Below are 144,179 nucleotides of genomic sequence, written 5' to 3'. Positions count from 1 at the left end.
CCTCCATCTAACCCAAGGGTCTCATCAAGCATTTATTGCTTTGACCATGGTTATTCCTTTAACCTTTGCACAAGAGTTTACCCCTTGGGTAAAAGCTTTATCTAATGGATAACCCTAACCTAACCTTAACCCTTACCTCCTAGGGTAACCATGAGGTCTTCTAAAGCATTTAATGCTTCTTACCTCTCCTCCCAACCAGCCTTATGTTGACAATTGTCACCATTTCATTGGTGAAAATTGAAAACATGGATTGACAACTTTCAAACTTGACCCTTGATTAACTCTTTCAATCCTGACCATCCATTTCCCTATTTTCACTATAAATAGAGCTCTCATTCCTCCATTTTAAGGATCCATGCAAGCTTTTAGTATCTCATTTATGCTTAATTTTATTAACACATCTAGCTTCTCTTTGTAATAGGAATTAATCTAATAAGCATTTTAGACTATTTCCTTTATCATTAGCTTAACTCATAAACTAGTATATCATGTTAGGATAGTATTGCTACTAATATTGTCATCTTATAATCTAGTTTATTACATTTGTAGAATCATGCATAGATAGGATGCATTTTCATAACTAAATCAATCATAAGCATCCCTCGTTCTTGCATTTGTCATCCCTAAGCCACTTTGTTCTGTGATCTTAGAGAAAAGGCATTGGCTTGAGGGACCTTGTGAGATAGAGAACCATGGAGCCAATCTTGGGAAGTTGAGTCATTCTTCATGACTCCATAACTTGCACCAAGAATTCCTGTGGGTGTGTGGACAAGTCTCTTTGAACTTCATTTATTTTACATTTTAAGTTTCATCGCCCTGCTTTTCCCGCATACAGTATTTATTCATTGGCCAGTGAGTAAATATTGTGGGTCACAAATCCCACTGAGGTTTTTCCCACACCGGGTTTCCTCGTTAAATATCTTGGGTTATCGTGTGTTTCTATGCTATCTCTATTATTTCTATTTACTGTATTAATTCTTATTTATCAATACACTATTTTGGGATGCAAAGTTATAAATAAGTTTAAATATTCTGCTAATCGGTTAGACACTAATTCATGCTCCCTCTCAGTGTCTTTGAGATTGTCATTGAATTTAACAATTATAAGATACAATCTTTTCTACTTTTTCAACTTCCATAGGTTCTGACGTGATCATGAATTTCTCTACTAACTGAGAAGACATTTCCATTCCAGATAAACTAGATTTTGAAGCAAGATTATCAAGAAATACCTTATTTCATACATTGCCTTGTTTATCAATTGAATGCCCAAGTGCACACCAGTTTAGTCTTCTCCAACCTTCAAATTAGCTTGATTACACAAATCACAATACAACTTCAACTAAAATCAGCTAACAATCCTTACTTAGCTCTGCAAATGCTCAAAAGTTCTTTGTCGAAAGCATTAGGGTAAAAATAACAAAGGGAAAACTCGCTTTTATTGTTTTTAACAACAACAATAAATGATCGCCCATTAGGGTTACAAACCCTATTTACACCGCTCAAGGAAAAAAAAACCAGTTGATAACTAAATGATAGAATGTTATCAAAATTTCATGCTTTCAAATTCTCTTACCACATATTTACTTGAAGGGGTCCGGAGGTGGATTTACCGTTATGCTCCCCTTAGCCATATGAAAAGGCTTAATTCACCAATGTAGGATTCTCCACATTGGGTGAAGGAATAGCTTGTTCTCTAGGTGAATCATCACTCTTCTTCTTCCAAGTTTGATTCATTTCTTCTCTAGTTTCTTCAATATTGACCTTCTTCTTGCCTTTTGGATCTTTAGAAGGGTTGACTGGTTTGCTCTTCCTGGATCTACATAATTTTTCCATATGTCTCGGTTTATGACAGTGATAGCAAGACATACCAGCTAATCTCCAATGTTTTGCATTACCTCTCCCACTTCTTCTTCTGCAATTCATATCCACATGACCAAAGTTGTTATAGATGGTGCATATGACATTTGTTACCTTTTCCATCTCAAATGGACTAAACTGGTTGTTGTAGGGTCTTTGCCAGTTCATGTTTCCCCGGTTAGTATAATTTCTCATCCAGTTGCCATTTGGTCTTGGATGAATGTGAGGCACAAGATTATTTGCTCCATATCTGCATTCAACTGATCTATGTCCATACATTTTGTATGTAAAGCAATGACCTTCAAATTTCTTAGACACATACCTAGTATTAGAATTGTAGCTTGCATTTCCATTAGGTTTGTTCCTACAAACATTTGCAGTATGACCAGGTTTAAGACAAACACATCAAATAAATTTGAAAACCTTCTTACCAATGGGATTTTTGGCCTTATGAATGTTTCTCTTTGTATGAGAAGATTCTCCTTTCTCAAATGTATTAAAACCAAGTCTGGAGGTATCACCTATTGAACAATAGATTTAAAATTTTAAAATTTTCCTAAAGGTGTAAAAAGTCGGTGCAGAATTAGGAGACTGTTTATATTTTTCCCCTTAGGAGGGTCATATGAAAAATATCTATGAAACTTAAAATGTTTCATCAATACTAAAAGATCATCGGCCAACATATTACATCGAACACCTCAAGAAGAGTCTCGCCAAAAGGAAAGTTTCATCGAAATGAAACATAAAGTGTAAAGCACTAAGATGACTTTGGAGAAATATCTCTTTTGGTAGATGAAAGAAATGACTCATCGATGCTCCAGTTTCATCAAAAAGTGGAAAATAAACAAAAGGTGATGTCAAGGAAGTTAAGCTACCGGTGAAACCTAAAAATTTCCATCGAAAGACAAACCCCATCGATAGCAATATGTCGATAAAAAATAGAAGGGTTTCATTGATAAAGGAAAGGCATCGAAGAAGAGGAGGACTTCGGCAGGACTATCAGATACTTTATCGAAACATAAGTCTCATCGATAGGGAAAATATATCGATGAGAAAGGGACTTCGGCGAGCCAGCATAAAGTTTCATCGAAGCATAAGACTCATCGAAAAACAATTTTGATGAAAGTCATGACAAACTCATTGACAAAGATCTCATCGAAGAAACGATGGTTTCGAGGAAACTAAAATATGATTTTTGACAAGAGCCATTTACTGATGAAATGATATCGAAGAAACCAAATATATTCTCATCGATAGTGTTTGTCGATGAAAATGATACATTGAGGAAGCACTTAAGTCATCAGCTGAAGTTATGGTCGTATTGATGAAAATCTGATATCGAGTAGGGCCTGGAATAACTCAACGACATATATTTGTCACTAAAAGGAAGGATTTCCTAACAAGTAGATAGTATATCGATGAAAAGAGGTTTTCCTGATACAAAGCTTTCATCGATCCCAAAAGAACATAAAATAAGTTGTGTCGAGGAAGAATAACTTTCAATGAGAGATTAAAGAGCTCCATCGAAGACAAAGGTTTTGATGAAAAGCTAATTCACAGTCACTTTAGCTATACATTGGTTCCCGCGAAGGAATTAAAAGCTTAAATTGAAGGTGTCACATCTGCAATTAAGTTCAAACACTTGAGTGACCGTTGCAAGCACAGAGACACTAACTATTGTGTCTGATACAAGTTGCTCACAAAATTACAGCTAAATTGATCGAATTTTCATGAGAAGCTAGCTGAGGCTCGAAAGGAATAGTCCAAGTTGACAAAAGAAGTTTAACAATTCTCCAAGTAAGTGTGATATCCTGTATTGATTGAAGTTATGGAACCTTCATCTTCTTCTAAAAAGAGTAAGAAAGGAAAAGAATTAAACCTTGAGGAAAAACCCAAATGATAGAAGAAAGAGGGTAGAACTCTAGTTTAGGATTTGTTGGACCAATGTCCAACTTCCAGTGTAAGGTCCAAGAAAATCAAAAAGGAAGAGGAAGGATTAGAAGATAGATTTGAACATCTGGGAGACATATGGATTGAGATCAGAGGTCATGAGTTGTTTTTATTTGGTTACAAGAGAAGGGAAGATCTTGAGCCCATAAGTAACCTGTGGAAGAGGAACTTAGGGAAACTAGTGGTGCCGAATGTATTTGTAGATGTTGAATTAATGAAAGCCTTAGCAGATTCCTATAATCCAGAAACCAAGACCATATATGATTACCGAGGAAATCTTATGGTGGCAATCAACAAACAGACAATTGATATGGTGTTTGATTTAGATTGGGATGTAGAGGAGAAGATTGACATGCAGAAATTGTCACAAGAGTTTTTCAATTTAGAGGACATCTATAGGAAATGGAGATTACCCATTCACTGGCCAAAGGTCGGAGGATCCATAGTTCCTTTTAGTACAACTGACAAGGTGCCCTTTGATGTCAACCAATTCCATCCTTACTTCAAGTATACATACTATGCTACAGCCCAAGTCTTAGGCTTAGAGGCTCATCCTCTCATGGATATTGGGGTTATGGTTCTATGTGTTGACTTGCAATCAAAAGACCCTAGGCTGTTTGATTATGCCACTTATGTTGCAGAAGCCTTAAATCATGGGTTGGAAAAGTTAAAAGGAGACCTTGTAAATATTCATTTCTCCTTGTATTCTTTGCTGTTGCATGTTATTCTTTATTGTGGACAAGAGTCCAATTTCTGGTAAGATGATTTTAGCATTAGAGCTTATCATAAAAGTGGTTTGAAGAAACCAGTCCAATTGCGGGTCTCTGCATGGGACCAGAGATTTACAAACAACCAATACTGGAACTTCTAGGAATACTTTGTAAAACCACTCAGTGCAGCCCTCGGACAACATAGAGACTATACTTTGTCCCCTGAGATCAAAAGATTCCTCAGACCGAAAGATTTCTCTCCAGAGTCTCAGATTGATCATAACTGGGGTGATTGGTACTACCACCCTAATCATATAGAAATCAAAGTATTCAGGTATGAAGGGAAGCCATACATGCTCCCAATTACAGTGCCGAACAGGGTGGCTAGTCTGGAGATTGTAAGACAATTGTTTGCTGTTAGTGCCAAACATCTCACAGATTTTGGTAAGCAATCTATTATGCCAGGGTTACTAGTATTTTCTGATTTTATTGTTAAAAGTTCCAAAAGTTATCATTTACTCTAGAGTAAGTTAGATTATTATGGCATGACTCTGGGTAGTCCTAGAGAGAACTTTGATCTTGAGGGATATGTGAAAGATGCAAAAACATCTTAGAAACTAAGGGCTGGAATACATGTGGCTCAAATGCCAGATCATTTAATCAGGAATCTTGAAAGGGAGGAAGCCAAGGCCTTGAGAGAAAGATTTGAGATGACTTGGGAAGCTTTCACGTGGAAGAGAGTGAGGGGGAAAGTGGATGGAAATTCACTTGGAGATCTCCAAGATCCCTTGGAGGTAGCTAAAAAACTGCTTCAGCATGAGGCAAAAATTATGCATAGAGTGCCCCCACAGTTTCTCCATTTTATCAAAACTGGAAGAGATAGTGAGCCATTGGCTCACATGTCACCAAAATCAACTGCTAGTAGCATCCCTGCTCACTCCCCTAGAGAATACTATCCCCCTGGCTTTGAGGTAGAAGTGGATATGGAAACTGGTGAATTCAATATCAGGGAAGTGGTTGATATAAGAATGACAAAACATGAATATTTTGTTGCAGAAGAAGGGTTCACTTCCTCAAAGGAATTCCTTTCATTCTTATACTAGTACAAAGGGGCTCATGTGAGAAGAATTATGGCTAGGAAACCAGAAGAAGAGCAGATGAAAAGGAGCAGGCAGAGATTGATACTTTTGTAGGACCCCATGAAGAATTCGGGAGTATGCTAGAAAAGGAAATATGGACTTTGGATGAAGGGAATACCCCTAGGGTGCCCTCTTTTTATAGAGAAGGTATATTGATTACCTTGGATCAGTGGAAAACAGAATTGGTAAATATCAAAGAGCAATCATTTCAGGAACTACAAAAGAAAGAAGACCGGACGACATTGGCGAATTACATCCTCTCGGGATACAATATACAAGAGTTTGAAATGAAGAAATTGGTTGACACTGTCAAGCTTTACAAAGATGACAAATATACCGAACACATGGGAATGTTTAGTCTTCTTGTGTTTAGGTTAGTTAACAAACCGTCTTCCTAATTAATGTATAAACAAAAGTACACGACTCTTGTCATGACCCTTCGTTTACATATATAAAGCGAAGGATTTTTGTATGAAAATGGAATTAGAAATATTGCCAGATAAAAATATGGCTTGGGGCTAATCAATTGTAATCGAAGATTGAAGAATCAAAATACAAGATCAGATCTTTGTTCCTGTTCCAAATTTGTAGAGTATTCTTCTTTGTGGCATTTGTGTGTGATATTATCATAGTAGATAAGATTGTTTATATTCTTTCAGTAAAGTGCTCATGTTGTGTTATTTCAAATTGAATTAAAAGATTTATCCATGGATTGTAATTATTCTTGATAATTCTTTCTTGTGTGGTCTCATAAGGTCTGGGTTAAATACACACAAGCAATTTAATAATACAAGTGATTAACTGAACTCATAAGGAAATAACAATTGACAGACCTATAAGGGATAGGTTTAATTATTGTCTCATGCAGCATATATTATGTCCCTAAAGAAGTAATCGACTCTATAGCCCAAAACATAAAAGACACTAATCGTTAAGTAAAACCCTCATTACAGTTCACAAAATTCACAACTGAATAAACAACAATAGGAGTAGTTGAGTAGGAAATATAGAGTAAGTTAGCAATAGTGTATACATATAAGTTTTAAGCACAAAGATCAAATAAATTCTACAACAACAATCTTGAACTCATCTGCTATATCTCCATCCTAGGAACTTAGACCATTTTGAGATAGGAGGAAGCTAGATCAAGACACTAAATCTGCTATAAAAAGCATTAGTTGAAGGAACAACTAGTGAGTAGGTATACCCGCCTAGGTCCTGCAGAGCCTAAAGTGAGAGAGTTAGTAATCAAATAGGTTCACTCTATAAGTTGGCCAAGTCAATTGGAGGGTTTGATCATAGGAGTTGGAATTTACTTAGAACCTATCCAATCTATTGATTTGAGACCCAACATCACCTTTCATCCTTTGTGATTGGATTTGTTCATCTAGCAAGGCAGAACTCTTGTTGAACTTTTCCAGTTTCTCATTAGCTTTGGTGAGCTGCCTGGTGAGATCTTCATTATGTTTTGATAGGATTTCCCTCAAAGATGATGCTAGTTCAAGATCTATCTATAAGTTCCCTTTTTCTTCTCTTTCTACATCCAAAAGCTCATGCATAGTGACATTTTCCCACTTGATCTCTTTCCTTGATAAGATCTTCAGCTGTTCTTCTGGCTTCCAGTTCCTGACTCATGCAGATAGTTAAACTTTCTAACTCTCTCCTCAGATTTAGCTTCTCACCATTTATCTTTTCAACTTCCTCAGCTAAAGCATCAATATTAGCCTCATCTAAAGAACTATTATCAGATATTTCCAATAGTTTTTTAGTTAGCTCTCTCCTTTTGACTTGTGAAGCTTTCAATTTGACCCTTAGGGTTTCAAGCTCATTTCTACTAGCTTCAAGCTCTATAGCCATCTCAAAGTAGCTCATGTACCCCATGGTTGTTTAAAGGCTTCCTTCCAAGTGATTAGGATTTAAAGAAGTTAGGCTCTGATACCAATTGATGGACTTGAAAAGCACTGAAAGGGGGGGGGGTGAATTAGTGACACCAAAAATAAAACTACTTCAAACACTGACTGGTAGATGTACTTGAAAAAACTTTTAAACACAATGCATGCAAACCAAAATGATTTAACAACATCCACAATAAGTAAAACATCCACCATAACACATGTTTATACGTGGAAAATCCAAATAGGTAAAAACCACGATGAGATGGAACTCACAAAATAACTATCTACATAAATAGATAATTGACCGGTTAATGTCTACAAAGTGCTTTGCTAGGAGCGAATCTTGTTAAAGATCTTAAAGATTGATTAAAATCTATACCCTGTAAAAGGTAGTACCCTATTAGAAGTAACCTCGGTAGAGGATTTATAAATCCAAACTACTGGATCACCTTGTTAGAGGATTTGAATAGTGAAGCTCGTTAGAGCTTACTCGGTTAGGGGATTTTAATTCTACTGTAATTGTTAGAAGACAACAGGATTTGCTTGATCTGTTTGAATAACACAACACTTGCTTGATCAGATCCTTTTAAATGCACTCAATACTGCTTTACCAACATACTCTGCAACTTAACACTTTTGCCTTCGCTTCTCATCATGCAAAATATTTCGTTGTGTTGTCAATATATAGATATTTAGATTTCATGTCGGCCACTACAAATTATAACACAATTTCCTAGGTGCAGTGTATTTGGTCAAGTGATCATAACTCATCACAAAAATACTACCAAAACTTGTCAGTAAGTGTAACTCATCACGACTTGTGATAATTCATCACATAATCAATGAATACCAGTTGGAGTTAAGCCGCTTGTCCTTGATTCTTCTAATATAGTCTCCATTGGATCTTCATGTTGATGCTGAGACATGTATAACCACCAGTTATCTCCATGCATATATCGGTTGTCACCAAGTACCAGTTAGATATAAACTTCTAGTATATCGGTTGTAGTATAAACAACATTGAAGTGACACTGGTAGACAATATCGACATATGTGTGTGTGTGTTTCATCAATGACAACACATGATGAATTCATTATAATCATCATCAAGCCAACAAAGAGTTGACTTGTTGACCATGTGGAAAAGAGAGAGAAAATAAGTGAAATAAGGAGCTACTAGTTTAGGGTTATGTTGTAATTTTGGATTAAGCTAATTAGACTGATATAGATCTGCCCTGCAAATTTGGAGAAAAGTTGTTGGGACCACGGCAAAAGTGTACATGGTCCTCTGAAAATCCATGAAATGAAAAGGATTTCTCCGTCTCTGCAAATGAAGCCCAAACCTGCAATTATAGCTGCACACCTACAACCTACACATAGAAAAGAAAGGGAGAAGGGTTGTGGATAGGGGTTTACCTTAGTCAAACCCTGATTGAGGAATCAACCTTGAAAGAAAGTAATTGCAAATTCTAAAATGTAAATAATGGAAGTGTATACCTTGTAGATCTACAATTTGGTGATGATGATTTCTTTGCTTCTTAAATGTAATCACAAGTGTTGCATGAAATGGAATGTAACATGAAAAAACCCTAACACACACATGCTTACAAATGAATGTTGTAATGTTGCTCCAATGGATGAATGAAGAAGACACATAAAGAAAAGAAGACTTGATGAATGCTTGATGATGATAATGAAGATGAATGCTTGATGATGATAATGAAGACCTTCTACTTGAATTCCTTCTCCCTCAAATGAGAAGACCAATTCCCTTTTTATACATGCCTCAGAAGATTAATTCATGTCACCAAAGGCCGACATCAGGGAGATTTGGGATCCCGAAGTGTAGATAGGGCGGGGGCTATCTTGGGGCCACCCTAAGAGGGTGGGATATGGGTGCCACACCCATATTGTAGGGGGGAAAGGGGTGCCATGCCCCTATCCTGCCCTATCTTGGGGCTCAAATAGGGTCCTGAGGCTATCTCAGGGCTCAAATAAGAAGAGGTCAAGGGGTGAAAATATAGAAAGAGGTCTTGGTAAGAAAGGGGGGCATCATCGCTAAGGTGAGGATTTTAAATGTAGTTAAAATTGTTAGGGTTGCAATTTTATGATACTATATTTAGCCCCCACTTTAGCGAGAGTATGGCTTATGCCAATACTATCGGTAAAGTAGAAGAAAGGGAGAGATGAAGATAAGAGATATGAAGCAATACCACAAGGAGTATAAGACATCACTAATCTTGAGAAACAAAATCCCCCAATCTTAGTGTCTCAACTCACACTAACATATGCAAGAGCACACAAAACAAAAAGGAACAAAACACACAAACCAAAAACAAAGGGCAAAAGACACACGACAAAAATAAGACACAAAATGACAAACCCATTGAAACACAAAGAAAAATGTGCTCGCATGGAACATCAAAATAAAAGGGAAATCATAAAAGAAAGAGAAAGAGAACCATGACTATCAACCTAGTAAGGTTCACTTACTATGAGCCAATAAAAGAAAAATACTAAAATTTCAAAGCAAAAGACGAAGTTTGCAAAGTAACTTGAGTATTAGGATTTGCAAAAGAGAGAAATATTGAGTGGAGTGTATGCCCCAACGTTAAAGCTATTGCGTATGCCTTATCGGGAGAAATTTATTTAAGGTAGGTTCCATCTGAAAGACAAGCACATTGTCACATCAAGGTGGCCCAAAGAGAGGATAATGATCACAACACACAAAACATATAAGGGTTCTAATTAACTTTGGGGTCAATATTATTTTATGATAAATAATGTATATCATGTATATATTTTCTTTGAATTGTCCTAATCCCCCAAATAAATCAAACCCATAATGGAAGAAGGGCACGTGTCTTTTGAGTCAACATGGGAGAGACCCAAAGAGATCTCAATGCTTTGTATCATCCTCAAGTAGACAACACTAGGGAAAAAAAATACAATAACAAATAAAGGAAGGTTACAAACAAGCAAGAGAGGAGAGAGAATTTACAACACAAATGGAGCTAATCAAACAAGCCATTTGTCTCTCAATCTTTCTCAACATTGTTTTGGGAAGGTGGATGATATGAAAGAGGAGCAACTTTGAGCATAGTAGATGGAGCTACCACAAATTCCAAACAAGTACCATGGTCTAATTATGAGTTACCTTGTCTCTTACTAGGAGCTATGATTAATTCTTTAGAGAATTTCTTAGATAAATCATTGTCAACATCAACATATTCATGTTTATCATTTGAATTTTTAGCATCAACATTTTCATTATTAATAACATTCTCATCCATTTTTTAATCAATATTAACAAAAATAGGAGCTTTAATAGGAATAGAACTTGAACCATCATTTTTCTTAAGCATTTTTAATTGTGGAAATTTAGGTTGAACTTCCTCCCTAGGGTTAGGAAAAGGCTGGACAAATGCTATCATGTCAACATTTGGTGTCTTCGGGGAGGAATTAGGTTGAAAAGCAAGTTCACGAGCCTTAGCATGACATCTCTGTCGACATTCTCTCACACAATGGTTTAGTTTAGTTTTAGTCAAGGGTTGAGAAGGTTTAGGTGTTGGCATTGTGATTATCATTGATGTCATGGTTACTGGTATAAGAGATGTTTGTGCAATACTGTTATTGTTGCATAATTAATGAGATGTTTTTAATATTCACCAGTAAGTGAGGAAATGTATTTGAACACAAAGGCTTTGGAGTCACCGGTACACAAGTTAGTGTTGACTTGTGCAAGGAATCCAGATCAGTAAGTGATATGTTGGCATTGCATTGTTTCCAATTGACAAGTGAGTTAGTGTAGAAGTGTCAACTAACAATTGGTATGTTGAAGGATCTTTGGAAAAGAAACAATAGGACTCCCCATCGGATATAGAAGCAGTCACCATAACAAGTAGTTGACATGATGATGTGGTCATAGGGGTTGACTCAGACTAAAATTTAGTAGTCTTATACATGACTAGAGCTCTCTAGATAGACAAGTGATCAATTTTCTTAGTGACTAGTGACCGGTGGAAGAAGACAATAGAGTTACACCGGTGAACCAGTGATACAGGTTGAAGGATGACATCCACCAAGAATCTCAAAGCAGTGATTGGTAAGCTAGATGCGATGACCAAAGGTGAGTTAGTCATGGAGAGATATCATCAAACAAACAAATAGTGAAGTCTACAACAATTAACAACCAGTTAAGGTGAGATTTGTGTAGATTTTCTGGTTCGCATTAAAAAGACATAATGAGACCCTGAGGTTGGTGAAATTATGAATTGCAGAGGTAGTCAAGGATGAGTTGCTGACAATATTGATGGAGAGCGTACAAAGAGAGTGCAGGAAGATTCAGAAAGATTTGAATTTCAAATCTACTGAGTGTTAGGTGTAAACTGATTGAGGAATCAATGGGTATGTGTTGGCGAAATATGGTATAAAGGTTTTTGGCAAAAGCCAAAATGATTGATCAAAAAATTTGTGAAGTGCAAATCCTATGTGAGGCGATCCAAGGTGCAGATTGAAGAGTGAGGAAGTGCTAAGCAATTTAGCAGATAAGAGTATGAGTGTGAAGAAGATCGACAGAGTGTAGAGCTAAGGGTATGAGCAAAGAACTGGTGCAGTGCAGAGCAGACACAATCGGTGCAAAACTGCTAAGTGAATAACATAGTGGTGAAGAGAGTGTACAAAGCTCAGATAGTTTGAAGAGTAGAGACAAAATGCAGAGGACCAAAAGAGTGTAGAGAAAGTATGATACAGAGCACCGGTAGAGTGCAAAGCAAGTGTAACCAATGGTCAAATTGAAGAGCTTCATTTGGATATGATCAAGCTATCACTAGCTATTCCAACAGATCAACTTCCCATTGCTTTCTAACCTTTGCAACTCTAAATCCCTTAATCGGGTGGACTTTAACAGGTCACTTTGTAAAATCCCTTAATTGGGTGACATCTTAATTATTGATCCTAAGTCATTTAAAAAGGCTACCTCTAACAGGAGCAAGGCACTAACACACCTTAAATAAAATCCCTTAACTGGGTGGCACCTAACAGTGTCTTTGTAATCTCCTAATAGGGATGACTCCTTACAGGGCATGCTCTAGAAAAGTACAAATTTTGTGAGCATCAAATCACACCATGGTTTTCTCCCATTTGGGTTTCCATGAGATAATTCTTGGTGTTATTGTGTATCTTTTCATGCATTCATGTTCTCCTGCAATAACTGTTTGGATTGATTAATATTAAGTTAGTGCAGACTTGGGTAAAAGGTTTTTAATTTTGTATAACCAGTAGGTAACTGATTCAACCCCACCTCCCCCTCTCAGTCATTGATAGGGACCAAGATTAGGATTAGTGAGGTATATACTTCTTCTCTTCCTTTAAAGAAAGATGAATAAGGGGTTGGTCCACTAGGTTGAAATATAGGAGATGTCAAGTGATTCCCTTTGTAATTTGTAGGAGGTAGAACTACAACATATAAAGGAGGAATTAAAGGTCTAGGATGAAGACCGAGTCCATCATGAGGATGATGAATATGTATAGGATCTATAGGCTCACTCAAAGATTAAATCATCTTATTTTTAAGTTTTGACAATTTGAAAAAGAACATCACTTTGAGGCTTCAGAGTGAAATTGTTTTGTCCAAAAGTAATCAAGCTTAACCTCTCCATGCCTTACCATGGGTTGGTACATGCTATGATTAATTTTTATGATTTTTTCATTATGAGGAAACTTTAAACATTTATGAATAGTATAAGGAATCGCTTTCATGGAAGAGAGAAATGATGTCCCACCTTTACATGAAATTGATCTGATGTAGGAATGATAGCAAAAATAGCATATAAGAAGTTACTACCAACTTCCATAGGAAGAGTAATAGAACCAATAGTAGGGAAAGAGAAACTATCAAATATCTTAACCACTAAATTAGATTTATCATAGCTAACTTGTTGCAATGGTAAAGTGTAAAGGTATTCTTCAGTTATGACATTCACCATAGATGTTGGATCAATGAGAACTACTCATGAGAGTTTGTCTTTGATCTTTGCACTGATATAGAGTGGGCCATCAAGTACTTCAATAGTATCACTAGGATCAAAAGTAATGCATAGTTCCTAAGGAGGTTTATATTTATCAACAAGATTCACAATATTGTTAGACACAAAGCCATGGTCATTAGGAGAAAATACAAGGTGCTTAGACTCAACAACATTAGTAGAATGGGAAGGAAAAGGATTTGTAAAACTTTGGAGGAGCTATGAATTTACTTCCTTTTTCATTCACTCCAGCTAAAAATATGGCATTATTATCAATTAGGTCTTGAATCTTATTCCTTCAGGAATAACACTTTTTAGTGTCATGACCAGGTTGACAATGATATTGACAAAAAACTTTGAAATCAAAATAAGGTGGCAAAGGTTTGGATGTATCAACTGGTTTGATGGGAGGAAGTTTCAACATATCTCTTTGTAATAATTGTGTCATAATGCTATGCAAAGATTCATTTAGATGAGTGAATTATTTTCTAAAATACTTGGATAAAGAAGGCACACCTGTTGTTGTAGCTACTACTTGGGTGTTGGTGTTGTCATTGAACTTGATGAATTCCTTATCTGGTTTAAATTTTGCAAAAGGTTGTTGAGTACCTTCATTCTTATCAACTAGAGCCATTAAGAAGATTGTTCAAATTGACTAACTTGAAGCTAATAGTTATAAAGTACTACACACAATTGTTTAAAGGAAGTAAACTTATAAAAGAGAAGCTTATCCCTAATGTATTTTTGCAAATTAGAAATAAAGAATCTTTGAACATTTGAATCAGGCATAGGATAACAAATTTGAGAATACAAATGTTTATATCTACCAATAAAATCAGTCCCTTTTTCTTTAACACCTTGCTTACAGTGAATTAAATCGGTCAAAGTAATCTTAGGACCAATATTATTGTGAAATTGTTGAATGAAAGCATTATCCAATTAATGAAATGATGTAATAGAATAAGGAGGCAAAGAACAATACCATTGCAATGCTTTATCCCTAAATGTTCTAGTAAACAATTTAGCCAAAAGTCTTTGATCATGAGAAAAGTCACTACACAGAATTTGAAATGTTTTCATATGCATCAAGGGATCACCTTTTCCATTATAAATCTCCAATTGAGGGACTTCTACATGTTTAGGAGGGACAACATGAACAATGCCACTAGATAATGGGATTGCTACATCAAATGTGGGCACATTAAACTTTGATTGGTTCAAGGAAGCTATTTGTTGTTCTAAGGATGGCATTGTTTGGGCTAGACTATTGATAGTAGCTTTTGTGGATGGATTTAAATAAGATATGTTGGATTGAGATGGAGGTGTAACATTGCTGTATGAAGGATGAGGTTGAGAATAAGGAGGTGGAACAATATGGTAGGTAGGTATAGGAGAGGTTGGGTAATAAATGGAATACTCATAGAAGGAGGTATGAAAGATTTTTGATTAGAAATATTTCCCCTTTGACTAACATGTGTAGGGTAGGGTTTACTTTAGTGGAAAATATTCACCAATGACAAATATGTCACATCGACAACCTAGAAAATGGTGAATATATTGTACTGATAAGGGGTGGCCATGTTTCTTGGACCTTATAAATATTCATCAAATGCACAACCCAATCGCCCATTATTTCATGTAATTAATTGTATCTCTATCAAGATTTCACCAATAGAATCTACGTTTTCCATACGGTAAATTCAATATTTTTGGCTACACTTTATGAGGTTGTTTTAATAGATGACCACAATTTGTCAATAGCCATATAAAGATTTATTGGCCAGGAGGACACAATTTGCTTGGCATTTTGCGGAAGTGTGTCTTAATTCACCCCAATTTTCACTAACTCTATATAATTTCCAATTAATTGGATGACCCATAATCACCTCGATAATTATGTAAGATGTTTTATAGTTAAGCGTGATTCACCAAATATTTGTATGCCATATAAAATTCCCACCGAATTCGCCAAATAAGGATTGGTATAAATATAGTCAAAGATCATATTCATCTCTACACAATTTGGTTGATTTTGCGCTCTCAATTCAGAACACTAGTAAAGTTTCAGATCAAGAAAAACCATTGTTGCTGACTGCATTAGCAATTTCTAGTGACCTAAAGGTAAGTGATCATATTTTTGAAGTGTTATAATATTATTTTGAATTCATCTCTATCTATTTACATTGTTGAGTTCATTATGTATTTCTCTCAAGAACTTACTTAAAAATTTAAATTTGAAACAACCTTCTTTCTCCCTAATTAAAATCAAACCAAGTTACATAAAGATTAACATCATATTTTCCTAGCACACTACCCATTACATCCAACTCCATTATTAACAGACCCTCCTATGCTAGAGGCCACCCCCTCCCAAAACATAGAAAAACACATATCCTCATCCCCCTTAGATATATTATAGAATGATGACCAACTACTCTCCAATTTCCATCACAGATCCAGTGGAAGCCTCAAAGAGCCAGTTATCCCCCCTATCGATCATCCTCTGAAAAGGAGCCAAGTTATTCTTTATAACTCCTACCCGATACACCTCCCAAGCTTCTTTATTGAACGATATTTTCTATATCTTTTTCTACCTCATGCTTAACAACCTCCTCTTCCTCCTCCTTGGACCCAATAGACCCATCCTCCTCTGGTTATCCTCAGATTTTGATGAAACATAGTTTTCAGGGTTGAAAAAGGTGTGAAACACACTAGCCCCCAAGTTATCCTCCTCCAGAATGGCATTTGCTTCTGCATACCCATGAATTACCTGAATGAACCCATCAACCCTCTAGATGCACACCTCCTTGGAATCTAGAACAGCTACTAGTAGGCTAATTACAACCTCATACACGAATCCATCACACTAGGGCCTGCCTACACCAAGCATGCATTCAACTAACATCTTCATTGCGACAAACACTCTTTCATCCGTATATATAACCATTTGCATTACATTGGCAAATTTTTATCTCTACACATACAACTCACCCCGAAATGATGAACCATGCCTCCGCTGTGATGACTCCTTTCCTCTACAAAAAGCTTCCTGATGTCTACCTCCAACGTGGCTCTCCCAATAAATCTAGATAAATTTAGGATCCATCTTTCCTCTTATTTATAGCCCAACTCCTTCTAGATTCTTCCATGGATAACACTGGGAAAGGAAAAAGTACTCTAAACCTCTGTTCTAGACCTAGGAGATGTCCCTTCCAAATTGCCCATAATCAACTTAATGATACAACTGTCAAGACTAGAAAAGCCTGTAGTGGTACTAATTTCACTTATTTGACTAAATCCCTTGTCCAACTCCTATGCATACTCAATTATCTCTGCCCGACTTCCACCAATCCTATTCTCCAGACTCCCATCTCCACATGATATCTCAAGTCTGAACCAAAGCATATCCTTCAGGGAAAACAACTATGGATGGTTGATGCTAACCAATCCCCTACCTTGGAAGTGGAGATGAATCTCCACCCTCCATGACACCTATTGTAAAGAAACTTGCAACCATCTTTATGAAAATGTCCACATAACCCATTTAAGATTTCAATCAAATCAATACATAGAATCCATATGCAAAGAATAAACAACATACCCATGAAAATGGGACACAAGATATATCTTAGGAAAACCCTCAAGAGGGAAAAACCCAGCCTCCAAAAGCATCATCCACCATGTATTATCAATAATACGTCCATTACAATATAACTATGGAAATCCTTCGAAAACCTAGCCATAACCAAGCACTCCATGTGACCAAGCATGAATCCACACATCCCATGCAATGCTTCCTCCTTCACCAAAGCTAACCTAGCTAACCCAAACAAATACCCTTGTGGTTTTTTTATAAACACAAGGTCCCACAAAACCACCAAGTGGTATTACATCAAAACCATGTGCCCAAAACCACATGACAATAAATTATAATATTTTTTATACCTACCCTTGACCCATATTTAATATTTTGGGCACTTCATCACAATTACATCCCCCAATATAAAATAAATACAATATAATAATACCAATATGTCAATACAACTCATCAAGTGGTTACAAGAATATTCCAAGAGAATCTCTACATGTTGCACATCCATCTAGGTGCTCCTAGGTGTAACAATACAATATGATATTATAATATAATTCCATGTCCATCTCACACAATAATAAAATAATGCAACAATGAAACAATATTATGCAAGGTGTACGAAACCATTTTCCCAACATTCTCCCAATTGTTGTATACATTGCATAAGGGCCAAGAAGTAATCCATTGCATGAACAAGAGATTGATCTCTCCACGCATATATACCATCATGGAATCCAAGTGCTCCATCGCATGAACAAGAGATTGATATCTCCACGCATATATACCAACATGGAATCCAAGTGCTCCATGTGATCTACTAAGATACCTGCAACAAGAAATAAAATGACCACCATCTCATACATGAATTCTCCCACCCTCCATCATGCCACTGCCATTGGACATGAAAAGGCCATCCAAAGAGAAAGCCACACAATCTATTGCAATAAATTATGTCTTGCACCAACTAATATCCAAACACAAACACTAATCCAAAGGTATCCAATGCAAAGGTAGTTGTTTACATAGCTGAAATAACACCCACAACAAGTGCTAACACATCAACTATACATGCCTCCAAGGCATACAAACCAAGTGAATAACATCTCATCAACATATACAACCTATAAAATGCAAACATAAGCCCCAAGTGCAATACCTGCCACATATGCACACCAAGGAAATCCCACTGCATAGGTAATGTTAATATCAGAAATGAATCCACTAACAACATATCATAGAAGTGTAACCATGTAGTATCAAGAACATCCACATCAATATTAACATCATGTAAACTGATAACTCGCAAGTACCATTCTCACACCATGTCTCCAACATTCTCCCATGTTCCCCAAACCAACAAAAGAAAGAGAAAAAGGAACCTCTATGGCATATCTCGCATGACAACACATGAACACAAAACTAGTGAGCACATAGCTCCAAGCAATCTCTAGCCAATGTAATGTGAATACGAATATCTAGGAAGATAATCAAAACAAAGAAACACTGCAAATCAAATCCTGTAGTATGTACTTCTACACACACCTCTAAATTCTAATTGTGTTAAGTATGATCTCCTCCATTGAACCCCACATGAAAATAATAACAACACCCAAACACCATTCAGTCCCTTTGACTAAACCAACATATATAACATGTAATCAACATGGATGTAAGCCTCTCATAACCAAGAAGATCAAACTAAATATCCATTCCCAAGCCTAGGGAATACACCAAATAAACTATCTCCAAAACTAATATCAATGACTAACACCATCATAATAATAACTCAAATGCATAAGGAGATAACCAATGCCATACATCTCTTAAATGAACCCTCCAGAACTAAACATCTCCATAGCTCAAGATCCATATCAATGAAAGATAAGTATAACATAATGCACATGAAAATAAAAAATGGGCAATACCTCTCAAGTAGACCAAGAGTGGGAATGAGAATTGTCATAAATAACTCACACTAAGAACAATCTCCTCTCAAGTCCATACCAGGTGAATTCTCCTTGGACTTCCTACTGAAACAACCAATTGTCCCAACACATATCTCTAATCAAAAGAGAATACTAGAATCACCTACATCTCCATGTATCCATGAGTACCTATAATAGATCAATCCATGCTAAGCTCCAAATGCAACATATCACCATCATGAAGTATCAAGCAAATGATCATACACTCAATGCAAAGAGAACCAACCAAGATCAATGTCAAATCTCCAATAGCTGAATTAGGAACATAAACATGACAACAAGATCTAATCCATCTCAAAGAGATAACATGCCTCATATGAACATATCAAATAACCATACCATGCCAAAAATCTAAATGCATATCAAGAGTGTACCATGATATAATATAAGTCCATCCTACCAACAAGGGTAACATGTCAAATAAAAACATAAATCACACCTCAACCAAGGACTCCTTGAGCCCCCAAGATGTAAACATCTCCTAATAGTGTACTTGCAAATGCAAGAGAATCCTTCTATAGAAACAAGATATAAGGCATCCTCCAAACATCTGCACACTAAGAAGATCATCCACCATCCCTTAGTGAATACACATCATTGCCAACAACTCCTAGTGAACTGTGATACCAAGTCACACATGGCGTAAAACAAACCAAAAAACCACCAATCAGGAATTAATCCCACACCACCAATTCATCACTATCAAAACCTCCCACTAAAAGTGTAATCAAATAAATAACCAAGCTATCATGACATCATGATCAAATACATGCTACAAGTCCCATGCCAACTATCCAAGTAATATAAACATCATCCATGTTCTCATCTTAAAACAACCATACCAATGCACAAATGACCACATACAAGATTAACTAACAAGTATGCACCACAATGAATCAAACCTGGTGGATATAGATAGTCCACATCCAAGTCATCCCACTAAAATCAATATGCCACATATCTTACAAATCACATAACTCATAGATCCAATCACCGAACATGCAAACTCATCATCACATTAGTAAACTGCAAATTGAGATATTAAAGAGAATAATCTTGTAGACCACATGACTCAAACACCAAATCAACATTCGATTTGATTTGCTAAATATGTCCACATCTAAGTACCATAGTAAAGGAACCAAATAAGCATCAATGAGACAATAATCAACCTACTAACATCAAACCAAATCACCACACACATGACTATATCGTGTCAATGCAAAACATGCACCTGCATACCCATGACACCATAATAATAACCATCAATGTACCCACACTTAACTATCACCCACATGAAACCCCAAGTCTCAAATCATGTCCAATCCATGTCCTCAAAACCAAGAACAAGATGTGTACCTATCACTGTCAAATTCCAACTCTGAAAAACACCTGTAAACCTATACCAAGGAGCACCAAATCTGATAATTAGTTGTAGCATCATAAATATCTCATAAAAACATGTACTCCCTCAAGGTTACACCTCTTGACTCATCCAGATGCACTCCCACTCACACCCCAAATCTCAAGCACCTACAAGTATTCAAACAAGTACACCACTCTCCATACTCATAAAATTGATAAAGTAGTAGCACAAAACTATAGTAGACTGAACATTCTCTCCAACACCTATTCGAAATCCAAAATCCGTTTCTGTATACAAAAGTTATAACCAAAACCATGTAGAGGAGAACATCTAGTTTTCAAGCTCCAAAAACATGTCAAAATGGCAAAATCAGAGAACCAAACTAGTATGAAACTGTATTTCTCAGAATCAGCTTTCTAATGAGTATAAGAAGTCAAAAAATAGACTCCCTGGGTGAAAGTTATGCTCCATTAAATAAAAACAACCAATTTCCTTATATGGCAATAATTTGTGGTTTTTAAAGATTTCCTTCTAAAAGGAAATTTCTCATATTTGTAGACCTGAAATATCATCCATTCTAATTTATTGTTTCAATACCAAAAATTCGGTGGCAATTTATTTAATAAAGGTGGATTTTATATTTAAAAATTGGCAGTTTAAAATTTATGTTTTACGCCCATTGGGCAGGACCGATGGTCATATCCTGCATAGTCCCTATTGACACATGTACCTGTCGATAGTTCCTATGTCAACAGGTACTATCTATAGACAATGTGTGTGAGGGTGTGGGGGGTGGTGACTCTGTGCCACTCCAATCACTATATACATATTTTTTATATTTTTGATTTCGCCTTTTAAAACAAAAGGCCCACCCCCGACATATCTTTTTTAATTTAATTATTTTACAGGTACTAATTTTTTTATTCCAATGAGACACATTTCTAATTTTTTTTATTCTGCAGTCTATCACATAATTTGATGACTGTCAGGCCAATATACAAAATTGTGCAATATTTTCAACTGCGACCAAAATGGGGCAAATTATATATTATTTTTTGTTTCTCAACCAGCCTAAATCCATCCATGAGGTCCATTTTGCGCCATGGGGCCAAATCTGAAAGCTTGCCCCCAAAACTCTCATTTAAAGAAAATTTTCAATGATGCCCTAGATTGACCAACTTCGTCAAACCCCAAATCTACAAACAACCCATCATAATAGCAAACCCAAATAACATAGATCTGCAATAACAACCTGCAAAACTATATATCTTACCTTGTCTTTTCATTCTTTCACGCATTCATGGATTCCAACTAGGGTTATAAACACCATGAAACCAATAACTTTGATAACACTTGTAAGGAAACTTTCAGTCATCTTTATGACAATTTCCACATAACCCATTTAAGATTTCAATCAAATCAACACATAGAAGCCAATATGCAAAGAATAGACAACATACCCATGAAAATGTGACATGAGATATATGCTCAGAAAACCCTCATGAGGGAAAAACCCAGCCTCCAAAAGCATCATCCACCATGTATTATCAACAATGCATCCATTATAATACAAATATGGAAAGCCTTAAAAAACCTAGCCATAACCAAGCACTCCATGTGACCAAGCATGAATCCACACATGCCATGCCATGCTTCCTCCTTCACAAATGCTAACCTTGCTAACCCAAACAACTACCCTGTTGGTTCTTTTATATACACAAGCTCCCACAAAACCACCAAGTGGTATTACATCAAAGCCATGTGCCCAAAACCATGTGACAATAAAATATAATATTTTTCCTACCTACCCTTGACCTACATTTAATATTGGGTACTTCATCATAATTACATTCCCCAATATTAAATAAATACAATATAATAATACCAATGTGTCAATACAACTCAGGAAGTGGTTACAAGAATATTCTAAGGGAATCTCTACATGTTGCACGCCCATCTAGGTGCTCCTAGGTGCAACAATATAATATGATATTACAATATAATTCCATGTCCACCTCACACAATAATAAAATAATGCAACAATGAATCATTATCATGCAAGGTGTACAACACCATTTTCCCAACACCTATCTCCCTTAATTTCAATAGCTTTCTCAAAGGGAAAAACAATGGTTAGAATATGTTTTTGTTTCTTTCTTTCTTTTATTAAAAACATTCATTTATTAAAACCTTTCATTCTTGATAGTGGTCACACGTGTCTCTAAGTCTATCCCAGGGACTTTTTGAAGAAACCAGTGTCCTTCACAATTTGAGCCCAGAATAGAGCCTTTGTCATCGATTAAAATCAATTAAGTATAGACTTAGAGTTAATTAAGTATACAATTTATAATAGTTAATTAATTATTAGACAATGCTGAAACCTGTCTCTATTCTGATGACTTTTTGAAGAAACCTTTGTCCTTCAGAACTTCATGCCAAAGTAGAGCTTATGTCATTGATTTATGATCATCCAACGATCATTAAGTTGATTGATTAATTTAATATTTAAATCTAAGTAATGAATAAATTTATACTTTATTTATTTCATTTTATTTGCATGCATTTTTAGTTCTCTATTGGTTAATTGTTGAATTAGTTTGTAGATCTAGGGTTAGTGGTTGGATCTTTAGGGTTTACAAATAGATCAATATTTAGCATACATAGATGTATGTATCTATTATGTGATAGTTGCATATATATACATTTTTATACTATGATATTATAAATGATTATGGATGTATTTATGATGCCTATATGTAAAATTTTTAATCCATATGCTTGTGAATATGATGCTATGGATTATGACCTAATCATTATGTTGAAAACACCACAAGATTGAGAGGGTGGTGAATTAGTCTAAACCAAATCCTAACTTCTTTAATCACAAGTACTTATCAATTATCATTAACAAATTAAACATCAATGCAAGATGAAACAAAAAACACCAAACACATGAAAACCATAATTTTTACCTAGAAAACCTAGTGTGGGAAAAGCCATGGTGAGAATCACACTCACAATATAAATATAATAAAAATAAAAATTAATTAATTTCATATTTTACCTCATCGTGCACTTCCTTTGATATCAACAGTCCAAATCTTCATGTGACTGTGCATTTAGATCAAGATTCTCTTTCACATAAACTCTACAGCCTTGCTGCACACATGGCACATGGGCCCTACTGATGTCAGGCTCTTCTTAAGTGGACGAATAAGATTATGCATCCTGGAGGTCAAAGGACACATCAAAAAGGGTTGGCCCAATCTATCCTCCTCATTAATTAAGTATACAATTTATAATAGTTAATTAGACAATGCTCAAACCTATCTCTATTCCATCGACTTTTTGAGGAAACCTTTATCCTTCAGAACTTCGAGTCGAAATAGAGCTTAGGTCGTTGATTTGCAATCATCCAATGGTTATTAAGTTAATTAATTAATTATACTTATATTTAAATAGCACTTGCAACTCATTATATGGATAGTTGAAAGAAAATTAAAGATAAAATTTAATGTAGTTTAATATTACAAGTGAATAAACTAATCTAGTATTTAAATCTAATTAATGAATAAATTTAAAATAAAAAAGTGCCTCATTTGCACTTATACAAGTGGAATTAATGTCGAATCATGCAGATTGATTATAGAACAAAGTTCAGACAACACATTGATGGTAAAGCATTCATGAGCTTGGCTCTCGATGACGGAGTAGGATGTGAGGAGTATTTATTATTTATTCATTTATGGTGGCCATTTCTATTAAACATGTTTAAGATTTCTTTGAGATAGTGTGTTGCAGAGAGTAGGGGCTAATATTGAAGTGAAGGGGTGTCAACACTATTGTAGAGGGAACATGGAAGCTAGTTTCATATTCAAAACAAAGAATAAATTGGTGCCCTTCATGGGCAAAGTGTCGAATAAGAGATTCAAGGGTCTATTCTAGTTCAAGGATGAAAGGCTTGTGGATGTAGTGAAGATCTTGTTGGGAGAGGAGATTGTCCATGTTAGTCATAGATACAGGAATAATATGGAAATCTATTCCCTTATTGCTGCATGGGGATTAGAATTTGAAGAGGATGCAGACAAGGTGAAGAGGGACTTGCAAAATTTAATTGCGATTGAATACCTGGGAGGGATGGATTCAATTTGGGAGTGGGTTTCATTATTTCTGAAGGATCGACGAACCTTTCATACCCACTACTCTTTGTTCTCTAGCAAGAGGATGAGCTGAAGGAGAGATGCAAAGAGATCGCAAGAAGAGGATGGGAGGCGGGTATTAGGGTTTGTTTTAGAGTTGGCTTCGGTGGTGGCAGTTATAGATAGATGGATTGGATGTAGGTTATTTGATGAATCCATTCTTTTTGTAATATTTTTTGAAGCTCTAAATTAATAAAATATCATATTACCTTTTGGTAGGTCCAAAAAGTGACAATCTAATAAACCCTAACATTAAATAGTTTGACAAGGCCAAGACCCATTATAATATATTCCCCCAAAATAATGAAAGATTCACCAAAATAAATCATTTGAATAATTTTTTGATAAGTGAATAGCTAGGTAGGGCCAACTCCCATTATATTAAGATTTAAAAAAAAGATACAACAATATTTGGCTTATAGCTGAAAATACATTCCCGATAGCATTTTCAATACTCACCCATAACAACCCATAATCCACAATACAAAATTCAAGCATCAAAACAAAATGAAGCATCTGCATCATAATTCAAGGCTAGGAGACATTCTTAGTCCACCTTGCCACCTTCGTAACTTCATATTCCTCTGTGAATTTCTTGGCTTGTAAGATGAGTAGGCAATCCTGTCCACAGTTAGAATGAGCTTCGCCTGCTACAGTTTTCTCCACACCGCGTCTGTCATCCTCAATCCATTCCTCTCCACTCCCCAGCTCTAGGGCCCCTACAATCTCAACTGCATCCTCCTCATCAATTTCATATTCATCTACCAACCCTTTAGTGGTCAAGTAGTCCCAATGCCAATCATCCTCCTTAGGTTCCTTGATTTTGACTACACATATGAGTAAATTGATACTACATAGTATATCACTCCTTCATTCCTACAACAACTACATATCTTGTGTTTTCACAATCAAAAATTAAAAAACCTTTCCAATGTAATAGTTATGTGGGAGGGGAATGAGAAGGTTCTCATCCACATTGTCGATGACCGCATCAATGTCATGCAAATATGCATGCTCAAACATCATCTGGGTGCATTTTTTCACCCACTCCTTGGAAACCTTGACATATAATAGTATGGCAAGAAAAAAGGTTGGAATGTTTGAACTGACCTTATGCCTGTGATATGCCATCAGAAACTCTAACCCTAGCACTATCTTGACTGCATGCATTATGTACAGGTGGTCATTCACCAAGACCCCCCCTAATCATTTATCTGTGACTTCTCCTACAAATGCTGCATGTGGTTTTGTTTCCCTGAGCATAATTGGTGTGTCCATCACTCCCACCTTAGTGTTTCCAACTTGAACATGTAATGTGAAAATACAGTAATACCCCGATGCCCAATTTAAAGGCATTTGATCAACTTCAACATAAATGCATACTTACCATAAGTTGCCTTGCACGATATATATTAATAGTATATATATCTTCTTCTTTTTTTTCTAATTTTTGATACAAGTACATAAACCCACAAACAAAATTTCACTTTCACAAGAGATTTGCAAAGACAAATAACAAAACCATTGATATTATTATTCATGTGAGATCAAGGAGTACATTATAGAAGTAAGACTATATTTGTAGTAGTTGTCATGATAGATTATAAACTAATTAATATTGCTGAAGGAGTATATACATTCTTCATTATGGAAGACTCCACATTCTAACTTAGACACTACTACTATACTCTTTTCCAAAGAGACCAAGATTCCCTCCAAAATACTCGCTTAATTACAACCTTGGAATTCTTTTTATAAGAGTAAGGAATCCAACAAGCTTCAGGCTATATACAGCTACCATGTTCTCATTTGACATATGTTTGTGCGAGAATTTGCTAATATCTAGAGGCAATGGAAAGAACAAATAAGAGAGATTTATTATTTAAAAAAAAATTATTTAAAAAAAAAAAGAAAAAAGTTAATTTTTTTTTTAATTATTAAAAAATATTTTAAAAAAATAAAATAAAATAGAATAAATTGTACCCCTTGCGGGGTCCATAGGTAATATGACTAAAACTATCATGAAACATGGTGAAGAATCAAATACTGTTGAAATTAAACTAAATGAGCCATGCCACCATCGCATTGTTGATAACTTTATGGATGCAAGATTCTAACTATAAAAACTAGAGGAGGAGTTTTATGGATGTAATATTCTAGCTAAAAAAACTAGTGGATGAGCTACAGAGATGGCTATTGTAATTAGAACAGGGGTCCGACTTTAGTTACCATTTTTAACTAAATAGGCTCTTTGCTAGAGATGACTTTTCCCTTTCCTCATTGTTCTCCTCCTTTCTCCCTCTCGCTCTTAGGATTTAGGAGATGAGGGGCTGAATGTAGGTAGCCAGAGAAAGGCCATCTTTAGCTGTACATGGCCTTTGAAAATCCCTTTAGCTACCTCCTCCGATTTGAAAGTCCCTTTAGCTACTATCATGGTGTGTGAAGTAGGGTACCTGTAGCTATAGAAAAAACACTCAATAGGTCATTACAAGCATGGTTAGAAAATTGAAATCAAACGAAAGATAAACCATGACAAAGTGACCTATCACCTCCTAAGAGATGCGAGTATGGATTTTCTCTCAGACCTGGATAAGCAATCCCAGTGACTTGACTACACCTAGACAAAGGATTTGAAATGATGATGATATGCAAGCTAGATGAGATTGATTATGCTAAATTGATCCAAGAGTATAATTAAGCTAATGATATGCATGATTAAACTATGATGATGATGTAATTATGCTAGAAAAATGATCAAACTAAACTAGATCTAAGATGCAATTGCCTATAATAACAATGCTCAAATGATATTCTAGAATGGATATGCCTATAGTAACAATGCCTAAATTGATATGAGATGGTATCCTTTGTGCTCCAAAATGGGGGATATTTATAGGATTTCGAAGGCTAGGGGTGAGGTAGCAAGAATCAATGATCAAGATTGAGTCTGAAGATGTCAAGGGTGAAATTGGAGGAGGTTGGAGAAGAGGTTGGATAAAGAGACACTTGTCATCTCTATGGTGACAAGTGTTAAGGAGCCTTTCTCATGAGAGAAAGTGTCCAAGATAGGAGACATGTGGCTAAAGTGCCATGTGTCTCAAGGGGAGAATATCCAACCCATAGGAGGTTAGGATGTGCAAGATAAGATAGGTTTAGTTAAACCCAAGGTTAGTTGGAATGGTTGAGGTTAGGGAATGGTTAGGTTAGGTGGTTAGAAGTTAGGAGGCATGTGGGTAATTTGAATTTTAAAAATTCAAATAATAGGAAAAGGCTAATTAACTTTGAACAACTAATAAATTGATTTGTTTTAATTAATTAGGGGATTAGAGGAGATGAATTAAATGGAGGGAGGATTAATTAATATAATTTAATTAATCAAAGGGAACTATTGAGATGAACCTATTAATTAAATCCTTATATTTATTAATAAGTAGATGAATGAGAGAATTTAATCAAATTTCTAATGAATTCAATCAAATTGGGAAGGGTGACTAATTAAATAATTTCTTATTCAATTAATTATCTTCAGACCATTTTTTAGGTGTATACATTTTGCCCCTCTTTGAAGCAAGGTGTGATGATGCATTGATTCAAAGAATAATCTCATTTTGATGATGATATTGGTTTGATAGGATGCCCCAGACATTGATTGATAAATTGCCCCAGACATTGATAAATTGTGGTACGCCGATGCCCCCTCGAGAGATCAATTGAGATAATTAAACTTTGGAGTATTTGAATCGGTGCACAATTGATTTCCCGATTAGAATTGATTTGATTTCTACAACTGTGGTTGATGAAAGTACGAGTTCTTCAATCACTATGATGTGATTCTAGATGTGATGATTGATAAATATTGGTTGATTAAATTGATAAGATTGAGATTTAGTCTGGTTTCAGGAATGACACTTCCTGTATAAGTCTCATATGATCAAAGCGTCTAGTTTCAAGAATGATATATCTTGTATAAGACTTGATAAAAAATGGTTGGTTCTAGGAATGATACATCCTATATAAGACTTGATAGATTAAATCAGATGCGATTAATTGATAGAATTGATAACATTTATTGGATAAAGAGCTGTCATTTTGTTGATATCATGTTGCAGGAAGATTGATATATGCTGATGTGAGCATAGTTGAGGGGGTAGCATAAGATTTGCGCTGGGTTGACAATATCTGGGGAGAGAGAAGTCATCGGTCTAATTGTGTATACACCTATGATGATACATTGATGATTCATGCAATAGATTTAGCCTTGGATAAGATGAGCTTTTGTGATCCTGTGCAAGAATGAAATGAAAGCTAAATACAAATGCAAAGCTACGATCGGACCAGTCACTGGGTTATTGCATTTTATCATCATTGAGATTTTTTTAAAATGTGGGAAGTGAGTGTAAACATCGATGGTATAATTGAACCATGATGACCTGAGCAATACTTTCCTGGATTTTTATACTGCAAGATAACACAAGCATCAAGGTATAATTGAACCAAGATGACTTGAGTGTTGCTTGCATAAAACAAACAATATTAACCATTGCTATACGTAAATTGGAAATATCTTCAATGATACTCTGATGATCATGTCCTGAGACAAATTTGCAAATATTAATAATTAATTTACAGACAACAGACAAGAAAAATATCATGTTTTGTCCTTGTTCCTCTAGTCAAAGATATCCTAGAGTCACTTCGAAATCATGATAGCAAAAATCAAGATAGGTAAGTTGAAAAATTATGCTAAAATAATTAGTCAAAAGATATCATCCATTGATATGTGTTTGCCATGTTTAGATTGATATTTGATAGTTTGATGGTTGATAATTTGATCTTACATTCAACGTTGGATGTGTCTTAGTATTCGCTTGTCAATTTTTGTTTAACGATTGTTATACTTGTTTGATTAAGCTCAAAATGATCAAAATTTTTGCACCCAACCAAGTGCAAGGTTTTTCCCTAAGCCTAGAAACAAAGTCATTATGATATACCCAATGATCCAAACCATGGCGAGAAATGAGCTGTGAGGCCTACATATGTACAAGGACTTATTATGGATATGAATGATGCTGATGGAAATGAATGCAAGCAAAAGGATGCATTAGCCAATAGATAGAAGAGCTAGCTGATAGATAGCACCTATTTGCCAGGTTATCACCATCTATTTTTATTGCACTTTTTCTCATATTTGATTTTTTTCAATGTTTTTCACTGTTTTTGTATTTTCTGCTTTTTCCACTGTTTTTGGATTTTTTTCTTTTTTAGAAATAAAACTTCTTCAGATGCATGCTATTGATGGGTTCTTTGACCTGATTCTCATCTTGTGTTGATAGCTGATATGCTCCTAATCCAAATATTGTTGTGACCACAAATAGATCTAACCAGTTTGGTTAAAACTTCCCTTTCTTTTCTTGATCTGACTGGTTTAATGGATTTTCTTTTAGTACGAGTTCTCCAACTTGAAATGCTCTTGGTTTGACCTTGTGATTATAACTATGACACATTCTTTGTAGATATACCTTTAAATGATCAAAGACATTTTGTCTTCGTTCATGGATCAATTCTAACTCTTACAATCTAGATACTCATTGTTCTTTATCTGAGATAAGACCTTTTAATGATACTCATAGAGAAGGTATATCTACTTCTATTGGTAGTATTTCTTCTAATCCATAGCCAAGATAGAAAGGTGTGGCACCTGTTGGTGTGTGATTACTGGTACAGTAGGCCCATAAAGTAGGGTTTAATTGAATATGCCAATTTTTGCTAGCATCATTCACTGTATTTTTGAGGATTTTCAAAATAGTTTTGTTTGATGCTTCTTCTTGCCCATTCCTTTGTGGATAGTAGGGTGTGGAAAATCTATGCTGGATCTTGAATTTGTCACATAGCTCTTGTACATCTTGATTCTTGAATGGTCGCCCATTATCTGTGATAATGGTCATGGGTATGCCATAGTGACATATGATGTAGTTCAAGATAAATGCATCAATTTGTTTTCCTGTGATATTGATGAGAGGTATTGTGTCAATGCATTTTGTAAAATATTATGTAGCTAAAAGGATGAATTTGTGACCATTAGATGAAGAAGGATTTATCTTTCCTACTAGGTCAAGACCCCATTGGCAGAAAGGCCAAGATGTTGCCAAAGCATGAAGTTCTTGTGTTGGTGCATGGATCAAATTCCCATAGATCTGACATTATTTTCATGTTTTTGCTATCTGAAAAGAATCTTGTTCCATAGTTGGCTAATAATAGCCCAAGCGTATAAGTTTTTTTGAAAGGGTAAGACCACTTGAATGAGTGCTATAAATGCTGTTATGGACTTCATTTAAAGCCTTCTTAGATTCTTCTTGCTCGAGACATCTTAAAAGAGTACTGTCCAGATCTCATTTAAAAAGGGTATCCACGACAAGAGTATAATGGGAGGATTAACGAATAAATTTTCTCTTTTGGTTCTTTGATAAGTCAAGAGGGAGGATATTATCTTTTAGGTATGTGTAAGTTGGGCCATAGCGGGAGGAAGCATGCCCAAAAAGGTGACATATAGTTTGGGAATCACAATCATGTGTAGGGTAGAACAACTCTTCCACCAGGAATTCATAATTCTCTTGATTTTCTTGTGTTTGAAGGAGAGAAGCAAGTGTTGCCATGACGTCTGCTACTTTGTTGTCATTCCTTGGAATTTGCTGAAAAGTTATTTCGACAAATTATTTCTTGAAATCATCTACCATCTTTTTATAAGGCATTAGTTTTTCATCCTTTGTTTGATAATTGTCATTGATTTGATTTATGATGAGCTGAGAGTCTCCAAAGACTTGAAGTTATGTAATGTTCCATTCTATAGCCATTTTGATACCTGTAACTAAAGCTTCATATTCCCCGTATTGTTGGTGCATGGAAAGATTAACTTGTATGCTTTTGGAATTGCGTGACCTTGTGGTGTGATGAATAGAATGCCCGCTCCTGATCTATGCTGTGTATATGAACCATCAAAGTATAATTTCCATGTTTTTGTGGTGATTGTTAAGATATCAACATCGAGAAACTCAATGTGTAAAGTATGATCTTCTTGAAGTGGTGCCTCTGCTAGCTGGTCAGTAATGACTTGCCCCTTTATAGATTTTCTATCAATATACTCAATATCAAACTCACTTAGAATCATTATCCATTTTGATAGTATTCCTGTTAATGTTTCCTTGCTGAGCAAATTCTTCAATGGTTCAATTTTAGCAATCAACTTGATGGAGTGAGATAGTAGATAGTGTCTTAATTTTTGAGAAGCAAAAACTACAGCTAAGCATGCTTTTTTTGTTGCAGAATAGTTGATCTCGTATCCCACTAGTGTTCTGCTAATATAGTAGATGGCTCATTCTTTTCCTTCATTGTCCTATTGTGCAAGAAGAACTCCTAATGATACTTTGGTGGTTGATACATAGAGTAACAATGAATTTCTTGGAATTGGCAACATTAGGACAGGTGGTTGCATGAGATAAGCCTTGATCTTGTTGAATGCATCCTCACATTGATGATCCCACTTGAAATTTATGTTTTTGTGCAAGAGATGAGTAAATGGTTGACATTTATCTGCTAGTTGAGCCACAAATCTTTTGATTGATTGGAGTCTTCCTTGGAGTGATCTTAGTCAACTTATATTCTTGGGAGATGCCATTTCCATGATTTATTTGACCTTAGCTGGATCTACTTTGATACCTCTAGCTGAACCAATGTATCCCAATAGCTTGCCTAAGGTGACACCAAAGGCACATTTCCTAGGATTGAGGTAAATTTCATTGTTCTAACCCATCAAAGATCTTTTCTAGTATTTCTATATGGTCTTCTTTGTTGTATGATTTGGCCAATATGTCATCCACATAGTCTTCCATGAATGTATGCATCATGTCATGAAATATTATTGTCATAGCTCTCTGATATGTAGCACCTGCGTTCTTTAGTCCAAAAGGCATGACGTTCCAGTAGAAAGTACCCCATGGACATGTGAAAGATATCTTTTCTTAATCTTCAGGTGCTATTTTAATCTGATTGTATCTAGAGAAGCCATCCATTAGAAAAAACATGGAGTGTCCAACAGTTTAGTCCATAATGATGTTAATTTTAAGTAAAGGAAAGTCATCCTTTGGACATGCATTATTAAGATCTCTAAAGTCTGTGCATACTCTAATACTTTTGTCTGGTTTGGAAATAAGAACGATGTTTGATACCCATTGAGGATATAGTACAGGCCTAATGAATCCCGCATCTAGTAATTTCTTTAGTTCTGCTTTGACAAGAAGAGAGATATGAGGATTCATCTTCCTTAATTTATGTTTAATTGGTTTGGCTCCTATACTAACATTTAAGTGGTGCATAATAAGCTCTAGATCCAACCTTGGCATTTCTGCATATGAACAGGTGAAATTGGTCTATTGTTGTTTCAAGAATATCATATATTGCTGCATTTCTTGCTCTGATAGAGAAGTTGTTGGATGTAGGATCTTTGGCTTCTTTGTAGTGCCAATGTTAACTGCTTCTATTGGTTTGATCAAAATGGATGACCTTTCGTGATAGTGCTTAGGTAAAGTGTCAAATCTCCCATCTTCTGACGCCTCGAGGAGGTTTTCACCATTGGATGCATCCTTTCTTTTTACTTTTTCTTGATCTAATGTTACCAAAAAATGGTTTTTAACATTAGACCTGATATTGTTTTCTCTATTTTTCTTTTTGTGACTAGGAGATTTGGCACCCACTTGACTGGAAGATGCATTGTTGAAATTCCTGGGAAAAGTTGTTGTGGGTTTGATTGCATTAAGATATACGGATATGGCATGATCATTAGGAAAGGTATCAATGGCAGTATGTTTGTCATTTTCCCAATCAATAAATTCAGGGTGGAGTAGAGGTAAGGGATCTTTAGGATAAGATGCTTCGAGGGTGGTTAGGGTCATGATTGTGCTATCAAAGATTTCGATATGTAGGTCCATGTCTAGAATAGTACCCTCATCATAATGCTCTCACACAAGGAGCTCTTGATCGTCCTCTATTAAGTCCAAGTCAGCCAAATGTGATTCTAGTTCAAGTGAGCTAGTTCCTAACATTTGTCTTGCATACATGTGAACTACATCGACTCCTACATCTTCTTCAAAGAATGTTTCTTAGATTGATTCTTCAAAATGATAGGAATCCCATTCCCATTCATTAGAATCTATCCACTTGCATCTTGTAATTTACAGATTTGTTCATATAGCGTTTGATTTGTTTCTTCTATTTTTCTTTCTATATCTTTTCTTCTTTCATATTCAACTTCTTCTAGATTGAGATTGAGTTCTGTCAGTCTTGCTATCAACTCCCCTTAATTTGTACTAGCTTCTTTCTTGGTTGGATTAAGAATTAATGCTTCTTGGGAGGTATAATTGGTTTGTTTCTCTTGTTGATTAGGAGTTTGCTTCTTTTTCCATTTCATGTTTGTTTGTTCTTGTTTCTTGGAAGTTGTTTCTTCCTTTTCAATTGCAATTTGTTCTTGTCAATTTTCATATTTGTCTTGTTGTTGGTTGGAAAATGCATCTTTTGGCAGAGTAACTTGTCCATACCCTAAGTCTGATTTGTCTGTAGCTTTTTCAGTATGAAGTTGGATAGGTCCTGAGATACCTTCTTGTTTTTTTCCTACATGATCTATTCCAATGCATCCCATTTTTTGAAGAATGTTAAATCCCTTTTCATACTTTTCAATGGGTATTCAGACATTGTTGATCTTTTATTGGATTTCTTCATCTTTTTATAGCCACTGTAGCACATCCTTGTCTTCTGTTTCCTCTGATAAGGTCCCAACACTAACAAATGCTCCATCAAATATTGGAAGATGTTTTTCATTTGGTTGTTGTTTAGAATTTGATGGTTTTCCATAGGATTTAGGAGAAAGTGGTAGTTGCGATATTGAATATTCTTTGTTCCCTTGATCTCTTAGCTCCATTTATTTTTCCATACTTAACAAAATTGAAGCAAATGATTTTTCTTTGTTTTGTGTGTTTGAATATGATCCGTCCCTATTATGAGGAACAATGACTTCTTGAGCTGGTTTTATATTACTGCAGTATTAAAATGGATTTGAATCCACTGAGATTGTTATTTCCTATCCATTATAAGGAAATTTTAGGCATTGATGATATTTTGATGGAACAACTTATATGTCATGTATCTAGGGTCTTCCTAGGAGTATGTTGTATGATAAGTCCAAGTATAGAACTTGCCTGTTGTGTCTTTCTACAACGGTCCCACTCTAATGGGTAATATTACAATTCCTTTAGAGGAATGTTCTTCTTCATCATAGGCTTTGATGGTGATCTTTTTCCGGGGATCAACTACATCTTCTAAATGACCTAGAGCATGGACAAGACTCAATGAACAAATGTTTAATCTGGATCGTCCATCTATTAGGACACGTTTAACTCATGTCTTATGAATGAGAACTTAGATATGGAGGGGAGAATTATGGGGATATTGCAAGGACATGTCATCTTCTTTAGAGAATGATAAGTAATGAGGGGTTGTGAGGTGTCCCACCATGGTTTGGAATTGATCTATATCAAGATATTTGGACACTATTGTATCTACTAATACTTTTTCTAGAATTTCCTTGTGTGCAGGTGAAAGCTTTAAAAGTTCTAAGATGGATATTTGCACGAGCATTTTCTATAATTGATCCACTAGACTATATTGTTTTGCAGTGGAGGACATGTTAGTTGTAGGACCCGACAAAACCACTTTGTATTTTCTTCGTGTGATAGCATGAGCGGATTCATGATGTTGTTTCTCTTTGACCACGATCACATTTACCATATTATCATATGCATGAGCATAGTTTATCTTTGCTTTACCTTTATCATGATGCCCTGTTGATGATTCACCCTTCTCATAGTTAGGAAGTGGAGTTTTGAAAGTTGTATGAGTTTCATTTATCTTATGTTCATCCATAGTTATTACTTCATTATCAATCAAGTCTTGGATGACATGTTTCAACTTTTGACAACTATCTGTGTGATGTCCTTTGTTTCAATGGAAATCACAATAATGGTTGTCGTTCCTCCAAGGGGGTTTTATTTGAAGTTCATAGTTTCTTATATCTGGTAAAGTAATCAATTTTTTTGCGAGAAGCGTCTTTAATGCGGATCCTAGTGGTTCACCAATGTTTGTAAATTGCCTTCGAAAGAATTTTTTGATAGTTGCTCTTTGGTGATTGTTGTTTTGCTGAGCTACTACTGAGTGATTAGATAAATTAAAAACCGGTTGTTTTGGTTTTATATTGTTATTATCTAATATTCCATCATTGATGATATTATGATTTCTATTTCAAAACTTTGGCTTATCATTGTTGTTGCTATTGTGGTTGTTAGGAGGAGGAACTCATTTGTATATCTTTAATTCACCTTTCTTTATCATGACTTCTTCCATTCTGATTCCATTATCAATCATTTTTCCAAAACTTTAATGTCCTTGCATTTTTAGATGATAACTCATTTGATCATTTAGGTTATCAATGAATATGTCCATTTTTTCATATTTTGGCACCATATGAGGATATCGTGAAGCTAACCATTTCCACCTCTATAGAAATGTCATCAAAGGTTCTCCACTCTTTTGTTTAGCATTACAGAGGTCTAGCATTATTACTTCATGTTGTATGCTATAAGAATATTGTGAAACAAACTTATCCACCAATTCTAAGAATGATCTGATTCTAGGTGGATGTTTGGAGAACCATTCCATAGCTAGTCCAGTTAAGCTTTTTGGAAATAATCTCATTCGGTAGGTATCCTCATGTGCAAACTCCATAATCATTGTGGAAAATTCTCATATATGATCTTGGGGATCAGCGCTTCCTTCATATTTTTCATATCTAGGAGTTTCACAGCCTATAGGAAATGGCATCATGTTTAGATTTATGTCAAATGGATAAGGACAGATTTCTTAGATTATCTTCTAGCATTTCCTCTTTGCATATCTTGAATTTGTGTTTGCATTGTTTGTATTTGTTGTGTAAGAGTTGTGATAGGATTATCAACATGATTTCTTCTTATATAGCCATGAGTGTGTGTTCTAGTGTGATCTTGATCTCTTCTTGTATCATCTCCACCCCTTCTTGTATCCTCATTAGATTTGACATGGTTAAGAATTTCTACATCATCCTTTTTGGGAATGGAAGTTTCCTCATTATTTCTTGTGTTATCAGGAGTTGATGTGTCGTTAATTTTGAGACCAAAAATATCTTCATATTGGTCATTATCAAGGGAAGAGTCACTTCTTTTTTGTGTCAATTTGCTCACATCAAAATCTTGGGGGAGTGTAGTGCCAAATTTTGCTAACATTAGGAAATATTTTTCTTTTTCTTCCTCCAATATTTTTTCCATAAATTTATCAAATTGAGGATCTTTTTTGATGTCTTTGACATGTTGTTCTATTATTTCCTCTTTAACTTGTATTTCATTTTTGTGTTCCATGTTTCTATGATCTTCAGTTATTTCAAATGTTTCTCTTTCTGTTTATATGATCTTTCATCTCTGCGCTCTAGTTAAAATGAGCATACACGCGCGTGTGATATTGTGCAAGGATTCGATTGTCTAAAAGTTGTTTTGATAAGTGATCAAATGTCAATGTAGATACAATAGAATGATATAATATGAAAAGATAATTCAAGTGTTTAAAAGTTCAAGTTTTTCGATCTTCGGTTTTGGAGTGCAATGATCATGATTTTGATAAAACCAAGTCCAATAGGAACGATATATCCTATGATGTGGGATAAGGTTATCCTGACCAAACGTTGTAGTTTCGTAATAGAGGATGATAGATCCTAATGAGAAACTATGTTTGAGCGATCAATTTATCAAAGAAGGTGATAATGCACTTTGATATGTTTAGATCTTGAACTTGTTGAAGGTGAATACTTGAAAATATTGAGGTGTTTTATCTTTAGAATCTATTTTGACAGATGATAACTTGACCAAGAGAACCAAGAAGATAGTCTAAGCACAAAATGACATATATAGGTGTTTATGCTCACTATAAATTGACCAAGCAAATATGGCAGATCTAAAAAAGACATGCAAGAAGACAACTTTGGACCAATAGAGATAGAAATTCGTACGACAGTTTAAGCAACTTCAGATGACAATTTAGACAAGCCCATACAATAAATTAGGAATCTCGCACAACAAAAGAACACACTCGCATGAACTTTCTCATAGAACCATACGATAAAAGATAATACAAAGATCCCTATTAAGATGACTCATACTGTGATTCCCATTGGACCATATGATAAACTGGATGCCTCATACAACAATTCTCACTGGACCATATGACAAATTGGATACCTCGTATGATAAACTAGATGCCTCGTATGACAAAATCACAAACTCGTATGACTTAGAATAGAATAGAGACAAAAAATGTTATATGGACGAATTTTTGATCAATGAAGTTTGATGTTTCGCTTCTATTTTCCATTTTTTTGATGTCTGATTTTCTTGTTTCAAGGATGAAGACACAAAAAACACATGATATGATAAGTGATTTCAAGCACAACATGCTAAACCCTAAAGAGGTTGGCTGAGAGAGAAAACCTTTTCTTGCAGACTCAGGTACACACCCAATAGCTAATCAGAATACGGCCACTAATTCTCACACAATGGATTCTCAAAGCCATATTATCTGACTCCAAATGCTAATGGGGGCACGATATGGAAAGTATCTTGGGAGAGTTACTATCTCTCTTGCACAAATATTATCCCCCTTTCAGAAGTGAATTGAGTAGCTCCTATCTTAGGGTTCTTAGTAAGGGTTTCTGTTTGAAATTACCCCTTACAGTCATGCAAGCGCATTTGAGGCCTATAGCCCAAAAAGGTACTGAAACAAGAAGTAGTCATGCAAGCGTGATTGAGACCGCAAGGCCCTACTAAATGCATGATATGAGAGAAATCAAAAGAGAAAACTCAAATAATCCCATCCTCTGAGACTTTAATCCCAAGAGGCCTATTTTTTAGAGTCAGTCAAAAAGCTTAGGTCTAGCTGTACTCACTTGGGTCATTCTCACAGGGTGATTACTTTTTCCCACTATGACAGACTTACTAAAGGTAATCAATTCTCAAACATAGAAGTGTTTCAAGGGTCGAGATTTCTGATTGTCCAAATGGATAAGTGCATACTCTCCTACCTTTTAGATAACTTCTCAAGCATAGAAAACAAGAAGTTCATTTACCATTAGCAAAAATAAGTGTGCCTAGAAAACTTAAAGAAGACATAAAGTTTGGTTGAGTCCTCTTAGGCAACTTGCAAAACAGATACATTAGTAGTCATTGTGTTTTGATGAAATGAAACTTTGACAAGTGCAATCTTCAATCATCGTCCTGCAAAAACCAACTAGGCTATTGAAAAACTCACAAATTGACTAGGGTTAGCATTAGTAATAACCAAATTGAAGCAAGAAAACCCTAAAATGCAATTTGTTTTGAAAACACAAAAGTATAAATTTGTACAACAATTCTCACCTGCTCATATGAAGGCACAAGGAGCTCGTACAAGACAGAAAGGGAACAGGTATGAAATTATGAATCGGACCCGACCAGAAACTTATGAGATTGAAAATTTGATGATGCAAAGAGGCCAAAAATGAGATTTTCGGCCCCATGGTGGGCATAAAAATGTCATGGTGTGTGAAGTAGGGTACCTGTAGTTGCAACACAAACACTCAATACATCATTATAATCATGGTTAGCAAATTGAAATCAAACAAAAGATAAACCATGGCAAAGGGACCTATCGCCTCTTGAGAGATGTGACTATGGATTTTCTCTCAGATCTGGATGAACAATGCTAGTGACTTGACTACACCTAGATGGAGGATCTGAAATGATGATGATATGCAAGATATAGGAGATTGATTATGCTAAGTTGATCCAAGAGTCTAATTAAGCTAATGATAAGCATGATTAAGCTATGATGATGATGTAATTATGCTAGAAAAATGATCAAATTAATCTAGATCTAAGATGAAATTGCTTATAATAACAATGTTCAAATGATATTCTAGAATGGATATGACTATAGTAACAATTCCTAAATTGATATGAGATGCGATCCTTTGTGCTCCAAAATGGGGGGTATTTATTGGATTTCAAAGGCCAAGAGTGAATTGGTAGGAATCAATGGTCAAGATTGAGTATGAAGATATCAAAGGTGAAATTTGAGGAGGTTGGAGAAGAGGTTGGAGGAAGAGACACTTGTCATCTATGTGGTGACAAGTGTCATGGAGCCTTTCTCATGAGAGAGAAAGTGTCCAAGAGAGGAGACATGTGGCCAAAGTGCCATGTGTCTCAAGGGGAGAATATCCAACCCATAGGAGGTTAGGATGTGCAAGATAGGATAGGGTTAGTTAAACCCACGGTTAGGTGGAATGGTTGAGGCTAGGGGATGGTTAGGTTAGGTGGTTAGAAGTTAGGAGGCATGTGGGTAATTTGAATTTTAAAAATTCAAATAATAGGAAAAGGCTAATTAACTTTGAACAACTCATAAATTGATTTGTTTTAATTAATTAGGGGATTAGAAGAGATGAATTAAATGGATGAAGGATTAGTTAATATAGATTAATTAATCAAAGGGAACTATTGAGATGAACCTATTAATTAAATTCTTAGATTTATTAATAAGTAGATGAATGGGAGAATTTAATGAAATTTCTAATGAATTCAATCAAATTGGGAAGGGTGATTAATTAAATATTTTTTTATTCAATTAATTATCTTCAGACCATTTTTAAGTGTATACAACTACAAAGAAATTTGTTGTGTTGCTATAAACACAACCTTCCTGAAATATTCTCCACCCGGTGTCATTAAACCTATATCTTATGAACACACAAGAAACATCTACATATGGGCATTCCATTTCTAATACTATTCTTAAACAAGTGTAGAGGGAAATATGTATAATGCTCCTTGATCAACTCACCTGCTACTGATTTATGAAAAACCTCGAAGCTCTAAATGTAGAAGTTCTAAATATTCCTTTTCACCTTTTTGCCTTTCCAAAGAATCAAAACTTTGTTGGATGCAATGACAGTCCCAAAGACACTGAGAGGGGGGGGGGTGAATCAGTGTCTTACTAGTTAATGGAATATTTAAACTTATTTATAACTTTGTAACCCAAATTAATGTACCAGTAAACAAGTAATAATGCAGTAAAGAGAAATAACAGAGATAACATAAATGCACACCATAACACAAGATATTTTGGTGAGGAAACCCAGTAAGGGAAAAACCTCGGTGGGATTTGTGACCCACAATATTTACTCACTAGCCAATATGAATAAATATTACTTACAATAGGGGCCTGCACATGCAGGAAGGCCAATAACCTAGAGCTCACTGCTCAATGAAAGAGTCTCACTGACTACAAAATGGATAATTAAATCCAAGACAATGTACTGCTCAAAATAGCATCTGCAATGCTTGATTCAGTATCAGTTTATGCTCTGTCAGAATCCATAACCAAAAACCTTGCTGGTGAATGAAATTCACCCTGCTCTTCTCTGCTCCTTATTCTCTCATTGGATAATTACATAAAAATGCATATAGAGTTACTCACTCTCATATACCGTTTGCATTTATTACCTAATTACCTTACAAAATGACCTACAAGATCTCATGCATATATGAGTCTTTACAATACATCATGTCAGCTATACAAATAAATAATTACATTACAATATAATTCACATAAACAAAACTTTGTCTCATGTTAGCCTAAGTGCCGGTATGCTTCATTGCCGGTGTAAACTAGATGCCGACGAATGAACTTTGTTGTGCCTGCCAATGCTAGTAGATGATGTCTGCGTTGCCAGTGAACCTGTAGAATCCTGTTACCGGTTGGTTGCCATCAATGACAACATCAACCATTCTCATGTGAGTGTAAAATGCCAACAATCTCCCCCTTTAGCATTGATGGCAACACTCATGAAATAATCCAAAAACTATTGTCCAAAAATTAAGTCTAAAACTAATCCCCAAAAAAGTGTGCTCCCCCTAAGCAAGTGATCTCTTCTGTGCATTTTTCTCCATACTACTCCTCCTTTGGCATCAATGGCAAAGGATGTTAAAAAGATTCAAAGAATACAAAATTTTACCTCATAGCCTATAACTGGTTGCATGCAATTTGAAAGATATCTGCCACAATTAGATTTAGGCTTTGCATGAATTTATTACTGTCATAAATAATGGTTTCAGTGTGCTAGATCATGCTGGTCAGATAATGCATTTGATGCTCCAGTGATCATTCTCCTTGAATTGTTTCTTTAGATAGCTTAACCTATTGAGTTATAAGGTTGTGCAATCTTGGACCAAGTTTGTCTTTTAGCTTCCAGGCCTTCAACCTTATCCTTGCTTTTTCCTGCTCCACTTTATCTATCTTTTCCTCAAAAAATGCCATTTCTTGATAAAAAACTGAGGTAAGTTCCAAAGAACCTATCATGTTATCTGTTATGTCATCTATCTACTTTTGTGTTTTCTTAATCTCCTCATCAATGTCTTCAGTCAGGTGGTGAGGCTTGCAAGCTTCTTTATACAAATCCTTATATTCTAAAATTGTTGAATTAAGTACCGAGAATAAGAAATCAATATGCTCAATATAGTCCTTGATAGTTTTCTCAAAGAATTCACCTTTTTCTTTATTCACCATTTCCTTAATAGTTTCTTCATTAACCTTATCTAGAGTTAGAATATTTGAAGCAATAAATTTGGACAATGAGACCAATTTACCCAAAGAACCATCAACGTAATCTATCTTGCATGCCGGTGCAATCATTTTCAAAATAGGCAATGCATCATCAATGGCCTTAAATGCTAAGGTGTTGCAATTTGTGATCCCCCTTATTGAATCCAAAAGAATATCTATTACATTTTTAGGTCTAAAATTTGTAGTGGAAGTGATGGTTCTGTAATAACTTTCTTTTCATTAGACACTTGACCAATTACCTTAACAATTTCTTCCTTGTTTCTATCATTTATTACCTCCTTATTTATAGTTGCTACCGATTTCTCAATTTGTGTATGTACCTCTGCTTCTACTGGTTTCTCAGTGTCAGGTTTCTTAGCTTCCACTGGTATTTCAATGTTCTGAGAGTCAATAGTGTTAACTAGTGACTCAGAGATCTTAACATTCATAGCATCAATTGGCTTAACCTCTGCAGTCTCTTTATCCATAACAATATTGAAATCTTGTGTATCTACATTCATGATAAAAAGAACTTCAGAATCTGGATTAGTATCATCATGAGTTATTTTCTGCAACCTCGTTAACTGGTTGACTGTTTGTATGTACTGGTGTCTCTGAAGTTATTGGTGGGGTCTCTTATGCTGGTGGAGAAAGGTTATCTTTGACCTTTATATCAGGTACACTACCAATTTTACCTTTACCTTTATCCTTTTGATATACCTTTGTAAAAGACTTATCCTTTTTCTGTCTATCCCTTTCTTATTTCTTTTCTTTTTCAACAAAAAATATGTCCCATATATCAGCAGTTTCATTTGCCATTTCTTTCACTCTCTTAGCCATTAGACTAACCTGCCGGTGATCACTCACAAAAACTGACCGGTTGGCTTCAACAATTAGTTCATCAATCTCTTCTCAGGAATTTAAAGGGTGAACAACCAACAAAGCTTCAACCTTTAAATTTTTATCCAATTCCATAACTGACATTCTTTTAGCCTCTAATCTTATGTATAAGTCATTAGGAAAATCATCTACAACCTCAATCAAAACTTTCTTGTAGATGTCAAGATTCAAAATAATGCTTTCCTCTATTGTCTCCTTGTCAGAATCCTTGAAAGAATGATAAAATTTATTCACATTACTAAGATTACCTTTTTGTGTTATTTCATTGATCAATTCCTCCGATGTAAGGGTATCCGATGTCTTAGGTTCTTGTTTCTTCTTCAGAGTTAATTTGTTCTTGGGCTCTCTTACATCCCGTTGCTTCTTCCTTAATGTTCTTGTCCTTTTAGGAGAAGGAGAAGGTACCGGTGAGGGTTTCCTCTTCTCTGCTACCTTACCACTGCCTATATCAGAAGAAGTGACAACCAATGAAACATGAGCTACCAGTTCCAATCCTTCTAGTTCACTAGCAGAAATACCACTTATGTTCATTACATTTTCCTTAACTTCTTTAGCCATTTTTGATGCATCTCTGATGAATTTTTCTTTTCTTTTTCTCTGCTTCTGCATTGAAACAACACTCTTATTAGTGTCAGCATTGCCAAAAATTTCTTCAGAAGGTTCCCTAAGTGCATCAAGAAGTGTCTTAGCATAAGCCTCAAGAATATTTAGATCAACTTCATATCCCATCTCTATTATCCAAATGGTTATAGGAGTAACAGCTTCCATCCATGCTTCATCTCTTTTGATTACAAAACAAATTTTCTTGTCATACTTATCCACAATACTCCGTGGTATCCTTTCTCTAGCCTTCATTTTGGTTTGGAAGTTTTTGAAGTAGTCTGTTACAAGATTATCACTGTTAGCACTAATACCGATAATAGCTTCCATGATTTGTCTACCAACAGGGATGTCATATGCAGTTTCCTTGTGACCAATGTCGGGTATCTCCTTTATGAATTAAAGCATTAAACACACAAGTAGGTTGCCAAAACGGAATGTTCCCTTCTTGTCACCCTTAATATTTTTCAAGTTATCTATCACTTCATCCTTAAGCCACTCACAGATGTCAATCTTAGCATTGTTCTTAACCATCTCATATGCACTATGAATACATAAACTAGAAATAAAATTTAATCTATTTGCATGTGTAACTCTATATCCAAATACCATTCTCACATATTTCACATTTGCATCATTGATATCACTAACCCTAAGAGATAACACCCTTGTTTGGTATCTTCTTCTTTTTGTCAGGCCTAGTACCAGTTGAGGGTAAACCAATAACTGCCTTGATTGCCTCCTTAGTGATTTTAAAAACAAAATCTAGCCACATAAACTCCCCATGAACTCTGCTCAGTACAAGACGAACTATTTCATTTGGAAATTTAGGAATGTTTAGAATTTCAACAAATCCTAAATCCTCAACAATCTTATGCTCCGGCTTGACTAAACCTTGTTCATCAGTTATAATATCTTTGTACATGTTTTTAAAGTCATCAAACCCTAAATTCTCTATGTTGCAGTGAATATAAATCCTCGGGTCTTTAGAAAAAACAACTCCCTTTGAAATCTTAGAAAAGGCTCCGATAGAATTATCATGCTTAGAAATCTCAGGAATGATTTTAAACATGGGTTTAGGGTGCTTAATATTCTCTACAATAGTAGGGTTTGCAATGAATTTAGGTACAAAAGATGAATATGCCATTGAGAAAGATAAATAGCTTTTGATTTGAAATCCTTGGATGCCTGAAAAACACCTTGTTGCTTCGCCTTTAGAATACCTTTTCTCTCTCTTTTCGCTCTTTGAATGCTTGGATGCTTGGTGAATTAAAATGAGGGTTTTCCAATGCTTTATAACCAAAAATGTTCTCCAACAATCACATTAAATGCTTGTCGGTTAAGTGAAATCTTAACATAGCTGCCGGTAAAGAAGAAATATAACTTCTTACCATAAACCATGGGTACAATGCATGATTTTCAATTTTCTACCATACCCCCTAAGGGTTATTCCTTAGTTAGATGAAGAATCTCCTACCAGTGAAGGGTTACTCTATTCTACTAGTGTAGAGACAGATTCATCAACTCTTTGATCTCTCTTCTTAATCCATTGTTTTGAAAATTCTTTCTTTATTTTGTTTACTTTTTCTTTTCCCTTCTCATTAGATCCTTTATTGTTTGCCAGTATAGTCTTGCTTCTACAAAATTTTGCAATATGCCCAATCTTGTTACATGCACAACAAGTTACATTATTCCCCTGAATAGGTTTTCCATATCCTTGATTGGTTTGTGTTGTGAATTGATTAGATACATGTCTAAATCTACCATAAACATAGCATTTCACATTCATTCTATAATTTTTTGAGTTATGACCAACTTTATTGCATTTGGAACATTGACCGATGGGTAAATTTGTATTCTGTTTATTTCTAAATCTGCACTGATTTTCTCTATGACCAAATTTGTTGCAATTAAAACATTTCTCATTAAATTTATAAGCGTTAGGTCGTCTTACTGGTTTGCTGTGATCTTGATTATTTGCAGTCTTGGAACTTTCTCTATGTTCAATTGAAGTCCAATTGTATCTCTATCAGGTTTCTATCTTTTCAGCATGTCATCAAGTCTTTTTGAATTTTTCTTGAATTTCTCTTTGTATTCATTTGCAGTGATCAAATCATTTTCCAGAATCCCACCTTGTCTCATAAGCTCCTCTTTATCATCTTGCATGTGAATCAGATCTGTCTTTAGCATATCATTTTCATGAAAAAGTCTCAGATTTTCATTTTGTCCATCATTAAGTCTCCTCGTCAAGTATTCTTCATTCTTTTTCCTACGTTCAATATCCTTACATAGCCTCATGGTTAAATATTGCATTTTATTCCTCATGTTACTGTTCTCTTGTCTCAACTTCTCTGCAATATCCCTAAGAGTTTCCTTTTCATCATCATGTTTATACATTTTCTCATGAAGTTCCTTCCTCTTGTTTTGTGCTATAGCCAGGTTCTTCTAAAGTCCTTTAATGAATTCCTGGGCAGTCCTTAGATCATCTTCAAGTTTTATATTCTTCAATTTTTCTACATGAAAATCTTCAAGAGCTCCTTCCAACTATTTTCTCAAACCATCCATCAGTACCAGTTTTAGAATCTTCCTCAAGCTGTTAGGCTTCATGAAATAGAGGACCAAACTTTGATACCAATTGTTAGATGCAATGATAGTCCCAAAGACACTGAGAGGGGGTGGGGGTGAATCAATGCCTTACTAGTTAATAGAATATTTGAACTTATTTATAACTTTGTAACCCAAATTAATGTACTGGTAAACAAGTAATAATGCAGTAAAGAGAAATAATAGAGACAACATAAATGCACACCATAACATAAGATATTTTGGTGAGGAAACCCAATAAGGGAAAAACCTTGGTGGGATTTGTGACCCACAATATTTACTCATTGGCCAATATGAATAAATATTACTTACAATAGGGGCCTACACATGCAGGAAGGCCAACAACCTAGATCTCACTGACTACAAAATGGATAATTAAATCCAAGACAATGTACTGCTCAAAATAGCATCTGCAATGCTTGATTTAGTGCCGGGTTTAAGCTCTATCAAAAATCATAACCAAAAACCTTTCCGTTGAATGAAATTCACTCTACTCAGCTTTGCTCCTTATTCGCTCATAAGATGATTACATCAAAATGCATATATAGTTATTCACTCTCATATACCACTTGCATTCATTACCTAATTACCTTACAAAATGACCTACAAGATCTCATACATATATGTGTCTTTACAACACATCATGTCGGCTATACAAATAAATAATTACATTACAATATAATTCACATAAACAAAACTTTGTCTAATGTCAAATTGAGTGCCGATATGCTTCATTCCTGGTGTAAACTAGATGCCAATGAATGAACTTTGTTGTGCCTATCGATGCCGGTAGATGATGTTTGAGTTGCCAGTGAACCAGTAGAATCCTATTACTGGTTGGTTTCCATCAATGACAACATCAACCATTCTCATGTGAGTGTAGAATACCAACAAACTCTTCATGGAACCTAAGTAAAGGATCAAAACAATTAACAATCATTTAGTCACCAATGTGTAGGATGGTTTCATGGTGACTAAATGATTGTTAAGTGTTAATTGTTTCACCATGAAACCATCCTACACATTAGACAAGACAAAGGCCTGTTTCTAGTTCTACTATCCCTAATGATGAGAAAATTAAAGAATCCTTCTTTATAGCCTTGATATTTCTTTTATAATCATAAGGAATACAACAAGCTATTGGCCTTTCACAAGAATGTGTAACATGTATTCCAACAATGCAATGTCATAAAACCTCCAGGCCAGTATTCATGAAAGCTTTGATTTAGAGACACAAAAAACTTCCATGAATGTGAACTACCTTATGAGTCATTCCACTATCACACATTTGTGGTTATTGATGTAGAGAATACCAAGATACAAGATCCTCATTGCATTTCCTGGTAGGGGAGAAATTTGAGAGTTTTGATCAAGTAGGGATACTTGACTCTGATAACTCAATGATGAACGAATAGTACTAAACCAGTACTAAGAGGGGGGGTGAATCAGTACAGACAAAATACAAACCTAAACCGGTTCAGTAGTAATCACTCCAAATGACTAGCAAATAGTGACACCGGTTTGAAACAGAGTGCAACTGGTAAAACTCAGAACAACTAAAACAATCATAAACCGGTTACTTACTGAGCTTTCCACTCAACTCAGAACTACACTACCATTTCACCCTTATGTATGAATAGGTAATCTATCATCATATCTTCACAATAGCTAGTTCAACATGTTTTATTGATAGGCGTAAAACACAGAACCATCATATGCTTAACAGGTAATAACAAAGCATCACAAGATAAAAGCATCACACATGACACACATATTTTTCACGTGGAAACCCAACTGGGAAAAACCATGGTGGGGATGAATAACCACAAGCTTATTGTTGAACTCTTTGGAAGTCCGCTCTGTTAGAAGCCTTGTCCGGTTAAAGACATTACAAAAGGTTCTACTAGGAACCGATCCTGTTAGAGATCACCCGATTAAGGGATGGTTACAATACCCAGTTAAGGGTTAAACCTTGTTAAGGGTACCTTGTTAGAGGATTTCAAGAACTCAATAGCTAAAGGATTTCCAGAGCTCTCTAGCTTTCCAGATCTCAATAACTTTGAGTTACCCTATTAAGGGATTTACAGCAAGCCGGTTAAGGCTACCCTGTTAGGGGATTTTCCAACTATTGAGGTGGTTAGAGATCAACAGGTATTACAATGATCTGGTAACAACACTCAATACCAATGCAGATCCGCTTAAGCTCCTCTTTACCTTTTGCACTTACACTCTGCAGGTATCACTTCTCTCCTCTGGTCTGGCAAGGATCTCGTATCCCTTCTCTTGGATACTCACACATAGCTTTTTCCAACAACCTCTGAAAGAATCATAGCATCGACCTTATAGGACAACAGACAAGTCAGTAGCATAAACCTTAAACCCTAGACCTGTTAGGTTAAGGAATTCAAACAGTTCAATCCTGATGGTTGATCATATTGTATTAAATGCAGCAGATCTTGAATAAATCTCAAGACATTCTCCATCATTCATTATTCACCGATTTCATGGTGGTTGATAATCCCTCACACATTTTCACCATTTACAAACTGTGCACATTCCCAAGGTAGATAGGGACAATCTTCTTTATGCAATATCCTTCACGTGCACAAGGCTAACATGGCAACATGATCTGTTCTTTGTTATACTGCTTACTCATTACACAAAGATCACCAGTTGAGCCATACAGGCTTGAAGCACTTCAACCGAAAACCTTGAAGTTGAGACTACCAACTGGTAGTCATACAATGCTTCCATGTGTCGGTTCCCATAACCATATTCTGGTTCATCTTAAACAAGCACACCACTTCACTTTGGCACAAATGCCGGTTCACAGTGTTATATCGGTTCTCACATATGCCAGTTCATACCTCTTCAACATATTGACATCAATGACAACATACAATGTCATTAGGTCCACATACCGGTTCACATAATGCCAATAATCTCCCCCTTTGGCATTGATGGCAATATACAAAGATATCTCTCTGCTTCACATTTTCTCCCCCAATTTCTACAAATATCTTCTCTGCTTGACATCTTCTCCCCCTTTGACAACAATGCCAAAGTGGAGGCACACGCTTCTCGGTTCCATTATGCTGCTCCCCCTGAGGAGTAGCATCCTTCAACACATCAATCCTGAAGAAAGATTTGACTATGCAATACATGACTGATGTGGAGAATATACCTTTAGTTCACCTCTTGAAGGGGCAGTACCCCTAATTCACCTCTTAAGTGTGTAAATGTAGTCTTTGGAAGAGGCTTGGTGAATATGTCTGCTAACTCCTCCTTACTGGACACATGCTCCAGTGCAATCTCTTTGTTTTGAACCTTTTCCCTTAAGAAATGATACTTAAGCTCAAAGTGCTTGGTTCTAGAATGTAAAAATGGATTGTTTGAAATATTGATAGCACTTGTGTTATCACAGAATATACTTACTGGTTTAGGTATAGGTATTTTGAAGCCTTTCAGTACATGCTTCATCCAAATTGTCTAAGTGCAGTTCATGAAAGCTGCAACATACTCTGCTTTTGCTGTAGACTGAGAGATACAACTCTTCTTTTTACTCATCCATGAAACCAGTCTACCACCAAGGAAGAATGCACCACCAGTTGCACTCTTCTGGTCATCTACATTACCAGCCCAATTAGCATCTATGAACACTTTCAAGTTGAAGTCCTTGTTATATGGATACCACAATCCATAGTCAACAGTTCCCTTCAGATACCTAAGAATCCACTTGACTACAACCAAGTGGGATTCTCTTGGACTTTTCTAGAACCTTGCAGTAATGCCAATTGCATGTGCAATATCCAGTCTGCTATGTATTACATAATGCAACTTACCAATCATTGATTGGTATTCCTTCTCATCAACCAATGTAGAGTCATCCTCTTTGGATAGTTTACAATCGGTCACCATCGGTGTACCAACCGGTTTGCCATCTTCCATGCCAAAGGTCTTCAACATCTCTTTGACAAATTTGGACTGAGTGATAAAGATTCCATCCTTCATCTGTTGAATCTGTAGTCCATTGAAGAACTTAATCTCCCCTATGCGTGACATCTAAAACTCTTCCTTCATCTCATCAGCAAACTCATGACTCATCTTGTCATCACCACCAAAGATAATGTCATCAACAAACACCTCATAGATCAGGATCTGATCTCCTTCAGACTTCAAGTAGATATTGCTATCTTCACTTGTTCTCTCAAATCCAATCTTCACAAGATGGGAATGTAGGTGCTCATACCATGCCCTAGGTGCTTGCTTTAGACCATATAAGGCTTTATGTAGGCTACATACCATGTCACTATCTTCAGATAGGGCAAACCCATTTGGTTGCTCAATATACACCTCCTCTTCAAGTACACCATTTAGGAATGCAGATTTTACATCCATTTGATATACTTTGAAGCCTTTAAAAGCTGCATATGCAAGAAGCATACGAACTCCTTCCAGTTTGGCTACAAGAGCAAAGGTTTCTCCATAGTCTTCTCCTTCTTCTTGAGTATATCCTTTGCACACCAATCTGGTTGTATTCCTAATCATTGTGCCATCCTCATTCAGCTTGTTTTTGAGCACCCATTTGGTGCCAATGACATTTTTATGCTCTGGTCTGGGTACCAAGGACCATGTACCATTTTTCTCTATCTGGTCAAGTTCCTCTTCCATTTCCTTGATCCAGTCTTCATCTTTATGAGCCTCTTTGAATGATTTAGGCTCAAATTCAGAGATCATACATGAGTTTTCTCTGATCTTTCTTCTTGTAAGGATTCCTACATCCTTATCTCCTATGATCTGCTTAGGATCATGATTCAACTTGACATATCGAGGAATGGTCTTGACTAGATCTTCTTGCTTTTCCTCTTCATCCTCATCTTCATTAGTATTAGCATTCATTGGTTCAGGAACACTGTTACTGGTACTTGGTTGACTAACAACCGGTTCCCAGAAGGTTGCAACCGGTTCATTTACAACTTTCTCACTGCTAGTTTCCTTAGTTTTCTTAAAGGATTCATCAACTCTTACATTGATACTTTCCATAATTCTTTGAGTCCTATTGTTGTAACACTTGAGAGCTTTACTCTTGGTGGAATATCCTAGGAATATTCCCTCATCGCATGTAGCTTCAAATTTGCCCTGATGTTCACTCCTCTTGATGTTACATTTGCTACCAAATACCCTAAAGTAGCTAACCACATGTTTCTTACTGGTCCAATACTCATAAGGAGTTTTTTCCTTACCTTTCTTGATGAGTACCTGGTTCATTTTGTAGACTACAGTGCTCACCGCTTCTCTCCAAAAGGTGTGAGCTACCTTTCCTTGAATCAACATGGTTCTAGCTGCTTCAACCACAATCCAGTTATTCCTCTCTGCTAGGCCATTCTGCTATGGAGTCCGAGGGGTTGACAGTTGCCTCTTGATGCCAAATTCTTCACAATACTTGTTGAATTCATTGGAAGTGAATTCCCCTCCTAAATCAGTTTTGAGACACTTGATCCTTTTACCACTTTCCTTCTCCACTAATGCTCTAAAAGCTTTGAACTTCACAAAGGCTTTAGACTTGTCTTTCAAGAATGTGACCCACATCATTCTTGAGCAGTCATCAGTGAGAATCATGAAGTACCTATCACCTTGCACACTTCTAGTTTTCATAGGACCACACAAATCAGTATGCACAAGATCAAGCAAGTTGTTAGCAGTGAAAGATTTACCTTTAAAGGTTGAGGAAGAAATTTTCCCCAATTGACACTCTCTGCACAAGGTATTATCCAGTTTGCTTAGCACTGGAAACCCTCTAACTGACTTGATCTTACTAGCCTTCACAATGTTATCAAAGTTTACATGGCAGAGTCTCTTATGCCATATCCAGCTATCATCAAACTTAGCCATAAGACATGTACTTATATTTGCATTCAATTGAAATAGGTTACCTTTGGTCTGCATGCCGGTGGCCACCAAATCACCATCTTTTCCTTTGATTCTGCAAACTCCATTCTTGAATTCCAGAGTGAGGCCACTGTCATTCGGCTGGGCAACACTCAGAAGGTTGTGTCTGAGACCATCAACCCAGTACACATTGTTAGCACTACTCTTTCCATTCAGAGAGATGGACCCTCTGCCTTTGACCATGCATGGTGCATCATTGCCAAAGAGAACCACACCTCCATCATACTCCTCCAAGGATAGAAACTTGCTCCGGTCACCAGTCATATGGTGAGAACAACCACTGTCAATGATCCACTCATTGGAATTATCAAATCAGGAGACAAGAGCTTTCTTGTCTGACACATCTTCTTTGACAACAACAAACACAATATCTTCATTTTCTTCATCCTCTGATTCTTCATCTGTGACACCTTCATCAACTGCCACAAAACAGTTTCTCCAGTTTGCTCCTTTGAATTTCCTAAACCTTTCTGGTTTGTCCTTGTTATCGCCATTAGGATAGTTTATAGCAATATGTCCTATCCAGTTACAAGAAAAGCATTTCAAAGGTAGCTTACCTTTGTATTTACCAGTTCCTTTAGGAAGCTTCCTGGCAAGAAGAGCTTTAAATGCCATCAAAATCTCCTCATCATCCATTTCTCTGCTCTGTCTAGGTTCACCACTAGTGCTAGCTTCTTTTCCTTTTCTAGATGGTATAGCAGCGGCTTTAAAAGCTGATTCAGTCTTTTGAACACTGCCATCAAAACTATTTAGCTCATAGGCTGTCAACTTGGCTATGATGGAGTCCAAGGATACCTTAATCTTGTCTATTGATCTCAGCTCCTGAATAGAAGCAACCCTTATTGCATAGACTAGCAATAGGGATCTCAGTACTTTGCTTACCACAGTGGAATCTTCTATTTTACCACCTATAGTCTTGATTTCTCCAACAACTGTTTTGATTCTTATTTCATACTACTGAATGGTCTCACCTTCAACCATCCACATATCTTCAAACTTCCCTCTTAGGCTTTCTTCCTTAGCTTGTTTTACATGTTCATCACCACCATAGATATTTTCAAGAGCATCCCATACCTCTTTGGGATCTACCTTGTCCTGGACATCAACAAACTCAATGTTAGATAGACTACTAATAAGGGCTTCCATGACTTGCCCATTTTCTTGTATCTCTCTCTTTTGGTCATCGATGAGAGTACCGGTAGGGACAACATAGACATTCTCAACATAACTCCAGTGTTGAGCACCCATGCTTCTGATGAATATCTTCATCCTATCTTTCCATATACCAAAATTTTCCCTGTTAAACTTTGGACCTTCCCTCTTCATCATTTGACTGGGATCCTTACCTCAAGCAGTTAAGCTTACAACACAGAGGACCTAGAGTGCTCTGATACCAATTGATAACTCAATGATGAATGAATAGTACCAAACCAGTATTAAGAGGGGGGATGAATCAGTATAGACAAAATAAAAACCTAAACTGGTTCAACAACAATCACTCCAAATGACTGGCAAATAGTGACACTGGTTTGAAATAGAGTGCAACCGGTAAAACTCAAAACAACTAAAACAATCATAAACCAATTACTCACTGAGCTTTCCAATCAACTCAGAACTACACTACCATTTCACCCTTATGTATGAATAGGTAATCTATCATCATATCTTCGCAACAACTAGTTAAACATGTTTTATTGATAGGCATAAAACACATAACTATCATATGCTTAACAGGTAATAACAAAGCATCACAAGATAAAAGCATCACACATGACGCACATATTTTTCACATGGAAACCCAACTGGGAAAAACCACAGTGGGGATGAATACCCACAAGCTTGTTGTTGAACTCTTTGGAAGTCCACTTTGTTAGAAGCCTTGTCTGGTTAAAGACATTACAAAAGGTTCTGCTAGGAACCGATCCTGTTAGAGATCACTCGGTTAAGGGATGGCTACAATACCTGGTTAAGGGTTAAACCCTGTTAAGGGTACCTTGTTAGAGGATTTCAAGAACTCAATAGCTAAAGGATTTCCAGAGCTCTCTAGCTTTCCAGATCTCAATAACTTTGAGTTACCCTATTAAGGGATTTACAACAAGCTGGTTAAGGCTACCCTGTTAGGGGATTTTCCAACTATTGATGTGGTTAGAGATCAAAAGGTATTACAATGATCTGGTAACAACACTCAATACCAATGCAGATCTTCTTAAGCTCCTCTTCACCTTCTGCGCTTACACTCTGCAGGTATCACTTCTCTCCTCTGGTCTGGCAAGGATCTTGTATCCCTTCTCTTGGATACTCACACATAGCTTTTGCCAACAACCTCTGAAAGAATCACAACATTGACCTTATAGGACAATAGACAAGTTAGTAGCATAAACCCTAAACCCTAGACCTGTTAGGTTAAGGAATTCAAACAGTTCAATCTTGATTGTTGATCATACTGTATTAAATGCAGCAGATCTTGAATAAATCTCAAGCATTCTCCATCGTTCATTATCCACCGATTTCATGGCGGCTGATAATCCATCACGCATTTTCCCCATTTACAAACTTTGCACATTCCGAAGGTAGATAGGGATAGTCTTCTTCATGCAAGATTCTTCACATGCGCAAGGCTGACGTGGCAACATGATCTATTCTTTGTTATACTGCTTACTCATTACACAAAGATCATCGGTTGAGCCATACAAGATTGAAGCACTTCAACCGGAAACCCTGAAGTTGAGACTACCAACTGGTAGTCATACAATGCTTCCATGTGCCGGTTCCCATAACCATATGCCGGTTCATCTTGAACAAGCACACCACTTCACTTTGGCACAAATGCTAGTTCATAGTGTTATACCAGTTCTCACATATGCCGGTTCATACCTCTTCAACATATTGACATCAATGACAACATACAATGTCATTATGTCCACATACTAGTTCACATAATGCCAACAGACTCCAAAACTGCATCTCCTGTGTCTTTTCCCAACTCTCTATTTGCATTCTACCCATTATAAGGGGGACATGGCAGTTGCTAGAGAGATCAGAGTTATTTGCAACTGCAGCTGAAGCTTGTAGTTGCACTTGAGCCTTTTAATAACCCTCTAGTTATCTTTAGCTATTTTAATAACCATCTGGGTACAAGGTACGTAATCAATTTGCTTTACTTCATGGCATCTAAAAACTTTCAGCCATATCTCCTTATGCCAGAATTCAGCTACACCTTCTATGTACTTCATTTTAAAACCTCTGCAAGAAAGGCAACAACACTTCCTAAAAAATTATCGCTAGAAAATGCCTATCTTCTACATTATGAAATGTAAAATGTGAATGATATAACTTCTATCTTGTACATTATGAAATGCAACATATGAATAATGACCCTGTTTCTCAATTTGCGAAGTGGCGGCAAATGACTGCCAGGTCTATACTTTGGATTATTCTATATACTATATTAGTTTGTGTGAGATGTACTTTTCTCTCATTCCATAAGAAAGCTTTCATTCTAATAGTCCTGACACCTATACATGACTCAAAGACCTTGACACAAATTAATATTGGTAGCTTCTCATTGAATATTAAATATGTGCTATCCTTTATATTTTTCTTCCTCTGACACACGTAGTGTTTTGATTTTTCTATGCAAAAGGACACAAAAGAATCCTTGATCAAGGTTTCATACATGTGAAAAAATGACTTTCTAAAAGATTTCATATGGATATGCAAGACACTTACAACTAAGATGTGATGTGTTTGCTATATTAATTTTTTCTGCAATTAGTAATGGAAGATTAGCCTTAATTACTATTTTCTCCCAAAAATAATGAATGATTCGCCTTAATTTTTCCATATTTTTATGCTATATGAAAAAATTCGCCAATGTAATTATTATTCCCCCCCCAAAATAGTGAAATATTTGCCTTAATTTTTCGTACAATTCTTACGTAACTAAGAAAAATTCGCCTTAATTTTCATACAATTCTTTTGCAATTAGGAAAATTTGCCGATGAAATTTAATATTTCCCCCCTATTAAAAAAAAAACAAAAATAATCTATTTTCCCCTAAAATATTCAAAGATTCACTAGGATTTTACACCTTTACCCAGGGGAGGGTTTCTTAAAGTTATTCCTGGTGTAGGGATAACATTTTGTGTGGAAGTGGTCATGATTGAAGATGTGAATGTAGGCACACTAGACATAGAAATATTCATAGGAATGGAATGATTAATGTGGCTAGGAGGTTGGATATAACCAAGGACTTTGGTACAACTCTTTATAAGAATGATATTAGTGTCAACAATATAAGTACGGCCACATAACAAATCAACACCAACTTTATCACTTTGAACCATTGTCTTTAATCCTTCAATCAATGGTATTGCCTCACTTTTTGAGAACTGCTGACTCATCCATTGTTGAATATTTTCAAATTTAGTATGAATCTTCTCTAATTGGTCAACGAAAACCCTAGCTAGTGATTCACCCACATCATGAAAATTAGAGAAAGAATGAGCATAAATGACGTCAATTATTGGATTAGAAGAACCACCAACATCCTCATAAAATAAGCTATCCAAATTAGGCTCCATATCCTCAATAATTAAATCTTGGGAAGCCTTAATTATACAAATTCTTCTCATGGGGATATCATAGGTTGGAGTAATGGTAGTAAAACTCATGCACAAAGGAGGGAAATTTGAATTTGAAATCTTAAAAGTGTGATTAAGAACTGCAAAATTTTGTAAAAAAGATTGATTAGCCAAGTAATTAGGAAATTTGATTTGTGAATATGGAAGATAAACACATCTAGATCATATCATAACATAAAATTTAGATCTAAAAATTAATTTTAGAAATCATGCAATTCACAAGTAAATTTTAAATTTTAAACATTAGGGTTTTGTAAATTTAACCTCTAAATTTTTAAAATCTAATTTGAAATTAGATCTATGAGTGTAAAAAGGAATTTAAAATTGCATGAATAATCAAATCTAAAATAATTAATCCAAATTAAAAGAACCACAAGCTCAATTTTAAATTTAAAAATTAGGGTTTTTGTGAATTTAACCTCTAATTTTTTGAAATTCAATTGAAAATTAAAATTGTAAATATAAATTTGAATATAAGAAGGATGGATTTTAGTTGTCTTACCCTGGAACAGATTGAAACTTGGATTTAGCAAAGATCCCAATGACCATGGAAGACATGGATGACATAATAGACCCTGTCTATTATGAGAAGAAGATTTCCAATTCTCTGCTCCCATGAGTGCAATGGTCAAAGAAGGAATGTAAATCTATCACCCAAAGGATCGCTCCCATCCTGAAAAACACCAATTCTTGGCTATTAAAAATAATCTTAGGATGAAACAGTTGCCTGCTAGTTCTGGGGATGACGATAATAGTGATGGCCCTATTGGTATGACAACTACAACTGAGACACGAACAAAGAGCAGAGAAGATCCTGTGAGATTTTTCCAAGATCAAGAGCTCAATGAAATGTACAAAATAGAGACATAATATAGGACAAGAATAAACTGTATTCTCATCAATAGAAAATGATCAATAATTAATGATTACATACAATGTAGATGAGCTTTCTTATATAGGCAAGGCTAGGGATATGTGAGCACACAAACATGACATGTGGCTCAATAAGAAACAAGGGTAGGTAGGAAATAGATGTGGGTAGGTAGGAGAAATAATACAATAGTCCACATGAGGTGGATCACCCACTGAATGTGGAGTGTAACAACAAGATCAACACCATAAAAGGTGGAATTTCTCCTACACACACTATCCCAATGTGACACAAACACCCAAGTGTCTCATACCCAAACTACTATGAAATGCATTTCCTAAGTAAACTTAAGTAAAGTGTAATAATATCCAAGATGAATAATTATTTACACCAACACCCCCCCTTAAGTGCAACTTAGGGGAATGCACTTTAGTCAAGTATGCAACTAAGCAATGCAAGATGGGTCTCGGCTACGAGGCCATGTTAGGTACCCATGTACAAAAGCAAATGCATGCAAACCAATGCAATGAAATCTCTCACAAAGTGGGGAAAGAGAGAAAAACCCAATGGGAAAAAACCCTCCCCCAAAAGAGAGATGAAAAGCATACAAGAGAACTCTCATAGAAGAATATGAAGGACAAAACCCCATGTGAGGAAAAAGTCCCCCCCATATGAGAGAAGAAAAGAAGCTAGCAAGCCCCCCCTCAATGTGGAATCTACACCAATGATAGAGGCTCGATGTATGAAGAAACTGCTCCATGAACGTCAAACAACATTCATCCCCTTAGGAAGAAACAAAACCAAAGGTGTATCCATGAAGTCTCCCCAATCATGAAGGGAAGTTGTATGAAGAAAAATCATGATGAAAGGAATCTCTGAAAACTGGTCAAGTGTCCCCATGTCGATACTCAAAGATACCCCTTCCAAAGGTGGTAAACTATGCCACACTACTGAAAAAGGCACTCCAAGATCTAGTGGAGATGGATGTAGAACATGTCCCAAAGACTCACATGTCTCCTCAAAACATAAAGAGACCTCCTCTAATTGTTGTACATAAGTATCCACAATCATGTCAACCTCGAAAGAATGATCATGTAGAGAATGAACAAGAGTTTCAGAGTGTGCCCTTGCAACAATCGAAGAAGGATCATCTTCATCAAAGAGAAGATGAATGTCATCAATGATGTCTCCCAAATCTGCAATGTAGGATTCCATAAATAAACCTACAATATCTGTCAAGTAATCATCCCATGAATTTGAAGCTGGAAGACAATGAATATCCTGCTGCACTAAATCACATGAAGGCAAACCTATCGCACTATTCACATCATTAGGTGCAATAGGTGATGTGATATCAATATGAGGAGATGAAATACAAGGTTCAAGAATGGGGTCACATGTGAGAATCCCCATGTTCAAGTGCCCAAAGTTCTCCTCAAAATCTGAACCATCACAAGAAGTGTGATCATCATGTGTAGAATCATCAAATGTGAAATCATCATCATCAACAAAATCTAAAAAGGAGTATAACCGAGATCCGTGATCAACCACCCCAGTCGCAATGATAGCTCTAGTCTCCAAGTCTCTAATGAAAACTGAGTTAGGTGTGAACTCCACAACTCTCTTAGTTGCGCCATGTGTGATTTGATAGACAGAAAGGAGATTGTTTGTCAAGTGGGGTACACACAACACATCATTGAAGGAGTTATCCCCAATGTCAATAGATCCTTTCCCAATCACATCCATGTATGTATGATTGCCCATCAAAATCTATGGCATGGTGCAAGGCTCAAATGTAGAGAACATAGACTACGAAGATGCCATATGATGAGAAGCCCCTGAATCTAGAAGCCATCTCTCTGAATCATGACTGATAGTAGCACATAGAGATTTTCCTTTTCTTGTTCCAAAAGAGTGAGTCTTCCCACTTGTAGAAGCCATGAATGCTTGCCCTTTTCCTTTTGAATGTGAGGAAGTGTAAGTTGATGAATCATCCTTCTTGTAGACTTTAGGCAAATCAATGTTATGCTTTTTGATGATATGTGTGAGCTCATCAATCTTCTTAGAATGGAAACGATGCTCCTCATGACCAATCTTTTTACAATAAGCACAAGTAGGTCTCTCCCTCTTTAGTGAATTATCTCTCTTGGAAGAGGATGAATCTCCTTGTTGTGGAGAAGATGGTGCTTTTTCTTTAGGCTTTGATTGCCATTTCTTCTTGTTTGAGTTGTCCTTTCCTTGATTTCCTTTGTTCCCTTGATTTGCCACTAATGCTTGAGACTTAGAAGCCTTAAGAATGCCCATGCTTATCAACTTAGTTTGTTCCATCATCAACATTTCATTGAAAGCATCAAATGTAGGCATTTTGTAGCTTGAACCCATTGTCATCCTATGGGTTTGGAAACTAGAAACAAATGCTACATATTCTTGTGGAAGCTTTCCTCTCAAGTTGAATATCAGTTGAGTATCCTTTTTATCAATGCCACAATCTTTGAGTTGTACCCTCAACTCATTTGCCTTAGTGACATAATCTTGTATAGTATCAAAGTTCTTGGGATCCAACATGGTGAGATCACTATCAATTTGATATCCCCTAATCTCATCAACTTGACCATACAAGTCTTGAAATTTTTGCCAAGGATCCTTGATTAGAGTACATTTCTCAATATGAAAAATGAGATCCTTTGATACATACTTTCTTAAGGTACCAATTGTCATGATATTTTTAGTGAGCCAATCCAAGTGACCAACTAGATCAACCTTAGGATCAGCGGGAGCAACAATAGTTCCATCAATGTAATGAGTGAGTCCTTTTTCCATAAGTTTACTCCATTAATCAATTTTCCAAGTAGCATAATTATGAGGAGTTAAGAGAGGAAACTTAGAAGAACCCATAGCAGCAAAAAGGAAGGAACATAAGAGCACAAAAGCACAAGAGACACCCCCCCAAATTCACTCAATAAAAGTACCCCCCCCAAAGTGATGATTTTGGCACTTTATACTTAGTGCGATTACAATGAGACACTTGCAAAACAAGACAAAGTGGACTTATGATGCAAATTTTACAACTTCTCAAATGAGATACAAGAGACTTCAATCAATAGTGCAATGAATCTAACTGAGATTCAAGCAAATATACAAGTACCAAGAGAGCAAAAAATGGCCAAAATCTGAAAGTACAATTTCTACTTACAATGGCATCAATCTGATAGCATCATGTGAAAGTAGACGAAAAAATACGCACTTTCAAAAAAAATGGCACTTGAAAAGGAGGTCGTATGACCCTAAATGAAGCCTTTGAAGTTGCAAAAACTGGGATTACTTAGGAACAGTCACCAAAAACTGCATTTTTTGAAAAATCAGTTAATCAAAATCAAAAAAATTCTTCACCACTGTGGAGAGCACGAAATTCTAGCCCATTTCAAAAAAAAATTGCTTGAAAAAAGGAGCAAGATATCATCATCTGAAGTTGAACTGCAAAATCAGAAATGCAAATGAGAGGGGGGTCCAAAAATTTTCAAACCCTGCTGACGTGTGCTGATGTCAGCAAATCACCCTATTAAATTTGATGGCCGTATGACCGTCGCAAAACTTCGCTTCCCTGCTGATTGGGCGTCTGTACTATATGGACTGCTAACTAGGCAAGTGACTGTGCAGTATAGATGTTGACGTGGCACTGTACAATGGCGTACGGATGAACTACATGGCGCAGATGACGTGGTGTACGGAAGCCTACGTGTGTGCCATGTGGTGGGGTCCTGGCAGCTGACTGGGCGTCTGCATGGTGGGGTCTTTGGCCGGAGAGGAGGAACGGTCGCCAGAGAGGAGGAAGCGGCCGCAAGCGGAGATGGGTGGGTACCAGTGCGGGTGGCGGCGACGGAGACCGGCATGGGCAGTGGCGCGTGGACCTGCATGGGCGGCGGTGCATGGACCTGCACAGGCGGCGACGTCAGAACTCAGCAACACGGGAAAAAACACGGCGGCGGGTATAGGCATGGGTGACGGCGGGAACAGAGCTACAGACTTGCAGGGTACGACAGGTCACGGGGGGGTCTGCGGACCCCCCAAAAATTGCTTTTTTGATTTTTTTTTTGAGAAATTTTCCGAAATTTTTTTTTTCGAAATATTTTTTTTTTTTAAATTTTTTTTTTTTTTGACAAATTTTTTTTTTTGATTTTTAATTTTCGGAAAATATAAATTTTTTTTCGAAATTCATACAATAATTGCAAAATTGGCGAAAAAATTTTTCTCACCAAAATAGGCCGACTTTATAACCAAAATTCATGGAAACGGCCTTCTAGACGCAATGGCGGGGTCGGATCTGGTCTAGGACGCCTCCAAAAGATGCTGCTCCTTAGATCTGCCTCTTGACATCGCAATAATGCCTCTTCAAGATGAATCAATGAAGCCCCAATGGCTTTGATACCATGTGAGATTTTGCCAAGATCAAGAGCTCAATGAAATGTACAAAATAGAGACACAATATAGGACAAGAATAAATTGTATTTTCATCAATAGAAAATGATCAATAATTAATGATTACATACAATGTAGATGAGCTTGCTTATATAGGCAAGGCTAGGGATATGTGAGCACACAAACATGACATGTGGCTCAATAAGAAACAAAGGTAGGTAGGAAATAGGTGTGGGTAGGTAGGAGAAATAATATAATAGTCCACATCAGGTGGATCACCCATTGAATGTGGAGTGTAACAACAAGATCAACACCATAAAAGGTGGAATTTCTCCTACACACACTATCCCAATGTGACACAAACACCCAAGTGTCTCATACCCAAACTACTATGAAATGCATTTCCTAAGTAAACTTAAGTAAAGTGTAATAATATCCAAGATGAATAATTATTTACACCAACAGATCCACAAGCACTATCTTTGGCTCCCGTAGTACAAGATAAGGGGAAAGGGCCCAAAATTAAATTCACAATTAAAGGGTCTAAGAAGGGTGAGTCATCATTATCAGTATAGGGGACAGTTGCAAATGAGCCAAAACAACCGCCTTCCATTGAAGTTGAAAAAGAGAAGGGGACTGAAGAAGGTGAAATTCCTCAACAAGAGGAAGCACAGGTCGAAGAAACATCACATCCAAGTGGATTTAATGCCCTGACCACTTCACAGGTACTAACTCATTCAGAGGTGATCGTCCACTCTATTGATTCTGACTTTGATCAAGAGGATGAGGATTTTCAAGATGGGGATCTAGGAATGGGCATGGTGCAGTCAGAGGCTGCTCAACAATTTTTTACATTAACCAATTTCTCCAATTTGGATGATATCCCTTCATCTACCATTGAATCTATGATGATGGATTTTAATGAAGCCTTGGAAGAGGTATTTGCAGAACAGTCTATAGTGGACTTACCTATTACTACAATCACAACAGAAATTCCACCATTGGTAAGTATTGAGGTTGCATCCACGGTGCCTTCAATTCTCCCATCTATAACTAAAGAGGTGTCAGTAGTGGAAACTATCACAACATCGACAAGTGTCCCACAAGATACTTCAACATTGGTGCCAATGACGACACTCATAACTGCTGTGAGCTCCAGTAAGCCTGCTCCCGAAATCTTAATTGAAAATCAGCAAGGAGCTACTACTCCATCGGCCAATCCAGATTTACCACCTTGGATGGAAGTAGTGGCCCCTAAGAGGAAAAAATAGGTAGTTTCTTTGGATGAGTTTGATTTTGAGCACTTGGTTCCTCCGAAGCCTAAGGGAAAAAAGAAGCCAAAGACTGTATCTTGAGTGTTAGTAGACCTTGCTTCTAAAAGAAAGTATGCTGAGGTCATGGTTCCATCATCAGATAAAGACAAAGACAACATACGACCTGAGGATTACACCATACAAACCATATAGATCGGGGTGGAAACACATGAGAGTGTTAAGTTGGATTCTCAGACAGATTTCAACTCTTTGTTCACAAGATTTGATCAAGAGAGGGATGAGAAGAACAAATTGAAGTAGAAATGTGAACAATTGACTAATGTTCTTCTAAAAGTCACACAATCTTCTCAATAAATTGAGCCCATATGATCCTTAATGGACACTAAAGCTCTAAAGAAAATTGAACAGGTAGGAGCCAAGGGCCAAGTGATGGATGAGTGGATTTCATGGCTAGGGTTAGAAGGCTCTCATCTTCTAAGTTCAATAGTTGGACTATTGGCAGATTTTGAAGTAATCCAAAGTCAAATGCAAGGACTCAAAACTTCATTATCACAGGAGATTGAGGAAGTTGAGAAAAGTACAACCCTTTGGAGCAAGATGGAGGACTTCAGAATAGATATCCTTGTTGAAAATAAAGTAATTCCTATGAGGGAAAAATATATCCAGATTTTGTCATTATTGTCTCATAAGAAAGAGACAATAAGGTTGATGATTGCAGAGCTAGACCAAGAGAAGAAAGAAGGTGATGACGAGATTGATCTCATTTTTGCCGAAGTTTCTGATCTTCCTTGTTATTTATATGATGGCAATGAGAATCTCATTACTAGTGAAGCTATCACATAGGAATTTCTCTCCTTAATGGATCATTTCAAGGGACAAGATTTATCACTTGATAAATTTTATAAGCTATTGGAGATCCAGGTCAGTTTTGAAGTCCTTGCATCTATGCTGAAGGATGAGAAAAAGAACCAGGTAAAGATTGAAGATGCAATTTCCCGTGTTCGAGTGATCACAAGTTCTACCCCAATGTCGAATGAAGCAGAGATGAAAGCCATCTTGACTAAGTTCAAATAATTCCAAAAATCAAATGAGGAGGAGAAAGATGAATAAAGCATCCCCTTTTAGCTTTTTATTTTTATTTAGTTGCATCATTAGATGCTGCTAGTTTTCTTGCAGCTACACATTTTCCTTATGCTGTAGTTGTCGTAAAGTGGGACTGTGCAATTGAATTAGTCAACTATGCCCACATTTTTCTCCATTCTTTTCCTATTTAAGGAGGACCTCATTTGTAAATATTGATCTTTTTCATGCTAAGAAAAACTCTGTAGAATTTTTGCCTCAACAAAGACTTTGAGCTAATATTGTGAAGATTCTATCAAGCACATAAAGAAATAAATTTTTTTTGATCTCAAACTTTGTGTTGTGTTAAGAAAATTATTTATTATTTACATGAGTTAATGTTCTTATGTCCATTACTTATATATGTTCTTTGCTTCTTTGATATTGGAGATATTGTTATGTGGGTTAAAGAGCTCTTGAATCGTGCAAGTAGACTATGTGCTCCTAGCATATTTGGGAAATCTTTTGGTAATTGAGTGATTAGTGGTAATGTTTGTATTACTACAGTTACTTGTAGTTTAAAGGATTAGGAATTTGTACTTGAAGGCTTTGAGCTACAAGATAAGTTTCTAGTTATTTGTAATAATCAGTTTGAGTTAGTATTACATTCAAGGGAGACTTTATGCTACTTGATAGTAAGTTTAGTGCAGTTTGTTAGATTCATTGTTCTTTTCTTTAAGTATCCAAAGAGATAGAGAAATTGTAACAAGGTAGAGGGAGAATACATAAACTCTGAAAAAAGAGAGTTATATGCCCAACACCAACCCACAAATTTTGATTTCTTATTAATTAGAGAAGAAATTTCAAAGGGAACCTCCCCTTGATGAGAGGAGAGATTAATTTATCAACATAGCTATGTGTGAATCACATATTTTTCCACTGGTAAGTTGGTGACAAAATATTCACCCAACAGTTTTTTGGCTACTTTACTGGGAGTGACGTGCAACTAGTTTGTGTTTTGGGTTGCATTGCGCTTTCATTGTAATTTCCATATTGTTTCTTTTCTCTATATTCTAATCTAGCTGATTGAAGTTACACTCATGGGAAGAGATTGGAAGGAATTGTTGATCCTACATATGAGTTATTGCAACAATTTAATTTTCCCTTTGTGACACCTTCACAGACGCTTTCTCCTTTGCAGCGGACATGAAGTTTTCCTCCATCTGCACAACGATCTCCTGTACCAAGTGAGGCATCAAGTTTGCAAGTCCTAGTTGTTCCCCTTGCAAATAATTTTGTAATACCACCATATAATCCATTAAGGATGGTCATTGCTAGCCCTTGGGGCACTGCTTTTGGTCCTTTAAGCTTAACCGCACCTTTACACAAACTTCCCAAAGGCACACGGAAAAATTTGCCCAAGTTTTTGGGAGATGGATCTCAACATCCAGATGAGCACATTGCTGCCTTCTATATTGCATGTGGAGTTTTGGGGGTTGAACTCGAAGATGTATCCATGAGATTGTTCATTGAGACTTTGCATGGAGCTGCTGCTGATTGGTTCTATCATCTTCCCAATGCTTGCATTACAAGTTGGGCAACTCTTAGAACATTATTTGAGGTGAGATTCAAGTCTTTCAAAGATGATCATGCTTTATTGGCACAATTAACCTAGTTGAAGAAAGAGCCTCAGGAACCCATGCATGAGTTTGTAGCAAATTTTGATAAGCTACACAACCATATCCTAGTTGCTTCACGACCCACTGCTGGAAATCTTAAATGCTTTTTCATCAATGGTCAATTGCCAGAGGTGAGTTTTCTTTTGCAAAGGAACAATCCTATAGATTTGGCCACTACTTAACAAATGGCTATATCAGTTGAAGATGATCTTATCCTTGCGGGTAAGATAAGGAGAGATCCTAACAAGGTTAGGAGTAATCAAGTTGTTGATGCATCCTTCTCTTCAGCTAATTCTGCTAATCCCATGATATAAAAGCTAGCAAATGAGTTGTTAGCACTTAAGAAGCAGATTTCCTCACAAGGAAATACTTCTTATCATGATGTCCCGAGAATGACTTATCCAAATAATTCTTCCAATTATGCCATGCATAATTAGAACAAATTACCTCTTGCTCTAGAAAGGCTTGCATTGGAAGCACCACCCCAAAATTCAGCTATAGGATATTATGAAGTTGAACAAAATGATCTTTCTCCTTTCAGTGATGAAGATGCCAATTTGCATCAAGAAGATGGTGTAGAATTTGCCGGTGACTTGAATATCAGGTTTATGCAATATCAAGAAGATGATATGTCAGATACACGCGAAGGATATGTCTTTGCAATATTCACTTATTCACAAGCACAAGTGGCTCAACCATCTACCAATGTGAAAAATGATGATTCTATTGAAATCAAGGATTCTCAATGTTTGCCAGTTACTATTGCTAAGCATGGGACTCCTATACCAAATCCCCCAAAAGACAACTCTATCTCGAAGGACATTGCAAAAGATAAAAGTGTAAGTACTCCTTTGACTGCTGTCAATTTTTCTACACCTGTCAGTTCTTCTGCACCTGCACCAAAGATTAGTGTTCCTCATATTTTAAGTTCTCAAAATGAGAACTCAAATTAATCTTTAATGAATTCATTTCAGTCATTTGATATTCTAGATCATGTTAGGAAAACCAAAATACAAATGTTTGAGGTAGAGTTTTTGAGATCTAACCCGAATCAATTTTGGTCAAATTTATTAAAGAAAAAGACAATACCCCAAAGAGCCTTCCCAATTCTGATTCACTTTAGAATAACTTAGTAATTTCCACTTCCCCTACAAAAAAGAGAGCCATTCTACATCTCTTTGTTGATTAATGGTTTTAATTTTAGTAAATGTGTGATCGACTCTAGGGCATCTGATAATGTTATACCAGCAAAAGTTGCTAATGCTCTTGGTTTGATTCTCACCAAAAAAATTGGAAGATGTTTCTTTATGGACAACAAGCAAGTTCCTTTGATAGGCCAAATCAAGGACGCCCAATTTGTGTTTGTTACATTCCTAGAAAAGAAGATCAAGATGATGGTATTGGTAGTAGATGTACTGGCTTCTTATGGCCTATTGTTGGGAAGACACTTTTGCAGAGATGTTAGGGGAGAGTTAAGCATGGATATGATTGAGGCACACATTCCTATCAAGGGAGAGGTTAAGAAGTTGTATCCTGAAAAAGAATCAAAGTTTACTATTGTTAAATCAGATGATCAATGGGCTCAGATCCTTTTTGAGTCATCAGGAATGGGTAACTATTTCTTGCATGCTGATGATGAGGTAGATATTGTTCCTGAGATTGAAGGTGTCTTTTCCCATAAAGAGGTTTCTAGTGATTGTGAAAGTACTATTACAGAGTCTATGGGATCTTTGTCTTCATAGGAGGAGACTCTTAATTTTGATAATGCCAATGTGGGTGATCCAAATGATGTTTGGATGCTAGAATTTGATGGCAGTTGTTCTTCTACCGGATCAGGAGCCAGTATTGTTTTGGTTTCTCCTGAGGGTAATCTTTTCCCTTTCTCTTTCAAATTGTAGTTTGATAACACAAACAACACTATTGAGTATGAATCACCTCTTCTGGGAATGAATGTTTCTCAGAAGAAGGGAATAAAGAACTTGCATGCTCAAGGAGATATGGAGTTAATTGTGTATCAGGTTTGGAATATATACCAAACTAGGAGCGATAGGCTACGACATTATCATAACCAGGTTTGGGATTTGATTAAGGCATTTGATGCCTTTGATATATCCATTGTCTCTCATGAATTTAATGATAGGGAGGATTCATTAGAAATATCTGCAACTTCTTTGGTTCCTCACAAAGATTTTTCAGAATCAACTTATGTTGTTGAGTTGATTTTTTAGCCGAGTGTTCCTGACAACTCTGATCATTGGCAAGTGTTTAATGATGATCATGATGTAATAAATTTCTTGCAGACTGCTGACAATTTTGATGATCTATATTTTGAAGGTAGTCACTTCCCTTCAAAGGATGCAATTGAAAGCATTGATGCAAAAATGAGAGAGAAGTTTTTGTAGTTGAAAGGAAATAAGATCCCTAAGGGTTTGCTTTCTTTAGAAAAGCTATTTGACAAGCATGACCGCTATGTCAATAAGCAACAAAAATCAGCTACGGGCTCAATGAAATATGAGCAGGTAAATATTGGCACTAAAGTCAACCCAAAGTTGATCAATATCAGGAAGTGTTGTTCACAGGAAGAAAGGCAGAAATTTGTTGCATTGTTGCAACAATATGTTGATGTCTTAGCCTACTCCTACAAAGACTTGAAGTCTTTCCACCCAGAAGAACTTTGTCATGACATCCCATTGAAGTTAGGAATCATGCCTTTCTGATAGAAGCAAAGGAAATATAATCCAAAGATATCAGATACCATCTTCACTTAGGTTCAGAAGATGTTGAAAGAAAAGATAATTTTACCCATTCATCATTCATCCTGGATAGCCAATATAGTACCTGTGCATAAGAAGAATGGTGAGATTCGAATATGTATTGATTTCCAAAATTTGAATTAAGCATCCTTGAAAGATAATTGTCCTTTACCTGTCATGGATCATGTCCTACAAGCTATTACTCAAGCATAGATGATATCCATGTTGGATGGATTTTTCGGTTATAACCAAGTAGAAGTTTTGGAACAAGATCAACATAAGACCGCATTTACTACACCTTGGGGTACCTTTTCATATTGCAGGATGCCTTTTAGATTAATAAATATGGGAGAAACTTTCCAACGTGCAATGGACTTGGCCTTCCGAGTTTTCTTGGTAAGTTCATTGTGGTCTATTTGGATGATTTGACTGTTTATTCTAAGAAACGTCAAGATCATTCCTTTCATCTACTACAAGTCTTAGAGAAATATCATCAGCATGGAATTTCCCTCAATCCCAAGAAATCTGTTTTTGGGGTTATTGAAGGTAAGTTGCTTGGGAATATTGTTTTGAAAGAAGGTATAAAAATTGATGCTGAAAGAGTTAAAGCTATTTGTGACCTTTCCTTGCCAACAAGTAAGACTGTTGTTCATTTTTCCTTTGGTAAAGTAAATTTCTTATGAAGCTTTATTCTAGACTTTACTGAATAGTCTCGTCACATAGCGAATATGATGAAAGGTAATTCTCTTTTCAAGTGGACTCCTGAAGGAAGAAAGCTTTCCATTAGATCAAGGAGGCCATGGAAAATGCTCCAGTTTTGGTATTCCCAGATTATACCAAAGAGTTTATAATGTATAGCTATGCATCAAATCATACTTGTTCGGCTATAATGATGCAGAAAAATAATGAAGGGGTGGAATCACCCATTGCATTCATGAGTTATCCACTAAAGGTTCATGAGTTGAAGTATTTGGAAATGGAGAAGCATGATTTTTGCTATGGTAAAGGTGGTAAAACATTTCGGGTTTTATATTCTGAATTCACATGTCATCTCTCTTGTTCCTTTTGCTATTGTCAAGTTAATTTTGACACAACAAGATTTTGGAACTAAAAGAGGCAACTAGGTTGCCAAGATTCAAGAATATGACATGGAAATCAAGCCTACTAAATTGGTTCATGGAAAAGGTCTATGTCAGTTGATAGCTGACAACAACTCAATTGATGAAGTAGTGCTGGAAAATGAAGGTATGAACCAAGATCTTCTCAAAGTTCAATTTGTCAGTACCACTGATGAGTGGTATTCAGACCTGGCATATTTCTTAACATATGGAGACTGTCATGCACATCTATCAAGGAAGGAAAAGCAAACCTTGAGGCTTAAAGTAGTGAATTTTGTCCTATGGGACAATGGTTTGTACAAGAAAGGTCTAGACAACAATTTCCCGTGCTGTGTAGACAAACAACAACAAGTAAGATTACTTCAAGCTTTTCACGATCTTGCTTGTGGTGGACATTTTTTGGCTCCTATCACTGCACACAAAATCTTGCATGCCAGATACTATTGGCCAACCTTGTTTAAGGATATGAAGAGTGGAAAAACCATCAAGGTGGATTCAAGTGGTTAGTGCACAAACAAAATACTAAAAGATATTAAAACATGAAACATGCATAAAACCACATAAAAAACATGAAGATATACCTTGCAAACCTTTACCTTCTCCCTCAAATTGAGCCTTTGGTGAAGTTGAATAACACCTTTCTTCAACTTGATTGGATGGGCTCCTTCTTGATGGATGCAGAATGCTCTCCAAATTCTCAACAAGGTAAGTGGATTTGATAGGATTTGATTTTAGTGATGGATAGGAGGATTTGAATTAGAAGAGAATGAGAGAAGAAACAGGCAGCATGACAATGCATGAGAATTCGATGATTTGTGAGGAGAATAGGTTTCAATTTATAGATTGGAGAAGGCCAATGGAGGGCCAAGATTGATTTGATTATGAAGGGTTGAGATTGATTTGAGATAGAAGGCATGGATCAAGGATGCCTTGGGAAAATAAATAGGAATATAAAATTCCTTGAGAAGAGGGGGGAAAGGAAATTTGAATTCAAAATGAGGAATTCAAAATGAGGAATTCAAAATTCCCAAATAAGGATGCATTGAGGGATTCAAAGAAATTTGGATTTCTTTGAGAGGCTCAATGTTGATGTTACATGAGTGGGAATTAAAAATTGAAGGATAATGATAAGAATGATTATGAGAGATTCTAGAAGAATTAATTAGGTTGAGTGGGATTAGGAAAAGTGATTTGTAGGAATCACATGACTAGGTTAATTAATTAGAATTAATTAACTAAGTGGGTTTTAGAGGAAATAATTGTTGGAGGGGACTTTAGAAGAATAGGGGAATAATTAATTCATTTTAAAAATTAATTATTGGACAATAGTGATAGGATTAATTAAATTTAATTTAATTGATTCTGAGAGGAATAAGGATAACATAATTAAATTAATTAATTATGTTTATAGGCTTAAATTAATTAAATATTGATTTAATTAATTTTAGGTGTCTACATTTTGCCCCTCTTTGATATAGCGTTGTGAAATGATATTATATCAAAGGAGAATAAAACATAGTGGAAGAAAAGGATAAAGACTAGTAGCATGATGCCCCAAACATGAGATGAAGAAAAAGGATAAGGACTAGTAGCATGATGTCCCAATCATGGGATGGGGAAGAATGATAAGGAGGAAGGATGATGAGGAAGCAGTGGTATGCCCCTTGAGAGGACATGTGGTTTTAAAGAACATGGGTGTGCTCTCGAAAGGAATAAGAAAAATAAGTGATGAAAGGATGAAGATAATGAAAGAGGGAAGTGGGATGAGTTGGAGTGTTGTGAATGAAATGAGACAAAGAAAGGATAAATGGATTGGGTTTCTTGTTGGGTAAGTACAGAGAGAAAACCTAGATTTAATATTGCCATGGATAGTCCACACCACTGATTATAAGAACCAGGATGATATGAAGATCCGAGGCATGGATTTATGCTCAGTCAAATAGGAATGCCTTGCACACAATCATGCAAGTGTTGATAAACACTAATGAAGGGTTGTCGGTTTGTTCAAGGAAGACCTTCAAACACACCATGTCGTGAAAACTATGCCCCATTATACACCAACCAAGACATACCAAGATATAGGATGATCAAGGCAGTCCTAAACAAGTGTAGTCCTAGGACACAAGATGAAAAACAAAGCAAAAATCTCAAGCATGCAAACAATATGCATATGACCAACTGATATCTCTTGCCAAGAGTAGGACATGGATTTGGATAAACTGTCGAACTAGGGAAGGATGCATCCCGATGGGCAGGGTGATGGATTGATTGATGGATGACAAAAGACAAGTTGGATGTGCAAGATCTATATATGAGAGGATTGTTGCTTGGATTTTATTAGAACAGTATGGATGGGTGCTTGGATAAGGCACAAGGGAAAAGCTCAGTTTGATGGATTGGATAGGATTGGAAGAAGGATAAATGATTAGATAGGATGAAAAGGGGGATAGATGATTGAACAGATTTGATTGAGGATGGGATTAATGATTGGATTGGAAGAGATGGAGAATATGATTGGATAAGATAGGATTGGATTAGAAATTGGATAGGATGGGGTGGATTGGTGGATAGGATTTGATTAAATGGATAGCATTTGTTTGAATGGAACCCATGACAAGGGAGAACCAATGATTGGTAAAAGGATGGATGGATGGAAGAGGAAGTTATTATTTAGATAGATGGATCAAGTGGATGGATATGGATAGGAAATGGAGGAATAAAAGATGGAGAATAGGGTGATGGAGACCCAAGGACTATGCTGCAAAGGAGTACAATGCCCCACACTATAGGGTGATGGAGACCCAAGGAATATGGTGGATAAAGATGTATGAGGTGGAAGGATAATGTGTAATGGATATGGATGGTACAGGATTAAGGCTTGTGTTCTCCAAAGCATGCATGCATATACATTATTTTGGCTCTACATGGTCAAGATTAAATATAGGAATGGAGGATTCATTTTGATAGGATGAGGGATATGAGATGCAGGATATGGATAGGATAGTCAAAATCAAAGATAGGAAAGGAGAATGGACTTAGATAGGATGCAGATGGATGGTAGGATTGTGTGGATGAAGCTTTCTCCCAAGTGTAGAGTGCAAGGGGATGAGGGGATTACACATGATGCTTGTTTGCAAAGTGTTCATCATGGTACTTACCCAAGGCACCACAAGAAGTGGGTTTCACCATTGGATGAAATGATTTTTCTTTACTTTTTTCTGATTTATTTTATTTTATTTTTTGTATTTTTCTTTATTTTTTGATTTTTTTGAATTTTTGGAATAGTTTAGATGGATAAGGATGAGGATGAGTGGATATAGAAGATAGTGGATGCGTGAAAGAGGAAGGGAGGACTAAAGTATCTAGTTCCATTGATGGTGTCCCTTAGTATTTATTTGAACTACAGGTATGCTCATAGATGTTGGTAACAATAATTGGTTAGATGAAATGGATAGGGGATGGAAGATAAGGATTTGGAAAGGATTTGACTAATGAAATAGGATTGTGAGAAATGGATGGTGGATAATGGATGAGGTTTTAAAGAATTTGTGGAAGATCAACATTGGCACACACCTTGAAGGGTGATGGAGTAGTGGAGGAGAGTGTGGATTTTGGGAAATGAGTACCCAAAATAGAAGAAGGGGATGATGGAGTTGGGATGGTGGATTTTGGGACATAACGACCCAAAATGGATTTTGAGGATGGAGGACTATTAGATGGAGGATTTGAGGACTTATGAATGGATGGAGCTTTTGGATTAGCAAGTTTGGATGCAAATTTTGATTTTACTTTGGGATGCATTGCTTCTTTGGAATCCACATAGTTTTTAATTTTTTCTTTTGGGGCTTTTGTGGCCTTTTCGATTTTTCTTTCTTTTGGATCACATTTTTCTTTTGAGCATGTCATTTTGAGGGGACATGTTGATCCTTTGATTTTTGTGGATTTTGAGCTTAATTCTTTTTAGATTGGGCATTCAAATTGCTTCCAATAGTAATGGGATGGGTGCATGAGGATGAAGGATTGATGGGTTTTATGGATGGGATGGTGGAAAGAGAGTGTTGGGAGGCATCCAAGGATGTGTGCCTTTTTTTATCTTGCTTAGGGATTATTTAAGGTGATTGGGTGGTGGATGGAGGGATGTAAGGACCCAATATGGATGGAAGGGATGGAGGATTGAGCATCGGAACATAGAGGCCCAAAATGGATGGAAGGAATGAAGGGTTTAACTTTGGAACATAGGGTCCCAAAATGGATGTGGAAGATGAGGGATAATGGGATTTTGATTTGTATGAGGGAAATTTGGATTTAGGAGGAATATAGGATGTACCAACATCTTGAGAATTATCTTGAGGACCCTTATTATTTCCGAAACAAGATGTGAGTCCATTTTGAGGGGGATGAGATGTGGAAGGAAGGTTAGGATCATGATATGGATATGAAGGGATACTTTGATCTTGACTAGGGAGGGTATCATGAGATGGAGTGGGAGGGGTGATTGGATAATGAGATGGAAGAGGATCATGCGATGATAGAGGAATCATATAATCATGAGAGGAAGTGGAGGGAGATACTTCATGAGATGGAGAGGTTTCCATGCTAGCATGCTTTGGAACAAGATTTTGATATGTTTGGAGTTGTGGGGATTCTGTGATGGAGGAAGGTATGGAAGCTTCAACTTGGGTGGATGGAGGAATGATGGTATCATGAAGTGTGGGGGATTGGGATTTGTTTTGACATGGAGGTGGTTAGGGTGGATGGAGGACTTGAGGAGACATGGTCACTTTGCTTTGAGGTGAGGATTTTGTCTCCTTTGCTAGCATGTCTTGGATAAGATTATGGATGATGGATTTGGAGGACATGGATAATATGGATTTTGGAGGATTAGGATTAGATGGAGAATTGGGATTAGATGTGGGATTGGGATTGGGATTGGGATTGGATGGAGGATTAGGATAATGGATTGGGGAATTAGGATTAATGATTGGAGGACTATGGAGTAAAGGATTTGGATGGGGAGTAGATGTAATGAATGCATTGTAGAAGGACGTGGATTGGGATGTAGATGGGGGGGGAGATGGAGGTATACATATTAGATTAGAGGAGTATGTGGATGAGGGATAATATGGAGATAAAGATGTGGAATAAGATGGATTTCCCTTGTTGAAGGTAGAGGAAGGATAAGAGATATGGTATAGATTAGGATTGGGTGCAATGTGTTGAGGTGAGATGGATGAAGGTATGATAGGTGGGTGGGAGATTATGGGATTGACTTGGTAGGTAGGTTCATGAATTTCCATGAGCATCTTCTCATACCAAGCTTTGAAATTCTAGGTAGTCATGTTGAGAGTGAAGGATTATATTGGTATTGGATGAATATGTTTTGGAGGGGAAAGATTATGAAGATGAAGATGAGGTTAAATGAAGATGAGGATTAGGAATTGGCTTGGAATGATGATGGATTAGATTTGATTAGGTTTGGATTGGATTTTATTTGGATTGGAATTGGTTGGATTGGATTGATTAGGACTTGATTTGATTTGATTTGATTGGATTGGATTATATGGGATTGGATTGGATTAGATTGGATTCAACTGGATTAGTCCTTGGATTAGGACTTGGTTTGATTGGATTGGATTTGATTTGGATTAGATTGGATTGGATTAGGACTTGATTGGATTCAAACTAGATTCGATTTGATTGGATTAAATTGGATTGAATTGGATTAGTCCTTGGATTAGGACTTGGTTTGATTGGATTGGTCCTTGGATTAGGACTTGATTGGATTTGGATTAGATTAGATTGGTTGATTTGTTGGATTGGATAACTGGATTAGGAAGATGGATGGATTTGATTGGTTGGAATTTTGGAGATTTGATTGGATTAGAGGGAGAATGATTATGGAAGAATGGATAGATAGAAGGAATAATGATTTGGAAAAAAATATTGGTTGAGGAAGGATGATTTTTTGAATGGATGGAAGTGGATTGGGGGTTGGAGAATTTATTGGATAGATTGAAATGGATTAAAGATTTGATGATGGCAAGATGGAATTTGGAAAGAGGGATGATTGATTGGTTGTGGGGGATGGACTTGGCAAGAGATGTCAAGTAAAGAAAACTCAATGGTAAAAAGAAGTTAGACTCAAAAGACACTCATGCTCCTTCACAACATATCATATGGCGAGAAGAGACAATAGTCAATGGATCCCAATTGGTTTCCTAGATATGCTTACCCAGAGCAAACACTTAGATGCTTGACCCCACTGGCTCCCCTCCATGACACTCACTTCTCTAGGGCAGCCAAGCATCAATTCCCATGAAAAATCCTCATGGAAAACTTTGTGTCTCTACTAAGGGCCGTAAAAATATGGGTAGCTTCAGAGGTCCGACCTCTTGCACCAATGACTAGAAGGTTTTGGGCCACTATGCACAAGGTGTTTAGTATGGCTTCCCATTAGGAGCTAACCTTCACAGTTGCGCAAGCGCAATTGAGTGACTAGACTGTGTGCTCCTAATTTATTTGGGAAATCCTAGCATATTTGGGAAATCTTTTGGTAATTGAATGATTAGTGGTAATGTTTGTATTACTATAGTTACTTGTAGTTTAAAGGATTAGGAATTTGTACTTGAAGACTTTGAGCTGCAAGTTAAGTTTCTAATTATTTGTAATAATCAGTTTGAGTTAGTATTACATTCAAGGGAGAATTTGTGCTACTTGATAGTAAGTTTTAGTGTAGTTTGTTAGATTCATCGTTCTTTTCTTTAAGTATCTAAAGAGATAGAGAAATTGTAACAAGGTAGAGGGAGAATACATAGACTTTGAAAAAAGAGAGTTATATGCCCAACACCAACCCACAAATTTTGATTTCTTGTTAATTAGAGAAGAAATTTCAAAGGGAACCTCCCCTTGATGAGAGGATAGATTAATTTCTCAACATAGCTATGTGTGAATCATATATTTTGCCATTGGTACGCTGGTGACAAAATATTCACCCAACAAGATCATAACCACAAAAGCATTCACTGCTTGACACAAATGTTTATACGTGGAAAAATTGAAAAGGTAAAAACCACGGTGAGATGAGACTCACAAGGATAGCTATCTGCTCTTCTGAAGTTTTCCCTATTAGGAGCCAAGCCTATTAAAGATTTACAATAAGTCCTATTAAGAACTAATTCCGGTTAGGGGATTTAAAAATATGCCTTGATGAAAAGCACAATACCTTGTTAGGAGTAACCTCACTAGAGGATTTAAGAATCCAAGCTAATGGACCACCTTGTTAGAGGATTTAATGAGTAACCAAGATTGTTAGAGCTTACCCGGTTAAGGGATTTCACTTCTGCTGTAATTGTTAGAAAAAAACAGGTTTTCTTGATCTGTTTGAGTAGCACTACATTTGCTTGATCAGATCCTTCTAAGCTTCAATATTCCTTCACTCAAAGTGCACATCCATTCACCGGTTAGGCAACTACACACTTAATAGGTTTCTATCAATCTTGCCAACCACCTTTACAAACAACTTCATCAAACTTATATACAAATCAGTTAGGTTGGTAAAACAAAAAAAACCTAATTCTCATCATCAAGATTACAAACAAGTCGGTACAATCTTGACTGTTAGAAACCACAACAATCTCTTCACATTCTTCAAGAAAATTCCAACCACTTCATCTGACTTTGTAACTCATCACGCATTGTGCATTAGATGCAATCCACTTTGATCCTTCCCTAGACAAAAAGAAAATGCACCAAAACTATTTGAACTTACCCTCATACAATGATCATATGTGTCTCCATCATTACCACTTATCAGATAATAAACCATCAAACTTGATCGGTTAGGGTTTAACAACTGATAGGGTTTACTAGTTACATTGCATAGAAAGGTTTAACCCTTTACATCGGTTCACCGATTCAGCTCAAAAACTTTTACATACCGGTTTACAACATCTTCCACAAAGCTCTTCTTACCAGTTACTAGCTAATCTAAAAAACAACAATATCAGCAATAGCATGAATACCATTACTGGTTCAATTGACATCAATGATAACATATCATTAATGTAATCTATATGCAAAATGCCAACAAACTCAAAATGCCAATAAATATATATTGTGGGATTGGAATGATAACATGTAAAGAGTGTGGAGAGAAAGAAAGAGCCCATCTTCTCATACCAGGCTTGAGGATCCTGTTTGAGACCATATAATGAACATCAAAGTTTTCAAACCAAAGAGGAATCTTGCATAAAACCTTGAGGCTGCTCTGTATAGATCTCCTCATGAAGGTCTCCTTGCAAGAAAGCACTCTTCACATCCATCTGAAAAATTGTCCATCCCTGTGAAGCTACTAGAGAAAGTACAAAGTGAATAGAATTCATCTTGGTGATAGGAGAAAAGGTCTCGAATTAATCAATACCCTCCACCTGAGAAAATGCTTTCACAACAAGACGAGCCTTATACTTATTAATAGAACCATCTACAACATACTTGGTATGATACACCCACTTGCACCAAACCAAATTTCTGCCCTTCAGAAGAGAACAAAGATCCCAAGTATGATTTTTTTATCAAAGAAGAATACTCCCCATCCATGGCCCTATCCCACTCTGGGTGACCTGTCACCTCTAATTTTTTTTGAGGATCATCCGAAATGGCATGAATCAAAAGACTAGAACCAAATATCTATGCATGAGTACAACAAGTGTCAGTAGGATCATCTGCCATAGAACCAACAACATCAACTATAAACTAGGCCCACTTGGGTAAAGGCTGAGTAGCAGGTGGTGGTGGTGATGCTGGTGGGGAAGGTGGACCATCATATACATCATCATCAAGGAAGAAGGAATCCTCAAAAGATGAATGGGGAGTAGGAGGTAGTGAGGGAGAAGCTGTTGATGGAGAATCCATCTGAGGAAGGCACTCATCAAACTGAACATCTGACCTAAACAAGACCTCTCAGGAATCAGGATAAAACAACCCGTACGACTTAACATCCTCACAGTAGCAAACAAAAATGAGATGTCAGCTCTTCCTCTCCATAGCTTTCCTCTAAGAATATAGAATAAATGCCCAAGCCTCACTACCAAAAACTTGGAATGAAGAAACATCAGGCTTGACATGGGACCAAGCCTCCTTAGTAGTCAACTAGTGCAATGCCTTATGAGGAATCCAATTATGAATATAAGTGGCACAATTAACTACCTCAGCCTAAAAGGTAGGCTGCATAGAACGTGACTGAAGCATATAATTGGCCATCTCCCGAAGTGTTTTGTTCTTTCTCTAAGCATTGCCATTCTGTTGAGGGGTGTGAGGAATGGATAACTGATGTTGCAAACCATGCTCTATGCAGAAATCCATAAAATTCTGATTCACATATTCTCTCCCATTATTTGTGTGTATCCTCTTTATAGAAAGACCAAACTCCTTCTCTATAAATGTCTTAAAGACTCAGAATGAATCAAAGACATCAAACTTGTAATTAAGAAAGTACACCCATGTACATTTGGAGAAGTCATCAATGAAAGTGAGCACATACTTGGACCCTAAAAATATGGAGTCGGAAATGACATAAGATCACCATGGATCAAATCCAAGGGTTCCTTAGCATGGGTGGCTCTACTTATAGGAAAAGGATTGCATTTATTCTTGCCAAGTGCACAACCTCGACATACATAATCAGTATAGGAGATCTGAGGGAGCCCAATAAAAAGTGCCTGTGTGCTCATCTGTTGTAAGTATTTGTAGTTGACATGGCCAAAACGCTAAAGCCAAAGTCTACTCACTGAATCTACATGTGTGATAAGAGAAACACTTGAACCATCTGGACTCTCAAAGCCATCAAACTAGTATAACTGAGAATCAGGATCAACAATGCCAGTAGCGACAACCAAATCAGGATCATGGAATTCTCTAATAACCACATCATGTGGGGAGAACTCAACTATTTTACCAGAGCCAGAATGAAAAATCTGATAAATAGAGAGGACGTTTGTTGAAATGTCAGGAACCAAAAGAACATCCTGAAAACAACAACCTGTCAATGGAACAGAACCTAAACCTAAAACTAAAAGTTATGCTGAGTCACCAATTGTAATTTGTAAAGTATTACTGTGAGCAAGTGAGGTAACAAGCTGTGGTGAGTGTGTCATGTGATGAGAAGCCCCAGAATCAATAATCCAAGTGGATGCAAAAGGAATAGCCCATGCAAAAAGAGCATGTCCTTTCCCAGTAGAAGAGGAAGATGAAGATTGAGGAGTAGAAATATGATGTTGTTGCATGGCTGCCTCCAAAGCCTCTAATTGTCTCCAACAACAAGAAACTAGATGACCTTCTTTCCCACAAAAACTGCAAAGTTCATCTGACTTCTTCTTAGTCTTGGAGGAAGACTCACCAAACTTAGAAGAGTGCTCTTGTTTGGGATAGGGCTTCGGTTTGTAATCAAATTTAGGTGGTGGCTTGGAAGAACGCTTATTTCCATCTAAATCCTTCTTAGGCTTTGGTTTATGCTTCTTGTTCTCTTTAGATATTTGAGAAAACAACGCTTTCGGCTTTGATCCTGTGAGAGTGTCCAACTGAGATAGGTGAGCTTGTTCATGAGTCAAGCAATTATGGAACACATCAAAGTAGGCATGGTGAAGTGTGTACCTAATGCATCCATACTAGAATAAAATGTGGAAGCAAATATCTAATAGGAACCTCTAAGCTTAGAGGGAATTAGGTAGATATAGTTTGGGTCTGTCTTATTCTTATCACAAATGTGTAGGATAGATTTGGTGGTTTTAAAGTTGTTCAGAAAGTCCTCAATGTGAGGAAAAGACTCAGGTAACAAGGAAGAGAGCTTAACCTCAATCTGTGATGCTCTGAACTCATTGATAGTACCAAAGAGAGTTTCAAATTTGGACCACATAGCCTGAGGAGTGAGCAGACCATCAAGGTGAAAAAACAAGCTATCTGAAACATGTAAGGAGATGATACCCATAGACTCATCCATCTTATTCCAGTGTTGAAGAACCTCAAAAGGACACTACAACAATGGCTAATCCACATGCAAACAGGACCAAAACCCTCTTGATCAAAGAATCCTCATCATACGAGCTTTCCAAAGGTGATAGTTCTAGGATCTAAGAAGCTCAACTAAAGAATCTACCATGTGTAGTTGTATCTGAACCTGGACATGCTCTTGATTTTTTCTTAATTAAGTTATCTTTCAGACTAACTGAAGATGTAGAAGGTTTTTTTTTCTCTTTTTTGAATTTAGGTGTTCTGATTTTCTGAAGTAAATTACGGAAAATAGTAAAAAACAACACCCCCACAATATTTAAACCAAAAAACCATTACCATCTGATAGCCAAAAAAGAAGACAAGAGAAAAAGAAAATGCGTCAGACACTATCTTGTGTACTTGGTGATTTTTCTAGAAAAAATAACTCCAAATCTGAGAAGAGCTCTCCAAGAACTTTCCGACACCTATTCATTTTCTGAAAATGGAGTCCGTTTGCCTAGGTTATGGCTCCTGGAGTGCAAAAAAGAGTTTTGACTTGGATGGAAAAAAATAGGTACTAGATGAAAAAATCAGCAAATGTCACCTCTAGATCTGAGTAGGGCTCAAAAAAATCTTTCCAACTCCTATTCATTTTTTAATATATGAATCCCTTTTCCCAAGTTAGGGCAAAAAAACCTCCCCCTTGTCAAAAACGGGCTTACAAGAGCAACCAAGAGGAGGAGAGGTGGCTCTCTGGCTAGGCGGCGATGGAGCTTCAGGCGGTGGCAAAGTGCAGTGGGAAATAGTAGTCGGGCGCATGGCAGTGGGCAGCAACGATTAGGCATGGTGTAGAGGGCAGCGACGACCAAGCGCAGTGAAGCGGATAGCGATGACCGAGCGTAGTACAGCGGGCGGTGGTGATGAGGCGTGGTGCAGTGGGTGGAGCGACGACCAAGCGCAGCGTAGCTAGCAGAGCGGTGGCCAGGCATGGTGCAACGGGTAGAGCGGCGATGAAGGCAGGCTGGGGCGACAGGGTGATAACCATTGAGTGCTATGCTAGTCGCAATGGTTTAATAAACCGCTAGTGGCTGGCAGTAACTGTCATGGCCTGGGCATGCTGTTAAAAGGCCCAAAAAAATATTTTTTTTGATTTTTTTGATTTTTTTTTAAATTTTACCTCAAAAAGCATGCTTGTAAGAACCAAACTCATTTTTTTTTTCTAGAGCTAAAGTTGTCCAAATTGGATAATTTTTATATAAAAAATGGGGGTTTTTGGGTGTTCTAATCTCAATGGTGAGGTCTTATTGAGCTCAAAATGCCTAGAAATAAAAAAGATACCCTAGATCCCAACTAAAACCTCTGAAAAAAACTGAAACCATTGCCTCGAGAAAAAAAATTTCTGAAAAGAAATCAGGAACAAGCAGCAATAGATGTAGGCTCTGATACCATGAAGAAGTTAAGAAAGTACAACTTCTGAGATCCCAAGAGCATCTGCAAGCAAAATACCTGTCACAAGAGAAGAATGGAGATATAACACAAAAATGGCTCTGAAGAAAAGATTATCATTCAGAGAGGGAATTCAAAAATAAAAGTTACAATACAATCCTTATGATAGGAGAATAGAAACCCTAAAGATGTGCAACCCTAAAGAAACCCTAAAGGGATACAGAGTATTTAATAATTAGAATAATTATTAAATACCTACTGTCATATGCAAAATTCATCTTATTAAAATAACAATTAGAAGCAAAGGGAAATCAGGCATCCCTATCTAATCAAAGAATTCAAACAAATAGACAATGAAATAACACAATCAAATCAAAATAGGAATTATAAAGCAATTCAATCAAAACTCCCTATTTCATGACTGCGTATAACTTCCATTGCTCTTCTCTTCTCTATGGTATGATGGCTCTCAAATATTGCACTGGCAACCTGCAAATGACATAAAGATTCAGAGTTCGTGATTGTTGAAAATGGAGATTGAATGCTCAATTTATAGATTATTGGAGACGATTGATTGAAAGGTGGAATAGATTGATCAAGAGGTGGAACTCGGGTGAGCTCACATGCTGATTGATAGTTGAACTGCTGATTTAGAGGTGAAACATAATAGATTGAATAGATTAAATGAGTTAATTGATTAAGAAAAAGCTAACTGAGGGAAGAAAAAGGGTGTTTGGAGGAAAATTGGTTGATGACAAAGAGAGCTTTATTTAGAAAAAGCTAACTACAAGATGGAAATAGAGATTGGACAGACATTGATCTAATTAATTAATTGATTGAATTAATTAATTTAGCATGTGCTTGCACTTTAACTTGGATTTTTCAGTTTAATCTTTGCATGAGATTTATTCAAATAATTGAATTTATTTTAAATTCAATTTAGTACTTGAATATATTTAAAACTTCACTTTGATTTTCAATTTGATTTTTGAAATCATGCACATGTAATTATAAGAAATTAGAAGAATTTGAACTAGAATGAAATTAGAATTTGGGGATTTGAAAATGGAGAATTAGAAGAATTAATTAGTTAATTAAATAATTTAAAGAAACTATTTAATTATTTAGAAACTGAATTTAATTAAATAATAAAGATTATTTAAATTAAAGGATTAAATCACAATTAATGAAATAATAAATATTTAATTAATATTTAGAAAAGGGTTAATGATTAATTGATTAGAGAGATAGAAATTGAAAATAAAATTTATTTAAATAGTAAAGATTATTTAAATTGGAGAATTAATCAGAATTAATTAAATATTAAAAATTTCATTAACATTAGAAAATGGTTAAAATGATTAAATGATGATAGGATTGAAATAGAATAATTAGTAAGATGATGAGGAAATGAAATTAGAAGAATAAGATTAATTAACTTAATTAAATAATTAAAGAATTATTTAATCAATTAGGGGAATAATTAGTACATGATCAATGAGGCATTTTTAGGTGTCTACATTTGCCCCTCTTTGAGACAATGTCGAAATGACATTGTTTCAAAGAAAACGAAAAATTCTGCCCTAGTATGCCTTGGTACCATTGTATAGTGTAAATATGCCCCCTTGAAAAAGGCGGTCTAAAAATTCAAAAATTGAGACCATATTTTCGATATCAGTATAATGAGCAATGCAGTGAAGTTTCATGAAATTTCAAGATCGTCTGAGTAGGCTACAAGTTGTTTGAAGCTAGTGGGGACCGCGGGCATCGAGGTGTCAAAAAACCCTAATTTTGAGCTATAAATAGATAATTTAGGTTTTCATTTGCTCATTTGAGATTTGGTAAGTTATTGGTTTTCTCTGCCAATTTTGTGCTTTCTTGTGAGTATTTGATCATCATGTCTAGTTATAGAGCTCGATTGCACCTGTCTGACCGAGTATGTTCATATCAAAGACCTCTTGGGACTGGCGACATGGTATTTTTCTAAATTTTTGCCTTATTTTTTGCCTGTTTTTGCTATTTTTCCAAAACAATTCTAGTGTTCAATTTTTCCTTTCCATCATGCAATAGCATGTCAATTTTAACGCATTCACTTAAAAATACCACATAAGCTTCTAATGTTATGTATTAGCTCATTTCTTTACTGCTCCAGACTTGGGCGTGGGAGCACATTTCTATTTTGAGACTTGTCATTCATGTTGATTTGCAGCTTGGTGAGCCTTATGCTTTTAGGTACACAATGGGTATTAGACATAGGGGACCAGGTGTAGCATCGTAAATTGTACGCACTTGCTAAAGCAGTACAATTTCACACCTAGTTTAACACCCACCTTGGCATTTTGCATTTTGCATTGCATTTCCCCTTTAGCACTTAATTAATCAAATTAATTAGGTCTAAGGTCCTATTTCATCATCTTCCACATTATAAAGTTGGGCCCTTTCATTAAAGTGTGCCTCTTTCATTTTATTCTTCCAATACATCATTTAATCAAAAACCCTAATTAGGTCCTATTTTGAACTTGGGGGCTTGATTTCGGGGGTCAAAACATCTCAAAATCAGTTGTAACTTCGGGATTCACTCTAAAATCATCATATTTGACGGCCCTGAAAATTTGGTGAAAAGTTGTCAGGACCATGGCGCTCGGCGTGCACATGGTCCCGAACATTTTTCTCAAAATTTTAGGAGCGCGATCCAATCATAAAATAAAGCTTAACCCCAATAAATTGGTGGGAGATTCAATCTCTAAGTCAGCCTAAAGTTGAAATTAAAACCTAGGGTTTCATATATAAGAGCTCTCTTTCTTCATTAGAAAGGATCTGAATTTTGGTTTTCAGGGGCCTTCTACGCAGCGAAAGAGCAGATCTTTGAAGAATTCAACAACATTAAACATCCATCCATCAAGCATTCATCAATTTCATTCATCCATTTAGGGCTTTGAAGACATTGAAGAGCAATAGGGGATCACCGACTGAAGATTGGCTTGTACCCCTCCCTTGGGGTTGGGATCTTGCACACACACAAGGTCTGCACACACATTACTTTTACAATACAACTTGGCTATTCGTGGAGGTGGAAATCACCAAAGTGGGGGTTTGACTAAAGCAAAACCCTATATAGTCACCCTACAACCCTTTTCAGATATAAGTGCAGATTTCTGAATCCGAAGGACGCCGCAAGTTGCAGATTCGACGGAAGTAGACCGAGACAGAACTTCACACCGAATTCCAACCCAGAAAGCTAGGACAGGGGCATAGGGTGCCCTGGTCCTGCCAGGACAGGGGTGCTGGGCGCCCTAGTCTCTGGGATAGGGGCGCTGGGTGCCCTTGTCCTTCTGTCAGACAACAATTTTCAGCATTTCCGACAATTTTCCAGGTTGTAAAACAGCAGTTTTAGGAGCAGTTTCAGGGGCAGAATCAGGAAAGTGGCGCCCACACCCCCATCCCAAACATTTCCACTCAGATTTTAACTCTAGGTACGTATCTACATTCTTGTCTTGTTCTTGTGTTTACAGCTTTTCATCACTTAATCTCAATCTTGCAATCTTGTTACTAGTTCATACTTGCACTCTAGGGCTAGTAGTTGAACTTGCATCATTCTATCTATCATTTGCAATAAAGGAATAGAAATCCTAATAGGTAGCCCGTGGCTCTCTCTTCCACAAAAAGAAGTAGCCAATTGTGTGACACCTCTAGGCTCTTTCGTATTCCACAAGTGTGTGATTGAAAGTGAGATTAGGGCATGTTTGCTTAGTGTCACTTTTTCGCCTACACATTTTGGTGAACCCGACGTGAACTCCAATCTTCTCTAATTCTGATTTATGTTTTCAAATTTGAGTATTTATGCTATTTCAAATTCAAATTTGTATTTCCAAGTTTTAATTTCTTGCAAGATTCAAAAATCTGGAGGAACTTTTTGCTAAAAACCTTAATTTTTCAATTCAAAGTTGAACTTGTGGATAGCTTAATTGGGATCAATAATTTCAAATCTGATTTAGGAACTCATTTGAATCATAAATTTCATTTTCTAAATCTACATTCTAAGTGCTTGCATTGAACATTTCCTTCTATTTTGCATGTGTTATCATTTGAAAGAGGAAAATTGTTGTCATGATGCATTCATTTCATAGATGTGATAATGGGTTAGCTTCCCTTGTTTCAATTTTTCCTTCTCCTAAAGAACCTCCCCCCATCTATAACAACATTTTAGTGCCTAAAAGAGTTTCTACCAATCCCTTTGAGACTCTTCCATGCTCTAAGGATGAAGACTTTAAGAGTGATCTTGACAATTCTCCTAAAATGTGCCCTTCCTATTTAGCCATCCTAGAGGAAGAGAATGATATCATAAACACCTTTCTTAATGTTACTTCATCTTCCCTACATGATGCCTCTCTAAGTGAAAAGGTATTGATGGACATTGACTTATTTTCTCCTAAAGTTGGTCCTTCCAATGGGGGCATGTTAGTGCAACAAGAGGTTATGAACACTTCTTTCAAAGATCTCCTTCCTAAGCATGAATCTTTGGAGAAATATGTTCATGTTCCTCCTAAAAAACACTCCCTTCATGAGGATCCTTTTGTGCAAGAAGATGACATTATCCCTACATTTCCTAGTGATGGCATTTCCTTTTCCAACAAAATTCCAACTAGAGATGATGAATTAATGATAAATGCTTACCCTTCTCCTAAAGTTTGTCTTACCCATAAACATCCCTTAGAGAAAGAAGATGAAATAATAAGCAATTTTCTTAATTCTCTCTCCCCTAAAGATCATATTGAACATATTTTGAGGAAAGAGGATGAGTTTAATACATCTATTGATGCTCTCCCTCCTAAGAATGAGGAATTAATAAACAATGTTATCTCCTCTCCCGAAATTGACAATACTTCAAACATTCCTTTCAACAAACTCACTATTTGGGATGAACCATTAGAAGAAGGTGTAGATTATTCTCTACCCCATGAGAGAACCCTAGCCAAAGGGGATGAAATCAAGATTGAAAACTCCCTTGATAGTTTCTCACCTTCCTTGAATCTCAATTATTCTCCTTCTCCTCAACTTGGTTCTACTCATAAGGAAACCCTAGTTCAAGGCAAGATGGTTAACATCTCTTTCAAAGGTCTCCCTCTCAAAAGTGAGACTTTAGAGAGTAATGTTGATCTTTCTCCTAGAGAGTTTATTCCCCATGTAGATCCTTTTATGATAGAGGATGATATGACCTTTCCTAGTATTACTCTTCCTACTGGAACATCAATGCCTACCCCTTGTCTCTCTCCTAAAATTGATTTAATCTATGATGAGATTTTAGTGCAAGAGAAGACTATCAACAATTCTTCCAACACTTTTGTTCAATCCTCTAAACCATCCTCAATCAATTTGATACATGTGAATGAAACACCTAACAAACCTCTCTTCACTATCCAAGGTGCTTGTCCTTCTAAAAATTCTCAACCTTTAAATAAGCCTATCCTAGTGGTTCAAGGTGGTTATGCTAATGATTCTTTTTGCACTCCTAACAAACCTATTATTACTATGCAAGGAGGTTATTCTACTAAGAGCCCTTATGAGTATGCTAAGCAACTGACTAGAGAGAGTTATAATGCGGTTGCTTATACCTATAACACAAGAAACAATAGGCAACCTAATCCTCCTCCAGTTATCCCTGTAGACACCTAAAATTGTCATGTCTAATTAAATAAATATTTTATTTATTTAATTATCTAAGCCTAATTCTTCTATTGATTAAATAAATCCTTATTTATTTAATTAATTCATTTATCCTCTTCTAGCCTTATTTCTCATTTAAATAAATACATTTATTTATTTAAATTATCATTTTCCTAAATTAAATAAATATCTTATTTATTTAATTATCCTACTTCTTCTATTAATTAAATAAATCTTTATTTATTTAATTAATTCATTAGCCTTTTCTACCTATGACACATGTCATTCATCTCTTAATTCATACACTACCTACCCCTTTCATTATTTTATTATTTCTTTTACCTACCCTCTAATCATAGCCGACCTCCTTTTACACCTCTCAATCTTATCCCTCCATTTCATATTGTGTCTTCTATTTAAGGAGATGCCTTCTTCATTATCAAACCCTAATTGACAATTTGGAGGACTCAACTACACTACGATCCTACTTGCAACCACATTCCGTTCTTTGTTGAGCTCTTGTGCACATAAAATCTGAGAGCAAATATATCAAGCAAGATCAATGGAGATAGGAAGAATGGAGATCAAAACCCTATTGGACATGTGATGGTATAATCTTTGTGATTTCATGTGATTTGCATTGTCTTAGGTAATCTTCATATGTTATGGTGGATCTTTGTTGATTGTTAGGCTAGGGTTTTGTGGTTGAATTCATTTAGCCTTTCAATATTGTTATTATTGTTATCTATTTTCACCATACACATTTTGGCATGCCCGGTGGGACTCTTGTCCCTTTGCATTTAACCTCCTTGTTGCAGATCTTGTGTTTTGAAGTTGTAGATCGGATATTTTGGCAGCATTTTTGGTATTTTCGCGTCTGCGCACTTTCGGATCGCGTTTTTGATTTTCAGGCGCGTCTGAGACAACTTTATCCGTGTCTGTGTTTTGTCAATATTTCATTTTGCAGGTTCCGGGAGAGGCACGTCTGTGTCTTTTTTATCCGCGTCTATGTTACACGAGCGCGTCTGTGTTACATAAGCGCGTCTATGTCGTATTCACCCGCGTCTGCATACAGAAAGCGCGTCTATGGTTCTTAATTGCGTCTGTCTCACAGAACCGCATTTCTATTTCGGAGTCACGTCTGCGTAGGAGGTAATCACGTCTGTGTATTGCTTGTTTCAAAATTTTGGAAATTTTATTGATTCAGTTTTTGGATTTTGCATTTAGGGTTTCAGATCTGGTTTACTTTTGGACTAACATTTTCAGATCTAGCTAACAAAATTGGTGCAGCTTGTCTTGGAAGCAAAACGTTTGGTTGAAGGCCCCTATTTTCACAAAGTCTTTTGGGTTTTAAAAATTTACCTAACTTGTGTGCTTGCAGGGAGGGGTGATCATTTGAAAACAACCCAAAATACTAACAACTCTTTGTTGCAGGTCCTTGGCAAGAGTTTTGGATTTTTATTGTGTGCCTTGTTTTCATAGACTAGCAAACACTTCCATTGGTGCACTAAAACTGAATCATTGTCTTTTGTGTCTTGAGCAATAGGCTCTTTTTGTTTAATCTTTAGAGGGCCTGTCTTCCCGTGTGGTCATTAGGACTACTAGTGAGAAGAGGACGACCCAAGTGGTAGCGAGGAAAACCCACCTTATCCGAACCACTATAATCAAATGTATTCATGGTGAAAACTATGAATAACGTGTGCTGATTAGTTCATACCGACACTATGTCTCCCCATAAACCCGTTTGATCAAATTTATTTGATCAGTTGTAGGGCGTAACCCCTACCGGCTGGGAGCCTTCTGTATTTACAGAGCTGAAAGTGCCGCATGTATGGCCACACGAGCGGATGCCCTTACTAGCACCATTTTGTTTTAGAGGCCCAAATCCTTCTAGTTGTTGGGGCAGGAGGTCAGACCTCTGGTAGCGGCCCACACACATACGGTTCTTAGTAGAGATACAAAGTTCGCCATGGGGAGTTTTCATGGGGACTGATGCTTGGCTGACCCGAGAAGTGAGTGCCGAGGGTGGAGCCAGTGAGGTCAAGCATCTAAGTATCCGCTCTGAATAGCGTAGCCTCGGGGGTAAAACCCCATGTGGGATCAACAACTATTGTCTTGGCCAGCCATAAGAATTGTGCTTGACTTATGTTAAACATTCAAAACATTCAAGACCAAACAGCAAAACATTGTGTCTTTTGTGTCTTCAAGTGTATGCAAAACATTTTTACATCAAACAACACACTTTTCTTGGAGTCATTTTGGAGTCTAAACACTAGCAAACATTGAGTCCTCATCAACATTGTGTCCTCTTGTCACGAAAAACAGTCAAACAGTCAGATTGAGTCACAACAAAAATGACTTCATAGATTGGAAAAATTGCACAAATTTTTTAGAAACGCGTCTGTGTCTGTTTTAACAGCGTCTGCATTGTCTAACCACATCTGTGAAGGGCAGAATAGCATCTATGTTTATAACAGCATCTGTGTGGAATATAATTGCGCCTGTGTCGGGTAACCACATCTGTGAAGTATATAGTCGCGTCTGTGTCCAGAATTGAAAAACTATTATAGTCCAGCAAACATAAACAAGAAAATCTCAGAAGCGCGTCTGGGTTAAACAGAGTAGCGTCTGTGTCTAGAAACCGTGTCTGTGAAGTATACAGTCGCGTCTGTGTTCAAAATTGCAAGAAAATTTCACAGTCCAGCAAACAAAAGAAATCAGTTTCGGAATACTTGAGCTTCCTAGGTTGTTTCTTCAGGTTTCATCTAGCATTCAACCTATCCTTGGGTCTCACATAGTCCATCATTGCTTCACATCTCATGTTACATTCATACTTGTCTAAACTTGAGTCAAAAGGTCACTTGCTTGTCCTCATCATACTTTGTCAACACACTACATACAATAACACTTTTCTAAGTGGTCCCTCATCAAGGTTTCTTACCTTTGGGTCTCATTTGGTTTTACTTAGAGTCAAGGTCAACTTACCTAATCAAGAGAAACTATCCTCTCTTTGGAAGTCACACCTACTCTACTACATACATACTTGGTCTTACACTTTGGACATTGCAAGTACACTTCAGATTCATTTACATTTCATCCAACTCTTGGTCTTCCATACTTTTTCCATTTTCATCTAGTCTCACACATCTTGGTTAATACCTAGTTCATGGTTGAAACCCAACTTCAAAAATCTAGGAGAGAAACTAAAGAGGCTCAAGAGTCCGCAAACATGAGTTCTTATGAGTATGACAATGATTTATTTTTCAATCCGGAGCACACTACATTACCTGACATGGATGCCTATAGGAACAATCCAAATGTTGAGAACATGGACACTATAAACAACAATGCTACACAAAATGACAATGTGGACAACTTTTCAGTACATTCAGTAGATGTGGAAGAATCCATTATGAATCCCCATTTCAATTGATTGGTTGAGGAAATAATGAGGAGAGATAGACAATACTTCTTACACATGATGGCACAAAGTGGAGCCAAGATACCTCATGATTTTGACATGTCTCAAATAATGGAACATAGACCTTTGCAACAACCTCACTCCAATATGGATCAAAGGAGACCTAATAGTGGAGGAAATAGAGGACCACATATGGTACCTGAATCACCATCAGCTTTGCTTCAAAAACCAGAGGTCCCACATACACATGGTCAAACATATGATACGCACCTTCGCAGACCATTATGGAAGTCTTATGGAGAAAAATATGCTCAATCCCATATCAATGCTAAGGATCAACCACAAAAGCAATGGGATATTCCAAGGCATGCTCAAAATTTGGACACAAGGAAACCTCATGTCAAATTTGGGGGCAACACAATGGAACATGACATGCCTGTAGAATATGGTATACATGCACAAAATAGATATGGTTTTCCTCAACATGAATCTATACCAAGTGGTCCATATACACAACATCATTACAGACCTCCTCCATATGAACATGTGTATGATCAATATCATCCATATATGCAACATGCTCCTCCTCCGATTGGTGCCTCAAGCATGGGGTATGGTCCAAGAAGTCGATCTCCACCTAAGAGTAGTTTGGAACAACAAATCAAGGACTTACAAAAGAAAATGGAGGACATAAATGCACCAAAGCCAACATACACAATGAGAGACATATGTCCTTATCCATTTGACAAGAGCATTCCAATGCCTCCATTTCCTACACATTTTGTGATGCCTAAATTTGACAAATATAGAGGAAAAGGGGATCCTAAGGCACACATAAGACAATTTTTCACAGCTTGCATTGAGGTAGCAGCAGAAGAGACATATTTGATGAGATTATTCCCACAAAGCTTAGGTGATCAAGCTATGGAATGGTTCTCCCAACTTCCACCTGGTATTAAGTCATGGGGTGACTTAGCAGAGGCATTTATTCAACATTTCTCCTACAATATAGAGACAGACATATCAGTCACTACTTTGTGCAACACTAAGCAAAAAGAAGGAGAGTCCTTTGCATCATTTTTGCAAAGATGGAGAAATCTAGCCAGCAGATGCTCTTGTGAAATTCCACAAAAACAAATGGTAGAAATGTTCACCCAAAATGTTAACAAAGACATTGGTTATGATCTAAGAAAAGCTTGTTTGTCCACCTTCAAGGACGTCATTGAAAAAGGCTTAGCGACAGAAAAGGTTCTAATTGAACAAGGAGTCATTAAGATATTCAAGGAAAACAAAGATGACTTTAAAGGAAAAGACAAGCCAAGATTTTGGAATAAAAACAAGAACACAGTCAATGATGGTGTTGTTGATGCCAATACAGTGCAACCCAAATTCGTCTTTTCGGGATCAAGTTCTACAAACAATCAAGTGAATACTCAAACAACTTCCAGATCATGAAGGAAGTACACCCCATTGGGAGAACCACTTGAATCAGTCTTCAAAAAGCTTGTGGCAAACAAAGTGATCACAGTTCTAGATTTTCCTCCATATGAACCAAAGGTCAAACCAAATTGGTGGAATGATGATGAGTATTGTGAATTTCATAAGAGCAAGGGTCATAAGATGGGAAATTGTCATTGACTGAAGAACATCATATAGGATCTCATTGATAGAGGTGACATTGAGATTGAGGGACATTCATCTAATCAAGAACATGAGATGTTTAAGGAACCATTCCCAAAACATGACAAAGGAAAAGCTAAAGCCACAGAGGATCAAACTAATTATACCAGAGCATCTTATAACTATGATTCAACCATCAATCACATCTCGATGGACAATTATGTCTCTACTATTATCATCAAGGACAAAGCGTCTGAGAATTCTACCCAAAGACCCAAGATTGTCCTAAAAGGTGTTGGATCTTCTTCTGAACCTACCTCTGAATGTCATGTTACAACCCATTGAGGTAAATTCACTTTGCAAGGTGCTCCAGCTAAAAACATAGCCTCTTCATCAACCAAACCTGAGTATGACCTTGTAGAACAGTTAGGGAAGACACCCGCGCTCATTTCAATCCTTGAAATATTATGCATATCTCCCGCACATAAAGCCATTCTTGATAAAATCTTGAGAGATACTGCTGTTCCTACTGATCTAAACGTGGACCAATTTCAAGCCATGGTGGGATACCTTTCCGTTCCACACTCCCTTACTTTCACAAAAGCCAATGACACATATGTAAGTCAGCCACATAATGCACCACTACACATTGAAGCCTTCATACACAAACATAGAATCAAATGAGTCCTAATAGATGGAGGCGCAGGTCTAAACATTTGTACATTGAGCACTATTAAAAAATTGGGATATTCTGACAAAGCTGTGAATTCTACAAACAAAATTACCATCAAAGCATATGATGATGAAGAGCATCCATCCAAAGGCACAGTCACCTTACCTCTTAGAGTTGGGCCCGTTACAAAGGATGTGGTTTTTCAAGTCCTTGATCTAGATCTCACATACAACATATTGCTAGGACGTCCTTGGATTCATGAGATGAGTGCAGTACCATCTACATATCATCGATGTATCAAGTTTCCACACAATGGAGTTGAAGTGACCATCAAAGCAGATCCAAATCCATTCATATATTGCAACAATCTGCAACCTCAATCAGAAATAACAATCCCAGTCAATCGCGAAGCTGTTCCTTCATCAGCATATGTGGATCCTGAATCCTTAAAAGCTTCTACATCCAAACAAGCAGAGCTCAAAGAAAAGTTCAATTTTAAAGACTTGGGATGTGGTGAGTATATTTTTAATGTTGAACAACTCCCACTATCTCCTAATGTATTTAGTCGACAAGAACAACCTACAATCAATTTGCAATATCAAGGAATTGGATGTGAACCACCTAGTGTTGTGGCTACTAGGTCTGAATGCAAATCTCCTCTAGTGGTGCAAGCAACTTTTGATATCAATACTCCTAAGAGTGGTTCCAACAAACAATCTATTAAGAATATCACCAACCCTCTTGATATCTCACATAGCCTTACCATTTCATCCATTCATTCCATTTCCACTCCACTCCCAGACTTGGATCAACAAGAATCACAAAGGCCCTTACTCATTGGGGATCAAAAATCAAGTTTTGAAAAGAAAAATCTACAAGTCAAAAATAAAGAAAAGTCCTTTAGTACAAATCAAAATCAAAAGCTATTGGACTCTGCAAAAATCAAAGTCAAGGATAAAAATCCCATGAAGAAAAAAGAACAAGAGATGATCTCCCCTAATACCAAAATAACTGGGGGCAAAATTTCTACAATTGCAAGTCAAAAAGATTACTTGTTGATCCTAAGTCTCCATCATGCTATCCTACTTTCACTTCTTTTCACAATCATAAGCCTTCATCACTCATCTACTTGTTCCACACATCATTTCCCTTCTGGTGATACATCATGGACCTTTAATGGAGCTTCCTCGCAGGACTTTGTTATCAAGGACGCCTAAACTTCTTCAGGTGACACGCATACGGGCCTGTTTAGTCCACACACTAGTAATTCTATCTCAATTCCTTTATCAAGGAAGATAGTCACTCACCATACACATCATTCAGTCAAGGAACAATGCAGCTACAATCACAAGGTAAAGCCTCACACATTTGAGGTAGGTGACTTGGTTCTCAGAGAAAATCCTAAAAATCAGCAAGACAGAGAGAAGAAGGGCAAGTTCAAACCAAACTAGCTTGGTCCTTACATTATTACAGCAGCATATGGCTCTGGGGCATATCAGCTCTCAACTACAGAAGGTGAACCTTTGGAGGATCCTATCAACAACATGCACCTTCGTAGGTTCTACACATAGCTCTTCAGAGTATCCTAATTCCAAAATACAAAAAAAATTATAAAACAAAAAAATCGTTACTTGGTGAAAACCTGGCAAACAGGCACCTTGTGACACAAAAAACATTGAAAAAATTGAAAAAAGTAAAGAGAAATAATTTCATCCAATGGTGAAAACCACTTCGGTGGTGCCCTGGGCAAGTACCATGGTGAAAAATAGGTCACCAGTGCCATGCGTAGAGACATTGCTCCTCCCTCCTTCAGGATTCACTTTCATCCTTTCACTTTGCACACACTCACAACCTATTCATCCATAATAAACTTACCCAGTCCCATCATGGCTTGTTATTGATCTACCTAAGATTGGTTAGCCATTCATAATAAACCTCCCTTTTCACATCCCTTTCCATCCATAATAAATCAGATCCTATCTATGGCTAAGGCAAATCCTACGTCTAGTAATGGGTGTGGAACTGAGAACATCACATGTTTCAAGGAGTAAAGTTTCTTCTAGCTTTCTTCAGTCTATTCGCGCACAATCCGCAATAAAGCAACATCTGCATCACAGATCCGCAATAAAGTTTCATCTTCTCCGCAATAAAGTATCAGTTTCATGGATTCAGTCAGTTTTAGATGAGACACAACAACAACAATGGGCTTCAACAAATCAAATATTTCAACAGACTCAGACAACATATGGTTCAGTGCTATCTATCCTTTCAGTGAAAGTAAACATTGTGACCACAATCAAATAAGACTTATACAAGTGACAAGAGACACTAAACTTGAGGACTACAGTGGATGTTGGTGTCGAGTCTTGGTTTTCTTTTGATTTCATCTTTTTTTTTTGGTGACATGTCTTTTAGCTTTTCCGGGATGTCTTTGACTAGAGATTCTATCTCTAGGATGTCTTTGACTAGAAAGGCGAGGATGGGGTATCGTCACCTATTTTTATTTGTTGTCTGTGGATTGTCTCTTAGTAATGCTCTGACTTGTCCAAGGATATGAGGACACTATGAGTCTAGTATGAATTGGGGCATTCCTTGTTTGTGACTGTCTTATCTCCATGCAAACAGGTACAATGACTTTCTGGGTCAAACATATGCCTCGATTGTCATAACCTACTTGCCATAATAAAGCTCAATGATGATAACGCACAAGAAGCTCTTTCACTTTCATATCTTCTATCTTTCATCCCCCCTTTCTTGATTGACTTCCATTGTCCTTCTCGAGTCCGCGTAGCCTGCTATCACATGACTGAGTATAATGACACACCAAAAATATTTGCATTTCATGTAGTTGCACCTGCATTACCACATATAAGCATTTCATACATACATATAGATATCACAACTGCATCACATCCTGCACACAACACCTGTTAGCACAATTTACATTTGCATTATCATATTCATATGCATTACATACATTTACATTTGCATTGGCATAACATTTTAAAACATAAAAGAACAAAAATATTGCATTACATACATATTTGCATCCATATCATAAGCATCACATAAGAACATCTCATCACATAGGTACACATGCATATAGTTGCCGCAAAGATGAATCATCTCATATATGTATATATAAAGTGTCATGATACAATGATGTCAAAATCATATGGCTACAATCACCTGCAGGTGTCTACAATACAAAAGAATGGTACAACACTGATACAATGGGAGCCCTCTAAGGCTATGATGAACTCCCCCCCTCGGAGCCACCTGGCCTCGATGGAATCTGAGCCCCTAAAGGACCCGCCCCAGGATCATCCCGCCTGCCCCCTCTATCTGGTGGTGGTGGAGGACCCATGACCCCACCACTAGATGCCTGCCTCCTCTGACTCCCTCCCATAGCTGTCGCTGTACACGATGGTCTATGGAAGCTCCTCGCTCGCTGATCTACTGGCACTGCATCATAGTAGAGGTCCCTCCAGTACCCTATCTCCTCTCTGGCCCCCAGGACATATGCATATCCTACCCTTGTGTCCTCTGCTGCCTGTCTCCTGGCCCTCAGCGCTGTCTCAGCCTCTGTATAGCACTGGATAGCCTGATCTCTCTCCCGCTCAGTATCTCTGAGCCTCATCCTGAGCCGATCCCTCTCCCTCTCCAACTCTTGTATCTCATCTACCTGGCCCTGGCAGATCTCCCTGAGCTCAATCAGCTCATCCTCCTCTGGATCCCCACCCTCTGCCTCTGCCTATGGCTCTCCCTCTGCAAGTGCCTACCCCTATATCAGTACCTGTGCTAGTGCCTGTACGGGTACCTGTCTCTGTACATGCCTCTGTCCCTGCACCTGTCCCTGTACCTGTCCCTGTCCCTGTCTCTGCCTGGGATCCTGTGCTGCTGGTACCTGTAGGGGTAATCCACCGTGACCCCTCACCACCCGAGCCTGATGCTCCTCTCCACCCTCTCTCTGAGGTGCAACCCTCCTCTCCCCAACTACTCCCCTCTACCTCCGTCGGCCTCTACCCCCATCACCTCCGCCATCATCATCATCATCCCCACCTCCATCTCCATCCAATAGCTCCCCTGGATCTGTCAGTCATGGGAATGGATGCTCCGCCCAATATGCTGAATACTCAGCATCCATCCCGGCATCGTTGACCTCTGGCCACGTGTCCCAGGGTAAGGGTACCATCTCTGCTAGCTGTATGACCACCTGATCATATGACAGTAGAGGCCCAAACTGCACCTGATCTCTGACTATGCGGGCATACATACCTGAGCCCTGTGGCATCCTCTGGATCCTGCCATACTGCCTACATACCCTGTCCACAAGTTGCCTCTCTAATACATAGGGCATCCACCCAATCAGGTACCTGCTCCGGAAGGTGTAGGGTAGCTCCACTGCATCATCCGCCCACTCCTCGCAGCCTAGATATGGTCTCCATATGACCACATCGATATCATCCAGCACCCGCCGCCAATGCTCCAACCTGCTAATCCGCGGCTGCGAGGTGATCATGTCATACAAATGCACAAAACTGCGTCCATGTCCCCTGCCTCAGAAGTGTATCAGCCTCGTCACTGGCAGATGCTCATAGGCCCATACCTGCAATAGTGTCACCCCGCAGCCCAATCCCACTGACCCGTGATAGACAAACTAGTGAAGCTCATAGTATAGGTGGGCCAATACACATGGTCCCCAGGCATATCTGGTGTGATGTGTCACTAGTGTCTCCAGTGCTCCCCCCCAGCCCACAACAAATCCCCGTGTCACCCTGTTCGGATACAAGAATCCACTGATCGCTCCTCTGATCACGGCCGACAATACTAACCCTGTGGCGGTCATGGTGTCCCATGCCACGTGTCCTGCCCTCATCTCCAGTCTGGGATCCTGGAACACCCGTCTCAAGGCCTCCCGATCTCCATCACGATCATATGGAATCAAATCTCCATCAATCGGTATATGCAGAATCCTGAAGACATCCTCAAGGGTGACTGTCATCTCACCCATCGGCAAATGGAAGGTGCACGTCTCCGAGTGCCATCTCTCAGCAAGCGCAGTCAGCAAACCCATGTTTGCCCAAAACTTAGGCACATACAATATATGTCTCAAACCCATCTCCTCGATGGCAGCTCTGTCCTGAAATGACAACTCAGGTCACAGTCTCTGTGTCGACGGGAATCTCTCTCGTGACTCCAACATAGGCAAATACTCTTGCAGTCAAGCCAATCAATTATGTCAGTCATGGTGGCATTCACTGTTTATCACAAAATGCTACTTTTTATCTAAATGTATATGGTTATCTATCCTAGTGACACTCACTGTTCATCACAAAGTGTTGCTTCTATCCTAGTAGTACTCCCTGTTCATCACAAAGTACTACGTGTGTGACACTCACTGTTCATCACAAAGTGTTACTCACATTTGCACTCCCTGTTCATCACAAAGTGCTGCTCATACTTTGGGTACTCCCTGTTCATCACAAAGTACTCTATCTTGGTGCTCACTGTTCATCACAAAGTGCCTTGATCTATCCTAGTCTTCCTAGAGGACCTGCTTGAGTGTATCCTCTCAGCAGCTTATCCAATCGACAGCGTATGTTCATCACAGAACTGCCGATTTGACCTCAGAGACCAAAACTTGGATTTTTTCAATGCAAACGCACCTACAGACTGCACAAGCGCACCTTAAAAACACAGATGTGCCTATATGACATAGATGTGCCTAGGCTATGCATAAATGCGACTATACTACGTAGACGCCCTTGCACATCGTAGACGCGCCCGCATTCGACTCAAATGCGGTTCTAGACGTAAATGCGCCTGGCACTGACACAGATGCGCCTAGCGGACACAGACGCACCTGGCACCAACGCAGATGCGGTTAGATGATTTTAGACTTTTTTGTACCCTATTCCTAAGCGCATTTATTGCTCTAACTAGCATGCATTAATGACAAAATTTAATGCGTCAAAGTACGAGGAGGTTTGGTGGTACTTACCGGCTCTCCTGCCTCTGCTGGCCTCTGAAATCGTCGAACGCGGTCGAATCTGTGCACGAAGGCCATCACTGCTGATTGCTACTGCTCTTTTCTTGCTCTGCACTTTGATCTCGTGAAGGTGTAGATGACAATGAGGATGTATTTTCCCCCGTGGTCTATCTTATAGACTACCCCTAGCCCTCGCTTTCGTTTCCCGAGTCAGTCTTCATTATCCTGTGACTTTGTCACTTTATTTGGTCAGTCCATTCTAGCCTTTCTTTCTTATCGAGAGATTGTCTGCAATCTTTTCAGACATTTTCATCCAATCTCTTGAGGGGGCATATCATACCCATTCTGGGGCAACTCTGTATCAGTTCATCTTATCTTCTTTGAAACAACGCGACAAGCCGCATTGTCTCAAAGAGGGGCAAAATGTAGACACCTAAAATTGTCATGTCTAATTAAATAAATATTTTATTTATTTAATTATCTAAGCCTAATTCTTCTATTAATTAAATAAATCCTTATTTATTTAATTAATTCATTTATCCTCTTCTAGCCTTATTTCTCATTTAAATAAATACATTTATTTATTTAAATTATCATTTTCCTAAATTAAATAAATATCTTATTTATTTAATTATCCTACTTCTTCTATTAATTAAATAAATCTTTATTTATTTAATTAATTCATTAGCCTTTTCTACCTATGACACATGTCATTCATCTCTTAATTCATACACTACCTACCCCTTTCATTATTTTATTATTTCTTTTACCTACCCTCTAATCATAGCCGACCTCCTTTTACACCTCTCAATCTTATCCCTCCATTTCATATTGTGTCTTCTATTTAAGGAGATGCCTTCTTCATCATCAAACCCTAATCGACAATTTGGAGGACTCAACTACACTACGATCCTACTTGCAACCACATTCCGTTCTTTGTTGAGCTCTTGTGCACATAAAATCTGAGAGCAAATATATCAAGCAAGATCAATGGAGATAGGAAGAATGGAGATCAAAACCCTATTGGACATGTGATGGTATAATCTTTGTGATTTCATGTGATTTGCATTGTCTTAGGTAATCTTCATATGTTATGGTGGATCTTTGTTGATTGTTAGGCTAGGGTTTTGTGGTTGAATTCATTTAGCCTTTCAATATTGTTATTATTGTTATCCATTTTCACCATACACAATCCCAACTTCACTTCCTCCTTCCCAACCTATTCTTCCTCAAGCTCCTCGTATTTCAGAAGTTCTTGGTAAGGAATATGATCTCATAGAACAACTTAAAGCTACCCCTGCTAAGATATCCCTTTGGGATTTGATCCAAACTTCTTCTGCTCATCATGGAATTTTACAAGATGCCTTGAAAGATTTGAATGTTCCTCCACCTAATACATCTAGTAATATAGTGTCTTTGGTTAACTCTGTGATGAATCCTAAAGCTCAAATTGTGTTTACTCAAGATGAGTTGCCTACTAGTGAAATTCAACATCAATATGATCCCTTGATGATTGTGGTTATCATAAATGACACTGCTATAAGACGAACACTGGTAGATAATGGTTCTGGCCTTAATGTGTGTAGCATTAATCTATTGCATAAGATGAATGTGGATACATCCCTTATTGAGCCTGACTCTCATCCCATTCGAGGCTTTGATAATGTGGCTAAGTCTTCATTAGGTATTATCACCTTACCCATCACAGTGGGACCTATTACTTTGCCTACTCCTATCCATGTTATGTTGGGAAATCTAACATACAACTTGTTATTAGGGAGACCTTGGATTCACAGTATGCAAGCTGTCCCCTCTACATTGCATAGACAAGTTAAATTTATTTATAATAATAAGACATATACCTTGATAGGTGATACTAATTTTCAAGCTTGTTTGCAAACATCTACTTCCAAAGGGAGTTCTTCTAAGCCTTCCTCTTCTAGTGATGACTCATTAAACAAGATACCTATGGATGAATCATCACCCTCTAATAATCAAAATTCTTTGGATGAGTCTAAAGTTCCTGAAGAATATTCTTCTCAACTTGAATCTAAACATGAAAATGCTTTTGATCCTGAGAAGGTTCTCGCAGAAGATGATTGGGGATCTCTTGATTTCAATCCCACCTTTGGAGGTGAGTATAGGGTTCCTCCTAGAGAGCTTAAAGTTAAAAAGAAGGAAGAAACTAGAGATCAATCAGTCTTACCTGAACCTATGAGCAATAATTTTGTGGCTGCTTCTCAAACTTCTTCTCCTCACACCTCTAATTTTGAAGAATTTGATTCTTTGTCTTATGAAAAACCACCTTTTCTTTCTGAAATGGCTAATCGTTATGGTCGTGGTTTTCATATTTTGGCTAAGAGTGGCTATAGTGGAAATGGTTGTGGCACAAATGAACAAGGAATTAAAGTTCCTTTAGAACATAACATGCATGGATATTCATTTGGACTTGGATATAATCTTTCTAAGCCCACCAAAGCATCTAAAAGACCATCTCTCAATGTGAATGCTATATTTAGTAGTGATGATGATCTCACTTCAACTAAATCATCTTCTACTTCTATCAACTCTCATTCCCCTCATAAGGAAATCTTGGCAATGAACAAATCTCTTTATGACTCCCCTCAAATTTCTAAATCCAATTATGAATCTTTATCTCCTATTCATCATAAAGTCCTTTCCTCCAGGGATAAGGCTCTAATAAATTACACTCATCCCTCTTCTAAGATTTCTTGTGACTTTTCTTCTTCAATTTTTATCACTTTATACATGTTTTTGATCTCACTTATAGTTGAGCATTTAGCATGTCATATTCAAATACCTCATCCAATCTATCATGTCTTTGAATAACATTAATGGCTATTATGTTGCTCATCATTATGTGACATTGGTAGCTCATTTACTGGGGGCTCATTGTCATTCATGATGGTACAATTTCAAGTGCAATCATATTTTTGGAAGCAGCATAATAGCCTAATTTTCTATGTTATCTCTTGTTCCTATGGGGACAAGAGTGATTTCATACATCTCTTCTTTTTATGGTTAAAATTTCCCTTTGGGGTAATAGTGTGGAAATATTGATCATCTTTTCTTTAGAATCCTCTTTTCCTAGATATGGGAGAAGATGTGTATTCTCTTTCTTATCCTACCCACTTCTTGTGAGGAGCATTTTACATACACTAATGTCTTGCTCGCATGAACTCATGTGAGTATGTAGTACATTTTGCTTATGTCTAAATCTCTCCCTAGAAGATTGTGTAAGTCCTTCTCATTGTCCTTGTCCTTGGGAGGCAATGATCTTTCCTTATTTTTATCTAAGGATCCACTTTTTTCCTATTTCGTGGATGGTGTGAACTTTATTACTTGATGTTATTCCTTGTATGCATTTGTTGTTGTTTGTTCAAGGATTCTGTCTTACAAGAGGTGTATGTCCTTGACTACAACCTCTTTTGCACTTGGTAAAATACATCCATAATGAATTCACTCTCCCAATTGGGTTAAAAAAAGCGTCATCCTTCATTAAGAATCACTTTCACCTCGCAAAAGAAGGAAGTATTGCATTCTTATTCTCTTCTTAGACAATTCCTCTCAGGGATAGGTATCTTTTGTACAAAGATCTCTTCTCCTCTAAGGATCTCCTTTACACATACTACAAGATATCCCTTTTCAACTATCTTATCCTTGCTTAAAGAGTGCAAAACTCTCTTGCTTGGATCTATGACATTGTTGCATTTTTGGGGTATCTTCTTTTGTGATGAAGGTAGGTATCCTTGTTCTACTTTGCTTATGACATAAACATTGCACTTTTTGAGCAATGGGTCATTCTCGGAATCAGAGCACAGACTCTTAGAGCGAGATGTCTCCATTTTTCTTTTATGCAAGGTGATTATTCTCGGAACCAGAGCACAGACTCTTAGAGCGAGATGTCACGCTTTTGTACTATACATATATAGGTTGTAGCATACTTGGGCATAAACTCCTATGAGGTGCTTCTAACCTCCCTTACACACACATGCACAAGGTTGAGTGGAACTAGCGGCATAAGGCTAGACTTTCTCACTCTCCTCCCTTACATGTCCTTTTTCCCAATGGATCACCTAGACAAGATCTAGGGGCGAGAAGTCCATGTTTTCTCTCTCACTATTCTTCTCATGGATCACCAATGTGTGTATTCATGCTTTTTTCCTTTCTTTTCTTCTCTTTGCATTTTGTTTCCATTTACATCCTTCACCTTGTGTTAAAGAACTCTCAAATCCTCACACTCTTTGTTGTGTTGGAATTGAGATTTAGTCCTCTTTCTTACCAAATGACTCTCCTTTAGTTTTTGATCTCATATCAAATCTTCTTGTGAGCATTTGTCATCAATATTCTTTAACAATTCGAAGTCGTAAACATGATACCCTGTTTCAACTCACTAAAATTAGCAAGCCGAAACAGGGGGGGGCATATAGCTACCCTCGAATTTTCATCACCTTCCTTAGTAAGCATTAGGTGATTTTGTGATCTAACGTGTGTTTTGTTGGGTGCGGTTCCTAACTGTGTACTATAGATGCCACTGGGGGCTTCGTTCGACAGACTTATGGATATATCCTTTTTCAAATAATGTTTACTGTTCTGTACTTTAGCTTGCATATGCACGTAGTACTCATATGACCGCTAAAGTGGGGGCTAAATGTAGCGTCGTAAATTGTACGCACTTGCTAAAGCAGTACAATTTCACACCTAGTTTAGCACCCGCCTTGGCATTTTGCATTTTGCATTGCATTTCCCCTTTAGCACTTAATTAATCAAATTAATTAGGTCTAAGGTCCTATTTCATCATCTTCCACATTATAAAGTTGGGCCCTTTCATTAAAGTGTGCCTCTTTCATTTTATTCTTCCAATACGTCATTTAATCAAAAACCCTAATTAGGTCCTATTTTGAACTTGGGGGCTTGATTTCGGGGGTCAAAACATCTCAAAATCAGCTGTAACTTCAGGATTCGCTCTAAAATCATCATATCTAACGGCCCTGAAAATTTGGTGAAAAGTTGTCGGGACCATGGTGCTCGGCGTGCACATGGTCCAGGACATTTTTCCTGAAATTTTAGGAGCGCGATCCAATCATAAAATAAAGCTTAAACCCAAGAAATTGGCGGGAGATTCAATCTCTAAGTCGGCCTAAAGTTGAAATTAAAACCTAGGGTTTCATATATAAGAGCTCTCTTTCTTCATTAGAAAGGATCTGAATTTTGGTTTTCAGGGGCCTTCTACACAGTGAAAGAGCAGATCTTTGAAGACTTCAACAACATTCAACATCCATCCATCAAGCATTCATCAATTTCATTCATCCATTTAGGGCTTTGAAGACATTGAAGAGCAATAGGGGATCACCGACTGAAGATTGGCTTGTACCCCTCCCTTGGGGTTGGGATCTTGCACACACACAAGGTCTGCACACACATTACTTTTACAATACAACTTGGCTATTCGTGGAGGTGGAAATCACCAAAGTGGGGGTTTGACTAAAGCAAAACCCTATATAGTCACCCTACAACCCTTTTCAGATATAAGTGCAGATTTCTGAATCCGAAGGACGCCGCAAGTTGCAGATTCGACGGAAGTAGACCGAGACAGAACTTCACACCGAATTCCAACCCAGAAAGCTAGGACAGGGGCATAGGGTGCCCTGGTCCTGCCAGGACAGGGGTGCTGGGCGCCCTAGTCTCTGGGATAGGGGCGCTGGGTGCCCTTGTCCTTCTGTCAGACAACAATTTTCAGCATTTCCGACAATTTTCCAGGTTGTAAAACAGCAGTTTTAGGAGCAGTTTCAGGGGCAGAATCAGGAAAGTGGCGCCCACACCCCCATCCCAAACATTTCCACTCAGATTTTAACTCTAGGTACGTATCTACATTCTTGTCTTGTTCTTGTGTTTACAGCTTTTCATCACTTAATCTCAATCTTGCAATCTTGTTACTAGTTCATACTTGCACTCTAGGGCTAGTAGTTGAACTTGCATCATTCTATCTATCATTTGCAATAAAGGAATAGAAATACTAATAGGTAGCCCATGGCTCTCTCTTCCACAAAAAGAAGTAGCCAATTGTGTGATACCTCTAGGCTCTTTCCTATTCCACAAGTGTGTGATTGAAAGTGAGATTAGGGCATGTTTGCTTAGTGTCACTTTTTCCCCTACACACCGGGTAACACCTTGTATTGGAGGCATCAGTTTGACATTCTTCAACATTTTATTTGGAGACCTTACTTATATTGCCTCAGTTGGGCAGATGATGTAGTACACTTGCCATTGTGCTAATAACAAAGATATCTAATTGGTAGGACATTCAAGACACAACGAATCATAGAGATGTATCTCCCAGGTCGAGTACTGAGACAGTTTGGGCACATACAAGTGACACTAGTGGTTACTACTTATTTTTCTCTTGTATCTCATGAGGTATCAAACTAGGGGGTTTGCATTCAGTCGCATGTTTCTTCTACTAAGTTCAATGCTCTTCAGTTGTTACTCTAGGATAGGGGTAGAGGTTCAGCGGATCTAGGGACTACACCAAAGTATGATGCATGGTGGGCCAGACATAGGCCTATTCCACTCATTGATCCTACTATTTTGATTACAGTACAACAGATTCACCATCCTAGGCAGAGATTGAGGATAGACTTGGGGAAGAGAGCCAAAGGAGGAGAGGGGGTGAAGGAGATGAGGGTGGAGATGAGGGGGGTGGAGGAGCTAGGGTAGGAGAGGAGGGAGGAGATGAGGGAGGAGGAGACAAGGACATATACATTGGTGGAGACATCAAGTCTACTAGTAGCGAAGATGACAATGATTCATCAGGGTCATCAAGTAGCAAGGATAGTGATGATGATGATGAGATGCTGGAGTTGGAGGATGTGCCTACTGTAGAGGGTGGGGGGGACAGGTGGGTGATAGGGATGATGATGATCTGTAAATTCTTAGAGCACAGATTCAGAGTCTAGAGGAGGAGGTTTCTAGATGAGATGTCGAGCGAGAGGCCTATCATGTAGACTATGATGCTTTAGAGGATGCGAGGGATCATCTCCAGAGGGAGAGAGATGAGGCAGTCAGACGATCACAAATGATTCAGGCTGCCTACGATCAACACTTTCCTCTAGGTACTGATGCACGAAGTCAGTCTAACAAAATTTACTATGCTATACAGGAGGCTTTTTTTAATTATCAAAGGCTTTATCATGACACTGTACTTGAGGGATAGAGAGCTCCTAGTTTTAGTGTTGTGAGAGGTCATTCTAGTTCTAGTAAGATTTCCATATGGAGGACTAGTAATGGTGGTGTTATGGGACCACCTTGACATCTTGGGGGAGGAGCTAGTAGACATGATCCACCTACTGACAGAGGTAGTGTTGATTGAGACATTTTGATCATGTTATCTGAGCCTTCGAGCTTGTTTATTGTATTGATATACATTATCATTTTTGAGTTATATATATTTGATATAGTTTTTTGGCGATGATCTATTATACTTTATTTTCCATGTATGTTTATATGATGCTATGAGTTATATGATGTATGTCTATATGATTCTATATGATTCATGAATGTTTTTTGAATGCAATGGTTACTACATGATTTATGAATGATTCTTATGAATGCAATTTGTTTCTATATGATTTAATGAATGATGCCTATGAATGCAATGGGTATTATATGTATGCATTTTTGACCGATGTTTATGAATGCAACGGTATCTATATGAATGTATTTTTTTGTATGATAATGTCAGAATTTTTTTTTAACTTAGATTTATCTTGAAGAAATGTTAGTAAGATGAAGGAGAGAAGAGATTGATGAAAGAATGATATTAGAAAGAAATCACTATTTAGAGAGAAGATGGGAAATCAACAGACTATCAAGAAACAAATGAGATGAGAATGAAATTTGAATGAATCACAAACCCATGTCATTTATTTTATTGCACAATATATATTCATCACTGGGACTTATTATTGAACAATGAAGCTTAGCACACCAAGGTATAAGGAAGCAAGATGTAAAGATATCTCATTGAAGAAACAAACATGTAGCAGATAAGGAGTGAACCCCTCCATTCTGGGAAATACACTAGGGGTCGAGGTATGTGTGGCATTCACAAGCTGAATGCTCCTATCACAGGCACCCACTAGAGAAATTTCCCTAGAACTTCATTGGTTCACACCACAAACAACAAACAAAGAAAAAGATAATGCCCAACATTGCTCCTCTATTCCCTTGTGGACATCCCTGAGTAGCATAGGAACATAATCTGTCGCCAAATGATAAAAGATAAAGACTGACCCAAACAAATTCAGTAGCTATACTGACCTTGTGCCTTCCTTCTCAGTTGCTTGATGTGATGGTTGATAATGTTTGATCTCAGAAAGTTGTGGATCTCATTTAAGATTGATCTGTTTGATTTCGAGTGTATCCTCTTCTATTTAAGACAAGATAATGATCACTTAATATGGATATGCTACGATTGATAAGACAATTTGATCAGTTGATTGCAGATGTTTGACTAGAGAGTCATAGCCTTTGTTAACTTCATGTGAAGTGTTTACTAGATATCTACTAGGGTATTTGTTTCTCGCAATACATTTTATTGCAAGTATATTTTGGGTTGATTGATTTTTTTATTTTTAGTTCTTTTCCAAGAGCTTTTTCGATGTTTTTGGATTATGTGGATTGATATTTGAATATTTTTGGTTGATTTTTTTCAGGAAATTTTGTAGATGTTTTTGGTATTTTCATACTTTTTCTGAGTGTTTTGGACTTTTGAAGGATTTTTTCAATGTTTTTAGATTTTGAGAAGGATTTTATGTGATTTTGGATTTTGAGTTTTTCACTATTTTTGGATTTTAGGTTTTTCACTGTTTTTGGATTTTGAGGACTTTATGTGATTTTTAGGATTTTTTCAGGATTTTCTATGATTTTTGGGATTTTTTCAGTTATGCCCCTAGTGTGCAAACCTATATGACATAATGATCTATAGAATGCATGTGGAGACAATGAATTTTCAACATGAACTATGTTAATGCAATATGCATGATGAATATGCATTTCCTATTTGAACAAGGTTGACTGTGTTTGTTTAGCCTTTTGTAATACACCAATTGAATTGGATGTGCAAAACATTTCCTAGATAAGTGGTCAATCGAACCTTAAGGTCTTTTGGAACATCCAAATTAACACACTTAGTGACTAGGACTTACAAATGGAGATGCGGAAAACTTCCCCATTAGTTCTTGAAACTTTGATCTTCTTTTGCCCATGTGTGTGCAAATAAGTTAATTTCAGCTCTTATGTTCACTAAAGATCCTTAGCATCCTATATGACTAGCTACGTGGATTATCTTGACTTCAAAAGCATCCTAAATAGAGCCTCACTGGCAACAAGCTTTTAGAGCTCTGATGAGGTTGTGGATTGTAATTTCTCAAATATTTCTCCATTGTCAGCAGGCGTTGATATCCCTAATGGAGTTACTTGCATGTTCCCATATTTAAGCATTTTGTCACACTTTGTATGCATGATATTTCAATTATATATCATTGCCCTTTTGCCTTAAGATGAATATTCAGCATAGCTCTTTTCCTTTTATTATTTTCTTGCCTTGACTTGTAAGTAATGAAACCTACTTGGGTGTGACAGTTACAACAACTCTGAAGTAGAATTTTAGATTTTTCACTAGCCATATGATTAACTAGGTTTCTAGAATGAATTAGAGATTTATTGTGTTTGAGATATAGAAATTGATAGATTTTGGATAAACAAGTCTCAAATAGTGAAATCACTACCCAACCATAAGTAAAGCATCATCACAGGGTAATATTGAAAATGAATGACCCTAGGATCTCAAAGATTTCATGCCTGAATATCTAAGAAAGGAGATGACCCTTTCTTCTCTTAAATGCAAACATATGACCAACTTGGATAGTTGCCTTGTTTTATTGATGCTACTATATGAAAATCAATATGGTGTGCTTGGAAAGAAACTATATGTGATGCGGTGCTTTAAATAAAATGATATGCCAAGCAGAAAGTAAAACCTAAACTAACCCAACCCTTAGGTATAATATCATTTAAGGTGCATGTTGTTCATAGGGTCAGAGAGTGGATCTCCCTCCATGGTAGCCAAATTGTATGCTCCATTGGCTATAACCCTTGTTATGATGAAAGGACCTAGCCAGTTAGGTTCAAACTTCCCTGGCTTTTCTCGTTTTGCTAGATTCCTTTGGTTCTTTTTGAGAAATAGATCTCCCACTTCAAAATTTCTTGGGTGGACTCATTTATTATAACTCCATCTTAGTCTGTTCTAATAACCTTGCAGGTGATTGAAAGCAGTTTGTCTCTTTTCATCAAGCGTTTCTAGCTCTTGTAATCTTGCCACCCGATAGTCTTCCTCTGATATGATGTTTTGTAAGGAGACTCTTAGAGATGGTAGTTCTATTTAAATAGCCTGAGTATTGGTTTTGTACCATAGACCAAGGAATATGGTGTTTCTCTTGTAGGGGTGTGTACTCCTGTTCTGTAAGCCCAAAGAGTGGGATTTAACTAGAGATGCCAGTCCTGTCTTGTGTTAGTAACAACTTTCTTAAGGATCTTCAATATTGTCTTATTTGTTGCCTCTTCTTGTCCATTTCTTTGTGGATAAATGGTGTTGCAAATCTATATTGTATTTGAAATTTATCACACAATTATTTCACTTCTTGATTTTTAAATGGACATCCATTATCTATCACAAAGCACATCAGAATCCCATATCTACAGATAATGTAATTGAACATGAATTTTGCAATTTTCTTTCTAGTGGTGTATGTAAGAGGAATTGCCTCGAACCATTGGGTAAAGTAATCAGTAGTTGTTAAGAAGAACTTGTGTCGATTGGAAGTGTTGGTGCCCAAAACCATAGATTGGAAAACCAAAAAAATTGCCAAATCCTTAAGTAGTCCAATCGGCCTTGGCCAACGAACAGGGATGATCAAAGAAAAAATCCCTCTACACTTTATGATCCATTGAACCTAGGTGGGTGTGCCTCTTCCTCTCAAGCACAAAATAGGTTATTTATAGTGGATTTAAACCTTCTAGCAAGTTCACACAACTGGCAAAATATTGTTCTGCAACTATGCTTTATTATGTGCTTTAACTGGATGCTTTGAAAATAAATGATTGTGAATGTATATTGAAAATGAGATTGCTCTCGGGACTTAAATAAAGTCTGCATAGATCACTTTATATAGGATTTGGGAAGAATGTTTCTCTATCAAGGACCTTGAATGCATACAAATCAAAACCTTAAAAGATCAATAACAAACCAGTGCCTCTATCCGGGAATATATATATGACACTTTGTGGACAAAATATCTCATCAACTCAAGAGATGATTTCTCATCAACTATGAAGGTTCAATATGCGTTACACAAACAATAATAACTCAATCTTTCACTTAATGCAACGATGTGTGACTCACATCATAGCAAATCTATACATAGATTTATCAAGAGGACAAAGATAACTCATCAACACAAAAATGTACACAATATTTGGAAAAAAGAGACAATGAACCTTGTATATTAATCTTTAGGAAATAATTGCATACATAAGTTGCACTTGTAAATACTTCATTACAGATCATTTGCACAAAATGATACTTCTTCTTCCTATAGACTTCTCTGATACAAAGTGATATCAAACCCCTACAACATTATGTCATTCTTCTGACTTCCCCCTTTTTACATAAAAAAATGACTCGCTATAAGTATGTAAATCAAAAGGCATATATGAAAGGACACACCCTTTCATATACAAAAAGGAGTTACAAACAGTTTCCCTCCAAAGGACACACCCTTTGGTTTAATAAAACTTACAAATGAGAACCCTTAAAAAATACTAAATCATGCATTAATAATGTGCCTTCCAATCTTCGTCTTGATAAAAATTTTCAGCAAATATTCATCATCCTCTCATTATTTTCTGCACACAAAGATAAGCCAATCAAATTCCTTGATTAAAATTGTAGCTAGGAAATGTGGAAATCATCAAAGCAAATAGAAACATTAGCCTAGTTCAATCACAAAACTCAAATGTAGTGATAAATCCTAATTACATTCAATGAAAACATGAAAACAAGACATTAATTCAAACGCAAACCATTGCAAACTTGAATGTCTCCTTCATGTGGCTCCATTGTCCTTCTTTCTCCTTCAAACAACTTTGTTTGTGGATCTCACCTACTAGTGCATAAGAATGATGTGAAAGCAAGTAGACAAGACGAGCATAAGGGTACTTGAAGCGTGATTGATTCAACCAGGGATCAAGGGTTCGAAAAAGTGATTAGTTGGGATTGAAGAAATTCATCCAATTTATAGACAAATTGGAGAAAAGATCAAATTATCATGAAGAGATTCGAATGGCAATTTCAAATCAAAAATGACAATTATGACAAATTATGACAAATTTGCACTTTCTATGCAAGATTGATTGATTGATGATTATGACAAAATTATGAAAAATTTCTATGTCAAAATTGATTGATTGTCAATTATGACAAATTATGACAACTTGAAATGTCAATCCCATGAAATTAGGAGAAAAATAGGAGAGAATTGAAAAATAGATGAAATAGAAATTAGAAAATTAGAAAATTGAAATTGATGAAAATTAGGAAATTAGGAATTAGGAGAAATTAGAAAATGAGGAAATTAAGTGAATTAATTAACAATTTTTCATTTATTAATTAATTCACAAAGAGGGAGGAATTAGTTAGCCAATTAAATAAACATTTAATTGCGATGAGAAGACTTAGGATAAATAAACTATTTATCCTAGAGGAAGAAATGACAAACAAGGTTAAATGAATAAAATCATGAAACCCTAAAAGATGAATTAGAAAATGCAAGGATGACAATTAGGTCTTGATGAAGGATAATTGATACCGATTCGATTATGATTCTGATTAACAAAAGACCAATGCTGACAAACAATTCGATTGATAAATATGCCAATTGACGAGGAACAATGACTAATTGATCCAAATTGACATGATTGAGAAGGACGACGATCGATGACAAATCGATTGCAAAATGACAAAGTTGACAAGAGGACAAGGATCGATGACAAAATAAATCGCAAGATGACAAGATTGAAAATGACCACGATCAATGACAAATTGATCGCAAGATGATAAGATTGAAAAGAGGACAAAACCCTAATTAGGATTGACGATGTCCAAAATGATGACAAATGAATATGCACATTGATGCGACAAGATAAGATCGACCAAAATCATGACTGAAGATTGTTATCGACAAGACCAAATTTGAAGGCGAGATGAATGAAGAATGTAGAAGAATGACTTGATGCGCACAAATGATAAAGACCAAGTGTGAATCATAGGAGAAATGTTAATGTGACGTAAAAACCCTAAAATAAGGCAATGCACAAATGTTAAAGTATGATTCCGCAAGCGTTGACCATTTTTAGACGTCTACATTTTGCCCCTCTTTGAGACAATGTGAGTTTAAGCATTGTTTCAAAGAACAATAATGAAAATGCCCTAGACAACTGACAATGACATATGCATGCCCCCTCGAGGAATTGGCCAGAAACATGAAGAAAAGAAGTGAATTGATCGATAAAAATTATAGGATCGAATGGACTGACAATCGGAGATCGGATACACAAAGGACAAGAAATTGATGGTGCAAAAGACTGTAACCAGCATAAGATGGAGAGAGTGCACGTCCATCTATGCACTGACAAAGGCCTATAAATGAGACAAAGAGAGTGAAAATTGCTCATTTGCACTAGCCAAAGAGGAGAATTTGTTGCTCTGGAAAAGGACACTTGCAGAGAGATGGCGAACATTCCCATGGCAGATCACCTTGGGGAACATGTACGCACATACAGACGATCGGACGACATGGGAGCAGTGGTATGTATCTCAAAAACCCATATTGTCAATTTTATGAATTTGACTTGCTTGTAGGACATTGCGGGGCCCACAGAGAATGCAGAAACTAACTTCTGCACCTATGTGAGCACATCCTGCGCTTGTGTAGGGTCTTATGCACTTGTGTAGGGTACACAGGTGCAGTTTGTTGCTACACAGGTGCAGGACTTAGCACACAGGCGCAGTTGTGCTCTGGCAACCCTAATTTAGTCAAAAATAGCATGCGAATAAGCCAAAAAGGGGGGATAAGAATAGGATAGGTCAAAATAGATTAGAAACTCCTTGATTTGGACATGAAACAAGGAAATGCAGCCCATAGGAGCAAACCCTAAAATTGACAAAATGTGCCCCAATTGTGATGCAGAGTCGACAGTATCCATTGATCATGTGGGAGAACTGACCAGACTGCTTCATGTTACGACATAGACTCAGAAGCATGGATAGAGATACACTAGCAGGACTCAAAATATACTATATCGCATTCATGCCTAAGATTAGGGCAAACACAGGACTACTTATAGCATTGGCAGAGTGATGGCATTCAGAGACCTCCTCATTCCATCTAGCGACTGGAGAGGCGACTGTGACACTAGAGGATGTATGGCATATCCTCCACATTCTGATTCATGGGGAGATGATAGAGTATGACCCAGTGACAGGGAGAGATGAATTGTGCAGATTATTTGAGTGTGACACAGATGATCTGGATATCGTAGAGAGGGAGATTGACTGGGAGACCATGGCATCAGACGATATGTGGTGATAGCATGCCTACTAGCAGGGGACAGATGAGGACATGGATTCCCTATTGGATGGGGAAGAGTGCTAGAGTGGATGGTGACAGAGGGGACGGTGTATGCATGGGGACCATGTGTACTGGCTATGCTATATTTTCAGTTGCATCAGATAGCATATCAGGGGGTTCAAACTTTGAGCTGTGGAGTCACATTGTTATAGGTATGGGCATTTGAGCACATAGCCATATGTCAACCGATTGCAGAGAGACAGGTATTACCACACCGACCATATGTGTACTGCTATGGGGGAGCACTGAGATAGAGTCCTTTGGGATACATATTGTATTGGCGACATGAGCTAGACAAATTGAGAGAGTTCACATGGAGGCCATATCTTGATTGCCCTAGATGGTCAGATGATAGTGATGAGCTATCATATTGCAGACAGGAGAGATACCTGATTGGGTGACCAGTGAATTGCCAGAGGGTGATTGAGATGTACCTGCTAGAGAGAGTCAGATGACAGTTTGGAGAGAGGCAGGATGTACCCAAAGGGACTGCACACTTTGCCCGATCTCACAGAGAGACGAGTCAGTGGGGGAGGATGATTCAGCCACACATAGCATATGCTGACTTCACATAGCTACAATGGAGATAGTGAGATTGGAGATCAGATGTGGTGGACACCGGGACGAAAAAGGAGTATGAGCAATGGTTTGCATGACGACGGCCAGTGCCATTGACAAATCCTGATATTCCAGTACCGAGGAGACAGGAGGACTTCCCACTCACTAGAGAGGAGGGAGATGATGAGGACGAGGAGGATGAGGGTGGTGATGAGGATGAGGGGGATGACGAGGATGGAGATGATGAAGGGGATGATGATTATGAGCTAGACTCAGTCGATCAGGAGTCATTGCAGGATATACCCATAGAGCCGGAGATGGCTAGAATAGAGGAGATGGAGATGTGCAGGGCTACCATAGTGAGTCAGCATGATCACATCGTGACATTAGAGAGATAGAATGCTATTTTGAGGATGGAGCAGGATCAGTTCAGAGTGAAGATAGCCAGACTAATAGTGGCTCAAGATACAACAATAGCTCAGGCACAGCGAGAAGAACAGAGAGTCACCGAGTATATTGGGTCGATTAGGGATGCCAGTGCACGGGAGATGGCACAGATGCTAGTAGAGACTAGAGAGGAGATACGCCATTGGAGGACACTATATGAGAGTGCAGTTCCACTAGAGTAGAGAGCAGCATCATATCGAGCATGATCGAGGACAGAGAGCAGGGCATGTTCTCAGAGGTCAGTGAGCAGCATGGGGGTGAGTGGACCTATGAGACCACCATAGCCAGGACCAGGGGTAGGAGGGACATCATCCTAGAGACATGGCAGGGATGAGGAGGACAGAGGGAGCACCCAGTGACAGAGGCATGTGCTCCTTAGGACAAAGACAGATGACATTATGTAGTGTGACATTATATAGTCAGTCTGCAGGCCATACTTAGGATGGACAGTCCAATTTTGTACTCCGATATTATTTTGACATATGATATGATATGCATCGATATGATGGGATGCAATGTGTTATGACTTATGTTATTTTCCATGTATGGATGACTTATGCACTGTTTATTGTGGAACATGTATGGATATATTTTTATGTATTTTTGATGCATTTATAATATGAAATGGATAAAATGCTTGATATGATGCTTGATGTGATGAAAATGTACTAACCAAATGGATGCAGGATGCAACTTATGTGTTTTTGTGTGGAGATCGGAGAACTAGACTGAACTGACTACCCAAACTGATAGAAGAAATGTTAGTAAGAAGAAATGAGACAAAGGACAGTTAGAGGTGAAGAAAAACTTGCTTTCACTAATGCACTTTGTAGGTGAGAACCTTTATTTTAATGTAGCAAAATGGATGCGTAGCATCATGGCATTGAAGGCCAGAGCTGAAATGCAATCCTTTTTGCAAAAGACAGACACATCGTAGACAATCAGCAATCACAACAAAAAAGAAAAGGACCATGAACCATCCCGGTCACTCTAAATCACTCAGTGACATCATCGAGCAACATAAAAACATGATCGGAGATAAATCAGTAAATGATAAGACTCACTAATTCCAACAAGTCAAACAAACATCTTGATCTTCATTGTCAAAAGTTGAAAGTGTTGATAGGATGATCATGTTGTCTGGTTTCAGGGAATGCGGTACCCCATCTAAGACAAGACATAGTTTGGTTTCGAGTATACCACACCCTGTATACGACCCATGATAGTGTGCCAAGGACGAATGATATTGATGTTGATCGATTGATATAACAATTGTGATTAGTTTGAATGTCTAGTTTGATTGAAAAAGTTCATTTGTTAATGCGTGATTTCAATAAAGCATAGTGTGTGATTGCGTGTCGTTGGAGGGATGCTCAGTGATTTGTCTTATGCACAAAGGGGATATTTTTAATTTGCTTTTCGAGGTTTTACAAATTTTTTGTTCTTTTTTTTTTTTTGGACTTTATTTGACTTTTTAGGGATTATCTCAGGACATTTTGCAATTTTTTTGGATTATTTCAGGACATTTTTCAATTTTTTTGGATTATTTCAGGACATTTTTAAAAAAATTTGGATTATTTCAGGACATTTTTCAATTTTTTTGGATTATTTCAAGACATTTTTCAATTTTTTATGATTTTTTCAGGACATTTTTCAATTTTTTTGAATTATTTCAGGACATTTTTTAATTTTTTTGAATTATTTTAGGACATTTTTCAATTTTTTTGAATTATTTTAGGACATTTTTCAATTTTTATGATTTTTGCCCCCAGTGTCTAGCAAGGCAAGGAATATGACAGGTGAATAAATAGGCTTTCTGAAATGATGGTGGATAGAGGGAAGAAAAAGGCCTTTGATCATGGAGACAATACAGATGCAATTTTCAAGGGCTATTGCGTGATGGGACAAGAGACTGGATATGACAATGTAAAGCAGTGACATGGCATGAGGGACATGTCAAGAGGTTTTTGAAAAATATGTTTTGCATTTCATGTCCTTATGTTAGATCAAGATCAAGAGATAGAAAGAGTGTATGGATAGTGATAAGATATGGATAGGATAAACAAGACCAAGAATGGATAAGGGACATGGACTAAAGGTCGAGATTGGCTAAGGGATAGTGGCAGAAAGTTGCAATAAGCTAGGGAATATGGATGAAAGGGTATAATAAGCAAATGGATAAATGACCAAAAGCTATGATGGACTAAAAGCTGCAAGCATGATGCTCATGAAGATCCTTAGCCTTGTCAAGATCAAAGGTGGAAAGAGAAACTAGACATGAGGGACAATAGGATATGAAGGGTAATGACATGGTATGATAGGATAATGAAGGGCAAAAGGATATGATAGGATAAAACCTGCCCCCAAGTGTGGTATGCAAGAAGTTCATAAATTACGCATGATGCCTATTTGCCAGGTTTTCATCATGGTACTTGCCCAAGGCACCTGTTTGCCATGTTTTCACCAGTGGATGAATTATTTTTGCTTTACTTTTTTTTTTGTCTTTTTTTTTTTCTCACTTTTTTTTTTTTGTATTTTGGCTTTTTCAATAGAAGTTGGACACATGATAAGGGATGGAAGAAGGACTCAAACATCATTTTGTTTGGATAGTAGCCTTGAAAAAAAAATGGACCATGACCTTTAAAAGTATGTTCAAAGACGTTGGTAAGATAAGGACATGGAAAAAGAGATGAAACTAAGGCAAGGATTTATGCAAAGGATGGGATCAAAGGGATCAAAGGATGGAAAATATGCATTGGATAATGGATAGGGTATTGGAAGAATTGGGATTCACTGGATGGAAATGAAGGCAAGATCAACGTTGGAACACACCTTGAGGGGTGATGGACTGATGGAGAAAAAATGTATTTTGGATATTGAGATTTGGAAGGAGGAATCGCTTGGGATTTTGGGACATAAGGGCCCAAAATGGATGAAGAAGGTGATGGAGGAACAAATTTGAGAGGGTTGGATGGAGGAATAGAAACTTTTGATGCCAATTTGGATTTTTCTTTTTGTTTTTGTGCTTCAAGGAACCGCTTAGGAACCCACATTGTTTTGGATTTTTCATGCTTTTGTTGTTCTTTGGAACACATAACTTGCACAAGGGATTTAGGAACCCATATAGATTTTGACTTTGCTTTATTTTGCTCAGTGGGCCTTTGTGGCCTTTTGGATATTTCTTTTTGTTTATAAATCATATTGTTCTTTGTTTTGACATGTCGATTATATTGGACATGTTGATCCTTGAATACATGTGGATTTTTAGACTTTTGGCTTTTATACTTGCTATCCAAATTGCTTGGAGGGGGAAAGGAATGCATGGATGGATATGAATAAAGTGGACTTCTTTTGGATTGATGAAATTTACTCAAGGATGTGTGCCTTTGCTGACCTTGCATAGAGGATGAAGGGATATAAGGACCTAAGATGGATGGAAAGTATGATGGGGAAGGTGTATGTTTTGATTTTGATGGAATGTTGGATTTAGTAGGGGTACCAACGTCTTGAGAGTGAGTTGTGTAGACATGACCCTTAACATTTTGTTTCATATTGAGGAGTTCTTTCTCATGAAGGTCTACTCCTTTGCCTTTATGAATATCTTGACTTGTAGGATACTCTTTTCTTTGGGAAGAAGACGCGAGTCCATTATGAGGTGGATATGATATGAGAGAAATAATGAGATCTTGAAGTGGATCGGATTGCACCAAAGTGGAAGAACCCATTATGCATGTCGAGGGTTCATGAACATCTTGCACTGACATGTTAGAATCATGAGGAGGATTAGGATCATGAGGGGGACTAGGATTGTGAGGGAGACTAGGATTGTGTGGTGGACATGGTTCAATGATAGGCTCTTCAAGAGATGGAATGGGAGAAATAATGGGATCATCAAAAGAAACGTGATCTTGGAGTGTATATGGAGCATTAAGACAAGGAGATGGAGGAACAAAAGACTCTTGTGGAGGATTTAAAGGAATAATTTGATCTTGACAAGGAGGAAGATCATTGGAATCCTTTTTAAAAGTGCTTTGCTCTTGACTTTTAATGGGATCATCGGAAAGGATGGAAGGGATATCTTGATCTTTCTTAGGAAGTGGAATGCCAATGGGATTTGAAAGGGTGTTGTGTTCTTGGATAGAATGGACAGGAATAATGGAATCATTGCGAGTGTCTAGGGAAATGGGATCCTGGTCAACAATTGGATGGGATGATAAGGTGTCAGGATCTTGATCTTCTTTAGGACTCATTTCTTCGTGCTCTAATTTATCCTCTTGACATGGGGTTGGACTTTGGATATGCATGGGGGATTTTGGCAAGGGATCAATGTTTTGGCATGAAGGAAATACACTTTGAACATTTGTGATGGATTCTGGCAAGGAATCAATGCTTGAACATGAGGAAGAGGGACTTCAAATGGGGTCCTCTAAAATAGGTAATGGCAATAAAGTGCATGGTGGCATTGGGTCTTGTATTTCTAAAACATGACAAGGATGTGTATCATGAATTAGATTATCTTGGCAATCAATTATGGATAGCCCTTGGATAATTTCATCCTTGGGTGTATTGTTTGATGAGGACAATATGGAAGGTTCCTGTGAAACTTCTAAAGGTGTAGGGATAGATGCCACTGGAGAGTCAATTTGTTTGTGGGGGGATGAGGCATTGCTAGACATAAGTGTATTATCTTGATCTTCCTCAAAAAACTCACTTGGTAGTTTCCTTAAGATCCTTGCAATAAAGCCACCTTTCTTTCGAGGTTTTGACATGGTTGTATCTGGAATTTGAACTTGTTTGGCAAGAATTTGGTCTTGGTTTGATGTCAAGTTTTGATTTTGAACTAGATGTTGATCAAATTGGTTTGACATGTTCAAAATTTGGCTTGGTGCATGTTGCAACCTTTGTTTTTGAATGTTTGGTTGTGGTTGTTGACATTGATATGTTGATTGAACTTGTTGATATTCCACCATTGGTTGAACTATTTGTAGGTAGGAAATGTGGAAATCATCAAAGCAAATAGAAACATTAGCCTAGTTCAATCACAAAACTCAAATGCAATGATAAATCCTAATTACATTCAATGAAAACATGAAAACAAGACATTAATTCAAATGCAAACCATTGCAAACTTGAATGTCTCCTTCATGTGGCTCCATTGTCCTTCTTTCTCCTTCAAATAGCTTTGTTTGTGGATCTCACCTACTAGTGCATAAGCTTGATGTGAAAACAAGTAGACAAGATGAGCATAAGGGTACTTGAAGCATGATTGATTCAACCAGGGATCAGGGGTTTGAAAAAGTGATTAGTTGGGATTGAAGAAATTCATCCAATTTATAGACAAATTGGAGAAAAGATCAAATTAGCATGAAGAGATTTGAATGGCAATTTCAAATAAAAAATGACAATTATGACAAATTATGACAAATTTGCACTTTCTATGCAAGATTGATTGATTGATGATTATGACAAAATTATGACAAATTTCTATGTCAAAATTGATTCATTGTCAATTATGACAAATTATGACAACTTGAAATGCCATTCCAATGAAATTAGGAGAAAAATAGGAGAGAATTGAAAAATAGATGAAATAGAAATTAGGAAATTAGAAAATTGAAATTGATGAAAATTAGGAAATTAGGAATTAGGAGAAATTAGAAAATGAGGAAATTAAGTGAATTAATTAACAATTTTTCATTTATTAATTAATTCACAAAGAGGGAGGAATTAGCTAGCCAATTAAATAAACATTTAATTGTGATGAGAAGGCTTAGGATAAATAAACCATTTATCCTAGAGGAAGAAATGACAAACAAGGTTAAATGAATAAAATCATGAAACCTTAAAAGATGAATTAGAAAATGCAAGGATGACAATTAGGTCTTGATGAAGGATAATTGATACCGATTTGATTATGATTCTGATTAACAAAAGACCAATGCTGACAAACAATTTGATTGATAAATATGCCAATTAATGAGGAACAATGACTAATTGATCCAAATTGACATGATTGAGAAGGACGACGATCGATGACAAATCGATTGCAAAATGACAAAGTTGACAAGAGGACAAGGATCGATGACAAAATAAATTGCAAGATGACAAGATTGAAAATGACCATGATCAATGACAAATCGATCACAAGATGATAAGATTGAAAAGAGGACAAAACCCTAATTAGGATTAACGATGTCCAAAATGATGACAAATGAATACGCACATTGATGCGAGAGGATAAGATCGACCAAAATCATGACTGAAGATTGTTATCAACAAGACCAAATTTGAAGGTGAGATGAATGAAGAATGCAGAAGAATGACTCGGTGCTCGCAAATGATAAAGACCAAGTGCAAATCATAGGAGAAATGTTAATGCAACACAAAAACCCTAAAATAAGGCAATGCGCAAATGTTAAAGTATGATTCCACAAGCGTTGACCATTTTTAGACGTCTACAAAAATATCTCACCTTCAATTAGGTCTTAATTAGAAGAATCATTAATGTTTATTTCCTTATACAAATACTTGTCAAAATAATTCATTTAAATCAAAGTATTAAACACTTGTAAATATTTATTTTAATAAGATAATTTACCATAATGGTAGTTTTTTCATAATCTAAGGTAAAAGATTTTATATGACAAGTAAAACAAAATACTTCCCTTTTATTATTTTAAGGAATCTGTATTTCGGTCGTATTTCCTCCTTGTAGTCTAAGCTATACTTTTAACTTTCATTTTTTCGTTTGCCATGCATCCATTCATGCCACATATTTACTTTTGATTGGCTCTAGGGTCTTTATCCTACCACCTCAGTATGGCTTGGAATCACCCCCAAAATGAGGCTTTTTGAATTGATTCCTTAGTGGGCCCCAACACCCAGTCACCATGTCGTGATGAATATACATCGAGCACCTTTCGATCGTGGTATAGTGACCACCATTGGATCAATTTGTTTGACCATCTAATCTTCCTTATCTGCTCAGCCTTTAACCTTGCCAGAGCGGCTTTCTCTTGTCTTTGTCTGTCTATGCTGCATGTCACTCTTTGGTTCACCCATGGATCCACCTCGACTACCACTGGACACCATCTGTCTTGCCATTTCATCCACCATTGGACCTGGGTTCTTCTTCTGTGCTCTACCACATGGCACATCCTGATTCGCTTGAAGATCCACCAGAATGACACCTAATCTGGCACCTTGGCAATTGCTATGTTGGGGGAAATATGTGTCATGCAATTTTCTATCACAGTATAGCGACTGTCGTTATATCTTTCATGATCTTTGTTGATCCATCCAAACCTACATACTCATTAATCATCATTTTCAGCACGTGCTTAGTTGCCAAGCCACATGGATAAATTAGCATGCATCTCTATCTTGCGACCTAGCGACACCCGTCAGATCCTCTGTGATCACCATTCGATTAGTCAAACTTTCATGAGATTTAGCCTCCATTTTCACCAGTGTGTTATAAAACTTTGATTTCCTCGGGATATGCATGCACGTGGGGTCCATCCGCTTCAGCCTTCTTCACACAAAAATCCTTTTGTCTTTTGACATTTATCATATGGGCCACTTTGGACTTAAATGTTAAATGAGCTTATCCCACAAACAATTTGGGATAGAGGCTTTCCCTCTGCTAGCACAACACACTTGAAAGTTTCCAAAGCCTTTTCCACCATTCTATATGCGTAGGTTTGGGAGTCTTGGCGATGCTAGTTAATCTTTGGATAACTCAATTTTCTTTAGTATGCTCCTGCATATAAAACACCTGCAATAAATGATCAAATGATAAGAAAAAGGCCTCCATATAGCACAAAATTTTTTGTAAAAATATGTGCTAACAGTGGCTCTTTATGGGGATGTATGTTCTCTTTAAGGACTTAGCAAGATCCTAGTTATCTCTCGACAATAGACCAAAAATTGAAAATGGAAAGCAAAAAGAAAATTAAACTATTATGATACAAAAATACTCCTTGCTCATCAAGAGAAGAAATGCTTAAGATACTACGCATGAACTGGGAACTCCTGCACCTGACCATCAGTATCCTGCAAGTAATACGAGTTTTCTCCACCTTTTTCCAAAATGATGAAAGGTCCTAGCCAAAGCACATCAAACTTTCCATGTTTCCCTTTATCCTGATCTTTGGCATTCTATTTTAACACCCATTCCCCTTCTTCAAATGACCTGTCACATACTTTCCTATCATGTAAAGCCTTTACCATTTTCTATCTTTGTAGGTTTCTTTTCTGAGCTTTCCTTCTACATTCATCCAACTCAACCAATGCCATTAGTCTATCTCCCATAAAATTTACTTCTTTTGAAAATTCCCCACAACAAATTTATAGACTGGGAGCAAATTATTCAAGGGTAACCATGCTTCTTTTCCATATACAAGCTCGTATGGAGAAAATCCCATGGACTTCTTAAATGTCACTCTGTCAGCCCATACCGCTAATGTCAATTTCGAATCCCAAGCTCCTTTATTATTACCCAACATCCTTTTAATAATTTTCAACAAGTTTGTATTGCTAGATTCTGCTTGTCCATTTCCTTGGGGATGATAAGGTGATGAATATGACAAAGTGATGCCATAATTTTCACATAAATCAAAAAACTCATATGATCTAAAACACATCCCATTATCTACTACAATATTTTGAGGTACCCCAAATCTAGTCAAAATGTTTTCCAAAAGAAACTTTATCACAACTTTGTTGGTAGCCTATCTTGTGGGAATGGCCTCAAACCACTTAGTAAAATAATCAATAGCCAGCAAAATCCATTTATGCCCACCAATAGATTTGTTTTCTATCTCACTTATGAAGTTAATACCCCACATCTGGAATGGTTCCTCTGTATGCATGGGTCTGAGAGGAATGACTCCATTATACTTAAGCTTCCCTAAAAACTTTTGACAAGCCTCACATTTCCTGATATAAGTATGGCAATCCTTGAAAACTTGAGGCCAATAATAACCAATAATAAGAATTTTATGAGCAGTGGTTTTAGCTAAAAAGTGGCCTCCACATACACCTTCATGTAAATCTTTTAAAATTATAGGTGCTTGACACTCATCTAGACACAACAAAAGAACACCATCTCTATTTTTCCAGTATAGATCTCCATTAAGTAATACATATCTAGATGTTTGAAGCTTTAAATTTCTCTTCTAAATATCATTTAAGTTATCAGGACATTTCATGTATTTCAAGAAATATACAATATTTGCATACAAGGGACACCTCTCAATGCTAATTTGTACATCCTCCAACTCTACCTGATTTACTTGTGTTGCTTCTATATTGGATTCTTCCATCAACTTTTCTAGACCTTGACCTCTTACCAACTTTGTAATTTGTAGATCAATATTAAATTCTTGGATTTGGTTTATCCATCCACATCTCCTTCTAGTAGTTTCTGATTGTCTAAAGATGTCTCTAATAGAAGCATTTGGCACATAGGTGATAACAGTGGCACCAACTAGATAAGGTGTAAGAGATTCACAGCTTTCACAAGAGCGTAAGCCTTTTTTTTTCATTCAAATCATAATTCAATTTTGATGCTTGCAATTTTTTGCTAAAAAATGCCACTGGCTGTTCATGACCCTCATCATTCTTTTGTAACATGATAACAACAATAGTATGGAATGAGGCAAATGAAAACACTTGAAAAGGTTTAGGGAAATCAGGCGATTTTAAAACATGGGCTTCCTTGATGGCTCTTTTGATATTTATAAAGGCCTCAAGAGCTTCATTAGTCCATTTTATTTCAGCACCCTTTTTCAACATTTTAGCAATAGGCTTTATGATCTCAGAGAAGTTTGAAACAAACCTCCTCACAAAGTTGATTTGGCCAAATAAAGATTGGATTGCTTTAACAATTTTGGGATTTGAATTTTATCAATAGCAGCAATCCTTTCTGGATCAATTCTAACTCCATCTTTTGAGATAATATGGACTAACAATTTTCCTTTAGTAACCCCAAAATCACATTTTTTAGGATTCAAAGATATGCCATATTATAGTGTTCTAATAAAAATCTTTCCTAGATCATCACAATGATTTTTTGCCTTTTTAGAATAAGCAGACATATCATCTTGGTATACTACCAAAATATAATCAATCATACCCTCAAAGGCCACACCCATAGCCCTTTGGAATGTGGCTCCTACATTTGTTAGTCCAAAAGGCATCCTGGCATAAACATAGGTACCCCAAGGAGTAGTGAAAGCAGTTTTGAACTTTTTTACTTCCCTAACTTTAACTTGATTATAGCCTGAGAAGCCATCCATCATAGATAACAATTCATTCCCTATGACTTTCTGCAACAAAGCTTCCATGTTAGGAAAGGAATAGTTATCTTTCAAAGATGAAACATTTAGATTTCTAAAATCTACACATAACCTAATATCACCATTTTTCTTTCTTACTGGTACTAAATTCAACACCCATGTTGAGTGCCTTATAGGCTTAATAATTTCTGCATTTCTCATTTTCATTAACTCCTCCTTCATACTAAGAGCCAAGGTAGGTTTTATATGTTGGAATTCAGAAAATACAACACCAAAGGAGCCCAAATGATCTCTGCAAGTTGAAAAACTTGTTACAAGGAGAAGCAAGGAAGCAAATCATAGAAGAAAGAAATACACAAAACATATGCTCAAAAAGAGAGAGCTCAATATTCACAAAATGTGTAATGTAAAAAACCTTCTTCTTACAATGGAAAGAATGAACTCAACCGTTAATAGGTCAAGAAACCCTAAAAGGGAAAACCTAGGTTTGCACATAATAATTAATAAAAGAATTAATTATTATGCACCTAAAGTTAGCTTAAGTGTAAAAGAGATAAAGGGAACTTAAATAATTAAACAAATATTGTTTAATTAATCAAGTAAATACCCAAATACTCTAACACCCGCCCTTAAGCTAGACTTAGGGAGAAGTTAAAACCTAGAACAACTACTGAAAGCAGGAAAGATGGGTCCTGACAACAAGGCCTGATCAGGTACCCAAATACAATGAAATCTCTATGAACTGGAGAAATAGAGAAAACCACATGGGAAAAAAAACTCTACTCCAAAAAGAGATGGAAAAGAACACCACTGAAGCATGAAATAGATGCAAACTCTATCAAAGAATAACTACTGATCTGAAGAACCTCCACTAAAATAGAACATGACTACGTAGAGAAGACTGTAATCTGTATGAGTGCCCTCAAATGACACTACTTGAATCGGATGGCAAACAAGGCAAACACTGAACTCAAAGATACAGATGGAATGAGAAACCAAAGCCTAAAGAGTTGATCAATTGAACCATGGAAGCATTAGAACCAACAGGACAAATCTCCCCATAATGCTAAAAAGGGAGAGGGACAGGTACACTGAAAAGAATGGCCAACAAGAACTGCATGTTGAAGAACCATGAGCATCAAGGATGCAGAGAAAGTACATAGTGTCGTGGAAGGAACACTCACTTGACACACATCACGAGGTGAATGTCATGGAAGGAACACTCATTAGACAACGGTAGATGACAAACAAGGCAAACATCAACCCCCTCATGACACTTTATAATTAGTGCATGTACAACAAGGCACAAGATGTGCAAGATCCCAAGTAAACAATGCATGATGGAACTTTCTCTCAGTGCATTTTCATAAATACAAGATACAATGATAAGAAGACTGTAAATAGAAAGGAGAACCAAAATAGAGACACCCTACTCAGAGAAGAGATCCCAGAACCTGAAACAACCACAATATCCACCAGAGTGCTAAAAAGAGAAAAACTAAATAAAATATGCATGGAGTAGAATCTGGAAATCAAACTCATATGGATGGAAAGTACACAACACACACTTTCCAAAAATATAAAGTTTTTGAAAAACGGAGTTTAGATGCTCATTCTACATCCCCTGGAGTGCAAAAAAGAGACCTCACTTTGACAGGAAATAAACATAGTTAAACAACAAAATTGGAAAAAATTACCAACATGACGAGGTCCAACTCGAAACCATATTTCTGATGCCTATTCATTTTCAAAAAAATGACTCCGTATGCCCAAGATATGGCCAAAATACCAAACCCCCCTTCAAAAAAAGAGGAACGGGTAGTCTGGTGGCTGTTTGGGTGGAGGTTGCCACAGAGTGGCACTTTGGTGGCTGACGGGTGGTGCTCCAGTGTCTGGGAGGAGCTCCGGTGGCTAGGTGGTGGTTTCTAGTAGTGGCGAGGCCAATGGGCACTGCAGGTGGCGAGTCTAGGCTAGGCATTGACATGGGCTGGGGGTTGCAGTAGTGGCAGGGTTGGGACGGGCAGCGGGGGCCACAGCGGCGGTAGGGCCAGGCCGGGCAGCGGGGGCTGCAGGGAGGTTAGCAGTGGTAGGGTTGGGTCAGGCGGTGGTAGGGTTGGGGAGAAACAGCGAAGGCAGGCCATGAGATGAGTGTGGCGGCAGGGCCGTTAGAGGCAGCGGCTGGTGGCGGGCCAGGAATGAAGCATGGCGACGGGGCCAGGAGAGAGCAGGGCCGTTGGGGAAAGTTGCCAGCGAGGGCTAGAGAAAGTTGCTAGCGGGGGCCGGAGGGAGGCAGAGGTTGCCGAGGCTGGTGAGCCGGGGCTGACAGGTGGTCGGACTGATCGGTCTGGTCGCTGTACGACAGCCGGACTATTAGCCCGGTACCCTCCAAAAATACAACACCAAAGGAGCCCAAATGATCTCTACAAGCTGAAAAACCTGTTACAAGGAGAAGCAAGGAAGCAAATCATAGGAGAAAAAAATACAAAAAAAATATGCTCAAAAAGAGAGCTCAATATTCACAAAATGTGTAATGTAAAAAACCCTCTTCTTACAATGAAAAGAATGAACTCAACCTTTAATAGGTCAAGAAACCCTAAAAGGGAAAACCTAGGTTTGCACATAATAATTAATAAAAGAATTAATTATTATGCACCTAAAGTTAGCTTAAGTGTAAAAGAGATAAAGGGGACTTAAATAATTAAACAAATATTGTTTAATTAATCAGGTAAATACCCGAATACTCTAACATTATAGGCCTTTGCTTTTGTCTAAAAGGTTTTACATCAGGCTTCAAAGGTATCTCATGCTGGAACAAATCTTCCCTGTATTCCTTAAGGTCATCATATGACCAAGCGAAAATGTGCCTATACTTCCTCAGCAGATTAATCAATTCTATTCTGATTTTTGGTGTGAGCTTCTTCCCAATATATATTTATCTTGGGTTGCTTTCACTTCCCAAGTTTAGCTTTTCAACATCTTCACATCCTCCTAAATTAGGTATGAAATTAACTACATCTTTATCATCAAACATTCTTTCAAGCTCTATCAATCGTTTTGGAATTTAATTTATTTTTAGTTGCAATACTTCTTACCCAAGTACAGTTGCTTTGCCATCCTTGTCCTCCATAAGTCCATTCCAATCAATCTGCTGGTGCTCATGCTAGTATTCACAAAATAAGAATTTTAGCAAATCCCTGTCGTCATCAAAAACTTGCCAACTTTTTATATTGTTAGGCACTGACGGTTTAGTCTTGATTTCCACTTGAGTAATATCATCTAGAGGGGCGGGGTGCTTCCCAGTTACTCCTTTCGACAAGTTAGCCATGAAGTCTGCCTAGATATTATTTGATCTTTCAGTCCAATTGATGGAGAAAGTGTCAAATAGTTCAATTCAATCCCAAACTTCATTCTTGTAGTTTCTTAATTTTTCATTTTTTGCAGCAAACTTGCCTCTAACTTGTGAAATGGCTAATTTTGAATCACCATAAACTATTAGTAATTTAATGGCATGTTTATTTGCCAGTTTAAGTCCTAATAGGAGGGCCTCATATTCAACAACATTATTAGTACATTCAAAAGTTAACAAGAAAGAGTATTTAAATTTTTTTCCATTAGGTGAAATAAATACAACTCCTGCTCCATTTCCTTCCTTACTGCAGGCACCATCAAAGTATAATTTCCAAATTAAGTTTTCATTTTGATTAACTGTTTGTGTAGCTTTATTGATTTCTAAAGGTTTAGAGATACTTACCTGGAAGTTGTCCATTCATAATGGAAGAAACAACTAACTTCATCAGGATCAACCTCTTCTATGAGGTATGGACATCTTGGCTCTCTGTTTATCCTCACCATTGTCCCTTCTAATGGAATAGTAGCATAATATAGATCAAGCTAAACGTGACCACCCACCATATTTGACCATTGCCTTGACAACAACATTCTATAGTTTGCAGGAACTTGTACCACTGTGATATCTATCTTATATGTGGTATATGGGCAAGCTGGAAACCTGAACTCTACGTCTTTCATAATACCCACCACAGGTATAGACCTATTGTCCATGGCATAGAAATTACCATAAGGTGTGTCAACATGCATCCCGATCTCTCTCATGACATCTTCAGGCATGATGTTCACTACTGTCCTTGAATCTATCATATAATTCTTGACCATTTTATTGTTAATTAACAATGTCAAATAGAATGGATCAACTTGTGTGAGGTTTTTTGTGATAGACATGCCTAAGTAAATCACTGGAGGATCTTCCTTCAATTTAGAAGCATCTTTACTTATATCACCCACATTTGATATGATTTTCAAGGTCTCATCCTTATATTCTATAAATTTCATCACTTCAAGAAAGGGAATAGAAATTTTTACCTAAGACAATGGTTGAGATATAAAAGTTTAACCGTTTGAAGAAGGCTTACTGATTTGTTTTTTCTCCACTGGCTTGACCAACTTTGGCATTTCCATTTGTTTAGTCTATTCTAGTTCCTTCCCCCTTTTGGAATTTGCATCTCTGCCCTTGGCTGTGTTATTATTGGCTCCACCAGAATTTGTGACTTTGGCAAAAATACCTGTTGGCTTGCCTTGCTCATTATTGACATTCTTATTCCTTAGCTGGTAATTACTTTTCACTTGTTCCACCACTGCAATAGTGAAAGCTTTCTTCTCTTCTTTAGTGAAATTTCTCAACGAAGGCACTTCTTCCTCCTGAAATAACTTTCTCAAAGAAGGGATATCTTCATCATCATTAGAAAAAACTTGTTGTATACTATATTGCAGATTCTCTCCTTTTTGATGCACATCAGAATATTCCTCTTCTTCAGATAAATCCTCATTTCTTCCCCAATATGGATCAGATGAAAGGGCATTCACAGTATGTTCATAATCCTCATTTTTATCTTCCTCTTTTATCAAACCCTAGGCAATCATGCATTATTCTATAGCATGAGGAAGATTACACACATCAAACCATGGATACTCGTCTACAAAATTTGTGGCTTTCTTTATTGGACCAGGAGTCTCTTCGTTTGTATTAAGTTTTACTAGTTTTCCATCTTTCCAATTTGTGTTATATGGCATGTCATGCAACCTTGGCGTATTGTAATTTATTTCCTTGTTGTTCCTGTATGGTGGTCTTTCATTAGGATTTTGCTTACCCCTCAAGTCCTTAAGCATGTCCATGATCTAAGTAAGATCATCTTTCTTGGGAATCCTAGAGTTGTACAACTTTGGATCATCTCTCTTAGAAACCTTCCTATTATTTTCAATAGTAGTAGATGTCTTGAATGCTTGTTGTAAAGTGTCAGGTCTATGAGAAAAAATCTCATAGTGAGTTTTGCTGTCAAAAGCACTCAAATAAAAGTTAATAAAAAATGAATCAACTCGTTTAACATCTCTCGGTATTCTATTTAATACTTTATTAAATCTTTTATTAAATTCAACACCTGATTCATTTTGATTCTTTTTTATACTTGTTAATTCATGAGATGTAAATGAAGGATCATTGTGATCTCCAAATTCCTCCAAGAATAGTGTTACAAATTCCTACTAGCTGCAAATACATCTATCAGGAAGGCTTCTATACCATTCTCTTGCATCCTCTGTCAGAGACTGAACAAACAATTTCATGAATATATCTTCATGAGGAATCTCAAATTCTTTGATGATATTTTTTACATTAACTACACGTTGTTCTGCTGCATCAACTCCATTTCCTGAGAATTTGGGGATTGCTAACCTTAAAACATTTGTGATCTGATTTGGATAACCAACAATGCCAATGAAATCCAATAGTTTATATCTTTCAATGATTAAGGGTTGTCTGCCAATATGATGGTTGTTTTGATTGTTTATAACTCCTTTATTGAATCCACCACCATTGCCATAATTTCCATTGTTCCCATTGTTTCCACCACCACTATTATTGCCATTATTATTTCCATTATTATTGTTCCTACCTCCACCATTGCCTTTTCCATAATTGTCGTTGTTACCTCTATTATGTCTATTATTTTGATCACTTCCATACCCATTACTTCCCACATGGTTACCCCTATTTGTGTTATTCCAAGTCTCATAATTTCCCCTACCTCCATTCCTTCTTCCATCCTCCTGCCTCTCATAAATTTGATCCCTATGCACATCCCTCCATCTTCTACATTCATTTACCAACGAGTTATCATAAGTTACAAAAGGCTGGTCCATTCTTCTCATATGAGGGGGACTATACTTTGGAACTACTTGTCTACTTGTTTCTCCCCTCTCTTCTTCTACCTTATTTGTCTTGGGACTTGAAATATTATTTCTCTCTATTCCGAGTTTCCATAACACCCAATCTAGTTGCCTTTTAAGTGCCCTAGCCATCTTGTCATCATCAACATTCATATCAACCATTCTAAGAATAAGTTCATCCCACTGTTTTGCTTCTTGTTCCTCAGCATTCACGATCTCATCATGGCTATGTCTATTATCTTTTGTATTTATTTTATAGAAAGGGTTTTCCTCCCTATTTTCAGATTTGCCGGCAGATGAAGAATCTTCCTCCCTACTAGGAAATTTCTTATATCCTTCAAACACCATGTTTGATTTCTTTCCTTTGTTCCTTTTCTTGGGACTCAATTGAACGAGATGTTCTTTCTTTTTATGCAGAGACCTCCTCCCTTGCATCAATTTTATTGATAGATGTCTAGGGGTTTCTCTTATTTTCTCAAAATACCAATTATCATTCATGAATTGAAATTTAGAGTCGCCACCTACTAAGAGGAAAATATTACTAACGTGACCGATCTTTTGGGATCCTCCCTCCATTAGAGTCTAAAACAAACTATCAGAGATTCTAAAAACTTTGTATAGCAAATCCCCAGCAAAGTCGCCAATCTGTTGGTGCCCAAAACCACAGATTGGAGAACCAAAAAACTTGCCAAATCCTTAAGTAGTCCAATCGACCTTGGCCAACAAACAGGGATGGTCAAAGACCAAACACCTTTTCACTTTAGGCTCCACTGAACCTAGGTGGGTGTGCCTCTTCCTCTCAAGCACAAAAGAGGTTATTTATAATGGATTTAAACCTTCTAGCAAGTTCAGACAACTGGCAAATTATTGTTTTTCAACTATGCTTTATTATGTGCTTTAACTAAATGCTTTGAAAAGAGATGATTGTGAATGTATATTGAAAATGAGATTGCTTTTGGGACTTAAATAAAGTCTGTGTAGATCCATTCATATAGGATTTGGGAAGAATGTTTCTCTATCAAGGACCTTGAATGCATACAAATCAAAACCTTAAAAGATCAATAACAGACAAGTGCCTCTATCTAGGAATATATATATGACACTTTGTGGAAAAAATATCTCATCACCAAGAGATGATTTCTCATCAACTATGAAGGTTCAGTATGTGTTACATAAACAATAAGAACTCAATCTTTCACTTAATGCAATGGCGTGTGACTCACATCATAGCAAATCTATAAACATATTTATCAAGAGGACAAAGATAACTCATCAACACAAAAGTGTACACAATATTTGGAAAAAAGAGATAATGAACCTTGTATATTAATCCTTAGGAAATAATTGCATACATAAGTTGCACTTGTAAATACTTCATTACAGATTGTTTGCACAAAATGATACTTCTTCTTCCTATAGACTTCTCTGATACAAAATGATATTCAATCCCTACAACATTATGTCGTTCTTATGACTTCTCCCTTCTTACATAAAGAAATGAGTCCCTATAAGTATGTAAATTAAAAGGCATACATGAAAGGACATGTCCTTTCATATACAAAAAGGAGTTACAAATAGTTTCCCTCCAAAGGACACACCCTTTTGTTTAATAAAACTTACAAATGAGAACCCTTAAAAAATACTAAATGATGCTTTAATAATGTGCCTTCTAATCTTCATCTCGATAAAAATTTTCAGCAAATATTCATCATCCTCTCATTATTTTCTGCACATAAAGATAAGCCAATCAAATTCATTGATTAAAATATCTCACCTTCAATTAGGTCTTAATTGGAAGAATCAATAATCTTTATTTCCTTATACAAATACTTGTTAAAATAATTCATTTAAATCAAAGTACTAAACACTTGTAAATATTTATTTTAATAAGATAATTTACCATAATGATAGTTTTTTCATAATCTAAGGTAAAAGAGTTTATATGACAAGTAAAACAAAATACTTCCCTTTTATTATTTTAAGGAATTGGTATTTCGGCCGTATTTCCTCCTTGTAGTTTGAGTTATACTTTTAACTTTAGTTTTTTCCTTTTCCACGTATCCGCTTTTGATTGGCTGTGGGGTCTGTAACCTGCCACCTCAGTATGGCCTGGACTCGCCCCCAAAATGAGGCTTTTTTAATTGATTCCTTAGTAGGCCCCACCACCCAAACACCATGTCGTGATGAATATACATCGAGCACCTTCTGATCGTGGTATAGCGACCACCATTGGATTGATTCATCTAATCGTCCAATCTTCCTTATCTGCTCAGCCATTAACCTTGCCAGAGTGGCTTTCTCTTCTCTTTGTCTGTCCGTACCGCATGTCACTCTTTGGTTTGCCCGCGGATCCACCTTGACTGCCATTGGACACCATTTGTCTTGCCATTTCATCTGCCACTGGACCTAGGTTCTTCTTTTGTGCTTTGCCACATGGCACATCTTGATTCACTTGCAGATTCATTGGGATGACTCATCACCTGCCACCTTGGTAGTCGCTATGTCATGGGGAATATGGGTCGTGCAAGTTTCTATCATGGTATAGCGACCGTCATTAGATCTTCCTTGATCTCCATTGATCCATCCGAACTGCATGCTCGTTAATCATCATTTTCAGCACGTGCTTAGTCACCAAGCCGCGGGGATAAATCAACGTGCATCTCTATCTTGTGACATAGCAACAACCATCAGATCCTCCATGATCACCATTCGATTAGTCAAACTTGCTAGAGCTTTAGACTCCATTTTTTCCAGTCTATTATAAAAATTTGATTTCCTCATGATATGCATGCATGTGGGGTCCACTGGCTTCAACCTTCTTCATGCAAAAGGCCTTTTGTCTTTTGACAGTTATCATATGGGCCGCTTTGGACATAAATGTTAAACAAGCTTATCCCACAAACAATGTGGGATAAAGGCTTTCCCTCTACTAGCACAACACACTTGAAAGTTTCCAAAGCCTTTTCCACCATTCTATATGCACAGGTTTGGCAGTCTTGGCGATGCTAGTTAATCTTTGGACAACTCTATTTTCTTCAGTATGCTCCTACATATAAAACACCCATAGTAAATGATCAAATGATAAGAAAAAGGCCTCCATATAGCACAAAATGTTTTGTAAAAATATGTGCTAACAAGAAGAAGTAGGATTGATCTTACCCACTAGATCTAATCCCCATTGTGAAAATGGTCATGCTGATGTAATGGGTTGAAGATGTTGTGCTGGTACATGAATGAGATCTCCATGCATTTGACATTGCTTGCATTTTTGCACATATTTATAAGCATCTTTTTCCATAGTTGGCCAGTAATATCATGTTCTTAGCAATTTCTTTGACAATAGTGGACCACTTTGATGTGTCCCAAAAATTCCATCATGGACTTCCTTTAGATCAAGTTGTGCTTCATTTTCATCAAGACATTGGAGAAGAATTCCATTGAAGCCCTTTATATAGAATGTATCAGCTATACTAGTGTGTCTAGATGCCTGACGAATAAGAGTCTTGTTTTGATTTCTCGATAGATCTGGTGAAATGTACTAAATGTGTAAATATGCATATATTTCATTGTACCAAGGGGATTCTAGACCCACAATTGCACAGACGTATTCTATTGAGGGAGTCTCATATGTCGGTATCATTAACTATTCTATAATAAACTCAAACTGAGTTTCATTAGTAGGCATATTTAGAAGAGATCCTACTGTAGCCATGGCATCAACTACCTTGTTTTGTATCCTTGGAATCTATTCGAAAGTGATTTTCTGAAATGCTCTTTGTAATCTTATACCATTTTCTTATAAGGTAGGTGTTTGTAATATTTCATATTGTACTCATCATTGACTTGGTTAACAATCAGTTGCGAGTCACCATAGACCTGTAATTCTTTTATTCTCCACTATACAGTTGTACGAAGTCCTATGAGGACAACTTCATATTTGGCTATATTGTTTTTGCATGGAAAATTTATCCTAAATGACTTAGGTATAGAATCACCCTGAGGGGTGATGAAAAGAATCCTTGCTCCAGATCCACGACTAGTATATGACCCATCAAAGTATAATTTCCACATTGTAGATGCTATCAACATAAATACTGATTTGTCTGGAAAGTCTATGAGAAATGAGTGACTATCTTGTAAAGGAGCCTCTACTAACTGATCTACAATAATTTATCCTTTGATGGCCATTCTCTCTATGTACTCTATATCAAACTCACTTAGGATCATGACCCTCTTATCCAATCTCCTGGTCAATGTTGCTCTACTCAATAGGTAATTGAGTGGATCAAAGCATGCAATGAGTTTCACTTTGTGACTTAACATGTAATGTCTAATCTTTTGAGATGCAAAGATTACCGCTAAGCAGCTCATAACCGATCAAGGTTCTACTTATATAGTAAATAGCTCTTTCTTTTCCTTGTTCATCATGTTGTGCCAACAAGGATCCTAGAGCTGAGTTTGTCACTGATATATATAGTAATAAAGGTTTTCCTAGAGTAGGTGGTACTAACACTGGTGTGCTTAGAAGGTAATCTTTTAGAGCTTGGAAAGCTTCTTGGCATTGTTCTGTCCATTTAAAAGTGACTCCTTTCCTGAGTAAGTGTTGGAATGGATGACATTTATCTGCCAGTTGTGCTATGAATCTCCTTATGGATTGCAGTCTTCCTTGTAACCCTCTTAGTTGTTTAAGTGTTGAAGGAGGTTGCATATCTATGATTGCTTTGACCTTGGTAGGGTCTACTTCAATTCTTCTGTTTGACATGATAAACCCTAATAGTTTACCTGATGTTACACCAAACACACACTTCTTTGGGTTTAGCCTAACATTGTACTACTCCAACCGATCAAATATCTGTACAAGGATCGCAAGGTGACCTTCTCTTATTTTTGATTTAGCTAGTAAGTCATCCACATAATCTTCCATTATGTTGTGGATCATGTCATGAAATAGCATTGTCATGGCCCTTTGGTATGTTGCTCCTCTTTTTTTGAGACTAAATGACATCACATTCTAGCAGTATGTTCCCCATGGGCAGGTAAAGGCCATTTTATGTTGATCTTCTGGTGCAAGAAACCATCCATTAATGATAGCATTTCATTTCTAGCTGTTAAGTCAACTATCATATCAATATTGGGTAGTGGGAAATTATCCTTAGGACAAGCTTTATTTAGATCCCAAAAATCAGTACAGATTCTTATGCCTCTTGTGGGATTAGTCATAGGTACCAGGCTGGATATCCTTTCCACATAGTCGATAGGTCGAATGAAACCTACATCCAATAGCTTTTGGAGTTCTATTTTAACCAGTAATGCAATTTGTGGATGCTTTTTTCTTAATTTTTGTTTGTAAGGTTTAACTCCTGATAGAAAAGGTAAATGATGCAACACCAATTCAAGATCTAAGCCTAACATATCTATATAGGACCAAGAAAATTTGATAGGCCATTGTTTGAAATAATGAGTAAACCTATCCTTTTCTTCTTTGTTTAGTGATTTTGCCATGTGGATGTTATGTACAACCTCTCCTTTTGCTATGTTTACCTCTTCAGTTTCTTCTATAAGCAATGCTGAATTTTCTCTTTTGAGAGGCATAAATTTAGTATCTTCTATTGTAGAGGTACTTGCCTCTCCAAAGTATGTTGTCTTATCTAGGTCTACCACAAATCCTTCTTTGTGGTCACCTTGTGGAAATCCCTCTCTGACTCCAAGGAATTTTGCAATGGCTTCATCATTTTCGAACCAATCCAGAGTTCATTTTCCTTCTTGCCCCCAATCAATCAAGTGTGAATGCACAAGGGGTAAGTCATTACTCCCTTCTATAATAGATTATAATAACACGAGGACTTGATTGTTTGATTGACTTGGTGTATTTTCATCTTGTATAGGCTTTATTTGATACCTTAGAATGACACTTGCTCATGGGCTAGAATCATGGAGTGATAAGAACTCATAGATGTGAGAGTCTATCTCACTTTCAATGTATATTTCATTGTATGAGGTATTATCACTTATCTCATCTTGTTCCTGCCTCTGATTTTGTTGTAGATTGGCCGGTCTTCTTTGCACAGTAGTTACCCTTCTTAAGCCTAGTATAAGCCATTGGAATATTTCTTCATCTGATTCATTAGGTTGAGCTTGAGTCATTTCTTGTAGCAGAAATATTGATAATGACTAGGGATTAGGTTCATCTGCTGGTGGTAAACCTGTGTCTATTGCCACATTAGCTTGTGTCATTGTGTCAAGAACTGTATCATTTTGTGACTCAGTGCTAGGCTCTTGCAGGAGTTGTCTCATGTCTTCCCCATCTAATTTCATACAAGGCGATGTTGGTACTTGATTACCTGTTTAAGATGAAGAGGGAAACACACACATGGACAACTCCCTTTGTGATATGTAGTCTAACGGTTTCATTCATCTATTTAGTATATCTAGGGTATGATGTCTTGCCTCTATGATATGCGGTAGATTCTTAGACCCCAACCCTTGATTCTTTAGATTATCGTTAGGAGCAATAGTTTTTAGTCTTCCTTGTTTCTATAACCCTAGGCTTGTGGTACCATCATATCCATGTCTCTAGAGAATTTTAAATCCATTGCCATACTGATCTAGGGGTATTTTGGGTATTTTCATATGATCCTCTTCTCTATATATCCAATGGTTGACATATTCATTTAGGGATTCTTCCTGTAACTCATCCCATCTAATGAAAGAGCATGAGTTTGTGTATCTGAAAATATCTTTTCCTTTGTCTTGTTTTTATACTACATTTTTTAGGCTTCCCAAAAGACTTAGGAGATAGAGACAATTGTTTTCCACTTGAAGCATTTGCAATAAAATACTCTCCACAAGCCATATCTTGTATCTGTAAAGAAGATGTTGTAGGCATATTCTTCTTTGTTTTTGTGATTGTTAATGTATCCAGTTGTGTAGTGAGAGGTGCTGCTTGATTAATTAGTACTTGATTATCCATTCTTTCTTTCAAGTAATTGCAGTGTTGGATGGGATTTGGATCACCTTTTATGGTGATTTCAATACCATTATATGGGAATTTGACACACTAATGAAATGTGGATGGTACTGCTTGCATGGTATGGATCCATGGGTAGCCCAATAACATGTTATATCCTAGTTCATTGTCCAAGACTTGAAAATCAACCTCTATTGTAATAGGTCCCATTTGTAGGGGTAGTGTTCCAATGCCTTTTGAGGGACGTTCTTCATCATCATATGCCTTGATATTTATCCTCTTGGATGAATCAATGTGAAGTTCAGAATATCCTAGTGCCTTAACCAGTTTTAAAGTACAAATGTTGAGATTGGCTCCTCCATCTATGAGTACTCTTTAGATTCTTCTTTTATGTATGTAAGCTTTTAGATGTAGCGGGTCATTATGGAGTAGTCTGTCACTAGGTATGTCCCGTTCCTTGAATACAATGCGAGTGCCTTGTGCTAAATTCCCTACCATGGACTGGAAGGCATTTTCATCTATATCTTTGTCCACTACTGAATCTTGTTATCATCTGTGTGAGCATCTAGATATTGCTCATCTTGATCAAGTGTTTCTTGTGAATTATTATTTACTACATCTCCTAAGCTAATGGCATAAATAGTGTAGTCATATGAGAACTTTGTGTAGTTAGCTATATTATTCTGAGTTCCTGATGTAGTGGCCTTCATTTTATCATACTTAACAAATGGATCCTTAAATATTGTGTGATTTATGTTTGCAGAGACAGTAGCTTCATAGAAGCGTTTCATCCCGAAATAGCCATAGTCCTTTATGGCTTCATCGAACTAGACTGAAGTTTTTCAACTTATAGAAACTCACCATTTTGTGACCTTTAGTCCGATGATCATCACAAAAATCATTATCATTCCACCATGTGGGATTGAAAGGACTTGGTTTGTATACTTATTTCTGGTAAAGTGATCATGTTTGTCTGTATTAACTTTTTGAGCACTAACTCAATAGGTTCTCCTAGAGGTGTGTAATTCCTTCTTGGAGCATTTACCCTGGGGTACTTTGTGTTCATCTTTTGCATAACATTTATGTTTGTTGAGGCAATGTTGTTCTTCATATGTGGATTTGATGGTTGACTCGTGCCTAAAGATAAAACCAGTTGAGTTCTATTTATTGTTGGGGTGTCTACAACACCATTGTTGGTCACATTCTTATTTTTTGACCAAAACTTGGATTTATCATTATTGTTGGTGTTTCCATACTTAATAAGATCTTGTTCCACTAGTCCTTTCTCACATTTTAGATCTTTTTCCATGATTTGTTTAAATGTGGTTAAACATTACATTTGTATTGGATATTTAATCTTAGGGATCAAGTTTTTGGTGAACATATCTACTTAATCTATTTCTGGAATAATTGTTATACACCTCTTATAGAGAGCCCTCCATCATTGTATGAAGGATGAAAATGTTTCATTCTCGTATTGTTTCATGGCACAGAAGTCCATTAAAGTGACTGGAGTTTCAATGTTATGTAAAAAATTTGCAATAAAGTGTTCATCTAATTCTCCCCATGATGTGATGGTTGGTGGTAAATGTGAAAACCACTCTAAGGCTGGGCCTCCTAGACTTGTAGGGAATAGCCTCATTAGGTAAGTGTTCTTTGTTGCAACCTCTATGCATGCGGTAAAAAACTCTTTGATGTGGTCTCTAGGATCACCTTTCCCTTGATATCTGTTGAATTTTGGTATTTCAAAATGTTGTGGGAAAGGCGACATGTACAATGTGTGATCAAAAGGATAAGGATGTAAGTCCTACAGTGTGTAGCTCTTTTTATCATTACCGGTTTGCATAGTAGTCACCTATTGTTGCAAAATTGTGTAACTGTTGTGTCAGAATATCCATTTGAGTCAAAGGTACACCTTGTGTCTATGTATGTCCAACAAAAGGATTCGTGGTAGCATAACTAGGAGGTTTTTGGAAGGTACCATGATTGTAATGTCTTGTGTTGTAGGTTCCACTAGGTATTGTGAATTAGTTGATATGTGAGCCCATGTTAGGCTAAGTTGTACTTGTTGTATTTGCAAGACCTATATTTGCATTTTGGTGACTATATGTTGATCGTATAGAATAGGAAATAGGAGGTTGGGTTGCACTTGTTGTATGAGGAATCTATGTTTGAATAGGTGCTGAGACACTTGATATTATTGATATAGTTTGTGTTGGTGAGCTAATATTTATCATTGAAGATGATGCACTTGATTGAGAGTTTAAGTTTGAACTAACATTTGTTTGTGTGGATTCATTCTAAGGAAAATTGGAGGTCGTTGCTTGCACTTGTGTTATATGTGGTATTTGGCTATTATCTTGACCTAAAGCATTGCCTAGTGGTAAGATCTTTGTGACATCAAAATATAGGTAATTTTCCCCCATTTTGTAATAACAACGAGAGATATTTGTCTATATCACTATGTATAAGTGCATCTAAGATCATAAGGACATGTGGATCTTGTTGAGTTGACTCAATTTTTTCTCGTGTTAAGTGTTGTTGTAGTTCATGTAATGTAGACATTGCTTGAGAAGCTAACTGTTGACTAGCTGATATGTCCATATTCCAAGTTGGGTTTACTGACAAGTCATTGTCTGGGTCCATTGTACCTTTTTCCTTTTGTGACCTTGTGACGGGCATTTAAGACTTCTATATGAGGGTGGTTTTAGAACCTTATGCAAGACAACAACTAATGCTAGATTCTAGACATGGGTATGAGGTATGCAAGACTAGACTATACTCTTTATTGGAGATTTTTGATGTGAGACTTGTTGAGTATTTCAGGATTTCTATAGTGAAAGTCTTTCAAATTCTTCTCTTAGGCCTTCTGCAATAATTTCTCTATCAATCCTACAGGTAATTTTATACTCAATATTTATCTCGTACTCGACTCCTATATACTGGGGTGAGTTTCTCCTTGAGTCCCAGGCTAAGTTAGCTAGACCTTCAATAATTTCTTGCTGACTGCCATTTGGCACTAGACTAGGTTGCTTGAAGGGGAGCAAATCATCACTTGGGAGACCCATTAAGGCACATGCTATGACTTTATAGGATGATTATGCAAATGACGATGGACTAAGATAGATGTATATAAAGTCTAGACAAGGACTTGTATGAGGATGATAATGAGGATGTAAATGAGGACTATGCAAGGATGTATGGACAATAGTAAGGACATAAATGAGGACTATGCATAGACGTAGGGACAATAGTAAGGATGTAAATGAGGACTATGCACGGACTAAGGATGATAATAATGACATAAATGAGGACTATGCAAGGACTAAAGATGATAATAAGGACATAAATGAGGACTATGCAAGGACTTAGAATGATAATAAGGATGTAAATGAGGACTATACAAGGACTTCCTATGGTCACAAGTGTATAAACCTTTGATTTTTGACATTTCAAAAAATGGACTTTGTTTTTAGTAGTTTTGTGTATAGGACAAGTTTCGTAGTTTTTCAAGTCTGAGAACAATTGTTTGGAGGTAAATATAGCTAACTGAACTAGTTTTTCAAACAATCTCAAAGAATTTAGAGATACGCAAGATAGGGCCTGAAATAGCCCAAATGACTGACTCAATACTGGTTTAATACAATGATACATATAAAGAAACAAAAGACAAGCTTAGGCTGGAAATTGGAAACCATTCAATAAGGCCCTTACGAAATACCAAAACAAAATGAACCGATAGAGAGTCTGACAACACTGGCTCCACTCCATGACACATACTTCTCGAGTATGCCATTCTCTCTTACCCCAAAGATCCAAAGATCTTATAACCAAGGGATTTATGTATCATAATGCAAGGTACATGAAGGGTGTCTATGGGGTATGATCCGCACTCCTGCAATCACCAAATGTAGGGTTTTGGGCTACTAAATTGGTTCTTATTGTAAAATTTTGAGGGGTCCTGATCCAACAATGGATTCTCAGAGAAATCCACTTAAGACTTTAGTTGAGCTTATCAGTGCAGGGAAGGCCCCCACATATATCGAATTCACTCAACAGTCTAGCCGCCTGACCAGTATGTTTATATAGTAGCTTGGAAAACCCATTCAAGAGTATGCTAGGAGAGATGATATCCCCAATGCATCTGAATTCGAAGTACCTCTATTGGGTGATGAAGTCCCTACTCAAAGATACCCCTCTCTATGTGAAATAAAATAAAATTGAGTATCATTGTCACCTCTTTCCTTTCTCCCAAGACCTCGAAGGTGGGTGGAAAGTTAGTTAATGTAGTAGTGGGTCCACCCCAAACATGATAAAAGTTATTTCCCTTAAAGACATGAAATATGAGTTAATCTATGAGCATCCTGATTCACGTTCATTTTAAAAGCCCAAATTTAGGTGTTAGATATGCATGTGCATGTCAATTTTAAACACCAAACTGAAATGTGAATGCATGCATGTCAATTTTAACCATTGTTGATTTTAAGCCCAAATTGAAGTGTTATACATGCATGTCAATTTTAACCAATGTTTATATTAAGCCCAAACTAAAGTGTTATGCATACATGCCAATTTTAACCAATATTAATTTTAAGCACCAAAAGATGAAGTGTGAGAGAATGAGTGTAATTGATCTAATACTAATATGATCATTTCTGTATATTCACCACAGGATGCAAACAAATGATTAGCAGTAAAATCAAATCAACAGAAAATAGAGAACTTAAAATTAACAGATGTGAATGCATGATGAT

At 37.0% G+C, this 144,179-nt stretch overlaps 1 protein-coding gene across 1 annotated transcript; it reads left to right on the top strand.

Annotated features, from left to right (window-relative positions):
- The first annotated feature begins 67,952 nt into the window (after positions 1-67,952).
- On the top strand, positions 67,953-128,366 carry LOC131858303 (uncharacterized). Its single transcript, XM_059211502.1, has 4 exons — positions 67,953-68,159; positions 68,373-68,492; positions 106,786-107,063; positions 128,219-128,366. The coding sequence occupies exons 1-4, from the start codon at positions 67,953-67,955 to the stop codon at positions 128,364-128,366; spliced, it is 753 nt and encodes a 250-aa protein (XP_059067485.1).
- Positions 128,367-144,179: the final 15,813 nt, after the last annotated feature.

This window comes from Cryptomeria japonica, chromosome 9, assembly GCF_030272615.1.
Source record: "Cryptomeria japonica chromosome 9, Sugi_1.0, whole genome shotgun sequence".
Taxonomy (NCBI): Eukaryota; Viridiplantae; Streptophyta; class Pinopsida; order Cupressales; family Cupressaceae; genus Cryptomeria; species Cryptomeria japonica.
Note: the sequence above shows the minus strand (reverse complement) of the source record. Positions and strands in the feature narration are given on the sequence as shown.

Excerpts from the sequence above, each read along its gene's own strand:
- LOC131858303 (XM_059211502.1), top strand. The coding sequence starts at position 67,953 with ATGGATATGATTGAGGCACACATTCCTATCAAGGGAGAGGTTAAGAAG. Across the intron at positions 68,493-106,785 it reads TGGAGTTAATTGTGTATCAG|GCAGAGATTGAGGATAGACT; the intron begins GTTTGGAATATA and ends TCACCATCCTAG. Across the intron at positions 107,064-128,218 it reads GTAGAGGGTGGGGGGGACAG|TAGTGGCAGGGTTGGGACGG; the intron begins GTGGGTGATAGG and ends TGGGGGTTGCAG.